The sequence below is a fragment of the Oncorhynchus mykiss genome, chromosome 13, assembly GCF_013265735.2.
Source record: "Oncorhynchus mykiss isolate Arlee chromosome 13, USDA_OmykA_1.1, whole genome shotgun sequence".
Lineage (NCBI taxonomy): Eukaryota > Metazoa > Chordata > Actinopteri > Salmoniformes > Salmonidae > Oncorhynchus > Oncorhynchus mykiss.
The window spans coordinates 52,022,133-52,166,311 of NC_048577.1; the positions used below are offsets into that span (position 1 = coordinate 52,022,133).

The following is a 144,179-nucleotide window of genomic DNA, read 5'->3' on the forward strand; positions in this document are numbered from 1 at the left end:
GTTTTCCCATTGTATCAGTCAGTTGTTTTCCCATTGTGTTAGTCAGTTGTTTTACCATTGTGTTAGTCAGTTGTTTTCCCATTGTGTTAGTCAGTTGTTTTCCCATTGTGTTAGTCAGTTGTTTTACTATTGTGTTAGTCAGTTGTGTTCCCATTATGTTAGTCAGTTGTTTTACTATTGTGTTAGCCAGTTGTTTTACTATTGTATCAGTCAGTTGTTTTACCATTGTGTTAGTCAGTTATTTTCCCATTGTGTTAGTCAGTTGTTTTCCCATTGTGTTAGTCAGTTGTTTTACTATTGTGTTAGTCAGTTGTTTTACTATTGTGTTAGTCAGTTGTTTTACCATTGTGTTAGTCAGTTGTTTTCCCATTGTGTTAGTCAGTTGTTTTACTATTGTGTTAGTCAGTTGTTTTACTATTGTATCAGTCAGTTGTTTTACTATTGTGTTAGCCAGTTGTTTTACTATTGTGTTAGCCAGTTGTTTTACCATTGTGTTAGTCAGTTGTTTTCCCATTGTGTTAGTCAGTTGTTTTACTATTGTATCAGTCAGTTGTTTTACTATTGTGTTAGTCAGTTGTTTTCCCATTGTGTTAGTCAGTTGTTTTCCCATTGTGTTAGTCAGTTGTTTTACTATTGTGTTAGTCAGTTGTTTTCCCATTGTGTTAGTCAGTTGTTTTACTATTGTGTTAGTCAGTTGTTTTACCATTGTGTTAGTCAGTTGTTTTCCCATTGTGTTAGTCAGTTGTTTTCCCATTGTGTTAGTCAGTTGTTCTACTATTGTGTTAGTCAGTTGTTTTACTATTGTGTTAGTCAGTTGTTTCCCCATTGTGTTAGTCAGTTGTTTTACCACTGTGTTAGTCAGTTGTTTTACCACTGTGTTAGCCAGTTGTTTTACTATTGTATCAGTCAGTTGTTTTACTATTGTGTTAGCCAGATGTTTTACTATTGTGTTAGCCAGTTGTTTTACCATTGTGTTAGTCAGTTGTTTTACTATTGTGTTAGTCAGTTGTTTTCCCATTGTGTTAGTCAGTTGTTTTACTGTTGTGTTAGTCAGTTGTTTTACCATTGTGTTAGTCAGTTGTATTACTATTGTGTTAGTCAGTTGTTTTCCCATTGTGTTAGTCAGTTGTTTTACCACTGTGTTAGTCAGTTGTTTTACCACTGTGTTAGCCAGTTGTTTTACTATTGTGTTAGCCAGTTGTTTTACCATTGTGTTAGTCAGTTGTTTTACTATTGTGTTAGTCAGCTGTTTTCCCATTGTGTTAGTCAGTTGTTTTACTATTGTGTTAGTCAGTTGTTTTACCATTGTATCAGTCAGTTGTTTTACTATTGTGTTAGTCAGTTGTTTTTCCATTGTGTTAGTCAGTTGTTTTACTATTGTATCAGTCAGTTGTTTTACTATTGTGTTAGTCAGTTGTTTTCCCATTGTGTTAGTCAGTTGTTTTCCCATTGTGTTAGTCAGTTGTTTTACTATTGTGTTAGTCAGTTGTTTTACCATTGTTAGTCAGTTGTTTTACCATTGTTAGTCAGTTGTTTTCCCATTGTGTTAGTCAGTTGTTTTACTATTGTGTTAGTCAGTTGTTTTACTATTGTGTTAGTCAGTTGTTTTACTATTGTGTTAGTCAGTTGTTTTCCCATTGTGTTTGTCAGTTGTTTTCCCATTGTGTTAGTCAGTTGTTTTGTCACTGTGTTAGTCAGTTGTTTTGCCTTTATATTAGTCAATTGATTTACTATTGTGTTACATTGTGTTAGTCAGTTGTTTTACTATTGTGTTAGTCAGTTGTTTTACTATTGTGTTAGTCAGTTGTTTTACTATTGTGTTAGTCAGTTGTTTTACTATTGTGTTAGTCAGTTGTTTTCCCATTGTGTTAGTCAGTTGTTTTACTATTGTGTTAGTCAGTTGTTTTACTATTGTGTTAGTCAGTTGTTTTACTATTGTGTTAGTCAGTTGTTTTCCCATTGTGTTAGTCAGTTGTTTTACCATTGTGTTAGTCAGTTGTTTTACTATTGTGTTAGTCAGTTGTTTTACTATTGTATCAGTCAGTTGTTTTACTATTGTGTTAGTCAGTTGTTTTCCCATTGTGTTAGTCAGTTGTTTTCCCATTGTATCAGTCAGTTGTTTTCCCATTGTGTTAGTCAGTTGTTTTACCATTGTGTTAGTCAGTTGTTTTCCCATTGTGTTAGTCAGTTGTTTTCCCATTGTGTTAGTCAGTTGTTTTACTATTGTGTTAGTCAGTTGTGTTCCCATTATGTTAGTCAGTTGTTTTACTATTGTGTTAGCCAGTTGTTTTACTATTGTATCAGTCAGTTGTTTTACCATTGTGTTAGTCAGTTATTTTCCCATTGTGTTAGTCAGTTGTTTTCCCATTGTGTTAGTCAGTTGTTTTACTATTGTGTTAGTCAGTTGTTTTACTATTGTGTTAGTCAGTTGTTTTACCATTGTGTTAGTCAGTTGTTTTCCCATTGTGTTAGTCAGTTGTTTTACTATTGTGTTAGTCAGTTGTTTTACTATTGTATCAGTCAGTTGTTTTACTATTGTGTTAGCCAGTTGTTTTACTATTGTGTTAGCCAGTTGTTTTACCATTGTGTTAGTCAGTTGTTTTCCCATTGTGTTAGTCAGTTGTTTTCCCATTGTGTTAGTCAGTTGTTTTACTATTGTATCAGTCAGTTGTTTTACTATTGTGTTAGTCAGTTGTTTTCCCATTGTGTTAGTCAGTTGTTTTCCCATTGTGTTAGTCAGTTGTTTTACTATTGTGTTAGTCAGTTGTTTTCCCATTGTGTTAGTCAGTTGTTTTACCATTGTGTTAGTCAGTTGTTTTCCCATTGTGTTAGTCAGTTGTTTTCCCATTGTGTTAGTCAGTTGTTTTACTATTGTGTTAGTCAGTTGTTTTACTATTGTATCAGTCAGTTGTTTTACTATTGTGTTAGTCAGTTGTGTTCCCATTGTGTTAGTCAGTTGTTTTACTATTGTGTTAGTCAGTTGTTTTACTATTGTATCAGTCAGTTGTTTTACTTTTGTGTTAGTCAGTTGTGTTCCCATTGTGTTAGTCAGTTGTTTTACTATTGTGTTAGTCAGTTGTTTTACTATTGTGTTAGTCAGTTGTTTTACCATTGTGTTAGTCAGTTGTTTTACTATTGTATCAGTCAGTTGTTTTACTATTGTGTTAGTCAGTTGTGTTCCCATTGTGTTAGTCAGTTGTTTTACTATTGTGTTAGCCAGTTGTTTTACTATTGTGTTAGTCAGTTGTTTTACCATTGTGTTAGTCAGTTGTGTTCCCATTGTGTTAGTCAGTTGTTTTACTATTGTGTTAGTCAGTTGTTTTACTATTGTGTTAGTCAGTTGTTTTACTATTGTATCAGTCAGTTGTTTTCCCATTGTGTTAGTCAGTTGTTTTACTATTGTGTTAGTCAGTTGTTTTCCCATTGTGTTAGTCAGTTGTTTTCCCATTGTGTTAGTCAGTTGTTTTACCATTGTGTTAGTCAGTTGTTTTACTATTGTATCAGTCAGTTGTTTTACTATTGTGTTAGTCAGTTGTGTTCCCATTATGTTAGTCAGTTGTTTTACTATTGTGTTAGCCAGTTGTTTTACTATTGTATCAGTCAGTTGTTTTACCATTGTGTTAGTCAGTTATTTTCCCATTGTGTTAGTCAGTTGTTTTCCCATTGTGTTAGTCAGTTGTTTTACTATTGTGTTAGTCAGTTGTTTTACTATTGTGTTAGTCAGTTGTTTTACCATTGTGTTAGTCATTTGTTTTCCCATTGTGTTAGTCAGTTGTTTTACTATTGTGTTAGTCAGTTGTTTTACCATTGTGTTAGTCAGTTGTTTTCCCATTGTGTTAGTCAGTTGTTTTCCCATTGTGTTAGTCAGTTGTTCTACTATTGTGTTAGTCAGTTGTTTTACTATTGTGTTAGTCAGTTGTTTCCCCATTGTGTTAGTCAGTTGTTTTACCACTGTGTTAGTCAGTTGTTTTACCACTGTGTTAGCCAGTTGTTTTACTATTGTATCAGTCAGTTGTTTTACTATTGTGTTAGCCAGTTGTTTTACTATTGTGTTAGCCAGTTGTTTTACCATTGTGTTAGTCAGTTGTTTTACTATTGTGTTAGTCAGTTGTTTTCCCATTGTGTTAGTCAGTTGTTTTACTGTTGTGTTAGTCAGTTGTTTTACCATTGTGTTAGTCAGTTGTTTTACTATTGTGTTAGTCAGTTGTTTTCCCATTGTGTTAGTCAGTTGTTTTACCACTGTGTTAGTCAGTTGTTTTACCACTGTGTTAGCCAGTTGTTTTACTATTGTATCAGTCAGTTGTTTTACTATTGTGTTAGCCAGTTGTTTTACTATTGTGTTAGCCAGTTGTTTTACCATTGTGTTAGTCAGTTGTTTTACTATTGTGTTAGTCAGCTGTTTTCCCATTGTGTTAGTCAGTTGTTTTACTATTGTGTTAGTCAGTTGTTTTACCATTGTATCAGTCAGTTGTTTTACTATTGTGTTAGTCAGTTGTTTTTCCATTGTGTTAGTCAGTTGTTTTACTATTGTATCAGTCAGTTGTTTTACTATTGTGTTAGTCAGTTGTTTTCAAATTGTGTTAGTCAGTTGTTTTCCCATTGTGTTAGTCAGTTGTTTTACTATTGTGTTAGTCAGTTGTTTTACCATTGTTAGTCAGTTGTTTTACCATTGTTAGTCAGTTGTTTTCCCATTGTGTTAGTCAGTTGTTTTACTATTGTGTTAGTCAGTTGTTTTACTATTGTGTTAGTCAGTTGTTTTACTATTGTGTTAGTCAGTTGTTTTCCCATTGTGTTAGTCAGTTGTTTTCCCATTGTGTTAGTCAGTTGTTTTGTCACTGTGTTAGTCAGTTGTTTTGCCTTTATATTAGTCAATTGATTTACTATTGTGTTACATTGTGTTAGTCAGTTGTTTTACTATTGTGTTAGTCAGTTGTTTTACTATTGTGTTAGTCAGTTGTTTTACTATTGTGTTAGTCAGTTGTTTTACTATTGTGTCAGTCAGTTGTTTTACTATTGTGTTAGCCAGTTGTTTTACTATTGTGTTAGCCAGTTGTTTTACCATTGTGTTAGTCAGTTGTTTTCCCATTGTGTTAGTCAGTTGTTTTCCCATTGTGTTAGTCAGTTGTTTTACTATTGTATCAGTCAGTTGTTTTCCCATTGTGTTAGTCAGTTGTTTTCCCATTGTGTTAGTCAGTTGTTTTACTATTGTGTTAGTCAGTTGTTTTCCCATTGTGTTAGTCAGTTGTTTTACCATTGTGTTAGTCAGTTGTTTTCCCATTGTGTTAGTCAGTTGTTTTCCCATTGTGTTAGTCAGTTGTTTTACTATTGTGTTAGTCAGTTGTTTTACTATTGTATCAGTCAGTTGTTTTACTATTGTGTTAGTCAGTTGTGTTCCCATTGTGTTAGTCAGTTGTTTTACTATTGTGTTAGTCAGTTGTTTTACTATTGTATCAGTCAGTTGTTTTACTTTTGTGTTAGTCAGTTGTGTTCCCATTGTGTTAGTCAGTTGTTTTACTATTGTGTTAGTCAGTTGTTTTACTATTGTGTTAGTCAGTTGTTTTACCATTGTGTTAGTCAGTTGTTTTACTATTGTATCAGTCAGTTGTTTTACTATTGTTTTAGTCAGTTGTGTTCCCATTGTGTTAGTCAGTTGTTTTACTATTGTGTTAGCCAGTTGTTTTACTATTGTGTTAGTCAGTTGTTTTACCATTGTGTTAGTCAGTTGTGTTCCCATTGTGTTAGTCAGTTGTTTTACTATTGTGTTAGTCAGTTGTTTTACTATTGTGTTAGTCAGTTGTTTTACTATTGTATCAGTCAGTTGTTTTCCCATTGTGTTAGTCAGTTGTTTTACTATTGTGTTAGTCAGTTGTTTTCCCATTGTGTTAGTCAGTTGTTTTCCCATTGTGTTAGTCAGTTGTTTTACCATTGTGTTAGTCAGTTGTTTTACTATTGTATCAGTCAGTTGTTTTACTATTGTGTTAGTCAGTTGTGTTCCCATTATGTTAGTCAGTTGTTTTACTATTGTGTTAGCCAGTTGTTTTACTATTGTATCAGTCAGTTGTTTTACCATTGTGTTAGTCAGTTATTTTCCCATTGTGTTAGTCAGTTGTTTTCCCATTGTGTTAGTCAGTTGTTTTACTATTGTGTTAGTCAGTTGTTTTACTATTGTGTTAGTCAGTTGTTTTACCATTGTGTTAGTCATTTGTTTTCCCATTGTGTTAGTCAGTTGTTTTACTATTGTGTTAGTCAGTTGTTTTACCATTGTGTTAGTCAGTTGTTTTCCCATTGTGTTAGTCAGTTGTTTTCCCATTGTGTTAGTCAGTTGTTCTACTATTGTGTTAGTCAGTTGTTTTACTATTGTGTTAGTCAGTTGTTTCCCCATTGTGTTAGTCAGTTGTTTTACCACTGTGTTAGTCAGTTGTTTTAACACTGTGTTAGCCAGTTGTTTTACTATTGTATCAGTCAGTTGTTTTACTATTGTGTTAGCCAGTTGTTTTACTATTGTGTTAGCCAGTTGTTTTACCATTGTGTTAGTCAGTTGTTTTACTATTGTGTTAGTCAGTTGTTTTCCCATTGTGTTAGTCAGTTGTTTTACTGTTGTGTTAGTCAGTTGTTTTACCATTGTGTTAGTCAGTTGTTTTACTATTGTGTTAGTCAGTTGTTTTCCCATTGTGTTAGTCAGTTGTTTTACCACTGTGTTAGTCAGTTGTTTTACCACTGTGTTAGCCAGTTGTTTTACTATTGTATCAGTCAGTTGTTTTACTATTGTGTTAGCCAGTTGTTTTACTATTGTGTTAGCCAGTTGTTTTACCATTGTGTTAGTCAGTTGTTTTACTATTGTGTTAGTCAGCTGTTTTCCCATTGTGTTAGTCAGTTGTTTTACTATTGTGTTAGTCAGTTGTTTTACCATTGTATCAGTCAGTTGTTTTACTATTGTGTTAGTCAGTTGTTTTTCCATTGTGTTAGTCAGTTGTTTTACTATTGTATCAGTCAGTTGTTTTACTATTGTGTTAGTCAGTTGTTTTCCCATTGTGTTAGTCAGTAGTTTTCCCATTGTCTTAGTCAGTTGTTTTACTATTGTGTTAGTCAGTTGTTTTACCATTGTTAGTCAGTTGTTTTACCATTGTTAGTCAGTTGTTTTCCCATTGTGTTAGTCAGTTGTTTTACTATTGTGTTAGTCAGTTGTTTTACTATTGTGTTAGTCAGTTGTTTTACTATTGTGTTAGTCAGTTGTTTTCCCATTGTGTTAGTCAGTTGTTTTCCCATTGTGTTAGTCAGTTGTTTTGTCACTGTGTTAGTCAGTTGTTTTGCCTTTATATTAGTCAATTGATTTACTATTGTGTTACATTGTGTTAGTCAGTTGTTTTACTATTGTGTTAGTCAGTTGTTTTACTATTGTGTTAGTCAGTTGTTTTACTATTGTGTTAGTCAGTTGTTTTACTATTGTGTTAGTCAGTTGTTTTACTATTGTGTTAGTCAGTTGTTTTACTATTGTGTTAGTCAGTTGTTTTCCCATTGTGTTAGTCAGTTGTTTTACCATTGTGTTAGTCAGTTGTTTTACTATTGTGTTAGTCAGTTGTTTTACTATTGTATCAGTCAGTTGTTTTACTATTGTGTTAGTCAGTTGTTTTCCCATTGTGTTAGTCAGTTGTTTTCCCATTGTGTTAGTCAGTTGTTTTCCCATTGTGTCAGTCAGTTGTTTTCCCATTGTGTTAGTCAGTTGTTTTCCCATTGTATCAGTCAGTTGTTTTCCCATTGTGTTAGTCAGTTGTTTTACCATTGTGTTAGTCAGTTGTTTTCCCATTGTGTTAGTCAGTTGTTTTCCCATTGTGTTAGTCAGTTGTTTTACTATTGTATCAGTCAGTTGTTTTACTATTGTATCAGTCAGTTGTTTTACCATTGTGTTAGTCAGTTGTTTTACCATTGTGTTAGTCAGTTGTTTTACCATTGTGTTAGTCAGTTGTTTTACCATTGTGTTAGTCAGTTGTTTTACCATTGTGTTAGTCAGTTGTTTTACTATTGTGTTAGTCAGTTGTTTTCCCATTGTATCAGTCAGTTGTTTTACCATTGTGTTAGTCAGTTGTTTTCCCATTGTGTTAGTCAGTTGTTTTCCCATTGTGTTAGTCAGTTGTTTTACTATTGTGTTAGTCAGTTGTTTTCCCATTGTATCAGTCAGTTGTTTTACCATTGTGTTAGTCAGTTGTTTTCCCATTGTGTTAGTCAGTTGTTTTACTATTGTGTTAGTCAGTTGTTTTCCCATTGTGTTAGTCAGTTGTTTTCCCATTGTATCAGTCAGTTGTTTTCCCATTGTGTTAGTCAGTTGTTTTACTATTGTGTTAGTCAGTTGTTTTCCCATTGTGTTAGTCAGTTGTTTTACTATTGTATCAGTCAGTTGTTTTACTATTGTGTTAGTCAGTTATTTTACCATTGTGTTAGTCAGTTGTTTTACCATTGTGTTAGTCAGTTGTTTTACTATTGTGTTAGTCAGTTGTTTTCCTATTGTATCAGTCAGTTGTTTTACTATTGTGTTAGTCAGTTGTTTTTTCATTGTGTTAGTCAGTTGTTTTACTATTGTATCAGTCAGTTGTTTTACTATTGTGTTAGTCAGTTGTTTTCCCATTGTGTTAGTCAGTTGTTTTCCGATTGTGTTAGTCAGTTGTTTTACTATTGTGTTAGTCAGTTGTTTTACCATTGTTAGTCAGTTGTTTTACTATTGTGTTAGTCAGTTGTTTTACCATTGTTAGTCAGTTGTTTTCCCATTGTGTTAGTCAGTTGTTTTACTATTGTGTTAGTCAGTTGTTTTACTATTGTGTTAGTCAGTTGTTTTCCCATTGTGTTAGTCAGTTGTTTTCCCATTGTGTTAGTCAGTTGTTTTGTCACTGTGTTAGTCAGTTGTTTTGCCTTTATATTAGTCAATTGATTTACTATTGTGTTACATTGTGTTAGTCAGTTGTTTTACTATTGTGTTAGTCAGTTGTTTTACTATTGTGTTAGTCAGTTGTTTTCCCATTGTGTTAGTCAGTTGTTTTACTATTGTGTTAGTCAGTTGTTTTCCCATTGTGTTAGTCAGTTGTTTTACTATTGTGTTAGTCAGTTGTTTTACTATTGTGTTAGTCAGTTGTTTTACCATTGTGTTAGTCAGTTGTTTTACTATTGTGTTAGTCAGTTGTTTTACTATTGTATCAGTCAGTTGTTTTACCATTGTGTTAGTCAGTTGTTTTACTATTGTGTTAGTCAGTTGTTTTAGTATTGTGTTAGTCAGTTGTTTTACTATTGTGTTAGTCAGTTGTTTTACTATTGTGTTAGTCAGTTGTTTTCCCATTGTGTTAGTCAGTTGTTTTACCATTGTGTTAGTCAGTTGTTTTACTATTGTGTTAGTCAGTTATTTTACTATTGTATCAGTCAGTTGTTTTACTATTGTGTTAGTCAGTTGTTTTCCCATTGTGTCAGTCAGTTGTTTTCCCATTGTGTTAGTCAGTTGTTTTCCCATTGTATCAGTCAGTTGTTTTACCATTGTGTTAGTCAGTTGTTTTACCATTGTGTTAGTCAGTTGTTTTCCCATTGTGTTAGTCAGTTGTTTTCCCATTGTGTTAGTCAGTTGTTTTACTATTGTGTCAGTCAGTTGTTTTAATATTGTGTTAGTCAGTTGTTTTACTATTGTGTTAGTCATGTGTTTTACTATTGTGTTAGTCAGTTGTTTTACTATTGTGTTAGTCAGTTGTTTTACCATTTGGTTAGTCAGTTGTTTTACCATTGTGTTAGTCAGTTGTTTTACCATTGTTAGTCAGTTGTTTTACCATTGTGTTAGTCAGTTGTTTTACCATTGTTAGTCAGTTGTTTTACCATTGTGTTAGTCAGTTGTTTTACCATTGTTAGTCAGTTGTTTTACCATTGTTAGTCAGTTGTTTTACCATTGTGTTAGTCAGTTGTTTTACTATTGTGTTAGTCAGTTGTTTTACTATTGTGTTAGTCAGTTGTTTTACCATTGTGTTAGTCAGTTGTTTTACTATTGTGTTAGTCAGTTGTTTTACTATTGTGTTAGTCAGTTGTTTTCCCATTGTGTTAGTCAGTTGTTTTACTATTGTGTTAGTCAGTTGTTTTACTATTGTGTTAGTCAGTTGTTTTCCCATTGTGTTAGTCAGTTGTTTTACTATTGTGTTAGTCAGTTGTTTTACTATTGTGTTAGTCAGTTGTTTTACTATTGTGTTAGTCAGTTGTTTTACTATTGTGTTAGTCAGTTGTTTTACTATTGTGTTAGTCAGTTGTTTTACTATTGTGTTTCTCAGGTGTTTTACTATTGTGTTAGTCAGTTATTTTACTATTGTGTTAGTCAGTTGTTTTCCCATTGTGTTAGTCAGTTGTTTTTCCATTGTGTTAGTCAGTTGTTTTCCCATTGTGTTAGTCAGTTGTTTTCCCATTGTGTTAGCCAGTTGTTTTACTATTGTGTTAGTCAGTTGTTTTACTATTGTGTTAGTCAGTTGGTTTACTATTGTGTTAGTCAATTGTTTTACTATTGTGTTAGTCAGTTGTTTTACTATTGTGTTAGTCAGTTGTTTTACCATTGTAGTCAGTTGTTTTACCATTGTTAGTCAGTTGTTTTACCATTGTGTTAGTCAGTTGTTTTACTATTGTGTTAGTCAGTTGTTTTACTATTGTGTTAGTCAGTTGTTTTACTATTGTGTTAGTCGGTTGTTTTCCCATTGTGTTAGTCAGTTGTTTTACTATTGTGTTAGTCAGTTGTTTTACTATTGTGTTAGTCAGTTGTTTTACTATTGTGTTAGTCAGTTGGTTTACTATTGTGTTAGTCAGTTGTTTTACTATTGTGTTAGTCGGTTGTTTTCCCATTGTGTTAGTCAGTTGTTTTACTATTGTGTTAGTCAGTTGTTTTACTATTGTGTTAGTCAGTTGTTTTACCATTGTGTTAGTCAGTTGTTTTACTATTGTGTTAGTCAGTTGTTTTACTATTGTGTTAGTCAGTTGTTTTACCATTGTGTTTGTCAGTTGTTTCCCATTGTGTTAGTCAGTTGTTTTACTATTGTGTTAGTCAGTTGTTTTACTATTGTGTTAGTCAGTTGTTTTACTATTGTGTTAGTCAGTTATTTCCCCATTGTGTTTGTCAGTTGTTTTACTATTGTCTTAGTCAGTTGTTTTACCATTGTGTTTGTCAGTTGTTTTACTATTGTGTTAGTCAGTTGTTTTACTATTGTGTTAGTCAGTTGTTTTACTATTGTGTTAGCCAGTTGTTTTACTATTGTGTTAGTCAGTTGTTTTACTATTGTGTTAGCCAGTTGTTTTCCCATTGTGTTAGTCAGTTGTTTTACTATTGTGTTAGTCAGTTGTTTTACTATTGTATCAGTCAGTTGTTTTACTATTGTGTTAGTCAGTTGTTTTCCCATTGTGTTAGCCAGTTGTTTTCCCATTGTGTTAGTCAGTTGTTTTACTATTGTGTTAGTCAGTTGTGTTCCCATTGTGTTATTCACCATCTCCAGAGACAGTAGTAATGTACTCTACTTAGACTTCACCAGTCTGCAGGCTGAGGACACAGCTGTGTATTATTGTGCAAAAACTGGAGGCACAGTGCAACAGCTCAATGGAAGACCTGGACAAAACACCATGCTAACATAAAGCCTACTGTAAGAATACCCGAATATGGTTGCCCCCCCCCCCCCCCCCCCTTGGGTTGTGCCGTTGCGGAGATCTTTTGGGGTTTTACTCGGCCTTGTCTCAGGATGGTAAGTTGGTGGTTGAATATATCCCTTTAGTGGTGTGGGGGCTGTGCCTGTTTGGCCCTGCAAAGTGGGTGGGGTTATATCCTTCCTGTTTGGCCCTGTCCGGGGGTATCATTGGATGGGGCCACAGTGTCTCCTGACCCCTCCTGTCTCAGCCTCCAGTATTTATGCTGCAGTAGTTTATGTGTCAGGGGGCAAGGGTTAGTCTGTTATATCTGGACTACTTCTCCTGTCTTATCCGGTGTCCTGTGTGAATTTAAGTATGCTCTCTCTAATTCTCTCTTTCTCTCTTTCTTTCTCTCTCTCGTTGGACTTGAGCCCTAGGACCATGCCTCAGGACTACCTGGCATGATGACTCCTTGTTGTCCCCAGTCCACCTGGCTGTGCTGCTTCTCCAGTTTCAACTGTTTTGCCTGTGATTATTATTATTTGACCATGCTGGTCAATTTGAACATTTGAACATCTTGGCCATGTTCTGTTCTAATCTCCACCCGGCACAGCCAGAAGACAACTGGCCACCCCTCATAGCCTGGTTCCTCTATAGGTTTCTTCCTAGCCACCGTGCTTCTACACCTGCATTGCTTTCTGTTTTGGGTTTTAGGCTGGGTTTCTGTACAGCACTTTGAGATATCAGCTGATGTACGAAGGGCTATATAAATACATTTGATTTGATAGGATGTCAGCTTTAAGATCTAAATTGTCTTGTCAATTTTTTAGTGTGAAAGTTGCAGTGTTGATTGCTAAATTATTTGACTCTAAATTGAACACTCTATGGTCATAAATGCAACACTCCCAGAGTTAAGTTAACACTGATGAATGAAATACGGCAGTATTATTTTTGTTGTTGTAAACGGTAAAATATTATGAGTCCTATGGCTGTTTTTGTAAACATTCTATAGAGTCCCCTCCCTTTAGTTGAAGTGTCAAAAGTCAATCTGGTTCAGAGTTTCCTGAATTGTTTTATTATTACGATTGCAAAACAAAAAGTCCTACGGCTGTTTTTCTAAACACTGTAGTATAGAGTTCCATCCCATAAGTGAAGCATCAAGAGTCAATATGGTTCACAGAGTTTTCTGAAATTCGTATCCCTGTCATGCTGTACCTGCCTTCTTATGCAAATTACAAATAGCTCCTCTCTTTCATCTCTCTTCCTCTGCCTTATATAAACAGTCTCTCTGCGTGAATCATATATCTCTCTCTGAATCCTGTAGAGTAACGAAGATAAACTCCCAGCAGTTCAGCTTCAACACAAGCCATGTTCCCTGCATCTCTGCTGCTGCTGCTGGCAGCTGCCTCCTGTGAGTCTCTCTGGATTTAAAAAAAATGTTTATTATAAATAAATTGCCCCATTAGGTTTAAGATTTCATTGTGACAACATGTGTGCTTTCTTTTTAACAGATGGTCAGGGTCAGACATTGACTGAGTCTGGACCAGTAATTAAAACGCCTGGAGAATCCCACACACTGATCTGTACAGGTTCTGGGTTCACGTTCAAGAACTATTGGATGAGTTGGATAAGACAGGCTCCTGGGAAAGAACTGGAATGGATTGGTTATATACATGGTACTACTACTTACTACTCCCAGTCAATGCAGGGTAGATTCACCCTCTCCAGAGATGACTCCAGCAGTAAGCTGTACCTACAGATGAACATTCTGAAGAGTGAGGACACAGCAGTGTATTACTGTGCCCGGTACACACAGTGAGAGAGAGTGGTAGGGGAGTCCCGCAAAAACCACTTCCCCATTTATCACAAGCTATCTCAGGATATACACTTTACATAATCCCTTGTTGGACATTAAGAATAGAAAAATGCAAGCACATATCCTTAGCATGTTTTTCTAATAGCGTGTTTTTCCTAACCGCTTTAAAGAGTTCCTTCTCCTATAAGAGTTGGTTCACTACATACAGATCCTGTTAAATTACTAGAGGGGTTATGTCATGAATCCTAAAAGTTCCATAATGGGGAGAAAAAGGCAGCCATTTTAGTAATTGTCAAAGGTGTGTGTACTGGGAACGGAGTCAGGTGTAGGAGAGCAGAGAGTTGTGAACAGGAGAAACCAACAGCCAATGCAAAGTGCAAACACGCAAACAGTCACAATAATATACCTCGTGAAATAAAACACGGAATAAACGCATACCAGTAAAGTGCATCAACATAGACACGTAACACAAAACAATCTCACACAAAGACATGAGGGGAACAGAGGAATAAACACATGTAGTGTGATTGGGGAATTGTGTTTTTTAATTTTTTAATTTTGCCTTTATTTAACTAGTCAAGTCAGTTTAGAACAAATTCTTATTTTCAATGACGGCCTAGGAACAGTGGGTTAACTGCCTGTTTAGGGGCAGAACGACAGTTTTGTACCTTGTCAGCTCGGGGGGTTGAACTTCCGGTTACTAGTCCAACGCTCTAACCACTAGGCTATCCTGAAAACCAGCTGAAAACCAGGTGTGCAGGGAACAAGACAAAACAAATGAAAAATTGAGCTAGAATGGCTAGAAAGCCGGTGACGTCGACCGCCGAACGCCGCCCGAACAAGGAGAGGAGTCCACTTTGAAGTCTTGACAGTAATTGAAAAACCAGTCTAATTGGAATGAATGGCAGTCGAGGTATAGGTGATGCATTTTCTGCTTATACTTATGCAGGAAAATAAAAGAAAGGCATGTGAAGTATCATAAATTGTGTAATGGAATTATAGTCAACCTAAAATATTGTAATATTATCAGAAATACAGTTCATATGGGTTTTATACCAACGTTATTCATAAATAGCCTCTAAAATATTTATAAACAGACCATAAATGCCTCAGTTTTTGTTTTCTTGGAAATCTGTGAGTGCTATTATATGATACAATATCAGTACTTGTTGCATTTCCAACTTGTATAAATCCTATCATTCAATCAATCAATCAAATTTATTTTATATAGCCCTTCGTACATCAGCTGATATCTCAAAGTGCTGTACAGAAACCCAGCCTAAAACCCCAAACAGCAAGCAATGCAGGTGAAGAAGCACGGTGGCTAGGAAAAACTCCCTAGAAAGGCCAAAACCTAGGAAGAAACCTAGAGAGGAACCAGGCTATGTGGGGTGGCCAGTCCTCTTCTGGCTGTGCCGGGTGGAGATTATAACAAAACATGGTCAAGATGTTCAAATGTTCATAAATGACCAGCATGGTCGAATAATAATAAGGCAGAATAGTTGAAACTGGAGCAGCAGCACAGTCAGGTGGACTGGGGACAGCAAGGAGTCATCATGTCAGGTATTCCTGGGGCATGGTCCTAGGGCTCAGGTCCTCCGAGAGAGAGAAAGAAAGAGAGAATTAGAGAGAGCATATGTGGGATGGCCAGTCCTCTTCTGGCTGTGCCGGGTGGAGATTATAACAGAACATGGCCAAGATGTTCAAATGTTCATAAATGATCAGCATGGTAGAATAATAATAAGGCAGAACAGTTGAAACTGGAGCAGCAGCACAGCCAGGTGGACTGGGGACAGCAAGGAGTCATCATGTCAGGTAGTCCTGGGGCATGGTCCTAGGGCTCAGGTCCTCCGAGAGAGAGAAAGAGAGAAGGAGAGAATTAGAGAACGCACACTTAGATTCACACAGGACACCGAATAGGACAGGAGAAGTACTCCAGATATAACAAACTGACCCTAGCCCCCCGACACATAAACTACTGCAGCATAAATACTGGAGGCTGAGACAGGAGGGGTCAGGAGACACATATCATTAACTGATATGACTTTGGCTTATTGGCTTATTGGCAGTTGATTTCATCATTTTTTTAAATTCTTCCTCTAAAACTATCTGGCTCCAAGATAACACACATGTGCAGATACATTATTCATATTCATTGTTTTACAAAATACCTTATGGCAAACCAAAGTTGACAAAGTCCTTGACCAAAATGGCTGACTAGTAGCCCATCATAAGAAGGTTAATGTCCATTCAAGTATTCTAATTCCTAATTCTATGGCTCACTACCCCTCTGTATAGTTCTCTGTATAACAACATATACATAATCAACAAAAATGTACAGTGAACCTAAAAAACTGGGGCCTTCTGACAATTAATTGGTTTGATACATATATCTGTGCCCAGTGGGTTAACTATTACTCACTAGTATCAGTCTAGCTTTGTACAATAAAAATTGAATATTAAAATCTGGCATAGTTATCCCAAATTTGTTTTGATATAGTTATGAAAGAAAGGTTTAAGTATACGCCCCTCTTTTTCAAATTTCGACTAAAATGACCTACCCAAATCTAACTGCCTGTAGCTCAGGCCCTGAAGCAAGGATATGCATATTCTTGGTACCATTTGAAAGGAAACACTTTGAACTTTGTAAAATGTGAAAGGAATGTAGGAGAAAATAACAGAATAGATCTGGTAGAAGATAATACAATGAAAAAAACAACCATCTTTGAAATGCAAGAGAAAGGCAATAATGTATTACTCCAGCCCAGATGCAATTTAGATTTTTGCCCACTAGATGGCAGCAGTTTATGTGCAACGTTTTAGACTGATCCAATGAACCATTGCATTGCTGTTCACAATGTGCCTAATATGTTTATTAATAACTTTTTATGTCCAAAATGATGCACTCTCCTCAAACAATAGCATGATATTATTTCACTGTAATAGCTACTGTAAATTGGATAGTGCAGTTAGATTAACAAGAATTTAAGCTTTCTGCCAATATCAGATATGTCTATGTCCTGGGAAGTTTTCTTGTTACTTACAACCTCATGCTAATCGAATTAGCCTACGTTAGCTCAACCGTCCCGTGGAAGGGACAGCGATCCCGAAGTAGTTCTCTTGTTAGGGCGAGGGTCCTTTTTTCTGAATTTCTGCCTGACTGACGCAAGGAAATGCATATAATTGGTACCATTGGAAAGAAGACACTCTGAAGTTTGTAGAAATGTTAAATGTTAAAATAATGTATATGACTATAACACAATATATATGGTAGGAGAAAAACCAAAGAAAAACCATCAGACATTTTTTTTGAGAGTCCATGCTCTTCCATTAGAACGTATAGGAAGAGGGTTAAATCCAGCTCCCAGATTGCAATTCCTATGACTTCCACTAGATGTCAACAGTCTTTGATCAAGGTTTCAGGCTTGTTTCTTCCCAAACAAGGAAGAATTCTAAGTTTTGATACAGGAACACAGAGTTGGAAATCAGTCTGTGTGCGCACAATGAAGAGGACGCGCAGCTACTAATATCGCTTTCCTAATGAACATACTTCTTTCCGTATGAAATATTATAGTTTAATTACATTTTAGGGTACCTGAGGATTAAATTAAAACATATTTTGACTTGTTTTAACAAAGTTTAGCGGTAGCTTTTTGGATTCTTCTCTCTGCATGTTGAACAAGTGGATTACTCAAATCGATGGCGCCAAATAAACTGACTTTTTGGGATATAAAGAAGGATTTGATCTAACAAAACGACACTGCATGTTGTAGCTGGGACCCTTTGGATTGCAAATCAGAGGAAACTTTTCAAAAAGTAAATGAATATTTAGTCGCTATTTGGGAATTTATGAAATCTATGCTGGTTGAAAAATATGTTGATGTGGGGCGCCGTCCTCAAACAATCACGTCATGCTTTCGCTATAAAGCCTATTGTAAATCGGACAATGCAGTTAGATTAACAGGAATTTAAGCTTTTAACAAATATAAGATACTTGTATGTCCCTAAATGTTTAATATCCATAATTGTTATGATTATTTATTTGAATTGCACACCCTCCAATTTCATCGGAAGTTGTTGTAGCCGTATTAACAATGGTTTAATAATCAAACAGGGGCAGGACAGGTCAAACCAGGCCTGGTTCAGTACACCAGAGGTGGGGCAACACTACCAGATGGCAGGTAGGCTCAGGGTCAGAGTAGGCAGGGGTCAATAATCCAGAGGTGGGGCAAAGGTACAGGTCAGCAGGCAGGCTCAGAGTGGTCAGGCAGGCAGGCTCAAAGTCAGGACAGGCAAGGGTCAAAACCAGGAGGGCGAGATACAGCAAAACTGTGAAAAGCAGGAGCTGAGACACAAAAATGCTGGTTGACTTGACAAACAAGACGAACTGGAAACAGACCAACAGAGAACATCGGTATAAATACACAGGGGGTAAATGGGAAGATGGACGACACTTGGAGGGGGGTGGAGACAATCACAAAGACAAGTAAAACAGCAACCTGAACAGCAGGGTCAGTACTCTGACCATAGACCAGACAGAGTGGACCAATGTGAACAAAGTCCAGTGTTCTGCCATGAAGAGAGGTGAAGTCACACCGGTCATTCAGGACATTAGCTTCACCAAAGGAAGTAGGTCACTGAGAAGTCTCAATGTGGTTGTGATATATGGTCACATACTCCATGTTCTGGAGAGGGAGGCACAGGATGCGCAGACTTTTGCTCCCGGCCAGTAGTAATGAACAAACATAGTAAATGTGGTTACATGAAAGGATAGGAAAATGTGCCCTAGTGGGCTAAACTGGCATGGCGGCTTGTTAGAAAAACGGGAAATGGGGGGTCGACTAAGAAGTCACTACAGAGTTAATTATAACAATTAAAATGCTAATCCTTTACACATGAACACTCACTCATTCGGGAACAATTGCAATCAATATTTATATTTACGCTCAGTGAGTCGTCTTGATCGCTGGTGAAAAGTTTGTCTTTCATAGAATTTTCCGTCTCTCCCTCTCTCTCTCTGTCTTGGTTAGAGGGGATAGTTCAAAGTGACATTCGTTATAGAATGGATGTTTCGGCGGTTGACGTTCTTCGCGTTCAGTAATACCGAATTCTTAGCTGCAGACTAGTAATTCATATCAAAGACTTGTTCTCATTCTGTCGGTATCGATAGTCTAAGAGTTTAACCACGTGGTATGGTTAAAAGATTCAGCAATGGTCTGCAACCTTTAGCCATCTCGTAATTTAGGTAAGCTCGGTCTACAACCTTTGTCCCCCTCCTAATGGAGAAAAACATGGTCTGGTGATAATTTCTCTAAGTTGGGTTTTATTCGGAATGGAAGAAAAGGGCTGTCCCAGGATGTCTGACCCTAACTGGGCTCAGGGGCGGTCCTCTGATTTAGTTCAAATCCAATTCCCTTTTTGAGTTTTCCTTCATTAAACAGTCCAAAATCACATTGTAAAATTGTGTAAACAGTATCATACTCACTCGTTCATCTTATACAACAATTAGATGTAAACCTTATATCTGGGGCTATTATATAAACAGCGTTATAGTAATGTGGCCACACCGTCTCCCATGAGCTTCCCAAGTTGTGACAAACGGACCAGCTATGTCCATGAGGTCTTCTGAGGAATTTTCGACCTCAGACCACAGCAGCCTAGTTGAAGGAGGAAAGGGGAAGGGCAGGGAGAGGGGGGTTGCTATACACAAAGAGGCCAACGTCATGACAATGTTAATTAACTAGGAAGTCAGGGCACGACGGGAAAATGTATAGAGTTAGAGTTATAATTTCCCGAAACTAACTCTTCAGATATTTTTATATTTTATCAATTACAGTCTTCCATTATTAATAAATATGAATTGTTACCTTCTTTAGTCTCATTCCAAATGTCGTAAAAATTCTTGTTTATCTGCACGAACCCTAGTTTCCATAATGAATCAGCAACATACAAATTGGCTTAATTATTTATTTACTAACTAACTAAATAATCACAGAAAAACATTACAAACAAACAGTAGATATTGGTTACTAAATAAAAAAGTCCCTTGCGGATGAAGCCAATTTGACAGCTTGGTCGTCAAAGGAAAGGGGTGGGGACTGAGAAAGAGCGGGAAATACATCATGGATAACTACACTCATAGGAATTGCTAATACTTTACATGAACGACTGCTCATTCAAAAATAACTTGCAATTGACATATTTACGAGTGTATGTCTTGCTGTCTCTCTCTGTGGTCACCGGTCCATCTGCTGGAGAGAGTCGACAGAATAGTCTCTGGTTAACTTTCCCAAAAGTCACAATGTCTTTCGTGGTTGTATGTGGTTAGAATGGATACTTCAGAGTATCATTCGGAAATGTTATCATAGGTTAGATACTTTGGTGGTTGTCGGTATTCTTGTTCTAGGTTTGCGTAATTTCTAGCTGCAGACTAGTAATTTGTGCCGTCTAGAATTTTCTCCTTCTGTATTGAATCGATAGTCTCAGAGTTTAACCATTTCCAGCCGTGTAGCCAAAACTACAGCTGAATGGTCTAATGGTCTATAGAATTGTAGCCAAACCAACGTGGGGACTCTGTCCCGGCGTTCTCTGATTCAATGTATATTTTGTAGGAAATGGGTTTTATACTCTGTGGGAAAAGGAGTGGTTCTATAACGCCTAATGTGATGTCTGGGCTCACGGGGGTGTGGCCAATGACTAGTTAATCTTTATATGAAAATCCATACTCTCCTTTAGGTTAACTTTACATTACATCTTTTCACAAATAAGTTTCACAGTATTTATATGTAAACCTGACAACTGGGAAATGTACACTTTAAGAGACATAGTGATGTGTGTTTGCTGTCCTTCATGATGTCACCAAATGACACAGTCGACATGACTGTCCCTTAAGTGTCCACGTACCATTCCCACATTCTCAAAATTATAAATATTGTTTAGTTCTCCCATTTTGGGAATTAGGAGTTTTGAACAAAGAGAAGCTCTTTGTGCTGGTAGACTCTCTCCCTCAAAACTGCATGGCAGTTTCTGCCAGGTATTTATGACCTGTCGTAAAGTCATTACACTTATGGTGAGGAGAGTGAGAGGGGGGGCACGATTTACACCCCAAGGGCAACATCATGACACCTGTCAACAAAGGGTGTGGCTGAAATAGCCAAATCCACTCATTTGAAGGGTGTACATATACTTTTATATATATATATATATATATATATATATATATATATATATAGTGTATAAGAAAGCTCATAATTATTTATATATATATATATTTTTTTTTACTTTTAACCCCTTTTGTTTTTGTTGGCACAACAATAGTTCCATACTTCCATAAAAAACATGTAACCGGTACCAGGTTACCTGTGTGAGACTTGTGGGCGTCGTAGAACAAATGGAAAACACCATTGTGTTAATGCTGTTTATGAGAGTCTCATCTTGTAGCCAATCCATTGGGATGCCATGTGATTTTTGGGATGTCTACTTGTCTGACAAACACAGCTGTATACAGTACCAGTGGGGCTAGGTGGGGCTAGGTCTACATAAGGATGTTTTTTTTTAACTCACAAAAGCTCTGACGAAGGCTGTGAGGCTGACATGTAAAGCTTATCAAATAGCAGTGATACTATCAAGAGCAGTGATACTATCAAGAGCAGTGATACTATCAAGAGCAGTGATACTATCAAGAGCAGTGTGCGGGTTTCTTATTTTTTCTCATTTTATTCAACTGTTACACTGCACCTGCAAAAAAGATAGCTCAGATGTGCGAACGTAAAATAACACATTTTCATTTAATGCACACTGTTCAAACCCCCTACACATATTTACAGTATATTACACATGAGGTGTTTGGGTCCACTGCACCCAAGGTTTCTAAAAGAGTGGAAAAGTGTGTGTGTAGGTGAAAACAAGTAAAAATTTCACGAAAATATTTGCTGTGTGCCTCCACTCTGTCTTACTCTTCCCTGGGCCTGCTTTTTCAACACAGCACCAAGAACCTGTCTGTCTCCCTGCCTGTCTCCCGCTTTTCTTGTACTCTTTACCCTTTGTAGTGTGTGAAACTACACAATATCTTGTGGGAACCTGCACAATGTTATTTCAATACATTATTTCGATACATTGTAAACAATTCAGTATTTTCCCACACTCTACCCCACCCAGGTGCAAATTGGGGGAGCGAAACAACAAATAACTAGCTTTGCATGTGTGGCTCCTTACCACAATCAATCAGTATGGCAAAAGGGATAGAGAATCCAGTGTGGAGAGAAGTCTGTGTGGGAGGAGCATCTTCCACTTTCTGACTACGAGGATCATGTATCTGTCAATTTGGAGTCTGACAGTGAGTTGGAAGAAGAGGATGAGATTGACCCTCCGCCAGCCCCAGGACCAGCCTGTCAGCAACCAGCTCATCAACAACCTGCAGGAGGAGAAATATGGATGTCAAAAAATTGTGAAATTGAATGCTCTTCTTGCCCAAGGAATGAGCCACCCCACATGGCTGCCAATGTGATAAGGATGTAACCAGGGTCAATGAGGATGGTGGTTACTCATGTTCAGGACATAAAGTCTTCTTTTGAACTGTTCTTCCCAGACACCATGCAGAAAATCACTCTGGACTGCACTAATTTGCAGGGAAGACGTGTTTTTGGAGAGAGATGGAAGGAGATGGACCAAACTCATTTAAATGCATACTTTGGTGTTCTTATCGCTGCTGGTGTTTTCAGATCCAATGGGGAATCCACAGGATACACTGGCTGTAGAGGAGTGTGTAACTGGCTGCAGGAAGTCAGGCGCAGGAGAGCAGAAATGTGTAGCAAACGGAGCCCTTTATTGAGGCGAACAAAACATGGCACTCAAACTAAACACACACACGCAAACCAGCCTGGAGTACACATACATTTACACGTAACAATTCCACACACAGACATGGGGGGAAACAGAGGGTTATATGCAAGACGAGTAATGTGGGAATGCAAACCAGGTGTGCGGGAAAACAAGACAAAACAAATGGAAAGGTGGATCGGCGATGGCTAGAAGACCGGTGACGTCGTCCACCGAACTCCGCCCGAACAAGGAGAGGGACCGACCTCGGCGGAAGTCGTGACACTGGCAGAGAAGTTTTCCGTGCAACAATGTCTCTGGAAAACTTCCACATTATTTCCAGGATTACCTGCTTCAAAAACCAAGACACCAGACCAGCTCGGCGGCAGAGAGACAAGCTAGCTGCAATCAGGTCAGTGTGGAATAATTAGGTGGACCGCCTTCCTCTGTTTTACAACCCTGGGCCCAACGGTACTGTTAATGAGCAGCTTATGCCATTTAGTGGCTGCTGCCTCTTCAGGCAGTACATATCGTCTAAACCCGCAAAATGTGGAATCAATATCTGGGCTGTCTGTGATGCTGCTTCGTCATATGTGCGGAACTTGTAAGTGTATAAGGGAAAGTCAGATGGAGGAGCCCCTGAGAAGGACCAAAGGATGTGGGTTTTCCTGGACGTGACACAGGGACTCTGGCCACAACAACACGTGATAACTTTTTTATTTCGCACAAGCTGGGACAAGATCTCCTTAAGAGGAAGCTGACAATGGTAGGAACACTACCTCAACTGTTGAATATACGGAACAGACCTATCAATTCCTCTACGTTTGTGTTAAAGACCGACATGTCCATAGTGTTCTACATGCCAAAGAAAGGCAAAAATGTGGTATTTATGAGTACGCTGCATAGGGATGGGAGAATCTGTGGCCAGGAACATCAAAAACTAGAAATCATAATGGATTACAATGCCACAAAAGGTCGAGTGGACAATTTACATAAGCTGGTGACTGGCTGCAGCTGCAAAAGAAGAACCCCACACTGGCAACTTGAGATATTCAACACCTTGGACATCTCGGCGTACAACGCAATTGTCATCTGGATGGCGTTGAACCCAGATTGGAACAGAGGGAATCTCCAGAAGAGACAACTCTTCAACTCTCTTGAGGAGCTGGGCAAGGCATTGGTAAGATCTCAAATCCAGAGGAGGCAACATATCACAAGGACGCCCGTGAGGAGGATTCAGGAGGAGGATGCTGGTTCCCCATCTGCCCGACCCACAGAACCAACAACTCCAATACCGGAAGTAAGTGTGAGTGATGTTGCATGTGTGTATGTCTGACTCTCCTACCTTGGCCTGCTGTAACTGTATATGTGAGTGAGTGCAATGTTAGTCAAATTCCTGAACTAAGTGTTTTCATCAGTCTAGATTGCAGCTGGTAGCAACAAGAAGAAGCGCTGTGATGTGTGTGGACCCAAGAAGGACAGGAAGACACCGTAAACATGCATCAAGTACAAGAAATGCATTTGCAACACACACAAACTCTGTCCCTTACGTGGTGTGTAGACCGGCTTTAATTTGTATTCAATGGAGCTATTTTATAATTTTCATAAAACATTGTATGTAAGAAAATGTAGAACGAATAGCTCTTTTATTGCTAAATGTGATCTAGCATATGTAAATGGCAAATATTAACCATGTATGCTGTCGGTATTGCTGGAAATTGATATAAATCAACATCTAAGTATTAAGAATTGAGTATTTTTATGTAAATTGTTGTGGCTATATTGTTTTAAAAACCTAAAAAAAAATGTTGTGGATCCATCAGACCTGCGAACATTGGATGAATAACAAAAACATGAACACCACACAAGGGTTAACCATCATGGCTACCACAGCATTCTGCGGTGATACTCCATCCCATTTGGTTTAAGCTTGGTGGGACAATCATTCGTTTTTCAACAGGACAATGTCCCAAAACACACCTCCAGGATGTGTAAGGGCTATTTGACCAAGGAGGAGAGTGATGGAGTGCTAAATCAGATGACCTGGCCTCCACAATCACCCAACCTCAACCCAATTGAGATGGTTTGGGGTGAATGATGAGTGAAGCAAATGCAGCCAACAAGTGCTCAGCATATGTGGGAACTCCTTCAAGAGTGTTGGAAAAGCATTCCTCCTGAAGCTGGTTGACTGAATGCCAAGAGTGTGCAACGCTGCCATCAAGGCAAAGGGTGGCTACTTTCAAGAATTTAAAATATATTTTGATTTGATTAACACATTTTTGGTTACTACATGATTCCATGTGTTATTTCATAGTTTTGATGTCTTCACTATTATTCTACAACCGTGGATAGATGGTAACATTCACGCAAAACTGAAAGCGCAAACTATTGCATTTAACCATGGCAAGGTGACTGGGAATATGGCAGAATACAAACAGTGTAGTTATTCCCTCCTTTTTTAAACTGACAGATTTAGATTGTTGTATTATGTTAATTACATTGACACACAGGTCAATCGATTAAGGATTTTAAAGGGGTACACACAAATTCACCATCATGAGTAAGAAACTGAAAAATATTTCAAACAAACGCTATTTCGTCGATAGAAAACATTTGTCACAGAAAATAAATTATTTGCAGTATGGATCATGAGAGGTTATTACCACTAAATAAATCAATAGGGAAGTTTTAGGTGTGCCGCAGAATTTTCTATCCCATCAAGGTGTACCACGTAAAAAAAAATTGGGGAACCACTGACTTCAATACAGGTCACTTTCTATGTGTGTAATTGCTACTGGAGACTAACAGGCTGCCAGGCATCAGAGCCGCTAGTCACAGCAACACCAGAATTCAGCGCATGATGCTACTACTGCTAATAACTACAGGGAGCTTGAGGACAGCAGCTCCTGTAAACCAGCTAAACACTATCATCTAGTGGAAATCTGAAGTCACACCGTGAAGGAAGTATTGTTTTACCGTAATAAGAGACTGGCCCTCATCTCTGCCACATATAATACAGTCATTATTATTTTGAGAAAATTATGTTGAATAGTGCTGGAGATCAAATCAAAGTTTATTGGTCGCATATACAATTTTCATGTCACACCCTGATCTGTTTCACCGGTCCTTGTGCTTGTCTCCACCCCCCTCCAGGTGTCGCCCATCTTCCCCATTATCCCCTGTGTATTTATACCTGTGTTTTTTGTCTGTCTGTGCCAGTTCATCTTGTTTGTTCAAGCCTAGGCAGTGAAGGGTTGGATCCGGAGGACGTCCTGCACCATAAGCTGAGCCTTCTCCTTGGCCGAGGGTAGTTTGGCGAGGCCTGAACAAACAAGACTAACTGGCACAAACAGACAGAAAACACAGGTATAAATACACAGGGGATAATGGGGAAGATGGGTGACAAGTGGAGGGGGGTGGAGTCAATCACAAAGACAGGTGATACAGATCAGGGTGTGACATTTCAGGTGTTATGGCAACTTTGATTTGATCTCTATTGCTATTCAATATCACTCTTTTTGAATATGGAATGAAATGGATGATGGATGATGGATAACATGGAAAAAGTCGATCCTATGCAGCATTGTGTAATAAATGGTAAGACAATTGAAGTGATATTTAAGTGAACCTACAGGAGATAAGGTTAATAGCCCAGTGCCAGCTGTGGCCAACCTCCAGAGGGCGAGCTATGCAAACTTACTTCCTTCCTCCTCTGTATATATAGCAGCATGTTGCCAACTCATCATTCAACTCATACAATAGTTACCAGTTATATGATATTTCAGAAACCAGATTATGAATACCTGTGGGTTTGTTATTTTTTACACTAGCATGAATATTGGGTGAGTATGAAGCCAGTACATTTTCACCAGGAAAGTTGCATTTGTTGAATTAACAATTTATTGAATGACCGCCGTAATGTTTGCAGGAGTTTGCTGTGATTAGATGGATCAGTCACCTTCTCAGGTGAAACTGTTAAATTGTCCAGTAAAATCTCTGGGTTTGATATGACAGACTACTATATGACCTGGATAAGACAGAAACCAGGCAAAGCTCTGGAGTGGATTGGGAGAATTAACTCTGGTTCAACAGATGCTCCAGTCTACTCAGAATCCCTGAAAGGCCAGTTCATCCTGACTGAGGATGTCTCCACAAGCACCTAGTTCTTAGAGGCCAAGAGTCTGAGATCAGAACACTCTGCTGTTTATTATTGTGCTCGAGAGGCAATGTGACTGAAATTGCTGGGGCAGTTGCACCAAACCAGTCAAAACTATGCCACATATGCACATGCAATACCTCTTTGGCCAACCTAGGGGTCACTGCCCCTTCTTAGAATACCACTGTTCTACAGTATGATGTCCCAATACTGTACTATTTTATGTAACACTCCACATTCTTACAAATTCTCATTCATATTCCTGTAGTGCAAAGACCATTTATTTTACAATCTAAAGAGATGATGCACAACTCACTCTTTAAGTTTTATAATTATATATGCTCATCTGTGCACTCTATCCTTCATCCACAACGGACGGTGAGAACGGATTGGCATTTCTTTATTTCTTCATTCATTTCTTATAAAATCTGACAAGATCAACTCTACTGGCTAAAGACACATTCCCAAGGTAAAAACAAGATAATTTATTGAATCAGAGAGATTTGTGATGACTCCAGGGAAATATGACAGGTACCTGATAGATGTATTGGTCTCTGGTGTGTGGAGAGGTTTTTGTATGGGTGTGTGTCATCGTGATAACAACGGGGGCACAGTGTTACAAACCATAACAAAAACCACTGTAGTGGAAATGGCTACCTACTTCATCTCATACGCAATTACAAGATAAACATTTAAACATCTACTCCAACTGTTGGATTCCGACAACAGAATGTATTTGTTTTAAATTAAAAAAGCTGTATTTTTTTTATTTAAATAAGAACTAAAAATGAACTTAATCACTGTCTATAAAACTGTCCCAGCAAAGTTCTTTAATCCTTGTTATGGTCAAAATGCCTGACAGAGCAAAATCTGAAAGCCCAAACTAAGTGTTATTAATAAGTAGTAAAACATAATTTGACATTCTGTTCATGAGATCAAAATCAATAGATCATGTTGTGGTTGCTGTGAAAAGTTACACATGTTTATTCCAGATGTGGCCCTGCACAGAGTGGTGGGGAGGTTTTTGTACAGGGTTAAACCACTGTGCCATATAGCGGGGTCACAATGATACAGTCCATGACAAAAACCTACCACCTCTACCAAGCACAGAGTGTGAGAGTGCTGACACCTAAGGAACACAGACACATATACATTCTGATTGTCTATAGGCAGCTAACCTAAACATGCTGGTACATTTATACACATTATCAACTCAAACAAATGTCCATACTCTTTAGGCCTACTTCAGACAAAGAAATCTCAACATTAAAAACTTTAAAACAGACATACACTGAGGAACAACTATTTTCTGTATGCTGTAAATCATGTGTTCAAAACATTTGCTTGAATTGAGCTTCAATAGTTGTTGTAAATGACAGGATTGGAAAAAACATTGTCCACATGGAGACATTGGAGGTTTCAGTGAGTTTAACGGAGGAATCTGTGGCTGTATGTAACATGGGTTTTTGTAATGGTGTGATTCACTGTGTATGGGAGTGGCCACAGTGATAAACATCAATACAAAAACCTCTCCATGGACATGAGGGTTGACAGCATTGTACTGTGCAAACACTGACTACACTCTGGACCCATATGGGAGATCATTTCACTGCTATGAAATTGAATGGTCATATTCTAATCTTCATTTTCTCCGTTCCAGTATTGGTTGCTATTATGCTATTGTGTCCAATGTTTCTGATTTCATACTGATTCCTACTGTGCTGTTTTTAGCCAAAATGTTGTATGACAACCATGTTTGTTTTTCTGACATGCCTGTCCATATAAATATACAGTAGCACTCTTTAAAGGTGGTCAGTCCTGACATTTCAGATGTAACAATCATGGTTATGACGTTGTCCAGACATATAGCTTTATTTACAGGAGGTATCAAATGCCAAGTCTCCTATTATAGTCATATCAAATACTGCCTTAGTCCAAAGAGTATTCCTTCTACTGTAACATCATTTAGAAACATTCTATATCGCCAACTACTGATATACAGGTATAGCGATGCACTCCATCTGAGTTTAGTTGGTAGGCTACATCAAGGATTGATTGATGATGATGCTTTTATGTTTCCTCCATAAAGACGTTGAAACCACATTGTTCATAATCAATTGTTGGGAAACAGTGTTGTACAGAACTCAACAGATGCTTCCTTTTGATATTGAGAGAAAAGGCATCGATGTCTGATGTTTCACACAGCCACCCTCACGACAGTGTAAATTCCCAGTCTAGACAGGAGAGGGGTTTTTGTACAGGGATGTATCACAGTGCAGAATAACGGCCACAGTGATATAGCCCATGACAAAAACTCTTCCCCATTGATGCAGATGCTGGGGTTAGAGTGTGTGTTAGGGCAGAAACTAGGTGAAGAGCGTAGTGTGTGTTTCTCATACGTTTGGTTCAGCATGGTTGATATATTCATAGGTAGTTACTGTATCTTTAATTATACTGTTTTATCAACATATTTATCACCTGTTAATTATGGAGAAACATTTATCGATGAGAATTGGACATAAAGTTGGTATGAAGTGGAAAACCAGTTTATGCATAAACATGATTTCCAATTCTATTATGATAGATTTTTTAAGGTTGATTGTTAATGAAAGTTTATTGGGGGGAAACTATGGTGTCAATGTTGGAGATAAAATAACATAGTTTTATTGAGGGAGTCGCTATGTGGCATGAGATTTTGTACTGGCATGTATCACTGTGTACACTGGGAGCCACAATGATATACACCAGTACAAAAACCTCATCACAAGTGGTTACCTCTCATGACAGATCATACTGGAATGTTCAAAATACACCTTATATTTTACCTTTATTTAACTAGACAAGTCAGCTAAAAACAAATTCTTATTTTCAATGACAGCCTAGGAACAACCATTGAATTCTGTCTGCACTTTTAAACATTCTCACATCGCATCTCGCATTTTTTTTAAAATATTATGTTCATGACTTTAATCATCATATTTGGAAAAACAATGAATTGTCTGGACTTAAGAAAGTAACATATTGACATTTTAAAGTAAAACTATTTGTCACATATAGATGTTTCGACAAATGTCAAATTTTCACTGCAAATGAAGAAAAATAATCGCATAAATACATTATCCTTACTGTGAGAGCATTTGACGTGGGTTTTTGTAATGATGTGAGTCACTGTGTATGGGGGCAGCCACAGTGATACACACCACTACGAAAACCTCAGCCCAAGTACTGGTCATGGCAGCACATACTTACTGAAACCTCAACAGACTCTGTGCCAAGTGACTGCTTAGCGGACTGCTTATAAGACAAAACCTGGCCCAATACAAAAATATTTAGTGCAGATTTAGTGCACTGATTACAAATATCAAATACTGATATTCAACTGTGCATTACACAGACCTTATACCATAGTTATACATACTTTTAAAAATACTTATTGTTTTGTTTAGTTACAGTTGAAGTTGTAAGTTTACATACACTTAGGTTGGAGTCATAAAAACTTGTTTTTCAACCACATTTCTTGATAACAAAGTATAGTGTTGGCAAGTTGGTTAGGACATCTAATTTTTAGGACAAGTAATTTTTCCAACAATTGTTTACAGACAGATTATTTCACTTATAACTCACCGTATCACAATTCCAGTGGGTCAGAAGTTTACATACACTAAGTTGACTGTGCCTTTAAACTGCTTGGAGAAATGTATTCTGGTCTGGTGAAACAAAAATAAAACTGTTTGGCCATAATGACCAGGAAAAAAGGGGAGGCTTGCAAGCCGAAGAACACCATCCCAACCGTGAAGCACGGGGGTGGCAGCATCATGTTGTGGATGTGCTTTGCTGCAGGAGGGACTGGTGCACTTCACAAAATAGACGGAATCATGAGGAAAGGAAATGATGTGGATATATTGAAGCAACATCTCAAGACATCAGTCGGAAAGTTAAAGCTTGGTTGCAAATGGGTCTTCCAATTGGACAATGACCCCAAACATACTTCCAAAGTTGTGGAAAAATGGCTTAAGGACAACAAAGTCAAGGTATTGGAGTGGCCATCACAAAGCCCTGATCTCAATCCTATAGAAAATTTGTGGACAGAACTGAAAAAGCGTGTGCGAGCAAGGAGGCCTACAAACCTGACTCAGTTACACCAGCTCTGTCAGGAGGAATGGGCCACAATTCACCCAACTTATTGTGGTCAAGGTCGTGAAAGGCTACCCAAAACGTTTGACCCAAGTTAAACAATTTAAACGCAATGCTACCAAATACTAATTGAGTGTATGTAAAATTCTGACCCACTGGGAATGTGATGAAAGAAATTAAAGCTGAATTAAATCATTCTCTCTATTTTTCTGACATTTCACATTCTTAAAATAAAGTGGTGATCCTAATTGACCTAAAACAGGGAATTTGTACTCGGATTAAACGTCAGGAATTGTGAAAAACTGAATTTAAATGCATTTGGCTAAGGTGTATGTAAACTTCCGAATTCAACTGTATGACACAAGGTAACTACAACTGTAATATCAAAATACCAATGGGTCGACACTTTTCTTAGCTGAGCTACGCCGATCTGAAAATATTTGCCTATAATTTGCTCAGTCATATTCACAATAAGAGGTAGCAGTGGTAGGTCTTTAATAATTTGTTGAACAAGTAACTAAATTTGCAATAATTGTTTACATTGTCATATCATTTGTCATAAACTGATGTTGATGTATGGATGGACAGAAACATAGATTAACATACAAATGAATGATGATTAAATTAAAATAATAGACAAAGTTGGAACATTTTGGCCTTGTGGTAGAACGTATCCACACTGGATATTATTTATGTAATGAGAGGTAACAGACAGGAAACCAGCCATGCCATGAGGGAACAGGTGCTTCCTCATAACATAGGCACACTGACTGAAATCTTTTCTGGACTGAGAGTAGATAGAGCCCTCTGAAACAACCACTATTTTATGAAACTAAGTAATGAAACTAACTAATCTAAGTCAGCAAGCATTCAGACTTTAGCCTCACAGGGTTGGTCTTCAATTGTACTGTCAAAGTTCATCTTAAATATATTTCTATCAAATGTTTTTAGTAGGCACAGTTATCCAGAGCAATTAGGGTAAAGTGCCTTGCTCATGGGCACATTGACTGACTTTTCACTTAGTCTTCTTGGGGATTTGAACCAGTGACCTTTTGGTTACTGATCCAATTATCCTAACTGCTAGGCTACCTGTCATTCAAATAACAACCAAATTCTTGTTTTTGAGAAAATGTATGCCATTATGTAGCTAGAGAGTCCACACGCCTGGCACACCACTGAACTCAGTCCCTGAAGGCAAGGATGACAACTGGCAGATACTGCAGCCTACGGAGTTGGATATCATTTTACTACATGCCGTACAGCTCTGGAACTAGAAAAGTTATGTGGCACTGCAGTGTGATCAAAACAACTGTCACAAAGTGCTAACATGTCCTCCCCTCCCTCAACCCACATTATTAGTCAACACACAACACAATATTTGCCATTTCATGTTTGACTGACATTAAGAAGGGCTAGGTATAAGCTAAAGATCTCTTCCCTGCAGTGATGTAGTCAAGTCACTAAACCTTTAGTCCAAGTCGAGTCTCTCGAGTTCGAGTCAGAGTCCTTGAGTTCAAAGTCGAGTAATACGGAATTACAATACGGAAATCGGTATTGCAAATCAGTCAGGATGTTAAGCTAATTCAGGACCTACTGTACTGTAACTATGTTGAATTAAGCAAAGGAAAGAGCATTTCTGACAACAAACACACCATTGGTTCACCTCCTACCTCAATAACCGCAATTAGTACGTCACACTTTGTGAGGCAAGTTCAGAGGAGTCCCCATAACCAGCGAGTCCCACTTGGGTTGGTGTTAGGACATATCCTCTTCCTGCTCTACATGCTCCCACTTGACCAGATCTACAGACAACACAGTGTCCATTTCCACTGCTATGCAGACGTCACACAGGTGAACATGAAAACAAATCCTGACACATCATCTGCTTTGTCAACATTGTCCAACTGTCTGGAAGAGGTCAAATCTCGGATGCAGAACAACCTCCTCCAACTCAACAGCAGCAAGACAGAAGCAATGCTGATAAGCACACCCCTGCAGATCACCAACTCCTGCAGTCACTTATGTCATACGTCATTCTTTCACCTGAAGAATATCTCCCCACTAAGAACCTCACTCACCACATCTTACGCAAAAAAGCTAACACATGCATTTACTGGGGGGCCTGCCTGCAAATTTAATTCATAAACTACAGCTCATCCAAAACAGTGCCGCAAGGATACTGGCACAAACTAAAAGATCTGCCCACATCACTCCCATCCTTGTTGATCTCCATTGGCTACCTGTTCCTCCTGCTCCTCTACAAACCCCAAAATGGCATCGGGGACCCGCCTACCTGTCAGACCTGCTCTCCCCCTATGAACCTCCACGCACCTTACATTCAAACCATGCTTATACTCCTTCATGCCCCCAGGACCAGGCTCCTCACAATGGGGGACTGTGCATTTTCCTCTCTCATACTATACCTATGGAACTCCCTTCCAGATAACTTCAGGGTTGTTCAGACTGTTGGACATTTTAAAGCAGGCAAAGATGTATATGTTATACATGATTGACACAGTTGAATTACAATCTGCTAGTCTGTATGTCAGATGTTATATGCAATGAATGTACTGTGGTTTTTATTTGTCCTTATCATTTGCAATGGAGAAGGGATTAAGCACCTGTAATGGTAGAAATGATTTGTTGTTAAACAAAGCCCATTTAAAACATGACAAATTACCAGGTAGTACTGCAAATAATATACCTGTTACTGCTACATTGTATTTAAGAATGTATATTTCGAATAAAATAAAATAAAATATTTTGGAACCAATGTGTGCAGTATGCTATAATCCATATTGTACATTTGCCAAAGATTTTATTAAATTTGTTCCTCTAGTTTTGATCCACATAGGATTAATAACAGGTCAGTCTTTTAAGTTTAAAATCTGTGGACCATTTGAAAAGTGGGAGCTAGTGTCTGTGACTAAGGTCATGTCCGTTTGTGTGAACCAGAAACACTCCAGGTATACAGAATGTAAAGTATGCACTAACAGAGATGATAGTGACTGATGATTTTAATCCATCTAAAATTCAAATTCTGTGTTTTCATGTTTGTATTCAATTTAATGTACCTTTTCTCTGAAGATTAGTGGTGAGATGTTACTTTGATGGAATGTTAGAAGTAAATCCCTTCAACTGCACTAAATTGATGTGTTCTTGAAAGCCCGTGTCTCAGTATTGTAAGACATTTTCTAATACATTTACATAAGTAATGATTGTAATGACTGACACTTCACCACAGATGTGTAGTTCAGGCCTTGAGCTGTTCTTGTTAAATGTTTTGTATCATGTCATGTTTAATGTGGACCCCAGGAAGAGTAGCTGCTGCATTCACAACAGTTAATGGGGATTCTAATGATATACCAATAGATTAAAAGTAATTTTAGATACTTACGGTCTTTTGGCTTTTTCTAGCTATCTGGACGTAGGTGGTGTTTTTTCACAGTAACAAGGTAAAATTGTATTTAAAAAAAAAAAAAGTTTATTGGAGGTGAGGTGGTATCACAGTTATCATGCAACTAAAAACAAAAGGAAGCTATAGGAATGACTCAAATGAAAAGGCAATGGGGTTTACATAGCTGGGAAAATGGGTGAAATCTCAACATTTAACTCAAATGTATCTGTACCAAACACCATATCTCACACGCATTCCTCCTGAACACTGTTCTAGAATATCATGTATATTTCAATGGGTCTTTTACCTCTATGACAAATGACTGCATCTTTATTTAAACAGCTAAACAACAGAAAACGGACCATGTAAGGTGATTACAGTATTCAGTCAATAACAAATTAACCTTAGTGTCACAACAGCCTTTTTTTATTTTTAAATCACCTTTATTTAACCAGGTAGGCCAGTTGAGAACAAGTTCTCATTTACAACTGCGACCTGGCCAAGATAAAGCAAAGCAGTGCGACACAAACAACAACACAGAGTTACACATAGACAAATTTACAGTCAATAACACAAAATAAAAGAAAAATAGAAAAATCTATGTACACTGTGTGCAAATGTAGAAGAGTAGGGAGGTAAGCTATAAATAGGCCCTAGAACTGAAAATAATTACAATTTAGCATTAATACTGGAGTGACAGATGTGCAGATGATGATGTGCAAGTAGAGATCCTGGGGATTGGCTATGTATAGGTACAGTGATCGGTAAGCTGCTCTGACAGCTGATGCTTAAAGTTAGAGTGGGAGATATAAGACTCCAGCGTCAGTGATTCTTTCCAGTCATTGGCAGCAGAGAACTGGAAGGAAAGGCAGCCACAGGAAGTGTTGGCTTTGGGGGTGACCAGTGAAATATACCTGCTGGAGCGCTTGCTACTGGTGGGTGTTGCTATGGTGACCAATGAGCTGAGATAAGGCAGGGCTTTACCTAGCAAAGACTTTTAGATGACCTGGAGCCAGTGGGTTTGGCGACGAGTATGTAGTGAGGGCCAGCCAACGAGAGCACACAGGTCGCAGTGGTGGGTAGTATATGGGGCTTTGGTGACAAAACGGATGGCACTGTGATAGACTACATCCAGTTTGCTGAGTATAGTGTTGGGGGCTATTTTGTAAATGATATTGCCAAAGTCAGTTTTACGAGGGTAAGTTTGGCAGCATGAGTGAAGGATCCTTTGTTACAAAATAGGAAGCTGATTCTAGATTTAATTTTGGATTGGAGATGCTTAATGTGAGTCTGGAAGGAGAGTTTACAGTCTAACCAGACACCTAGGTATTTGTAGTTGTCCACACATTCTAGGTCAGAACCGTCCAGAGTAGTCTTTTCCTGTCCAGCACAGGCGTTCTGCGTCGCCGGCCTTCTAGCTGCTACCGAACCTACTGCAGGCAAGCGCAGTTCACTCATCAACCCCGGACTTGTCTCATCATCATTATGTAACAGTATAACTTTAGTCCATCCGCTCGCCGGGCTCGAACCAGGGACCCTCTGCACACATCAACATCTGACACCCACGAAGCATCATTACCCATCGCTCCAAAAAAGCCATGGCCCTTGCAGAGCAAGGGGAACCACTACTTCAAGGTCTCAGAGCAAGTGACGTCACCGATTGAAACGCTATTAGCGCGCACCACAGCTAACTAGCTAGCCATTTCACATCGGTTACAATTACACACCTGGTTCCAATCCCCACTCTATCACTGTATATCTACTCCCTCTGTCATTTGTCTCTGTCTGTCATTGTAAATGCTACTTGTGTTCCTGAGAGGAATCTCTCCTACCATTTCCTGAATACTTTATATTTTGCACTTTGGGATCGCCCTGTGACTTTTTGTTAATGAATATATATTTTGAGCACAACAGCATTTGGGTTTCGTCCAACTTTGATCTATGGTGATTAAACAAATTTAGTAGTTCTAAACCTGTGACTGCCTACTCCACTCTACATCAGTGACTCTTAGTCCTGACTATATTGAAAACAAACCAAATAGCCCTATCGGGAAGCACATTTACTGATACGGACCCCTAAACTACTTCCAATCATCCAATGTTGAACAAACTGAGAATGGACCTAAGTAATGCAGTAAACTCTTATTTTGGTTGGTGATGTGAAAGGTGATATGTATCATGATAAGATACTTTTCAGAGATGCTTTTAGAAAATACTTATTTTCCACCATAATTTGCAAATAAATTCATAAAAAATCCTACAATGTGATTTTCTGGATTTTTTTCTCATTTTGTCTGTCATAGTTGATGTGTACCTATGATGAAAATTACAGGCCTCTCTCATCTTTTTACTTGGGAGAACTTGCACAATTGGTGGCTGACTAAATACTTTTTTGCCCCACTGTACTTACTGAAACCTCAGCAGACTCTGTGCCAAGTGGCTGCTTATACCACAATACCTGACCAATCCAAATAGATTTAGTGCATATTTAGTGCAGTGATACCCAAATTTGCATTACACAGACCTAATGCCATAGTCATACATAAAACACATTTTTGTTTTCTTTAGTTAAATCATGTGACAAGACACCTACAAAGATAATATCAAAATAGGTTGGCACTTTTCTTTCTTTCTTCTTAGCTGAGAGCTATACCTATGTAGTCTGAAAATATTTGCATAAAATTTGCTAAGCAATGTAGCAATGAAAGGTCTAGGTCTTTAATCATGTGTTGAACACTGGTACCTACATTTGCCATTATCGTTTACAGTGTCATATCGCTCGTCATAAAACTGATGTTGATATGAGTTGATGTATGGATGGACAGAAACATACTGTAGATAATCGTACAAATGAATGATGATTAAACTAAAATAACAGACATAGTGGGAACATTTTGGTCTTGAGGTAGAGCGTATCCACATTGGATATGATTTATGTAATGAGAGGTAACAGACAGGAAACCAGCCATGTCATTCACCACACTGAGGGAGCAAGTGCTTCCTCATAACACAGGCACACTAACTGAAACCTCCTCTGGACTGAGGGTGCATAGAGCGCCCTCAGAAACCACCACTATGTTATGAAACAGTGTGTGCAAATGTCACTTTCTAAATCAACAAGCATTCAGTCTTTAGCCTGTTTTTCAGGAAAAGTACAGGAAAAGTGAATATAAAATGTTTTTTTAAACATTAGTCCTACAACAAATACCAACCAAATTCTTGCTTCTGAGTTAATTGATCAATTGACTCATTATTTAGGTAGAGAATGTAAATTCCTGGCCCACCGATGAACTCAGTCCCTGAAGGCAAGGATGACAACTGGCAGATACTGCAGCCTGAGGACTTGGATACCCTTTTACTACATGCCATACAGCTCTGGAACTAGAAAAGTTACATGGCACCACAATGTTGTGTAAACATCTGTCACAAAGTGGCAACATGTCCTCCCCTCCCTCAGTCCACATAATTAGTCAACACAATACACAATATTTTCCATGAATTTCATGTTTGACTGACATTAAGAAGGGCTAGGTATAAGCAAACCAGCCCTCTTCCCTGCAGCAGCGATGTAGCCTAGTCACTAAACCTTGAGTCCGAGTAAAGTCCCTAGTGATTGAGTCAGAGTTCTCGAGTCCAAGCTTGAGTCATGAGTGCTTTGGTAGTGCTAAAAGCTGCGTTTCAACAATCTTTGAACCTACATTACATGAAGCAGAACGCTAACCATCTTAAAGTATTGCACATTATTCGGGATAGCTTGCTACAGTAATTCAGTAGCTATTGTAACTATGTTGAATTAAGCAAAGTGGAGAGACTTTCAGACAACAAGGTACCATTGGTTCAACTCCTACCTCACTAACCGCAAGCAGTACGTCACACTTTGTGGGGCAAGATCAGGGGACTCCACCATTTTCTGCGGTGTCCCAGATGGGTAGGTGTTAGGACCTATCCTCTTCCTGCTCTACATGCTCCCACTTGGCCAGATCTTCAGACAACACAGTGTCCATTTCCACTGCTATGCAGACATCACAAAGGTGAACATTTAAACAAATCCTGACACATCATCTGCTTTGTCAACATTGTCCAACTGTCTGGAAGGGGTCAAATCTCGGATGCAGAACAACTTCCTCCAACTCAACAGCAGCAAGACATAAGCAATGCTGATAAGCACACCCCAGCAGATCACCAACTCCTGCAGCATCCGCCCTGCCATAGATGGCCACATCATCCCACTCACATCAGTCATCCCTAATTTTGGTGTAAAATTCGACCCGTCTCTCTCCTTCCATGCCCACATAAGTCACTTCTGTAAAATGTCATTCGTTCAACTGAAGAACATTTCCCAATTAAGACTCTCACCACATCTGATGCAGAAAAGCTAATACATGCATTTACTGGGGGGCCTGCCTGCAAATTTAATTAATGAACTACAGCTCATACAAAACAGTGCCGTAAGGATTCTGACACAAACAAAATAGTCTGCCCATCCTTGCTGATCTCAAAGGAAAAGAAAATTGTATTTGTCACATAGTGGTCACAAAACAACAGGTACAGTAAAATGATTACTTACAAGCCCATAACCAACAATGCAGTCTTAATTTGGGACAGGGGGCAGTATTTTCACGTCCGGATGAAATGCGTGTCCAAAGTAAACGGCCTGCTACTCAGACCCAGAAGCTAAGATAATATGCATATTATCAGTTGATTTGGATAGAAAACACTGAAGTTTCTGAAACTGTTTTAATCATGTGTGTGAGTATGACAGAAATGATTTGGCAGGTAAAACCCTGAGGACAAACCGTCCAGATCTCTTTTTTTTTAGGTCACTCTCTTTTCAATGGGTTTTCATTGGGAATCCATATTTCTAATCAACTTTCCTGCAGTTCCTATCGCTTCCACTGGATGTCAACAGTCTTTAGAAATTGGTTGAGGTTTTTCCTTTGAGAAATGAAGAAGTAACACTGTTCAGAATGAGGGTAGAGAGAAGTGTACTCTTTGAAAAAGGTGAGTGACCTGAAATGCACGCTCCACTTTGTTTTCCTCCGGTATTGAACACAAATCATCCCGTCTTCAATTTTATCTATTATTTACGTTAACAATACCTAAAGTTGTATTAGGAAAGTAGTTTGAGATGTTTGGACAAAGCTTACAGTTAACTTATGAGACATTTTGTAGTCATGTTGCGCAAATTGGAACCGTTTTTTTTCTGGATCAAACGCGCCAAATAAACTGACATTTTGAATATATATCGACGGAATTAATCGAACAAAAGGACCATTTGTGATGTTTATGGGACATTTTGGGGAGCCAACAGAAGAAGCTTGTCAAAGGTAAGGCATGAAATATATCTTTATTTCTGCGTTTTGTGTCGCGCCTGCAGGGTTGAAATATGCTTTTCTGTCTTTGTTTACTGGGGTGCTTTCCCAGATAATAACATTGTTTGCTTTCGCCCGAAAAGCCTTTTGGAAATCTGCCACATTGGCTGGATTCACAGCAAGTATAGCTTTAATTTGGTATCTTGCAAGTGTTATTTCATGAAAGTAAAATTTCTATAGTAATTTATTTGAATTTGACGTTCTGCATTTTCACTGGATTTTGGAAAGGTGGGACACTAGCATCACATATCCCAGAGAGGTTTTAATAAGGCTAGGTATCCCGCGGACACCTGTCAACAACATCCGGTGAAATTGGAGGGCGCGCTCAATTCAAATAAATAATAGTAATGTTAAACATTTATGAACATACAAGTGTCTTATATCGATTAAAAGCTTAAATTGTTAATCTAACTGTATTGTCCGATGTACAATAGGCTTTACAGCGAAAGTATACCATGTGATTGTTTGAGGAGGGCGCCCCACAACATATTTTTCAACCAGCACAGGCTTCATAAAATCAAAAATAGCGATTAAATAATCACTTACTTTTTAAAAATCTTCCTCTGTTTGCAATCCCAAGGGTCCCAGCTAACACATGAATAGTAATTTTGTTAGATTAAATCCTTCTTTATATCCCAAAAAGTCTGTTTAGTTGGCGCCATCGATTTCAGTAATCCACTTGTTCAACATGCAGACAAAGGAATGGCAAAAAGCTACCGCTAAACTTTGTTCAAACAAGTCAAACTATGTTTCTATTTAATCCTCAGGTACCTTCAAATGTAAATAAACTATAATATTTCATACGGAAAGAAGTATGTTCAATAGAAAAGTAAAATTAGGAAGTGCGTGTCCACAGACTGATTTTCCACTGTGACTCTTTGTACCAAAACTCCAAATTCTTACTAGTTTTGGAAGAAACAAGCCTGATACCTTGAACAAAGACTGTTGTCATCTAGTGGAAGCCATAGGAATTGCAATCTGGCAGCTGGAAATGCATAGGACCCATAGATTTACATTATAAGAGCCTGGTACCTAAAAAGAAAAGATTCTGGTTGGTTTCTCTTTGGATTTTCTCCTACCATATCAATTGTATTATAGTCTCATACATTAGTTAAACCTTTATACAAACTTCGAAGTGTTGTCTATCCAATGCTACCAATTATATGCATATCCTGGCTTCTGGGCCTGAGTAACAGGTAGTTAACTTTGGCCACTTCAGTCAGGTGGAAATTCAGAAAAATAGACCCTAGTTGATTTGTCATATGCACAGGATACAAATGGTACACAGTATAATGAAATGCTTACTTGCAGGTTCACCTATCAACAATATGACAGTAATAAGAATAGGGGTAAGTATGCAAAAAACAAAAGCTCAATGGAATATAAATATAATACAATTAGCAGAAATATAAATTCAAGAAAGGCACAAACAATTGACAGTAGGATATTTACATGTGCTGGGGAGGGTGAGTACGGAGAGAAAAGTGTTGAATTATGCAGTAAGTTTGTGCAATAATTTCCAAAAAAAAAGTCCAAAAGCAGTAGTCATGGTTTGTGGGTTTGTGCATATCAAATCAAATCAAATTTGTCACATGTGCTGAATACAACAAGTGTGGACTTTACCATGAAATGCTTACTTACAAGCGCGTTCACAACAAAGCAGTTAAAAAGTATGAAAATTAACAAATAGATCAAAAGAAAATAGTAACACAATATAATATCACAATAAGAACAGGCTATATACAACGAGTACAAGTACCGAGTCAGTGTAGTGGGGTACAAGATAGTTGGGGTGATTGATTATTAAGGGTAATATGTACATGTAGGTTTGGTTAGGTGATTGATTGAAGTATTATCTACATGTAGGTAGGTGGTGAAAAGCAGAAAGTCCGGGAAGCTGTTTAATGAACTGTTCAGCAGTCTCATAGCTTTGTGGTAGAGCTGCTCAGGATCCTTTTGGTCCCAGACTTGGCACTCTGGTACGCTTGCCGTTCGGTAGCAGGAAAAAACAGACTGTGTGGGCATGTGAGTGGATGTGTGAGCGAGTGCATGTCTTCAAAGGTTGTGAAAAGTCCATGCAAATAAACTGTTGGTGTAGAGGTGGTCGTCTTGGTTCAGGTGTTCAGCAGTCTGATAGCGTGTGGGTAAAAGTTGTCTCTGAGCCCCGAGACTCGATGCTCCGATGCCGTCTGCCAAACAGTAAAGGCCTGAACAGTCTGTGGCTGGGTATGTGGGGTCCTTGATGATGTTATGTGCCTTCCTCAGGTACCGCTTGAAGTTCATGTACTTAACAGGTGGGAGCACGGCACCAGTGATGGACAGGGACGTCTTCACCACCTGTTGAAGGTCCTTGTGGTCGAGAGTGGAGCAGTTTCCATACCAGGTTGTGATGCAGCCGGTCAAGATGCTCTCAGTGGTGCAGCAGTAGAGGTTGGAGAGTATCCAGGGGGAAATGCCAAGTTTCTGCATCTGCCTTTGGAAGTAGAGGAGCTGTTGCTCCTCCTTGACCAGAGTGATGGTGTTGTGTGTCCATGAAGTAGAGGAGCTGTTGCTCCTCCTTGACCAGAGTGATGGTGTTGTGTGTCCATGAAGTAGAGGAGCTGTTGCCAATCCCCAGCTGTTGTAGCCTGTGGTCTGCCTGTCAGGAAGTCCAGTATCCAGTTGCAAAGGACGGAGTCTAGACCCAGGGCCCGAGCTTGGAGGGAACAATGGTATTGAATGCTGAACTCTAGTTAATGAACAGCATTCTCACATAGGTGTTCCTCTTGTCCAGGTGTGATAGAGCTGTATGGATTTCAATGGAGATGGCATCTTGAGTGGATCTGTTGGAGTGTTAAGCAAATTGGAGTGGGTCTAGTGTGTCTGGCATGCTGGCCTTGATGTGTGCCAGCCTTTCAAAGGACTTTATGATGACAGGGGTGAGTGCAATGTGGTCATTTAGGCATGTCAGCTTGGTTTTCTTGGGCACTGGAGTGATTGTAGTCTTCTAATTGTTTCTATAGAGATGACCAATTAAGTGATGGTCGGCCATGAATGTTTTTTGGCCTAATGTCTGTGTTAAGCGTTGACCTAAATTATACATATCAAATTCGGGAATGATGGCCACCACTCACGACTAACTACCAGCAAATGTGTGGAAACAAGGAACAGAGATTTTGACCAATGATTGTCAATCCTGTGTGTCACCAAGGTATCACACCCAAAGTATCTGGAATTAAATAGCGCTATGTTAAGGGATTTTTTTATCAATAATGACTAATTATGTATAGATTTCAATCAGGACTGACTAATCAGAATACTATTATGTTACTGTATAGATGTATGAATTTTCTTTTTATCCTAGTACTGAATATAATGTGTGTAATTATAATCAAGAAGTAGAACAATGACTGTCTGTTCCTTGGTGGAAATGAATGAACTTATCGCCAGACTGGCTAGAATGCTTATCTACACAGGGAGACCTTGGCTCGGGTCATAAATGATCTAAATTAGGAGAGACGATGTAGGAAGGCTTGAGAACTATACAGCCTTTGTACCGGGGTGAAGAAGAGATGGGACAGTTCGAAAACGAATGACGTCATTTTCAGTTTATAACCTGTGGTAAACTGTATCATGTTCAGTACTGTCACGGTTTTCTGTATGAGAAGGAGAGTCGGACCAAAATGCAGCGTGTCGATTGCGATTCATGTTTAATGAAAAAAAACACAGTAAACACAAACACTACAAAACAATAAACGTAACGAAAACCGAAACAGCCTATACTTGTGTACATACACACAGAACAAGGACATCAAGACACTAAGGACAATCACCCACAAAACCCAACACCAAACAGGCTACCTAAATATGGTTCCCAATCAGAGACAATGACGAACACCTGCCTCTGATTGAGAACCATTCAGGCCAAACATAGAACTAGACAAACTAGACATGAAACATAGAATGCCCACTCAGCTCACACCCTGACCAACCAAAACATAGAAATATACAAAGTAAACTATGGTCAGGGTGTGACAAGTACTCTCCAGAATAAATGCTGCTGATTGATTTTGAGACTGGTCTCTGTCCATTTTATGCAAATAAGAACCTTACAAATTCTTAGGAATTGACAGTGTTTCATTTTAATTGGGTATTAAAACATGTAGGAATTTAATTCCTGTAACACCTTATCAGGATTAATAACTATCAAGATGATGCTCAAGATGCTTCCCATACGTCAACATTCACAACAGATTGAGAGTGAGCCCCTGCTTTCTCTAAAAGGACAGAAATAAAAATATGCTCACACTTTCATCCAAAGTTAACTTCATGCAACACTTCCGTTTTGATGGGAAGTGCATCTCCCCAGGGAAGGAGCCAACCATCAAGATGCCACAAAATAAAGTTCATGAAGCAATAGTTTGAAATGAATTGGGTTTTTAGTTTAGGGGCAGATAAACAATTATCACTGTGATTACTATTTCGACTACTGGGGGAAAGGGACCCAAGTCACGATAACTTCTGGTAAGTAGCCTTAACATTCAGACCTAAAGAAGTGATTTAATTATTGACACATAACTAGTGACTATTTAGGTTATTTTGACTGATTTTGTACGAAGTATTGGTCAGACCATTCACTGTGACAACTACTTTGACTACTGGGGGAAAGGGACCATGGTGACCGTGTCCACAGGTAAAACAAAAACATATTCTGTTTATTTTTACATTATTATTGAGGTTGGAGTTTGAGTTAAAAGTCCCTCTCTCCTAAAGGCTTGAAATATTTATTTTTGGTCTTCACTTGCGGTAGTTTTTGTGCGTTGCACGTATTGAAAGATTGCACTGTGACAATGCTTTTGACTACTGGGGGAAAGGCACAATGGTTACCGTTTCATCAGGTAAGAAAAAGCATTATGATTTCATCAAATGTGTCAGTGATCATTCGAAAAGTCAAATACATGTGGTTTTTATACAACTCGATTCTAGGCTTCATTTTGATCAAAAACAGTAACGGTAGGCCTACTCTATAACAAAGGCATATTCATATTCTGGACAAAAACAACTGAAATTCATTGATGTGATTTTAAAACGAACCTTTAAAAAGTATGATGGATGATATTAAATATCGAACTACATTGGCACAGGTTTTTGTGCATAGCCTGTATTGGTTATTTGCACTGTGACTACAGTTTTGACTACTGGGGGAAAGGGACAATGGTTACTGTTTCATCAGGTGAGACTTTCAATTGAAAATGCTGTAATCTTACAAATACATTTTGAAGCCGTTTATATTCTTCTGCTTTAGGTTATTATATTAAAGGTTTGTCACTTTTAATCTGCAATGGAATTAAGATTCATGTCTATAATGAAGCCTATTTGAAGTAAAGTGTGCCAAACGAACTTCAAGTAAAACATCATAACCTAACATTACAGTAAACGTAAATATCAGAAAGGATACAAAATAATTGTGTTCCTTTTGCGCATTTTGGTTAAGAATGGGAATAAGAGGGTATAGAACCTGGGGAGAATGCTTTTTATACCACTTGTCAAGGTAATTGAACACAGTGCTACGCTGCTTTTGACTCCTGGGGTCAGGGTACAATAGTAACCGTTTCAGGTACGAATCTAATTTTGGTTGATGCAAGGTATAGTTCATAGTGGAAAATGATCGCTTCAATTTAAGGACAAATATTTAATCAATACAAATATTTATGTTTAATCAATCAACACGTATATAGCCTACAGTCTTAACTACCTGTCTTTTAACAGTGGATATTGTATTTTACGTTTTTGATAACACATTCAACTCGGTGTAACCTATGTGCATGTATTTGGATTGAACAATATCCTAACCTGATAATAAATCATCCTGTATTAAACCTAGCCTACTTAATGAATGTTAAATAACCCGTCAATGTAAAATAGAACAGGTCCTTAGAATTGTTAACTATTTTATTTGGTCAGTGTTGGTTGATTTATGTATTTATTTTTTAATGGTGTATTCTATAAAACTGTTGGGCTTTGTGGAGTATTTGTAACACATTATTTATCTTACAGCCTCATCAACTGCTCCGACTTTGTTCCCTCTTGCGCAATGTGGCTCCGGGACCGGAGATATGATGACTCTGGGTTGCATTGCCACTGGCTTCACGCCTGCCTCCCTCACCTTCAAATGGAATGACGAAGGCGGGAATTCCCTGACTGATTTCGTTCAGTACCCTGCGGTCCAAACCGGTGGAAGCTACATGGGAGTCAGTCAACTCCGTGTAAAGAGAGCAGACTGGGACAGTAAAAAATTTGAATGCGCCGTGGAACATTCTGCTGGATCAAAGAAAGTACCAGTGAAAAAACAACGTAAGATGTATTTGTTTATCCATTTAATAACATATGTCACAAAAAATAATAATAATATATTATTGAGTTTAATGTATTTATATCCATGTAGCCTATTAATCTACTAATTTCGTAAAAAACAGCCTCTGTGATAATCATAATTTGCTGGTAATTTTATGTTTAGTTTTGTTGAAAGACACATTTTTAGAAATCAAAATATTGAAGACAATAAGCTTATGAAATCTGAATAAGACTTAAAAATTGCACATGTTTTAGCTGGAAAATTCCACTGCTGAAATTATGGACTATACAGCCTAGGGTACAATAATTTTGATGCCTACATATTACAATTGTTATCAACGCACATGCAGTAATTTAGTAACACCTAAATCATTTAGTAACACCTAAATTACCTGACACCTTCCGCAAATTAAACAATAAATGCATTAAAACGTAGTCATTGCTAATTGCCGTTCACTGTAACAATCAACATGTGTGTCACTGTCACCCACTGTAGAATAAACCATTTAGGCCAAGGTATAAACATTGATAGGTGTCAGTCTAGTTGTGGTGAATGTGCTATGGTACTAGGATGAGGGTTGGTTGGAGTGGCTGTAGCTTGCCCCTTTAGTTGCTGACTATTTAAGTCATCTCCCCTAAGAAGACATGCATCAAACAGTGTTGAGCTCTTTTTGCTTTCGTCTGCCAGCATAATTATTCTATGTCCACAGTCTAAGACGGTATATACTTTGATATACACTTTTTAAAAATGAAAGAATATTTACTTGAATAGTACTGATTCAAAGTTTGGTAACAGAATGACAGCACAAACCGTCATTCTGTTACCAAATTTTGTGTCTTCACTGTTCTTCAAGTAAATGTGTTTTTGTCAAATTTTCTGTGGAAATTGTAAAAATGAGTCCTTGTGGATAGAGTTGCATGGTTTGTTTAACTTTGCAATCTCTGATTTTAGTTTGAAAAACATTTTAGAAGTGAAATATCGGAGTCTCACTGTCACTCTGTTACCATGACATTTCCCATAAGCTGTTTAGCTGTTCTATTCATCTTTACTGCGCATGTGTAGCCTATGCCAGCTTCTGCAAATGTATGTTGTTTTCACTCTGCTTCTGCATATATATATATATATATATATATATGTGTGTATGTTTGTTTTTTAGCGGAATATCTGCAGCAGCCGTCTCTTTACGTAATGACCCCCTCTAAAGAGGAGATGTCAGAAAATAAGACGGCTTCCTTCGCCTGCTTTGCCAATGACTTTTCACCCCGTACACACACAATCAAATGGATGAGGATGGAAAAAGGAACAGAACAAGAAGTTGTATCTGATTTCAAGAGTTCTTGTGAGAGTGAGAAGAAGAGTGAGACAACTCTGTACAGCACAACCAGCTATCTCAGAGTCAATGAGAGTGAGTGGAAGAGTGAAGAAGTAACATTCACTTGCGTGTTTGAGAACAAAGCTGGAAATGTGAGGAGAACTGTGGGCTACACTTCATCAGATGGTGAGTAAAATACATCAGATTATCTTCTCTTGGTATCTCATTAAAGGAGCATCAAGAAGCAGGGCTTTTGTGACAGAGCTCTAGGCCAGATTGAAAAGTTAGCACATTTTTCTAATTAGCACTTAAAGGTTTTTCTTAAATTGCATAAAAATAGCCCATGCATGAAAAGGGATTGATTGTGACCAGCCAGCTGGAGGGAAAACAGAATAGCCTACATTGATCCAAAACATACAAACTGTTTACATTTTAATTGCTGTTCTCACAAACAGCTTGGTGAACATTCCTTACATCCTTTCTCAGCAGGTCCAGTCCATGGACATTCAGTAGTCATTACGATCATCGAGCCGTCTCTTGAGGATATGCTTATGAACAAAAAAGCTGAGCTTGTGTGCGATGTCATTGAACTAGTTCCTGGCTTCATGAGCGTCAAATGGGAAAATGACAATGGAAAGACCTTAACCAGCCGAAAGGGTGTTACTGACAAAATTGCCATACTTGACATCACTTATGAGGACTGGAGCAATGGGACTGTATTCTACTGCGCTGTAGATCACTTGGAAAACCTGGGGGACTTGGTAAAGAAAGCCTACAAGAGGGAGACCGGTAAGACAAACTGCTTTGGTTTCCCCCTCACTTTTCTTTTTACTTAATTGGGATTCCATATTTACAATGTTTCAAAACCTATTAAACAGATATCCAATTGTCCATCATGTGGGAATTAAAAATGATGATAGGAGATTGTGTAGACTAGTGAAAAGTGACTTTAATTGTCAGAGTTGCAAAGAACCAAATGGAGCTGATAGCAATTTGATCTGATTAAATCAGATGATGACTGACTGCAAAATGACAAAATGCTTGTCTATGGAGGGTTCCTTTGATCTCTCAAGACGAAACTCCTGTGAGGGAAGACATTGTTTGATTGGCTTAATATAGGCAGCATTTAGCTAAATGTAAATTGTTTGCCAAGTACTTGCATGGGGAGAAGCGCTGACTGTTCTCTCATGCTTCCAGGAGGAGTTCCACAGCGTCCATCTGTCTTTCTGCTGGCTCCAGCAGAACAAACTAGTGATAATACGGTGACCCTGACTTGCTACGTCAAAGACTTCTACCCCAAGGACGTTTTAGTGGCTTGGCTTGTTGACGATGAGCCGGTGGAGAGAACGAGCAGTTCAGCATTGTACCAATTCAACACCACTAGCCAGATTCAATCAGGAAGGACCTACTCTGTCTACAGTCAGCTCACATTTAGCAATGACTTGTGGAAGAACGAAGAAGTGGTGTATAGCTGTGTAGTTTACCACGAAAGCATGATCAAGTCCACAAAAATTCTTATGAGAACCATTGACAGAACCTCAAACCAACCCAACCTAGTTAACCTCAGCTTGAATGTGCCTCAGAGATGCATGGCCCAGTAGAGGTTGTGTTGTGTTTTGTTGATGTGTGTTGCTGCGTGTTACCTCTGCTGTTTGTGTCAGTGACATAACATGTTGTGTGTCTTTTAAGTGCAGAATCAAAATCCAAATAAAAACTTTAAATCATTAATCCTGTTTATGTACTGTATGTCATGCAGTTCCTACTCATGTCTGTCCTGTCTCCCCACTTTTGTGCATAGCTTCAGTATCTCTGTTTGGGGAAAATGTCAACTCTCACACTACTAGAACTAATGATAAAGTGACAATACAAGTCAAGCAAAGTATTGATGCTTCACATTTGCAATCAGGCCAAATTACCATGCAATTTTTCTGTAATAGAGTATTGGTGGACACTGAATAATGTATTAGTATAAAGCTTATTTTGCACACTGAGCTATAGTCTTATACACAATAGAGAAGTGATATACACGCACATTGTTAAAATGTTCCCCTGATGACAGGAATGAACTATGGAAGTGTAGCTCTAGCATTAGCAACCCAGTTATCTGCTGTTTCAGATATTCTCCTCATGTTTTTGGTGTAATCAGATGTAGTGCATTGAACTTAATCAGGCTGTCCTGTCTTCTTGTTGTTTGGCTTTGTGTGCTTCTGTTCCCGCTACTGGGTCTCACCTATAGAAATGCTATATGCCTGTTCTATTGATTCAAGTCTACCACCATGGGTTTGGAAATGGATGAGATATGACTAGGGTTCGTTCACAAGAAGCAAGCCAAGCCAAGTAGAAGTTGGAAGTCCCCATTGATCGGCAAGTGTGCCGTTTGGCCAAAGCAAGTCAGGGTCACCTTCACTGCTGGTTTGATATCCTCATGTTTTAGATTTTCAATGTGTTGTATTTGTTAAGTAATAACTCAGTAATTGATGAAAGGTCATAGGGGGTGAGGCAGAAAAAACATGCTCAAGTCCAATAGACAAAGTATGCTTTCGATTTTTTTCTCACGTCCTACCGAATATGGTATTATCTATGATTGATACCGGAGACAGTATTATCTATGACTGATACCAGAGACAGTATTATCTATGACTGATACCGGAGACAGTATTATCTATGACTGATACCGGAGACAGTATTATCTATGACTGATACCGGAGACAGTATTATCTATGACTGATACCGGAGACAGTATTATCTATGACTGATACCGGAGACAGTATTATCTATGACTGATACCGGAGACAGTATTATCTATGACTGATACCGGAGACAGTATTATCTATGATTGATACCGGAGACAGTATTATCTATGACTGATACCGGAGACAGTATTATCTATGACTGATACCAGAGACAGTATTATCTATGACTGATACCGGAGACAGTATTATCTATGACTGATACCGGAGACAGTATTATCTATGACTGATACCGGAGACAGTATTATCTATGACTGATACCGGAGACAGTATTATCTATGACTGATACCGGAGACAGTATTATCTATGATTGATACCAGAGACAGTATTATCTATGACTGATACCGGACACAGTATTATCTATGACTGATACCGGAGAAAGTATTATCTATGACTGATACTGGAGACAATATTATCTATGACTGATACCGGAGACAGTATTATCTATGACTGATACCGGAGACAGTATTATCTATGACTGATACCGGAGACAGTATTATCTATGACTGATACCGGAGACAGTATTATCTATGACTGATACCGGAGACAGTATTATCTATGATTGATACCGGAGACAGTATTATCTATGACTAATACCAGAGACAGTATTATCTATGACTGATACCGGAGACAGCTGTACTATGCATTGTTTCCCATAAAACAGTTCAAAGTATACCCATTCCAACTGTTTGACACTTATTGATAGCCCATTTAGATCTGCAATGAACAGTAAGGGTAGGCTACATGCAAAACTCCCCCTTGTTAACAATATGGCTGGAGCGATGGCGGAACTAAGATCTATGACAAATACTTTCAGATTTCTTAGGAGCCATCAAGAAGTGTCCAGAAGTTGGGGTTTGTGATTGGGTTTCAGACTGGGCACCAGAGTGATGAGTAACCGTTTTGACTGCCTACTGACACTGTTCTCATATCCACATGCAGATTGTCTCGTGTTGACTGACTGTCCATGCAGCAACACCATGGAAACCGACAGGGACAGCATGGGAAAAACAGCCTTCACCTTCATCATACTCTTCCTCATAACTCTGCTGTATGGCGTTGGAGCAACTGCCATCAAGGTAATGCCTTGTTGGGAATCTGTGGTTTTTACTAAATGGGATAAGCTTTTGTCAGATTTGACTTTTTTTGTAGCAGGTTAGGGGAAAGGGGGATACCTAGTCAGTTGTCTTGCACATTTAACCCAACCCCTCTGAATCATAGAGGTGCAGGGGGCTGCCATAATCAACATCCACATTTTCAGAGCTGAGGGAAATGTGGGTTAGCTGCCTTCCTTGCTCAGGGGCAGAACAACAGATTTTTACCTTGTCAGCTCAGGGACTCAAACCAGCAACCTTTCGGTTACTGACCCAATGCTCTAACCACTAGGCTACCTGCCGCAGCAAGTTAGGAGAATTAACGTAGCAGGTTAGGAGAATTAGGATAAGGTTAGGAAAGGGTTAGCTAAAATGACAAAAATAAAGTTAACTTGACAAAAGCTGTATCCCTTCTAGCCATGACCGTAGTGTGGGAAGAGTAGAGGGAAAGGAAGACATTTTGGTTTTGAAAGTTCCATAGTCTGTATGGATCCACATTCAAACAAACAATCCATGTATGCGTGGTAGAACTTTCAGTAGCAACATGAACAGATTCTAGCAAGACATGAATGTACACATAGGCCTATTTTGTGTGTTGCAATTCTCTGCAAGAGGCATACTAGTGAGAGGGAGTACAGTAATAACCTAAATATATTATATATAACTTACATTATAACTATATTATTATATAGGCCTAATAGTTATATTATATATAAGTATAGTTAATTACACAAGTAATTTTTTTGAAGTGTCAGCTAACAAAAATAATAATTGCATCTAAATAGATGTCACAATTATTGTAAGTAATTTAAGTGAACAAATGTTTGCTTCTTTATTTCAGGTGAAATGAAGAAACTGAGTTTGAAGTACTTGAAGAAGATATTACTTTTCATACTTACAATACAGTATATGAATGGATACAATACATGTAACTGTTCTCCTGCTTGTCTTTATTGTTGATTTTGTTTGAATAGTTCAACTGTAGAGGTTAGATTTGTAAATATTTCATTGTGCCTTTTTAAACTATTAAGATAATAAAGTGTAACTGAAGTGAACAACAGTGTATTGTTCTTCCCTTAGCATTTCTCCATTCATTAAAAAGAACATGCAGCTAGAATGATGCATTCTAATATATTATAAACATTGAAGAAACACATTTATTAATTACGGTTACATTAGTATACGTTTTTTAAAAGTTATTTTAGAACTGCGTGGCTGTTGTGATGTGTGGATGAATCTACAGTAAGTAATCTACATCTTATTTTTGCTGGATGCTGTTTGTGCACTGGGTTCTGCATGAACACATCTGGAATCAGTGGGCCTTGCTAAACTTGGTATGCAAACTATTCAGAAATAGCTTGATGGGTTGTCAAAACAACGAAAGTGTAATACCGAGTGGTAAGAAGTTACATAACAGAAATGTAGAAGAGAACTCTTCATGCAGATAGCTCAGAAACATGCAAATGGCAACTGATTTCCTTAAGCAGAAGTAGACCTCACACCTGGCTTCTAATACACACGGTTGCTCAACATGTTTCACTTCTGTTTTTTGGGATGCTTTTTTGGGACCAGGGTGTTACCCCACGCTTCCGCTTGCTGCATTCCCTGTTCGCTGAGGCCTGTCCTGCTCTAACACCTGTGATTCACAACCCTCCAACTCCACATCTGACCACTACCATTACCAGTTCTCAGTGGCCAGCCAGCCAGCTACCTAATAGGTCCATAGCGCCATCTAGGTTATGTTGAAAGTCATTACACTCAGCCCAGGCCTGGTTTTCATAGACTGGGGTTACTTTAAACTGCATATAAAAAGGTATGAAGAATTTGATTAAAAGTTTGGTTTACATCTTGTTAATCACCAATTTGGAAAAAAAATGTAAAAGTCAAAAAGTGGCCCTGAATTTTCCTCCTCCTTCCACTTTGTATTAGTGCAGCGGGTCATTCCTCCAAATATCACACTGTATCCTCTCTGGGAGGAACTGGAGGTAGGATCGAAGGTGGGAATCCTCTGCATCCTGAGTGGGTTCTACCCTGACAAGCTAAGTGTGGAGTGGCTGCTAGATGACAAGACTGTGACCACATCTCCAGTCCAGCAGAAGCTGCAGAGTGTAGAAGGTGAGGATAAAATATTCAGCCTGAACAGCCAGCTGGAGCTGGACCAGAGCCAATGGACTCAAGGGTCAGAGGTCACATGCAAGGCCACCCACAATGCAGCACAAGGACCACCTACAGGAACACCAGTCTCCAGGACCACCAGCATTTGCTCAGGTGGGTTTCAGTGACGGCACTATGTATTGGGCCAGAGGATGGGTATAGAAAAGTGTACAATTGAAAAACATAGTAACAATCCATATATGCAGGTCTTGTGACTTCTCCATCTGTTTTCCTCTCAGCGTTTCCCTCGTCTACTCCATCCATCCACCTGGAGACCCCCACATTCAGGACAGTGATGACACAGACTGAGGTAACAGCTACATGTGTGGTCCACTCTGCGTATGATGCCAAAGTGACCTGGCTTCTGGATGGAAAAGATCCAACCAGCAGGACCAAAGTGAACCAGGCCAGCAGCACAACTCAGAGCATCAGCAGTAACCTGACTCTTCCCTCAAGCCAATGGAAAACACTGAACACAATAACATGCAGAGCTGAACATCGCTGCTTCAACTCCACAGAGAAGACCAGTAATGTTAAAGGTTAGAATGGAACTTTGTGATCATATTTGTATTTTACAGGCTCTAACAAACAGTGCAACAAAATGTATTCAGTGAACAATAGGTAAGTAAAGGAAGAAAAATAACAGTAAAAAGACAGAGAAAAAAAATTGTAGCGAGGCTTTAACAGTAGCGTAGCTACATACAGACACCGGTTAGTCGGGCTGATTGAGGAAGTATGTACATGTAGATATGGTTAAATTGACTCCTCCCTATAGGCTGTCGTTGTCCGTGATCAGGCCTACTACTGTTCTGTCATCTGCAAACTTAATGATGGTGTTGAGTTGTGCCTAGCCATGCAGTCGTGAACAGGGAGTGCAGGAGGGGACTGAGCACGGACCCCTGGGGGGCTCCAGTGTTGAGGATCAGCATGGCAGATGTGTTGCTACCTACCCTCACCATCTGGGGACAGCCCGTCAGGAAGTCCAGGATCCAGTAATAGAGGGAGGTGTTGAGTCCCAGGATCCTTAGCTTTGTAATGAGCTGTGAAGGTACTATGGTGTTGAATTCTCCTAGCATTCTAGCATTCTCACATAGGTGTTCCTTTTGTCCAGGTGGGAAAGGGCAGTGTGGAGTGCAATAGAGATTGCATCATCCGTAGATCTGTTTGGGCGGTGTGCAAATTAGACTGGGTCTAGTGTTTCTGGGATAATGGTGTTGATGTGAGCCATGACCAACCTTTTAAAGCACTTCAAGGCTACGGACGTGAGTGCTACGGTTCTGTAGTCATTTAGGCAGGTTGCATTCGTGTTCTTGGGCACAGGGACTATGGTGGTCTTCTTGAAACATGTTGGTATTACAGACTCAAATCAGGGACATGTTGAAAATGTCAGTGAAGACACCTGCCAGTTGGTCAGCACATGCCCGGAGCAGACGTCCTGGTAATCCTTCTGGCCCCGCAGCCTTGTGAATGTTGACCTGTTTAAAGGTCTTACTCACGTCGGCTACGGAGAGTGTGATCACACAGTCGTCCGGAACAGCTGATGCTCTCAAGCATGCATCAGTGTTGCTTGACTCGAAGCGAGCATAGAAGTGATTTAGCTCGTCTGGTAGGCTCGTGTCACTGGGCAGCTCACTGCTGTGCTTCCCTTTGTAGTCTGTGATAGTTTGCAAGCCCTGCCACATAAGACGAGCGTCGGAGCCAGTGTAGTACAATTCAATCTTAGCCCTGTCTGTATTGGCACTTTGCCTGTTTGATGGTTCATCAGAGGGAATAGCAGGATTACTTATAAGCTTCCGGGTTAGAGTCCCTTACCTTGACAGCGGCAGCTCTACCCTTTAGCTCAGTGCAAATGTTGAATGTAATCCATGGCTTATGGCTGGGGTACGTACGTACAGTCACTGTGGGGACAACGTCCTCGATGCACTTATTGATAAAGACAGTGACTGATGTGGTGTACTCCTCAATGCCATCAGAAGAATCCCGGAATATGTTCCAGTCTGTGATAGCAAAACAGTCCTGTAGTTTAGCATCTGCTTCATCTGACCACCTTTTTAAAGACTGAGTCACTGGTGCTTCCTGCTTTAATTTTTGCTTGTAAGCAGGAATCAGGATGATAGAATTGTGGTCAGATTTACCAAATGTAGGGCAAGGGAGAGCTTTGAACGCGTCTCTGTGTGTGGAGTACAGATGATCTAGGATTGTTTTCCCTCTGGTTGCACATTTGACATGTTGATAGAAATTAGGTAGAACTGATTTAAGTTTCCCTGCATTAAAGTCTCCGGCCACTAGGAGCGCCGCCTCTGGGTGAGCGGTTTCTTGTTTGCTTATTTCCTTATACAGCTGACTGAGTGCGGTCTTAGTGCCAGCATCCGTTTGTGGTGGGAAATAAACAGCCACGAAAAGTATAGCTGAAAACGTTCTAGGCAGATAGTGTGGTCTGCAATTTATCACAAGATACTCTACTTCAAGCAAGCAAAATCTAGAGACTTCCTTAGATTTCGTGCACCAGCTTTTGTTTACAAATATGCACAGACCGCCCCGTGATCGTACCTCGTCTAACTTATTGTCCAATGATTGTAAATTGGCAAGTAATATGGACGGTAATGGCAGCTTTCCCACTCGCTTTCTGCGGATCCTTACGAGGCACCCCGCTCTGTGTCCTCTATACCTGCGTCTCTTCCTCTTGCAAATAACTGGGATGTTGGCCTTGTCGGGTGTTCTGAGAATGTCCTGTGCGTCCTGCTTGTTGAAGAAAAATTATTTGTCTAATCCGAGGTGAGTGATCGCTGTCCTGATATCCAGAAGCTCTTTTTTGCCGTAAGATAAGGTTGCAGAAACATTATGTACAAAATAAGTTACAAATAACGCGAAAAATCCCCACATAATAGCACAAATGGTTGGGCGCCTGTAAAACAGCAGCCATTTCTTCCTGCGCCATTGGTAGCAACACAACATAACAACAACATGGTGGCAACGCAACATGGTAGCAGCACAAAACATGGTACAAACATTATTGGGTACAGACAAAAGCACAAAGGGCAAGAAGGTAGAGACAACAATACATCACACAAAGCAGCCACAACTGTCAGTAAGAGTGTCCATGATTGAGTCTTTGAATGAAGATATATACAGAGAGAAGTACAGCAAAACATGCAGTATTCTTCTGTCCTCCCCCATAAAAAGTAGAGATTATTGACACTGAAGCCAGATCAGTGTTCCTTTCTCCTGTTTACCCCTCTCCTCTGTGTGCGTGTGTTCTCCAGGGCCTGCAGTGAGCAGCACTACCACAGTTCTGATCAGGAGGTCTCTCCCAGAGTTACTGAAGGGAGACAGTGCTGTGCTGGAGTGTGCCATCACACAACTCTCCTCCAGTGACCTCTACGTCACCTTTCAGGCCAATGGGGTTGATTTCCCTGAGAAACAGTATGTGGATCTGCCTGCCTCCAATGGCCCCCATTCACTCACCAAACGGTTCTCTATCCCCAAATCACACTGGAAGACAGACAACACTTTCACCTGTAAAGTGAACCAAGGCTACTCCAACAGCTGGGTGTCTAGCTCCAAAATCAAGCTTTTTGGTGAGTGAACTTCTCTCATCTGACCCAATTATACCTTCTCAAATGCTTGAAAATGTAGAAAGGCCTACCAACATGAAATTATGTTTCCATTGTTTGTTGCATGATATTCATTCAACACTCCAGGGCTAAAATTGAAAAAGGAAATGGTGTTCTTTCCAGGTGAACTGTCCATGGAACTCCTTCTAGTCCCCAGTGAGGAGTCGTCTGGCTCAGGGACCCAGAAACTCATGTGTTCTGGGTGGGGCTTCAACCCTAAGATCAAGTGGCTCTCTGGGTCTGAACAGAAGTCTGCAGCAGACAATGAGATAAGGATGGGGGAAGACGGACATGTGGCACTAACCAGTCATATCACAGTAACACAGCAGGAGTGGAATGAGGGGAAGGACTTCATCTGTGAGGTAGATGACAAAGACCTTCAGAAAACTGTCAGGAAGAGCACCAGTTTATGCACAGGTAGTTTGTAAACTTACAGACGCGCCTTACCTGTTTAAAGTTTTGCTTCAAAAGTCATAAATCATAACCTAATTACCTTGGAGTATAAAAAACTATTTTACGATTTTATCTCCACACTCATCTGTTTTGCTCTCAGCTTTTCCCTCGTCTACTCCATCCCTCCACCTGGAGACCCCCAGATTCAGGACAGTGATGACACAGACTGAGGTAACAGCTACATGTGTTGTCCACTCTGCGTATGATGCCAAAGTGTCCTGGCTTCTGGATGGAAAAGACCCAACCAGTAGGACCCCAGTGAACCAGGCCAGCAGCACAACTCAGAGCATCAGCAGTAACCTGACTCTTCCCTCAAGCCAATGGAAAACCCTGAACACAATAACATGCAGAGCTGAACATCGCTGCTTCAACTCCACAGAGAAGACCAGAAATGTTAAAGGTTAGCATGGAACTTTGTGATCATATATTTGTATTTTATTTTATTGAACCTTTATTTAATGACGACCTACCAAAAAGGCAAAAGGCCTCCTGTGGGGATGGGGGCTGGGATTCAAAATGAATAAATAAATAATATAGAAATATTGGACAAAACACACATCACGACAAGAGAGGTAACACAACACTACATAAAGAAAGACCTAAGACAACAGCATAGCAAGGCAGCAACACATGACAACACAGCAAATCAAATCAAAACAGAGTTTTTGTCACATGCGTCAAATACAACAGATGTAGTAGACCTTACAGTGAAATGCTTACTTACAGGCTCTAACAAACAGTGCAAAAAGGGTATTCAGTGAACAATAGGTAAGTAAAGAAAGAAAAACAACATTAAAAATACAGTGAAAAATAGCAGTAGCGAGGCTATGTACAGTAGCGAGGCTATAACAGTAGCGAGGCTATAACAGTAGCGAGGCTATGTACAGTAGCGAGGCTATAACAGTAGCGAGGCTATAACAGTAGCGAGGCTATAAATGTCGCGAGGCTATGTACAGTAGCAAGGCTATAACAGTAGCGAGGCTATAAATGTAGTGAGGCTATAACAGTAGCTAGGCTATAACAGTAGCGAGGCTATAACAGTAGCGAGGCTATAAATGTAGCGATGCTATGTACAGTAGCAAGGCTATGTACAGTAGCGAGGCTATAACAGTAGCGATGCTATAACAGTAGCGAGGCTATAACTGTAGCGAGGCTATAACAGTAGCGAGGCTATATACAGTAGCGAGGCTATAACAGTAGCGAGGCTATAACAGTAGCGAGGCTATAACAGTAGTTAGGCTATAACTGTAGCGAGGCTATAACAGTAGCGAGGCTATAACTGTAGCGAGTCTATAACAGTAGCGAGTCTATAACAGTGGCGAGGCTATAACAGTAGCGAGGCTATAACTGTAGCGAGTCTATAACAGTAGCGAGGCTATAACAGTAGTGAGGCTATAACAGTAGCGAGGCTATAACAGTAGCGAGGCTATAACAGTAGCGAGGCTATAACAGTAGTGAGGCTATAACAGTAGTTAGGCTATAACAGTAACGAGGCTATAACAGTAGCGAGGCTATAACAGTAGCGAGGCTATAACAGTAGCGAGGTTATACCAGTAGCGAGGCTATAACAGTAGCGAGGCTATAACTGTAGCGAGTCTATAACAGTAGCGAGGCTATAACAGTAGTGAGGCTATAACAGTAGCGAGGCTACATACAGACACCGGTTAGTCGGGCTGATTGAGGAGGTTTGTACAAGTAGATATGTTTAAAGTGACTATGCATATATGATAAACTTAGAGTAGCAGTAGCGTAACAGATGGGTTGGCGTGTGACGGGTGGTGGGTGGCTGGTGGCAGGTGGCAGGACACAATGCAGATAGCCCAGTTTGCCAATGTGCGGGGGCACTGATGGTTGGGCCAATTGAGGTAGTATGTACATGAATGTATAGTTAAAGCGACTATGTATATATGATAAACAGAGAGTAGCAGCAGCGTAAAAGAGGTGTTGGGCGGGGGCACACAATGCAAATAGTCCGATTAGCCATTTGATTACCTGTTCAGGAGTCTATTGGCTTGGGGGTAAAAACTGTTGAGAAGCCTTTTTGTCCTAGACTTGGCACTCCGGTACCGCTTACCATGCTATAGTAGAGAGAACAGGCTAAGACTGAGGTGACTGGGGTCTTTGACAATTTTTAGGGCCTTCCTCTGACACCGCCTGGTGTAGCGGTCCTGGATGGCAGGCAGCTTAGCCCCAGTGATGTACTGGGCCATAGGCACTAACCTCTGTAGTGCCTTGCGGTGGGTGGCCGAGCAATTGCTGTACCAGGCAGTGATGCCACCAGTCAGAATGCTCTTGATGTTGCAGCTGTAGAACCTTTTGAGGATCTGAGGACCCATGCCAAATCTTTTTAGTTTCCTGGGGTGAAATAGGCTTTATCGTGCCCTCTTCACGACTGTCTTGGTGTCTTTGGACCATTCAAGTTTGTTGGTGATGTGGACACCAAGGAACTTGAAGCTCTCAACCTGCTCCACTACAGCCCCGTCGATGAGAATGGGGGTGTGCTCTGTCCTCCTTTTCCTGTAGTCCACAATTATCTCCTTAGTCTTGGTTACATTGACGGATGGGTTGTTATAAAGGCACCACCAGGCAGGTCTCTGACCTCCTCCCTATAGGCTGTCTCGTCGTTGTCCATGATCAGGACTAACACTGTCGTGTCGTCTGCAAACTTAATGATGGTGTTGGAGTTGTGCCTGGCTATGCAGTCGTGAGTGAACAGGGAGCACAGGAAAGGACTGAGCACGCACCACTGGGGGACTCCAGTGTTGAGGATCAGTGTGGCAGATGTGTTGCTACCTACCCTCACCACCTGGGGGCAGCCCGTCAGGAAGTCCAGGATTCAGCTTATAAGGAGGTGTTTAGTCCCAGGATCCTTAGCTTAGTGATGAGCTTTGAGGGTACTATGGTGTGGAACCCTGAGCTGTAGTCAATGAATAGCATTCTCACATAAGTGTTCCTTTTGTCCAGGTAGGAAAGGGCAGTGTGGAGTGCAATAGAGATTGCATTATCCATAGATCTGTTTGGGAAGTATGCAAATTGGAGTGGGTCTAGGGTTTCTGGGATAATGGTGGTGATGTGAGCCATGACCAGCCTTTCAACGCACTTCATGGCTACGGACATGAGTGCTACAGTTCTGTAGTCATTTAGGCAGGTTGCCTTTGTGTTCCTGGGCACAGGGACTATGGTGGTCTGCTTGAAACATGTTGGTATTACAGACTCAATCAGGGACATGTTGAAAATGTCAGTGAAGACACCTGCCAGTTGGTCAGCACATGCCCGGAGCAGACATCCTGGTAATCCTTCTGGCCCCGCAGCCTTGTGAATGTTGACCTGTTTAAAGGTCTTACTCATGTCGGCTACGGAGAGTGTGATCACACAGTCATCTGGAACAGCTGATGCTCTAATGCATGCCTCAGTTTTGCTTGCCTCGAAGCGAGCATAGAAGTGATTTAGCTCGTCTGGTAGGCTCGTGTCACTGGGCACCTGGCGCCTTTTGTAGTCTAAATAGTTTGTATGCCCTGCCACATAAGACGAGCATCAGAGCCGGTGTAGTACAATTCAATCTTAGCCCTGTATTGACGCTTTGCCTGTTTGTTGGTTCATCAGAGGGCATAGAGGAATTTCTTATCAGCTTCCGGGTTAGAGTCCCGCACCTTGACAGCGGCAGCTCTACCCTTTAGCTCAGTGCGAATGTTGCCTGTAATCCATGACTTCTGGTTGGGGTACGTACGTACAGTTACTGTGGGGACAATATCCTCGATGCACTTATTGATAAAGCCAGGGACTGATGTGGTGAACTCCTCAATGCCATCGGAAGAATCCCGGAACATGTTCCAGTCTGTGATAGCAAAACAGTCCTGTAGTTTAGCATCTGCTTCATCTGACCACTTTTTTATAGACCGAGTCACTGGTGCTTCCTGCTTTAATTTTTGCTTGTAAGCAGGAATCAGGAGGATAGAATTGTGGTCAGATTTACAAAAAGTAGGGCAAGGGAGAGCTTTGTATGCGTCTCTGTGTGTGGAGTACAGATGATCTAGGATTGTTTTCCCTCTGGTTGCACATTTGACATGTTGATAGAAATTAGGTAGAACTGATTTAAGTTTCCCTGAATTTAAGTCTCCGGCCACTAGGAGCGCCACCTCTGGGTGAGCGGTTTCTTGTTTGCTTATTTTCTTATACAGATGACTGAGTGCGGTCTTAGTGCCAGCATCCGTTTGTGGTGGGAAATAAACAGCCACCAAAAGTATAGCTGAAAACTTTCTATGCAGATAGTGTGGTCTGCAATTTATCACAAGATACTCTACTTCAGGCAAGTAACATCTAGAGACTTCGTTAGATTCCGTGCACCAGCTTTTGTTTACAAATATGCACAGCCCCCCCCCCCCCCCCCCCCCCCGGCTTGCACGTTGGCAAGTAATATGGACGGTAATGGCAGCTTTCCCACTAGCTTTCTGCGGATCCTTACGAGGCACCCCGCTCTGTGTCCTCTATATCTGCGTCTCTTCCTCTTGCAAATAACTGGGATGTTGGCCTTGTCGGGTGTTCTGAGAATGTCCTGTGCGTCCTGCTTGTTGAAGAAAAATTATTTGTCTAATCCGAGGTGAGTGATCGCTGTCCTGATATCCAGAAGCTCTTTTTTTGCCGTAAGGTAAGGTTGCAGAAACATTATGTACAAAATAAGTTACAAATAACGCGAAAAATCCCCACATAATAGCACAAATGGTTGGGCGCCTGTAAAACAGCAGCCATTTCTTCCTGCGCCATTGGTAGCAACACAACATAACAACAACATGGTGGCAACACAACATGGTAGCAGCACAAAACATGGTACAAACATTATTGGGTACAGACAAAAGCACAAAGGGCAAGAAGGTAGAGACAACAATACATCACACAAAGCAGCCACAACTGTCAGTAAGAGTGTCCATGATTGAGTCTTTGAATGAAGATATATACAGAGAGAAGTACAGCAAAACATGCAGTATTCTTCTGTCCTCCCCCATAAAAAGTAGAGATTATTGACACTGAAGCCAGATCAGTGTTCCTTTCTCCTGTTTACCCCTCTCCTCTGTGTGTGTGTGTTCTCCAGGACCTGCAGTGAGCAGCACTACCACAGTTCTGATCAGGAGGTCTCTCCCAGAGTTACTGAAGGGAGACAGTGCTGTGCTGGAGTGTGCCATCACACAACTCTCCTCCAGTGACCTCTACGTCACCTTTCAGGCCAATGGGGTTGATTTCCCTGAGAAACAGTATGTGGATCTGCCTGCCTCCAATGGCCCCCATTCACTCACCAAACGGTTCTCTATCCCCAAATCACACTGGAAGACAGACAACACTTTCACCTGTAAAGTGAACCAAGGCTACTCCAACAGCTGGGTGTCTAGCTCCAAAATCAAGCTTTTTGGTGAGTGAACTTCTCTCATCTGACCCAATTATACCTTCTCAAATGCTTGAAAATGTAGAAAGGCCTACCAACATGAAATTATGTTTCCATTGTTTGTTGCATGAAATTCATTCAACACTCCAGGGCTAAAATTGAAAAAGGAAATGGTGTTCTTTCCAGGTGAACTGTCCATGGAACTCCTTCTAGTCCCCAGTGAGGAGTCGTCTGGCTCAGGGACCCAGAAACTCATGTGTTCTGGGTGGGGCTTCAACCCTAAGATCAAGTGGCTCTCTGGGTCTGAACAGAAGTCTGCAGCAGACAATGAGATAAGGATGGGGGAAGACGGACATGTGGCACTAACCAGTCATATCACAGTAACACAGCAGGAGTGGAATGAGGGGAAGGACTTCATCTGTGAGGTAGATGACAAAGACCTTCAGAAAACTGTCAGGAAGAGCACCAGTTTATGCACAGGTAGTTTGTAAACTTACAGACGCGCCTTACCTGTTTAAAGTTTTGCTTCAAAAGTCATAAATCATAACCTAATTACCTTGGAGTATAAAAAACTATTTTACGATTTTATCTCCACACTCATCTGTTTTGCTCTCAGCTTTTCCCTCGTCTACTCCATCCCTCCACCTGGAGACCCCCAGATTCAGGACAGTGATGACACAGACTAAGGTAACAGCTACATGTGTTGTCCACTCTGCGTATGATGCCAAAGTGTCCTGGCTTCTGGATGGAAAAGACCCAACCAGTAGGACCCCAGTGAACCAGGCCAGCAGCACAACTCAGAGCATCAGCAGTAACCTGACTCTTCCCTCAAGCCAATGGAAAACCCTGAACACAATAACATGCAGAGCTGAACATCGCTGCTTCAACTCCACAGAGAAGACCAGAAATGTTAAAGGTTAGCATGGAACTTTGTGATCATATATTTGTATTTTATTTTATTGAACCTTTATTTAATGACGACCTACCAAAAAGGCAAAAGGCCGCCTGTGGGGATGGGGGCTGGGATTCAAAATGAATAAGTAAATAATATAGAAATATTGGACAAAACACACATCACGACAAGAGAGGTAACACAACACTACATAAAGAAAGACCTAAGACAACAGCATAGCAAGGCAGCAACACATGACAACACAGCAAATCAAATCAAAACAGAGTTTTTGTCACGTGCGTCAAATACAACAGATGTAGTAGACCTTACAGTGAAATGCTTACTTACAGGCTCTAACAAACAGTGCAAAAAGGGTATTCAGTGAACAATAGGTAAGTAAAGAAAGAAAAACAACATTAAAAATACAGTGAAAAATAGCAGTAGCGAGGCTATGTACAGTAGCGAGGCTATAACAGTAGCGAGGCTATAACAGTAGCGAGGCTATGTACAGTAGCGAGGCTATAACAGTAGCGAGGCTATAACAGTAGCGAGGCTATAAATGTAGCGAGGCTATGTACAGTAGCAAGGCTATAACAGTAGCGAGGCTATAAATGTAGCGAGGCTATAACAGTAGCTAGGCTATAACAGTAGCGAGGCTATAACAGTAGCGAGGCTATAAATGTAGCGATGCTATGTACAGTAGCAAGGCTATGTACAGTAGCGAGGCTATAACAGTAGCGATGCTATAACAGTAGCGAGGCTACAACTGTAGCGAGGCTATAACAGTAGCGAGGCTATATACAGTAGCGAGGCTATAACAGTAGCGAGGCTATAACAGTAGCGAGGCTATAACAGTAGTTAGGCTATAACTGTAGCGAGTCTATAACAGTAGCGAGGCTATAACTGTAGCGAGTCTATAACAGTAGCGAGTCTATAACAGTGGCGAGGCTATAACAGTAGTTAGGCTATAAGAGTAACGAGGCTATAACAGTAGCGAGGCTATAACAGTAGCGAGGCTATAACAGTAGCGAGGTTATAACAGTAGTGAGGCTATAACAGTAGTGAGGCTATAACAGTAGCGAGGCTATAACAGTAGCGAGGCTATAACAGTAGCGAGGCTATAACAGTAGTGAGGCTATAACAGTAGTTAGGCTATAACAGTAACGAGGCTATAACAGTAGCGAGGCTATAACAGTAGCGAGGCTATAACAGTAGCGAGGCTATACCAGTAGCGAGGCTATAACAGTAGCGAGGCTATAACTGTAGCGAGTCTATAACAGTAGCGAGGCTATAACAGTAGTGAGGCTATAACAGTAGCGAGGCTACATACAGACACCGGTTAGTCGGGCTGATTGAGGAGGTTTGTACAAGTAGATATGTTTAAAGTGACTATGCATATATGATAAACTTAGAGTAGCAGTAGCGTAACAGATGGGTTGGCGTGTGACGGGTGGTGGGTGGCTGGTGGCAGGTGGCAGGACACAATGCAGATAGCCCAGTTTGCCAATGTGCGGGGGCACTGATGGTTGGGCCAATTGAGGTAGTATGTACATGAATGTATAGTTAAAGCGACTATGTATATATGATAAACAGAGAGTAGCAGCAGCGTAAAAGAGGTGTTGGGCGGGGGCACACAATGCAAATAGTCCGATTAGCCATTTGATTACCTGTTCAGGAGTCTATTGGCTTGGGGGTAAAAACTGTTGAGAAGCCTTTTTGTCCTAGACTTGGCACTCCGGTACCGCTTACCATGCTATAGTAGAGAGAACAGGCTAAGACTGAGGTGACTGGGGTCTTTGACAATTTTTAGGGCCTTCCTCTGACACCGCCTGGTGTAGAGGTCCTGGATGGCAGGCAGCTTAGCCCCAGTGATGTACTGGGCCATAGGCACTAACCTCTGTAGTGCCTTGCGGTGGGTGGCCGAGCAATTGCTGTACCAGGCAGTGATGCCACCAGTCAGAATGCTCTTGATGTTGCAGCTGTAGAACCTTTTGAGGATCTGAGGACCCATGCCAAATCTTTTTAGTTTCCTGGGGTGAAATAGGCTTTATCGTGCCCTCTTCACGACTGTCTTGGTGTCTTTGGACCATTCAAGTTTGTTGGTGATGTGGACACCAAGGAACTTGAAGCTCTCAACCTGCTCCACTACAGCCCCGTCGATGAGAATGGGGGTGTGCTCTGTCCTCCTTTTCCTGTAGTCCACAATTATCTCCTTAGTCTTGGTTACATTGACGGATGGGTTGTTATAAAGGCACCACCAGGCAGGTCTCTGACCTCCTCCCTATAGGCTGTCTCGTCGTTGTCCATGATCAGGACTAACACTGTCGTGTCGTCTGCAAACTTAATGATGGTGTTGGAGTTGTGCCTGGCTATGCAGTCGTGAGTGAACAGGGAGCACAGGAAAGGACTGAGCACGCACCACTGAGGGACTCCAGTGTTGAGGATCAGTGTGGCAGATGTGTTGCTACCTACCCTCACCACCTGGGGGCAGCCCGTCAGGAAGTCCAGGATTCAGCTTATAAGGAGGTGTTTAGTCCCAGGATCCTTAGCTTAGTGATGAGCTTTGAGGGTACTATGGTGTGGAACCCTGAGCTGTAGTCAATGAATAGCATTCTCACATAGGTGTTCCTTTTGTCCAGGTAGGAAAGGGCAGTGTGGAGTGCAATAGAGATTGCATCATCCATAGATCTGTTTGGGAAGTATGCAAATTGGAGTGGGTCTAGGGTTTCTGGGATAATGGTGGTGATGTGAGCCATGACCAGCCTTTCAACGCACTTCATGGCTACGGACATGAGTGCTACAGTTCTGTAGTCATTTAGGCAGGTTGCCTTTGTGTTCCTGGGCACAGGGACTATGGTGGTCTGCTTGAAACATGTTGGTATTACAGACTCAATCAGGGACATGTTGAAAATGTCAGTGAAGACACCTGCCAGTTGGTCAGCACATGCCCGGAGCAGACATCCTGGTAATCCTTCTGGCCCCGCAGCCTTGTGAATGTTGACCTGTTTAAAAGTCTTACTCATGTCGGCTACGGAGAGTGTGATCACACAGTCGCCCGGAACAGCTGATGCTCTAATGCATGCCTCAGTTTTGCTTGCCTCGAAGCGAGCATAGAAGTGATTTAGCTCGTCTGGTAGGCTCGTGTCACTGGGCACCTGGCGCCTTTTGTAGTCTAAATAGTTTGTATGCCCTGCCACATAAGACGAGCATCAGAGCCGGTGTAGTACGATTCAATCTTAGCCCTGTCTGTATTGGCACTTTGCCTGTTTGATGGTTCATCAGAGGGCATAGAGGAATTTCTTATCAGCTTCCGGGTTAGAGTCCCGCACCTTGACAGCGGCAGCTCTACCCTTTAGCTCAGTGCGAATGTTGCCTGTAATCCATGACTTCTGGTTGGGGTACGTACGTACAGTTACTGTGGGGACAATATCCTCGATGCACCTATTGATAAAGCCAGGGACTGATGTGGTGAACTCCTCAATGCCATCGGAAGAATCCCGGAACATGTTCCAGTCTGTGATAGCAAAACAGTCCTGTAGTTAAGCATCTGCTTCATCTGACCACTTTTTTATAGACCGAGTCACTGGTGCTTCCTGCTTTAATTTTTGCTTGTAAGCAGGAATCAGGAGGATAGAATTGTGGTCAGATTTACAAAATGTAGGGCAAGGGAGAGCTTTGTACGCGTCTCTGTGTGTGGAGTACAGATGATCTAGGATTGTTTTCCCTCTGGTTGCACATTTGACATGTTGATAGAAATTAGGTAGAACTGATTTAAGTTTCCCTGAATTTAAGTCTCCGGCCACTAGGAGCGCCACCTCTGGGTGAGCGGTTTCTTGTTTGCTTATTTCCTTATACAGCTGACTGAGTGCGGTCTTAGTGCCAGCATCCGTTTGTGGTGGTAACTAAACAGCCACCAAAAGTATAGCTGAAAACTTTCTATGCAGATAGTGTGGTCTGCAATTTATCACAAGATACTCTACTTCAGGCAAGTAACATCTAGAGACTTCGTTAGATTCCGTGCACCAGCTTTTGTTTACAAATATGCACAGCCCCCCCCCCCCCCCCCCCCCCCCCCCCCCCCGGCTGTAATGGAAGCTCTCCCACTCCCTTTCCTCCAAACGTAACGATGGTCATTATGGCCAAACTGTTCTATTTTTGTTACACCAGACCAGAGGACATTTCTCCAAAAAGTATGATATTTCTCCCCATGTGCAGTTGTAAATCGTAGTCTGGCTTTTTTATGGTGGTTTTGGAGCAGTGGCTTCTTCCTTGCTGAGCGGCCTTTCAGGTTATGTTGATATAGGACTCTTTTTAATGTGGATATAGATACTTTTGTATCTGTTTCCTCCGGCATCTTCACAGGGTTCTTTGCTATTGTTCTGGGATTGTGATACAGTGAATTATAAGTGAAATAATCTGTCTGTAAACAATTTTTGGAAATATAACTTGTGTCATGCACGGAGTAGATGTCCGAACCGACTTGCCAAAAATATAGTTTGTTAACAAGAAATGTGTTGAGTCATTCAACGAGTTTGAATGACTCCAACCTAGTTTTCCCATGATCAAATACCATGACCCCTGTCCTGATGCTCTACTCAGTTTCTCTCTCAGACTATGTCATGCAGCCCCCTCTCTCCCCTCCCAGACTATCAGTCATGCAGCCCCCCCCCCTCTTTCCACCCAGTTTCTCTTCCAGACTATCAGTCATACAGCCCCCTCTCTCCCCAGTCTCATCCACTCCAGTCTCTCCTTCCATGACTCTCGCTATCTCTCTCTCTCCAGGCTCAGTGACCCCCTCCGCACCAACAGCCACCCTGCTCCAGGGTCCCAGTGAGCTCGTCTGCCTGGTGCTTGGCTTCAGCCCTTCAGACATCAACATCACCTGGCTGCTGGACAACGTCACAGAGCTTTGGAACAACAACACTAGCACCCCCTACAGGGCACCAGGAGGAAAGTTCGGCATCAGGAGCCACCTGAGCCTGGCACACCAGGATTTGACACCGGGGGCTGTTTACACCTGCAGGGTGACCCACACCACCCAGACTCTGGCCCTGAACATATCCAAACCAGGTGTCTGTCTGTCCGTTCACTCAATTCTGATATAAGAACATTTTCCTGGTGCTAGCCTCTTTCTAGCCTCTTTCATCATTGTAGTAGAGCATTACAGTTTGGATTCCAGGCTAGCCTGTTTCTGCAACTTTTTCTCACTGACAATCTCCTCTTTCATTTTGAGTAGAGCTCCTTGAGGTGGAGGGTGTCTTCTTTGACGAGAACAGGTCTGAACCCATTCTGGTGGACACTGCAGAGGAGAACTGGAACATGGCCTGCATCTTCCTGGTCCTCTTCCTCATCTCCCTCCTCTACAGCTTCACAGTCACTCTGGTCAAGGTGAGAGGGAGGATATAACCACCTCACAGGTTTTCACTGCTTAGCTTTGAAGTGCAAGATATGTTTATGCGATTAGCGTAAAACAATAAATATAAGAATCCATTCTTATGTCCCAGTGTGTCTTTACTGCATTGATGACCTGTTGAAGCACCTGTTGAGTTTCAGACATCGAATGTCATCCCACACAGAGGGTATTCAGATTATCTTCATGTTCAATATAAATCTAATGGGTCTACCCCTAGGCTATATGTTGTTGTTTTTTTGTATTTTGTATGTCACTGCAACCTCATTATCACACGTACTCACATTTTATTGCTGGTTAAGCTACAGTTACATTTTGAATACAAAGTTTTTCACAACTTATACTTACCTATTTTTTATTTTCTTTTTTTTCAGACAAAATGATGACTTCAGGACACTTCCTGATGACTTCAGGACACACTATATGATGGATCCCTCGGAGTTCAACTGGAAATGAGACCATTTATTTCAACCTTTTCTTATAAAATCACAACACGTTTCTTTAGAACGTGCATAGATTTAATTACATACGGTTTCCTGTAGCTGGTGACAGGGAAGTGACAGGGAAGTGTTTGATGACAGGGAAGTGTTCTTGTTTTTATTCCCCACAAAAACAGACAATGTGGTGGTGCGCTTACTTGCTCTCATCTCTTGTTAATGCGTTATAGAATTTTTGAACAGTTAATGCGTTATAGAATTTTTGAACAGTTAATGCGTTATAGAATTTTTGAGCAGAGATAAAAAAAAAGATGTTTAACCTCTATTAAATAAGGCCGACCATTACTCTCTATAATGAAGTATTTAGACACCAGTTATTGCTGAATTATCTGCTGATAATAAAACATTATTTCAAACAACCTACTTTGTCCTCCTCCCTCTTGTGTGTTATTTGTAGTTTATCATTTTTTTAATGATTTTAAAACGTATATACCATTAATAAGAATAAAAATCATGTTTCATATGTGATTTGATATAGATACATATAGAGAACAACATTAAAAGACCACATAATGCTTTTTGGTTGTTGTTTTTCTGGCACTTTTTACTAGATTTTCCAGCATGATACACTGGGTTTGCTGCTGGTAGAAAACCCTAGGAAAAGTTATTTCATTGATACAAGCTTTCTCCAATCAATCAATCACAGTCTTGTTGTGCGGTGTGTATTTGGTGGGGGGGATTCACCTTAGCCAGGGGAGGCATATCTCTGTGAATCTTAATCACACAAAGCCTATTATTTGGCAGGGAATAGTATTTGTAGATCAGCCTCCCCTGGCTTAGGTGAGCCCCCCAACACACACACGCACAACCAGATCAGAGACAGCTTGTGTTAATTAAATACAATATCTTATTTCCCCCGTTTGCTGTCATGCACCTTGTTTCATCACTGTAACACCATTGTTGCCCACTAGAGGACGCCACAAGACTGGGGTGCATCTGACTGTGGGCTGGTACATTTCCCATGTGAAAGGCCAGTCATGTGTGGCAGTGGTCACTGGTCTGTATGCAGATGCTCACAGTTCGGAAAACAACTGAAAATATTAGCTGGCTGCATTCAGGGAAGGTCCCCACGAATACAGAGGAAGAGACAGTTATTCTCAAAATGTCTGCATATGTCAGCAAGAATATCTGTGAGTGTGTGTGTGTGTATGTCTGGAGGGTTTGAAGGAATTCACATCTGGGAGGGAAGAGACTGAGTTCACCCAGCCTCCCAATTGGCTGGCTCTCGTGTAATCTGGCATCGTAAGTGCTCTGATTGGCTCAGACCGCCGTGGCTGAAGACCAACGCTGTGACACTGTTGCCGGGACGGAGTCACAGCATGTTGCCAACTGACGTGCCAAGGGGCTGGCGACAGGGGAGAGGAGGGCACAATGCCCAGCAGGCTGTCCATCTAGCAGCATCTCCCTGTCTGACCACCTCTTTCTCCATCTGACCCTCTCCCCAGTCTCCATCACCAACCATGGAGAAATAACCAGTGAACATCCTCACTCAATAGGGCACAGAGAAATGACAGCCATTTAGCTGTATAATAAGGCTTGTTATAATCGACCACATCAGCATCTCATTGGTAAGCACAGTGATGACCGTAATAATTACCACCTACACTCTTGGAAAAAAGGTGCTAAGTAGAACCATACAGAGTTTGACACCCCTGCCATAGGGTACCCCTTTTTCAGTGATGGATAGAACCCTTTGTAGAGGGTTCAATATACAACCCTTTATGTAGGTTTCTTCAAAGAACCCCCTGAATATGGTTCTACCTAGAACCCTCTATGAATGGATCTGCCTAGAACTCTTTGAAGGGTTCTAACAAGAGCAATTCTATCATCTAAAGGTTCTTTCTAGAACTGTCTATGAAGGATTCTACCCGAGAACACTTATCTTTGGGAGGGTTCTTCCTAGAACACTCTATGAACAGTTCCAACAGCCTTATTAGCCTTTAAATTATAATTATTTATGACAATATATTACATATATATTTATTACCCAAGATGGCATAGCAGTCAGACGTCCTTTGTCCTCGTCTTGTCGTGTCCCGTGTATATATATATTTACACCTTTCTTCGCATATCTTTTATATATTCTCTTTTCAAACTTCAAAACACTCTCCTGCAACCCGCCTAGCTAGCCAGAAGCTATCCAGAAGCTAGCCAGTTTACTGGCTAACGTTAGTATTCAGCTAACCACGGTTTGTGGTCATCAGCTATCCTTTAGCTCGAAAAGCTATCGGCAGTTTTGTACAACGCGACTCAGACCAGAACATACCAGACCTATTTTTCTCTCCATATCCTCGGATTTCAACCGCAAGCTCTGGACATTTACACCTGGATCTCGCAGCTAGCTAGCTGCTATCCGTGTGACTATTGGCTTACGTCGATCCCGGAGCAAACATCAATTATTCCGGAGCTAGCCAGCTGAAGAGTTCCATCAGCCACTCCTGGGCTACAATCACCTATCCGGACCCGTTTTACTGGCAATGCGGAGCCCCACCAGACCTTCACAACTGGACTACCAACTTTATCTGCCCGGGGGAGTTATCCAGCTTACCTCCACTGTATTCACATCATACCATACCTTTGTCTGTACATTATACCTTGAAGCTATTTTATCGCCCCCAGAAATCTCCTTTTACTCTCTGTTCCAGATGTTCTAGATGACCAATTCTCATAGCTTTTAGCCATACCCTTATCCTGCTCCTCCACTGTTCCTCTGGGGATGTAGAGGTGAATCCAGGCCCTGCAGTGCATAGCTCCACTCCTATTCCCCAGGCACTCTCTTTTGATGACTTCTGTAACCGTAATAGCCTTGGTTTCATGCATAATAACATTAGAAGCCTCCTCCCAAAGTTTGTTTTATTCACTGCTTTAGCACACTCTGCCAACCCGGATGTTCTAGCTGTGTCTGAATCCTGGCTTAGGAAGACCACCAAAAATTCTGAAATCTTCATCCCTAACTACAACATTTTCAGACAAGATAGAACGGCCAAAGGGGGAGGGAATTGCAATATACTGCAAAGATAGCCTGCAAAGTTATGTCCTACTATCTAGGTCTGTAACCAAACAATTTGAACTTCTACTTTTAAAAATCCACCTCTCTAAAAACAAGTCTCTTGCCGTTGCCGTTTGCTTTAGACCACCCTCTGCCCCCAGCTGTGCTCTGGACACCATATGTGAACTGATTGCGCCCCATCTATCTTCAGACCTCGTGCTGCTAGGCGACCTAAACTGGAACATGCTTAACACCCCAGCCATCCTACAATCTAAGCTTGATGCCCTCAATCTCACACAAATCACTGCCTCATTGCCTGCACTCATGATCACTGCCTCATTGCCTGCATCCGTAATCAGTCAGCGGTCAGACAACATCCACTCATCACTATCAAACGCTCCCTGAAACACTTCAGCAAACAGGCCTTTCTAATCGACCTGGCCAGGGTATCCTGGAAGGATATTGATCTCATTCCGTCAGTAGAGGATGCCTGGTTATTTTTTTTAAATGCCTTCCTCACCATCTTAAATAAGCATGCCCCATTCAAGAAATTTAGAACCAGGAACAGATATAGCCCTTGGTTCTCTCCAGACCTGACTGCCCTTAACCAACACAAAAACATCCTATGGTGTTCTGCATTAGCAGCCCCCGTGATATGCAACTTTTCAGGGAAGCTAGAAACCAATATACAGAGGCAGTTAGAAAAGCCAAGGCTAGCTTTTTCAAGCAGAAATTTGCTTCCTGCGACACAAACTCAAAAAAGTTCTGGGACACCTCCTCCTAGCTGCCCACTGCACTGAAGATAGGAAACACTGTCACCACCGATAAATCCACTATAATTGAGAATTTCAATAAGCATTTTTCTACGGCTGGCCATGCTTTCCACCTGGCTACCCCTACCCCGGGCAACAGCACTGCACCCCCCACAGCAACTCGCCCAAGCCTTCCCAGCTTCTCCTTCTCCCAAATCCAGTTAGCTGATGTTCTGAAAGAGCTGCAAAATCTGGACCCCTACAAATCAGCCGGGCTAGACAATCTGGACCCTTTCTTTCTAAAATGATCTGCCAAAATTGTTGCCACCGCTATTACTAGCCTGTACAACCTCTCGTGTCATCTGAGATTCCCAAAGATTGGAAAGCAGCTGCAGTCATCCCCCTCTTCAAAGGGGGGGGGATACTCTTGACCCAAACTGCTACAGACCTATATCTATCCTACCCTGCCTTTCTAAGGTCTTCGAAAGCCAAGTCAACAAACAGATTACCGACCATTTTGAATCCCACCATACCTTCTCCGCTATGCAATCTGGTTTCAGAGCTGGTCATGGGTGTACCTCAGCCACGGTCAAGGTCCTAAACGATATCTTAACCGCCATCGATAAGAAACAATACTGTGCAGCCGTATTCATTGACCTGGCCAAGGCTTTCGACTCTGTCAATCATCACATCCTCATCGGCAGACTCGATAGCCTTGGTTTCTCAAATGATTGCCTCACCTGGTTCACCAACTACTTCTCTGATAGAGTTCAGTGTGTCAAATCGGAGGGCCTGTTGTCCAGGCCTCTGGCAGTCTCTATGGGGGTGCCACAGGGTTCAATTGTTGGACCGACTCTCTTCTCTGTATACATCAATGATGTCTCTCTTGCTGCTGGTGAGTCTCTGATCCACCTCTATGCAGACGACACCATTCTGTATACTTCTGGCCCTTCTTTGGACACTGTATTAACAACCCTCCAGGCGAGCTTCAATGCCATACAACTCTCCTTCCGTGGCCTCCAATTGCTCTTAAATACAAGTAAAACTAAATGCATGCTCTTCAACTGATCGCTGCCTGCACCTGCCTGCCTGTCCAACATCACTACTCTGGACGGTTCTGACTTAGAATATGTGGACAACTACACATACCTAGGTGTCTGGTTAGACTGTAAACTCTCCTTCCAGACTCACATAAAACATCTCCAATCTAAAGTTAAATTTAGAATTGGCTTCCTATTTCGCAACAAAGCATCCTTCACTCATGCTGCCAAACATACCCTTGTAAAACTGACCGTCCTTCCGATCCTCGACTTTGGCGATGTCATTTACAAAATAGCCTCCAATACCCTACTCAATAAATTGGATGCAGTCTATCACAGTGCCATCCGTTTTGTCACCAAAGCCCCATATACTACCCACCACTGCGACCTGTAAGCACTAGTTGGCTGGCCCTCGCTTCATACTCGTCGCCAAACCCGCTGTCTCCCGGTCATCTACAAGACCCTGCTAGGTAAAGTCCCCCCTTATCTCAGCTCGCTGGTCACCATAGCAGCACCCACCTGTAGCAGGCGCTCCAGCAGGTATATCTCTCTGGTCACCCCCAAAACCAATTCTTCCTTTGGCCGTCTCTCCTTCCAGTTCTCTGCTGCCAATGACTGGAACGAACTACAAAAATCTCTGAAACTGGAAACACTTATCTCCCTCACTAGCTTCACTCACCAGCTGTCAGAGCAGCTCACAGAATACTGCACCTGTACATAGCCCATCTATAATTTAGCCAACTACCTCTCCCCCTACTGTATTTATTTATTTATTTATTTATTTTGCTCCTTTGCACCCCATTATTTCTATCTCTACCTTGCACATTCTTCCACTGCAAATCTACTATTCCAGTGTTTTTCTTGCTATATTGTATTTACTTCGCCACCATGGCCTTTTTTTCCCTTTACCTCCCTTATCTCACCTAATTAGCTCCCATTGTATATAGACTTATATTTCTACTGTATTATTGACTGTATGTTTGTTTTACTCCATGTGTAACTTTGTGTTGTTGTATGTGTCGAACTGCTTTGCTTTATCTTGGCCAGTTCGCAATTGTAAATGAGAACTTGTTCTCAACTTGCCTACCTGGTTAAACAAAGGTAAAATAAAATTTTAAAAAATAAAAAAACATATCAGAAGGCCTTTGTTTAAGCGCTATACCCAAACACAGTGGTGTTAGGAATCACCTGGTTTACAGGCCACATCAGGCCTGCAAGTCACATTATACTGGCTTGAAAATTGATGTGTAATTCCTATTGGAATCCAGCCAGAGTTAGGATGTCCAACAAGTGAAATTGTTAATCACCTGCAGCCTGCATTTAGAATGATTGCTAGGGTAGGGAAGGGTTATTTATTATTGTGTAACATAAAAATATATCAACCAATCAATGTATACTGAAAAAATAAACGCAACATTTAAAGTGTTGGTCCATTGTTTCATAAACTGAAATATAAGATCCTCGAAATATTCCATACTCACAAAAAAAAAAGCATATTTTCTCTCAAATTCTGAGCACAAATTTGTTTACATCCCTCTTAGTGGGCATTTCTCCCCTGTCAAGATATTCCATCCACCTAACAGGTGTGGCATACCAATAAACTGATTAAATAGCATGATCATTACACAGGTGCACCTTGTGCTGCGGACAACAAAAGGTCACTCTAAAACGTGCAGTTTTGTCACACAATAAAAGGCCACAGATGTCTCAAGTTTTGAGGGAGTGTGCAATTGACCTGCTGACTACAGGAATGTCCACCAGAGCTGTTGCCAGAAAATTGAATGTTCCTTTATCTACCATAAACAGCCTCCAACGTAATTTTAGAGAATTTGGCAGTACACCCAACCGGCCTCATGTGTAATCATGCCATCCCAGGACCTACATGTCACTGGTGTAGATAGGAGTAGGCAGGAAGCAGTCAAAAGTTTAGAACTTCTGAATTTATTTAAGCATCATATATCAAATAGGCACAGGGCGAACCCAAAGTGCAAAAAAGTACTCAGGAAATGGTGGGAGAGATTCCTCTCAGGAAAACAAGTAACATTTACAATGACCAACAAAGCAAAGGCTGTTGTGACACTACAGTACACATCCGGCTTCTTCACCTGCGGGATTGTCCGTGACCAGCCATTTGGACAACTGATGAAACTGTGGTTTTACACAATAGAAGAATTGTCTCAAACAGTCTCAGGGAAGCTCATTTGCGTGCTCGTCATCCTCACCAGGGTCTTGACCTGACTGCAGTTCGGCATCGTAACTGACTTCAATGGGAAAATGCTCACCTTCGATGGCCACAGGCACACTGGAGAAGTGTTCTCTTCACGGATGAATCCCGGTTTCAGCTATACTGGGCAGATGGCAGACAGTGTGTATGGTGCCGTGTGGGCGAGTGGTTTGCTGATGTCAACGTTGTGAACGGAGTGCCTCATGGAGGCGGTGAGGTTATGGTATGGGCAGGCATAAGCTACAGACGACGAACACAATTGCATTTTATCAATGGCAATTTGAATGCACAGAGATACTGTGATGAGATCCTGAGGCCCATTGTAGTGCCATTCATCCGGTGCCATCATCTCATGTTTCAGCGTGATAACGCGGGGTCAAATGTCACAATACTCATACATGTCAACCATTGAGCATGTTTTGGATGCTCGAGATCAACTTGTACTAAAGTATGTTCCATTTCCCGCCAATATCCATAAACTTCGGCACAGCCATTGAAGAGGAGTGGGACAACATTCCACAGGCCACAATCAACAGCCTGATCAACTTTATGCGATGGACATGTGTCGCGTTGCATGAGTTAAATGGTCCTTGCAACAGATATTGACTGGTTTTCTGATCCAATCCCCTACCTTTTTTTAAAGGTATTTGTGACCAACAGATGCATGCATATCTGTATTCCCAGTTATGTGAAATGCATAGATTAAGGCATAATGCATTTATTTTATTTGAGTGATGTCCTTATATGTACTGTAACTCAGTAAAATCTTTGAAATTGTTGCATGTTGCTTTTATATTTTTGTTCAGTGTACATGCAAAAACACAGATATCACATTAAAACAACTAATTCTGGCATCTCCCTGCAATAGAGCGAGCTGGGAAATATTATATGTTTCCATGTAGAACCCTTCATGTCTTCCAAATAATCATCAAAGAACCCTTTGTTACAAAAACAGTTATTGGGATGTTAAATTCTAGGTAGAACTCTTTACTTTACAAACAATTGTCTTCCAAAAAACAGTTGTTCTGATCAAAATGGTTCTTGGTAGAACCCTATCCCTCCGCAAAGAACCATTTTGGAACTATTTTTCCAAAGTGTACAGTAACTAAATCATTTTCAACTTTGTTGTCGGCTCCACCATCATCATCATAACTATCCTCTAGCCAGATGCTGCACTACTCTGCCACAGTGTATTGTTTATTTCAGTGCGCTGAAATGTATGCTCACCATGCTGCACCTTGGTCCATTCCATACGACGATCGTGACACGGGTGCCTTGGGAGTTAGTACAGTATAAAGGTTCCTGAAGTTGGCTGTTGAAGGAGGCCCAAGTTAAGTAAGGCTTGGCCATTTTGTTCGTTTTTACCTGTTATGAATGTTTTTTAATAGTGTAAAAAACGGATTTATTGTTTGGGGTCTTTTATTTTGGTTTGAGTGGGTTTTTCACAGGTTAGAAATGATGCACCTTAAAGGGCACACAAATGAAATGTTCTGAAGTGTCTATTGTCTGAGTTTTGGTTGCACACATGCAAATTCTGTCATTTAAAACCCAATGTAAACCTGATACACAAAATGTTTGACATTTTTGAAATATCGTTAAATCATTTTTGACTTTCTGGAGAGGACTGATCACCCTCACTAAAAAGACTAGAGACATTGGTTGAGATTGAAATGGGCTATGTAAACACTAATAATTAGAAGAAGTTTATCATTTAGCAATAGTCCTATGTGATTTGAACCACGAGAAGGACAGAGAGCGAGTGCTGGCCCTGATTGAGGGACACCTGTCTCTAGTCTATTTGACTATTTATTGAATTACCTTGTGTGATACAATAAAGTTAAGATGGAGTGATCAAGGGTTGTAATTCTAATTGTATTTGTTATTTTGATTTAACAGGCAGCGTTGTTTTTTTGAACATGTGCCATTGGGAGGACGAACAGAAACACCAGAAGAATGAGTCCCCAGAGGTATCAGGTTAGAAAGAATAAAGTAGACGGCACCCGTCAAACCTATGATTTATGACCCTATGTCAGGGTGACGTGTGCACGCCCATATTTGGGCATCCGGTCAGGACATCCGGTTCCTGTTCTCACGCCTTAGAGGGAGCGTGAAATTATGTATGTGATCACGTGCTCTAGGGAATGCCCATATTTGGGCATCCGGTCAGGACATCCTGTTCCTGCACGCCTTACAGGGTGTGCTAATTTATGCATATATTGTATTTATTCCTTTGAAGTTGTCATGATGATTGATGTGTAGGGACCTGGTTGAACTGGGGGGTCTGTGTTTGAACATTTGAAAGAGAAGGGCCCCACACCCCCTATTTTATTGCCCTTATGGTTGTTATCTATGAAGCAGGAATGTCTGGGAGGGTGATTGTGTGTGTATGTCTCTGCCTGGGGTGTTAGAAACAAGGTCTCTTCGCATTGTGTACATTTCAAGCTTTCAACAACAATAAAACAGCCATCTAAATAATGTTTCTCGGCCCAACACACTGTTGAGTTTCCTATTGAGTTGTCTTTATATGTACATGTGCCGAGCTCCAGGTGGCTCCAGCCTATGGATGTTCGTTGCATGTACTCCGGGGGGGGGGGGGGTCAAAAGTGTATAATCTACACACATGTTTATTGACTTTTAAAAAGACCACAGTAACATGACAGATATAGTGGAGATCCAACAACAATCTGCTAGTGGATATTCAATGTACAACAGTAGTCTTTGTTAACAAGCAATACGTGTTAAATATGTGTCACAGTCAATCATGACAGCCTCTTTATGAAAGGACTTTACTTATGACTTAAACAGATTAATTTTCTACCCATCTTATTAATTAGGACCTACATGCCGGACAGATTATCTACCCATGGAGGGAAAATTTACGGAGCTTTGATGGAGCGTGCAAGAATGTCATGGCGTAGGGGAATTGGAAACGGATGCAGGTCAGGGCTAACCAGGCCCTATATCTGTAAGAAAGGAATAGTAAAAAGGTTTAATTATGACATGCTTTAAACTGTATGTACTTAATATTTTGAATTAAATAAATGGTATCTCACCCTTTAACGAAAGGGGATCTCTTGTTTTCTCTCGCCCGGTCTGTCGTGGAGAAATGCAATGTCTTAAAAAAAACGATGTATTATTTTATAGTCTTTCCTACAACGGTATGTTATAAACATTAAAGGTTATTCAAGTTTAGTACTGGGGGTGTTGTAATGATGTACAACTGTAGGCTGCCAATGTTTTTACATAAAACACCCAAGATTGGGTCATTAATTCTAACATGTCTTAAAGTTTGTACTAAATATTTTGGAATTAATAAAAGGAATTTAGAACAGTATCTCACCTTGTTTTTTTTTTACCCCTTTTTCTCCCCAGTTTCGTGGTGTTGTTGTAGTGGCTACTATCTTGTCTCATCGCTACAAAGTTTGAAAGTCATGCGTCCTCCGATACACAACCCAACCAAGCCGCACTGCTTCTTAACACAGCACGCGGAAGCCAGCCGAACCAATGCGCCTGAGGAAACACCGTGCACCTGGCCACCTTGGTTAGCGCACACTGCGCCCAGCCCGCCACAGGAGTCGCTGGTGCGCGATGAGACAAGGACACCCCTACCGACCAAGCGCCCCCTAACCCGGGCAACGCTAGGCCAATTGTGCGTCGCCCCACGGACCTCCCGGTCGCGGCTGGTTACGACAGAGCCTGGGCGCGAATCCAGGAACTCTGATGGCACAGCTGGCGCTGCAGCGCCCTTAACAACTGCGCCACCCGGGAGGCCCAATATCTCACCTTTTAACGATAGAAATATGTCCTTTCCATCTATCACCCCAGTCTGTCGCGAAGAAAAAGACTGAAAAGCCATGTGCGTGTGCGGACACCCCCCAAGGTGCTAACCCTGAGGATGCAGGAAATCAAAAAGGCAATACATGCATACAAAATGTGTGTGCGTGTGCCGGGACAGGGGGAGTGTGTGTTTCAAAAACAAAAGGGGTATTGGGGTGTGTGTCTCTGTAGGGATCGTTTGAATTCAAGGCTTGCACCAGCATGCATACTTTATGTCCAGATATCTGCCTACCCCCCTATCAGAAAGTGTGTGACGCGTCTCTTAAAATGGGCACTTTCGATTCATTAACACATAGGTCTTTCAAATCAAAATTTCTCACCCCAGAGGATGTGGGGGCTAAAAAGTCAAACACCCCAGAGGTGTGGGGGGTAAAATGTCAAACACCCCAGAGGATGTGGGGGGTAAAAAGTCAAACACCCCAGAGGTGTGGGGGGTAAAAAAAAAATTAAAAAAAATGTATTTCACCTTTATTTAACCAGGTAGGCTAGTTGAGAACAAGTTCTCATTTGCAACTGCGACCTGGCGAAGATAAAGCATAGCAGTGTGAACAGACAACACAGAGTTACACATGGAGTAAACAATTAAAAAGTCAGTTCGCAGTGGTGGGTGGTATAAGGTGCTTTAGTGACAAAACGGATGGCACTGTGATAAACTGCATCCAGATTGCTGAGTAGAGTGTTGGAAGCAATTTTGTAGATGACATCGCCGAAGTCGAGGATCGGTAGGTTAGTCAGTTTTACTAGGGTAAGTTTGGCGGCGTGAGTGAAGGAGGCTTTGTTGCGGAATAGAAAGCCGACTCTAGATTTGATTTTCGATTGGAGATGTTTGATATGAGTCTGGAAGGAGAGTTTACAGTCTAGCCAGACACCTAGGTACTTATAGATGTCCACATATTCAAGGTCGGAACCATCCAGGGTGGTGATGCTAGTCAGGCGTGCGGGTGCAGGCAGCGAACGGTTGAAAAGCATGCATTTGGTTTTACTAGCGTTTAAGAGCAGTTGGAGGCCACGGAAGGAGTGTTGTATGGCATTGAAGCCAAAAAGTCAAACACCCCAGAGGATGTGGGGGGGTAAAAAGTCAAACACCAAGAGGATGTTGGGGGGTAAAAGTCAAACACCAAGAGGATGTTGGGGGGTGAAAAGTCAAACACCCCAGAGGATGTGGGGGGGTAAAAGTCAAACACCCCAGAGGATGTGGGGGGGGTAAAAGTCAAACACCCCAGAGGATGTGGGGGGGTAAAAAGTCAAACACCAAGAGGATGTTGGGGGGTAAAAAGTCAAACACCCCAGAGGATGTGGGGGGGTAAAAGTCAAACACCCCAGAGGATGTGGGGGATAAAAAGTCAAACACCCCAGAGGATGTGGGGGGGTAAAAAGTCAAACACCCCAGAGGATGTGGGGGGTAAAAAGTCAAACACTCCAGAGGATGTGGGGGGGTGAAAAGTCAAACACTCCAGAGGATGTGGGGGGGTAAAAAGTCAAACACCCCAGAGGATGTGGGGGGTAAAAAGTCAAACACTCCAGAGGATGTGGGGGGGTAAAAAGTCAAACACCCCAGAGGATGTGGGGGGGTAAAAAGTCAAACACCCCAGAGGATGTGGGGGGGTAAAAAGTCAAACACCCCAGAAAGAATACAGTATGTCTAGACCGACCCCCGGGGTCAAACATTGATATTTCTAATCAGCGCCCGTGCCCCCACCCCGGTCTTTAAATTTACATCGGACACCCCCCAAGGTGCTAACCCTGAGGATGCAGGAAATCCATCCTAATGGAGCTTTCTGAAGGTGAGTTCGTGAAAAAATATATTTTAAGATTTGGACTCGGGGAATTGTTTGAATATTATGGATATTATTGTAATATTAAACAGGAGTTGTGTTTTAAACCGATGACTGATTTCTTTTTAATGTAAAATGCCCATATTCTTGTAATTTTAAAAATGTGCATATATATCGTATAACATGTTAATATTATCTAACGTTCGCAGGATATCCAGAGGCTACCGGACATAATTGATTGGGAAGCGACAGTTAGACGGGGATAGACGGGGATTCTCAGAAGCAAACTGCGCCTGGTCCTTTACGTAGCCCTTCAACATCCCACTATTTTCGGCGTTTGTCCCAAAAAATAAAATCCATAATAAAATGTATACATTAAAAACAGAAAGTGTGCACCCTATTTTAAAAGCTGTTTTTGTGTTTACAGCGGACAGCCAACAAACAGGGATACATGCAGCATTAGGGACTCTGAACGTCTTCGGAAGAGCAGATGAAACAGATGCTATTCTACGTTTTTGTACTAACGGCCTTACCCGAACTCCAAAACACGATAATCGGGGAATCCTTCCTTCCTCAAGGAACTTTTTGAAGGGGAGTTGAATATCCAAGGTGATGTTTGTATATAGATATATATTATTTAAGAGCGATAGGTATTAATTCTAGGCATTTACATGTATGTTTTAAAAAATGAAGGCTATTTATACAATGAAACTGTTTTTATTCATACTGTTTGTAAACAATAGCTTCTGCCCTCTTAGGGTCTACTTAACCCGCTTATTGATTAGAAAGTATGATTAGAAACCAAGGCCAACTATATTCAATCTGTGATTAGAAACGATAATTAGAAGCTATGACAAAACTATGATAATAAACTATAAACAACTATGAAGACAGGGCTGTGTGTGCGTGAATGATGACCTATTATTTAAGTGTGGAATATATTCTCTCTCTCAGGCTATGAAAAAGACAAAAGATAGGACATTGACTCCTGAGTGTTGAACTTATGTCCACTCTACAGCAACCCTGGTTTTTATATGACCCTGAGGGTCATCTACGAACGTTGGAACATCTACAACTATTGAAGATGCAAAAAGGGGTTTTCAGAAATACATTTGGTTTGCAGATATGTATTATTATTAAAAAGAATATAACATTATCATAATCTTTAGTATTATTATGCTACATGTGAGACATAACCAGACATGTTAACATAGACAACTTACAAGAATGTGTTTACCAGGCTGTGATGAAAACACTTTTCTAATTCAAACATGCAAGGATATATATTTGATACAATTTCCCACTTTAAAACTGTTGCTGCAATATCACTTCTCAATGTGTACATTTCAAGCTTTCAACAACAATAAACCAACCATCTCAATAATGTTTCTCGGACTAACACACTGTTGAGTTTCCTATTTACTAAAGAACAACCACTAAGACAAAACACAAAAAGTTGTAATATAATTTGTATACATGTCATTCTATATGGAAAACAGGTACATTCTGAAAGATTATGATGTAGATGTGATTTTTAATTAATCTCTCAATTTAGGATAATCCTGTTTATTTTATTTAGAAGTGGTTAAATATACATTTTTATCATCTCTGCTCAAAAATTCTAACGCATTAACAAGAGATGAGAGCAAGTAAGCGCACCACCACATTGTCTGTCCTAGTGGGGAATTAAAAACAAGAACACTTCCCTGTCATCAAACCAGCTACAGGAAACCGTAAGTAATTAAATCTATGCAATTTTCTAAAGAAACGTGTTGTGATTTTATAAGAAAAGGTTGAAATAAATGGTTTCATTTCCAGTTGAACTCCGAGGGATCCATCATATAGTGTGTCCTGAAGTCATCAGGAAATGTCCTGAAGTCATCATTTTGTCTGAAAAAAAAGAAAAGAAAAACATAGGTAAGTATAAGCTGTGAAAACCTTGTAATGCTTTTTTATATTCAAAATGTAACTGTGGCTTAACCAGCAATAAAATGTGAGTACGTGTGATAATGAGGTTGCAGTGACATACAAAATACAAAAAAACAACAACATATAGCCTCGGGGTAGACCCATTAGATTTATATTGAACATGAAGATAATCTGAATACCCTCTGTGTGGGATGACATTCGATGTCTGAAACTCAACAGGTGCTTCAACAGGTCATCAATGCAGTAAAGACACACTGGGACATAAGAATGGATTCTTATATTTATTGTTTTACGCTAATCGCATAAACATATCTTGCACTTCAAAGCTAAGCAGTGAAAACCTGTGAGGTGGTTATATCCTCCCTCTCACCTTGACCAGAGTGACTGTGAAGCTGTAGAGGAGGGAGATGAGGAAGAGGACCAGGAAGATGCAGGCCATGTTCCAGTTCTCCTCTGCAGTGTCTGCCAGAATGGGATCAGACCTGTTCTCGTCAAAGAAGACACCCTCCACCTCAAGGAGCTCTACTCAAAATGAAAGAGGAGATTGTCAGTGAGAAAAAGTTGCAGAAACAGGCTAGCCTGGACTCCAAACTGTAATGCTCTACTACAATGATGAAAGAGGCTAGAAACAGGCTAGCACCAGGAAAATGTTATTGTATCAGAATTGAGTGAACAGGCAGACAGACACCTGGTTTGGATATGTTCAGGGCCAGAGTCTGGGTGGTGTGGGTCACCCTGCAGGTGTAAACAGCCCCCGGTGTCAAATCCTGGTGTGCCAGGCTCAGGTGGCTCCTGATGCCGAACATTCCTCCTGGTGCCCTGTAGGGGGTGCTGGTGTTGTTATTCCACAGCTCTGTGACGTTGTCCAGCAGCCAGGTGATGTTGATGTCTGAAGGGCTGAATCCAAGCACTAAGCAGATGAGTTCACTGGGACCCTGGAGCAGGGTTGCTGTTGGTGCGGAGGGGGTCACTGAGCCTGGAGAGAGAGAGAGATAGTGAGAGTCATGGAAGGAGAGACTGGAGTGGATGAGACTGGGGAGAGAGGGGGCTGTATGACTGATAGTCTGGAAGAGAGACTGGGTGGATAGAGGGGGGGGGGGGCTGCATGACTGATAGTCTGGGAGGGGAGAGAGGGGGCTGAATGACATAGTCTGAGAGAGAAACTGAGTAGAGCATGGATGCTGGATCAGGACAGGAACTCGGGTCATGGTATTTGATCATGGGAAAACTAGGTTGGAGTCATTCAAACTTGTTTTTCAACCACTCCACACATTTCTTGTTAACAAACTATAGTTTTGGCAAGTTGGTTCGGACATCTACTTTGTGCATGACACAAGTAATATTTCCAACAATTGTTTACAGACAGATTATTTCACTTATAATTCACTGTATCACAATTCTGGTGGGTCAGACGTTTACATACACTAAGTTGACTGTGCCGATAAACAGCTTGGAAAATTCCAGAAAATGATGTTATGGCTTTAGAAGCTTCTGATAGGCTAACTGACATCATTTGAGTCAATTGGACGTGTACCTGTGGATGAATTTCAAGGCCTACCGTCAAACTCAGTGCCTCTTTGCTTGACATTATGGGAAAATCAAAATAATCAGCCAAGACCTCAGAAAAACAATTGTAGACCGCCACAAGTCTGGTTCATCCTTGGGAACAATTTCCAAAAGCCTGAAGATACCATGTTCATCTGTACAAACAATAGTACGCAAGTATAAATACCTTGGGACCACGCAGCCATCATACCGCTCAGGAAGGAGACGCATTCTGTCTCTTAGAGATGAATGTACTTTGCTGCGAAAAGTGCAAATCAATCCCAGAACAACAGCAAAGGACCTTGTGAAGATGCTGGAGGAAACAGGTACAAAAGTATCCATATCCACAGTAAAACGAGTCCTATGTCAACATAACCTGAAAGGCCGCTCAGCAAGGAAGAAGCCACTACTCCAAAACCACCATAAAAAAAGCCAGACACCGATTTGCAACTGCACATGGGGAGAAAGATCATACGTTTTGGAGAAATGTCCTCTGGTCTGGTGAAACAAAAATAGAACAGTTTGGCCATAATGACCGTCGTTACGTTTGGAGGAAAGGGAGTGGGAAAGCTGCCATTACAGTCGTATCGCGAGATCTTGGCCAACAACCTCCTTCCCTCAGTAAGAGCATTGAAGATGGGTTGTGGCTGGGTCTTCCAGCATGACAACGACCCGAAACACACAGCCAGGGCAACTAAGGAGTGGCTCCGTAAGAAGCATCTCAAGGTCCTGGAGTGGCCTATCCAGTCTCCAGACCTGAACCCAATAGAAAATATTTGGAGGGAGCTGAAAGTCCATATTTCCCAGCGACAGCCACGAAACCTGAAGGAACAGGAGAAGGTCTGTATGGAGGAGTGGGCCAAAATCCTTGCTGCTGTGTGTGCAAACCTGGTCAAGAACTACAGGAAACGTATGATCTCTGTAATTGCAAACAAAGGTTTCTGTACCAAATATTAAGTACTGCTTTTCAGATGTATCAAATACTTATGTCATGCAATAAAATGCTAAATAATTACTTAAAAATCATACAATGTGATTTTCTGGATTTTTGTTTTAGATTCCATCTCTCACAGTTGAAGTGTACATATGATACAAATTACAGACCTCTACATGCTTTGTAAGTAGGAAGACCTGCAACATCGGCAGTGTATCAAATACTTGTTCTCCCCACTGTATGTACATGTTTATAATCCACATAGTGTGAATATTGTTTTCCATAAAGTTAATAACCCCCTAAACCGAAATATGACCTTTTGGATCCTTTATGATCTTTCTTACCCCCTATTACTTTTAGGGTTCTAAATCTCCCTCGTAAGGCTTACCAGTTATGTCAAATGTTAGGAAGACCTGTTGGTTGTAACAAAAACAAAACATAGAACTTACATTTGACCCCATCTTTTCACATACTTTTTATATGGGTCTTTTTTAATTGAGCATGTTGTATGGCTCCAGCCACTTGGAGGCTCGGTGCATGTACAAAGAAAAAGTACCCAACTCAGCCATTGCTGTATGTTAACTGAAATAATGGCAATGCATGTAGTCCTGCTAAGGTTTTCATTGTTTTCTTGTCAGAGTTTTATGGTTTTGCATATGACTGTGCATTATACTCTGTCGCAATAGGGTTGAGGATCAGATCAAGCCTATTGGGCATTCTTGATCAATTATTGATCCAAAAAAGACACACACCGGTTCTGGGTTAATTCCATAGCTGTTTGCATGGCTTGGTAGTGTATTAGCCTGGTATGAGACATGATAAATAACACAATTTAAGTAAAGTTTAAAATAAACATTATTATCCTAAATTGAGAGATTAATTAAAAATCACATCTACATCATAATCTTTCAGAATGTACCTGTTTTCCGTATAGAATGACATGTATACAAATTATATTACAACTTTTTGTGTTTTGTCTTAGTGGTTGTTCTTTAGTAAATAGGAAACTCAACAGTGTGTTAGTCCGAGAAACATTATTGAGATGGTTGGTTTATTGTTGTTGAAAGCTTGAAATGTACACAATGAGAAGTTATATTGCAGCAACAGTTTTAAAGTGGGAAATTGTATCAAATATATATCCTTGCATGTTTGAATTAGAAAAGTGTTTTCATCACAGCCTGGTAAACACATTCTTGTAAGTTGTCTATGTTAACATGTCTGGTTATGTCTCACATGTAGCATAATAATACTAAAGATTATGATAATGTTATATTCTTTTTAATAATAATACATATCTGCAAACCAAATGTATTTCTGAAAACCCCTTTTTGCATCTTCAATAGTTGTAGATGTTCCAACGTTCGTAGATGACCCTCAGGGTCATATAAAAACCAGGGTTGCTGTAGAGTGGACATAAGTTCAACACTCAGGAGTCAATGTCCTATCTTTTGTCTTTTTCATAGCCTGAGAGAGAGAATATATTCCACACTTAAATAATAGGTCATCATTCACGCACACACAGCCCTGTCTTCATAGTTGTTTATAGTTTATTATCATAGTTTTGTCATAGCTTCTAATTATCGTTTCTAATCACAGATTGAATATAGTTGGCCTTGGTTTCTAATCATACTTTCTAATCAATAAGCGGGTTAAGTAGACCCTAAGAGGGCAGAAGCTATTGTTTACAAACATGTTACAAACAAGTTTCATTGTATAAATAGCCTTCATTTTTTAAAACATACATGTAAATGCCTAGAATTAATACCTATCGCTCTTAAATAATATATATCTATATACAAACATCACCTTGGATATTCAACTCCCCTTCAAAAAGTTCCTTGAGGAAGGAAGGATTCCCCGATTATCGTGTTTTGGAGTTCGGGTAAGGCCGTTAGTACAAAAACGTAGAATAGCATCTGTTTCATCTGCTCTTCCGAAGACGTTCAGAGTCCCTAATGCTGCATGTATCCCTGTTTGTTGGCTGTCCGCTGTAAACACAAAAACAGCTTTTAAAATAGGGTGCACACTTTCTGTTTTTAAATGTATAAATTTTATTATGGATTTTATTTTTTGGGACAAACGCCGAAAATAGTGGGATGTTGAAGGGCTACGTAAAGGACCAGGCGCAGTTTGCTTCTGAGAATCCCCGTCTATCCCCGTCTAACTGTCGCTTCCCAATCAATTATGTCCGGTAGCCTCTGGATATCCTGCGAACGTTAGATAATATTAACATGTTATACAATATATATACACATTTTTAAAATTACAAGAATATGGGCATTTTACATTAAAAAAAAATCTGTCATCGGTTTAAAACACATCTCCTGTTTAATATTACAATAATATCCATAATATTCAAACAATTCCCTGAGTCCAAATCTTAAAATATATTTTTTCACAAACTCACCTTCAGAAAGCTCCATTAGGATGGATTCACAGACTCTTTTTATCTGTCCTGGCCGATAGATATTCGGGGCTGTTGACCTGTTGGCTTGTTGCTGCGCTAAAGCGGTGCTAACAGGGTGGGAAAGTATATGCTTCACTAGACTCGTTCGCGGTCATGGCTCAAAAGGAGAGAAAGTACGGAATTAGTTTACGGGGCATTGTGGTGACGTTTTTTTTGGGCGATATCATGTATGCAACACCCTGATTATTTGGTTTAGAGAACAAAGGCAGTGAATTCAAACAACAGGAGGGGTGACGAGACATTTTGTATGCATGTATTGCCTTTTTGATTTCCTGCATCCTCAGGGTTAGCACCTTGGGGGGTGTCCGATGTAAATGTAAAGACCGGGGTGGGGGCACCGGGCGCTGATTAGAAATATCAATGTTTGACCCCGGGGGTCGGTCTAGACATACTGTATTCTTTCTGGGGTGTTTGACTTTTTTCCCCCCCACATCCTCTGGGGTGTTTGACTTTTTACCCCCCCACATCCTCTGGGGTGTTTGACTTTTTACCCCCCCACATCCTCTGGGGTGTTTGACTTTTTACCCCCCCACATCCTCTGGGGTGTTTGACTTTTTACCCCCCCACATCCTCTGGGGTGTTTGACTTTTTACCCCCCACATCCTCTGGGGTGTTTGACTTTTTACCCCCCACATCCTCTGGGGTGTTTGACTTTTTACCCCCCACACCTCTGGGGTGTTTGACTTTTTACCCCCCCACATCCTCTGGGGTGTTTGACTTTTTACCCCCCCACATCCTCTGGGGTGTTTGACTTTTTACCCCCCCACATCCTCTTGGTGTTTGACTTTTTACCCCCCCACATCCTCTGGGGTGTTTGACTTTTTAGCCCCCCACATCCTCTGGGGTGTTTGACTTTTTACCCCCCACACCTCTGGGGTGTTTGACTTTTTACCCCCCCACATCCTCTGGGGTGTTTGACTTTTTACCCCCCACACCTCTGGGGTGTTTGACTTTTTACCCCCCACACCTCTGGGGTGTTTGACTTTTTATCCCCCACATCCTCTTGGTGTTTGACTTTTTAGCCCCCACATCCTCTGGGGTGAGAAATTCGGATTTGAAAGACCTATGTGTTAATGAATCGAAAGTGCCCATTTTAAGAGACGCCGTCACACACTTTCTGATAGGGGGGTAGGCACATAAAGTATGCATGATAGTGCAAGCCTTGAATTCAAACGATCCCTACAGAGACACACACCCCAATACCCCTTTTGTTTTTGAAACACACACTCCCCCTGTCCCGGCACACGCACACACATTTTGTATGCATGTATTGCCTTTTTGATTTCCTGCATCCTCAGGGTTAGCACCTTGGGGGGTGTCCGCACACGCACATGGCTTTTCCCTAAGTCTTTTTCTTCGCGACAGACCGGGGTGATAGATGGAAAGGACATATTTCTATCGTTAAAAGGTGAGATACTGTTCTAAATTCCTTTTATTAATTCCAAAATATTTAGTACAAACTTTAAGACATGTTAGAATTAATGACCCAATCTTGGGTGTTTTATGTAAAAACATTGGCAGCCTACAGTTGTACATCATTACAACACCCCCAGTACTAAACTTGAATAACCTTTAATGTTTATAACATACCGTTGTAGGAAAGACTATAAAATAATACATCGTTTTTTTTAAGACATTGCATTTCTCCACGACAGACCGGGCGAGAGAAAACAAGAGATCCCCTTTCGTTAAAGGGTGAGATACCATTTATTTAATTCAAAATATTAAGTACATACAGTTTAAAGCATGTCATAATTAAACCTTTTTACTATTCCTTTCTTACAGATATAGGGCCTGGTTAGCCCTGACCTGCATCCGTTTCCAATTCCCCCTACGCCATGACATCCTTGCACGCTCCATCAAAGCTCCGTAAATTTTCCCTCCATGGGTAGATAATCTGTCCGGCATGTAGGTCCTAATTAATAAGATGGGTAGAAAATTAATCTGTTTAAGTCATAAGTAAAGTCCTTTCATAAAGAGGCTGTCATGATTGACTGTGACACATATTTAACACGTATTGCTTGTTAACAAAGACTACTGTTGTACATTGAATATCCACTAGCAGATTGTTGTTGGATCTCCACTATATCTGTCATGTTACTGTGGTCTTTTTAAAAGTCAATAAACATGTGTGTAGATTATACACTTTTGATCCCCCCGGTGTACATGCACCGAACATCCATAGGCTGGAGCCACCTGGAGCTCGGCACATGTACATATAAAGACAACTAAATAGGAAACTCAACAGTGTGTTAGGCCAAGAAACATTATTTAGATGGCTGTTTTATTGTTGTTGAAAGCTTGAAATGTACACAATGCGAAGAGACCTTGTTTCTAACACCCCAGGCAGAGACATACACACACAATCACCCTCCCAGACATTCCTGCTTCATAGATAACAACCCTAAGGGCACTAAAATAGGGGGTGTGCGACCCTTCTCTTTCAAATGTTCAAACACAGATTCAACCACAGTTCAACCAGTTCAACCAGGTCCCTACACATCAATCATCATGACTACTTCAAAGGAATAAATACAATATATGCATAAATTAGCACACCCTGTAAGGCGTGAGAACAGGAACAGGATGTCCTGACCGGATGCCCAAATATGGGCGTGCACACGTCATCCTGACATAGGGTCATAAACCATACATTTGACGTGTGCCATCTACTTTATTCTCTCTCAGGTTGATTGTGGAGGTCTCCACACTGCGAAATGTATATCACTTTAGACTAGAAATGCATTGAAATACTGATTTGTCATTAATAACCTGAACAGATCTGAGCACACAAGATATGTGGAAGCAATAGGTATTTCACATCTGTGCAGATGAAAGGATGTTCAAAGTGGATGAAAAAATAAAAAAGAAAGGCCATGATGTATTACTCCAGCCCAGGTGCAATTTAAATTATGTTCACTAGATGGCATCAGTGTATGTGCAAAGTTTTAGACTGGTCAAATGAACCACTGCATTTCTGTTCAAAATTTTGTATCAAGACTGCCCAAATGTGCCTAAATAGTTTATTAATATATTTTTATGTTCAAAATTGTGCATTCTCCTCAAACAATAGCATGATATTAATTTACTGTAATAGCTACTGTAAATTGGAGAGTGCAGTTAGATTAACAATACTTTAAGCTTTCTGCCAATATCAGATACAGTGCCTTGCGAAAGTATTCGGCCCCCTTGAACTTTGCGACCTTTTGCCACATTTCAGGCTTCAAACATGAAGATATAAAACTGTATTTTCTTGTGAAGAATCAACAACAAGTGGGACACAATCATGAAGTGGAATGAATTTTATTGGATATTTCAAACTTTTTTAACAAATCAAAAACTGAAAAATTGGGCGTGCAAAATTATTCAGCCCCCTTAAGTTAATACTTTGTAGCGCCACCTTTTGCTGCGATTACAGCTGTAAGTCCCTTGGGGTATGTCTCTATCAGTTTTGCACATCGAGAGACTGACATTTTTTCCCATTCCTCCTTGCAAAACAGCTCGAGCTCAGTGAGGTTGGATGGAGAGCATTTGTGAACAGCAGTTTTCAGTTCTTTCCACAGATTCTCGATTGGATTCAGGTCTGGACTTTGACTTGGCCATTCTAACACCTGGATATGTTTATTTTTGAACCATTCCATTGTAGATTTTGCTTTATGTTTTGGATCATTGTCTTGTTGGAAGACAAATCTCCGTCCCAGTCTCAGGTCTTTTGCAGACTCCATCAGGTTTTCTTCCAGAATGGTCCTGTATTTGGCTCCATCCATCTTCCCATCAATTTTAACCATCTTCCCTGTCCCTGCTGAAGAAAAGCAGGCCCAAACCATGATGCTGCCACCACCATGTTTGACAGTGGGGATGGTGTGTTCAGGGTGATGAGCTGTGTTGCTTTTACGCCAAACATAACGTTTTGCATTGTTGCCAAAAAGTTCAATTTTGGTTTCATCTGACCAGAGCACCTTCTTCCACATGTTTGGTATGTCTCCCAGGTGGCTTGTAGCAAACTTTAAACGACACTTTTTATGGATATCTTTAAGAAATGGCTTTCTTCTTGCCACTCTTCCATAAAGGCCAGATTTGTGCAATATACGACTGATTGTTGTCCTATGGACAGAGTCTCCCACCTCAGCTGTAGATCTCTGCAGTTCATCCAGAGTGATCATGGGCCTCTTGGCTGCATCTCTGATCAGTCTTCTCCTTGTATGAGCTGAAAGTTTAGAGGGACGGCCAGGTCTTGGTAGATTTGCAGTGGTCTGATACTCCTTCCAGTTCAATATTATCGCTTGCACAGTGCTCCTTGGGATGTTTAAAGCTTGGGAAATATTTTTGTATCCAAATCCGGCTTTAAACTTCTTCACAACAGTATCTCAGACCTGCCTGGTGTGTTCCTTGTTCTTCATGATGCTCTCTGCGCTTTTAAGGGACCTCTGAGACTATCACAGTGCAGGTGCATTGATACGGAGACTTGATTACACACAGGTAGATTGTATTTATCATCATTAGTCATTTAGGTCAACATTGGATCATTCAGAGATCCTCACTGAACTTCTGGAGAGAGTTTGCTGCACTGAAAGTAAAGGGGCTGAATAATTTTGCACGCCCAATTTTTCTGTTTTTGATTTGTTAAAAAAGTTTGAAATATCCAATAAATGTCGTTCCACTTCATGATTGTGTCCCACTTGTTGTTGATTCTTCACAAAAAAATACAGTTTTATATCTTTATGTTTGAATCCTGAAATGTGGCAAAAGGTCGCAAAGTTCAAGGGGGCCGAATACTTTCGCAAGGCACTGTATGTCCAGGGATATTTTTTTTTACTTACAACTTCATGCTAATCACATTAGCCTATGTTAGCTCAACCATCCCATGGGGGCACACTGATCCCGTAGAGGTTAAAACCTCTTAGGGATAGTGAGACGCTAGCGTCTCAAGTGGCCAATAGCCTCGGGAAATGCATCGGGACAAATTCAAATAAAATACGATAAAACTCAAACTTTCATTAAATCACACATGCAGGGTACTCAATTAAAGCTACACTCGTTGTGAATCCAGCCAACATGTCAGATTTTAAAAATGCTTTTCGGCGAAAGCATGATAAGCTATTATCTGATAGCATGCACCCCCCTGAACCACCTGAACGAGTTGTAAACAAAATAATTAGCGTAGCCGGCGTTACACAAAACGCTGAAATAAAATAGAAAACATGCATTACCTTTGACGAGCTTCTTTGTTGGCACTCCAATATGTCCCATAAACATCACAATTGGTCCTTTTTTTCGATTAATTCCGTCCATGTATACCCAAAATGTCCATTTATAAAGCAGGTTTGATCCGGAAAAAAACAGCTTTCCAAAACACGTCACTTCAAAACATTTCAAAAGTTGCCTATAAACTTTGCCAAAATATTTCAAACTACTTTTGTAATACAACTTCACGTATTATTAAACGTTAATAATCGATCATATTGTAGACGGGACAAACTATATTCAATAGAGAAAGTAAACAAAACATGCACCATTTTCCCTCTTGCGTAACTATCAACAGTGTAACGTTGTTCCAGGATGTGCCTCTTCTTCATTTCACCAATGATTAACTTCAACCTAATTCCAAAGACTGGTGACATCCTGTGGAAGTCGTAGGAACTGTAAAATGGGTGCTATCTAATTTCCCTTGGCAAAGACAACTGAGGGAACTGCCAGAGGAAAATATATATATATTCTGAACAGTTTTTCCTTGGGGTTTTGCCTGCTACATAAGTTCTGTTATAGTCACAGACATGATTGAACAAGTTTTAGAAACTTCAGAGTGTTTTCTATCCACACCTACTAATCATATGCATATAATTTATTCCTGGAATGAGTAGCAGGAAGTTGAAATTGTGCACGCTATTTATCCAAAAGTGGAAATGCTGCCCCCTATCTCGAAGAAGTTAATAAATCATGGTTTTACAAAAAGGATTGTACAACCCAGAATGAAGGGTTAGAAATGATGAAGTGTCTGGTTTTATGTGTTGATTTCCCTTACTTTAATAGACCTTTTGATAGAAGTTATAATATAATGCTTAATTTGTAATGATAATTATCACAGATTGAGTGATACAAGGAGGGAACGTGATTTTAAAAAATGGTATGTTTGTGCTTTTCTTTTAACTTCTTGACGCACGGATCCCTTTAGTGGGATCATTTTCGTAAACAACCGCTGAATTGCAGAGCACCAAATAAAAAATAAAAATAAAATATAGATTTATAATCATGAAATCACTAGTGAAATATACCAAAACACAGCTTAGCTTGTTTTTAATCCACCTATCGTGTCAGATTTTGAGAATATGCTTTACAGCGAAAGCAATCCAAGCGTTGAGTTTATCAATCACTAGTCAAAACAGTAAGAACAGCTAGCCGCAAATTAGCTTGGTCACGAAAGTCAGAAAAGCAATAAAATGAATCGCTTACCTTTGATGATCTTCAGATGTTTGCACTCACGAGACTCCCAGTCTCTATCCTAATCCGTCAATTATATGCATATTCTAGCATCTGGGCCTGATAAATAGTCAGTTTACCTTGGGAACGTTATTTTTCCAAACATAAAAATAGTGCCCCCTAGCTGAAAGAGGTTAACCCATTTCCGTGTTCTATGTTTGTGCTTTTCTAATAATCAATTTCTGTGTTCATGCAAGTGATTGATTGAACGAATCCTCACTCTCAGTATCTGCAATTTGTCAGTACGCCCAGACTCTTGTTTTGAGAACAAAAGATATCTCAGTTTCAAGGTCTCAGCTTAGAGAGAAGAAGCCTCGTGAGGTATTGGTCTGTCACGTGCATGACCCAGTATATGACGGTCACATAAATGAAGCAAATGTTAATGATTAATTAATTATGAATGATGAATAAGCTAAATCATTCAAATATAACGTGTCTGTATATAAGAGAACTAACTGGACTGCCCCAGTAGAGCACCTGATTGACATGTGTACTTGGTGCATTGAGTTGGTTGGAACCTCTCCAGCACGCTGATAGTAAAGAATGATTCATTTAAGATTGACTTCCAGTGTCCCTCTGTAGAATTTCCATGACAATGTTTACAGTAGGCTATATCCAGATTGATGGCATATAGTATTTGTGCCATGTCCATTCACTGTCATGCATTCTACTCGTATTGTCTCGTCCTTAAATTCCCGCATGGAGTCACTCATCTCAGTAATCTATTAATAAATGCATTAAATGCAGACTTCCATGTTATTCATGTGTTGTGTATTGTTTGTGTATTCATACATGAAATAAACTCAGCAAAAAAAGAAATGTCCCTTTTTCAGGACCCTGTCTTTCAAAGATAATTCGTAAATATCAAAATATCTCCACAGATCGCCATTGTAAAGGGTTTAAACACTTTCCCATGCTTGTTCAATGAACCATAAACAATTAATGAACATCCACTTGTGGAACGGTCGTTAAGACACTAACAGCTTACAGACGGTAGGCAAATAAGGTCACAGTTATGAAAACTTAGGACACTAAAGAGGCCTTTCTACTGACTCTGAAAAACACCAAAAGAAAGATGCCCAGGGTCCCTGCTCCTCTGCGTGAACGTGCCTTAGGCATGCTGCAAGGAGGCGTGAGGACTGCAGATGTGGCCAGGGCAATAAATTGCAATGTCCATACTAAGACAGCGCTACAGGGAGACAGGACGGACAGCTGATCGTCCTCGCAGTGGCAGTCCACGTGTAATAACACCTGCACAGGATCGGTACATCCGAACATCACACCTGTGGGACAGGTACAGGATGGCAACAACAACTGCCCAAGTTACACCAGGAACACACAATCCCTACATCAGTGCTCAGACTGTCCGCAATAGGCTGAGAGAGGCTGGACTGAGGGCTTGTAGGCCTGTTGTAAGGCAGGTCCTCACCAGACATCACCGGCAACAACGTCGCCTACGGGCACAAACCCACTGTCGCTGGACCAGACAGGACTGTCAGAAAGTGCTTCACTGTTGAATCGCGGTTTTGTCTCACCAGGGGTGTTGGTCGGATTCGCATTTATCGCCAAAGGAATAAGCGTTACACCGAAGCTTGTACTCTGGAGCGGGATCGATTTGGAGGTGGAGGGTCCGTCATGGTCTGGGGCGGTGTGTCACAGCATCATCGGACTGAGCTTGTTGTCATTGCAGGCAATCTCAACGCTGTGCATTACAAGGAAAACATCCTCCTTTCTCATGTGGTACCCTTCCTGCAGGCAAATCCTGAGATGACACCCCAGCATGACAATGCCACCAGCCATACTGCTCGTTCTGTGCGTGATTTCCTACAAGACAGGAATGTCAGTGTTCTGCCATGGCCAGCGAAGAGCCCGGATCTCAATCCCATTGAGCACGTCTGGGACCTGTTGGATCGGAGGGTGAGGGCTAGGACCATTCCCCCCAGAAATGTTTGGGAACTTGCAGGTGCCTTGGTGGAAAAGTGGAGTAACATCTCACAGCAAGAACTGGCAAATCTGGTGCAGTCCATGAGGAGGAGATGCACTGCAGTACTTATTGCAGATGGTGGCCACACCAGATACTGACTGTTACTTTTGATTTTGACCCCCCCTTTGTTCAGGGACACATTATTCAATTTCTGTTAGTCACATGTCTGTGCAACTTATTCAGTTTATGTCTCAGTTGTTGAATCTTGTCATGTTCATACAAATATTTACACATGTTAAGTTTGCTGAAAATAAACACAGTTGACTGTGAGAGGACGTTTCTTTTTTTGCTGAGTTTATGTATGATGACTGTAGGCCTATCTGCAGGGTGTGCATCCATGCTCGTATATGTGTATGAAAATATGTATGCATGAACATAATGATGAATATATATGTGTGTGCAGACATACAAACATGTATGAATGCATACATAAATGCGTTTTGGAGCTGTATGTTACTACAGACCTGAAAATACATAGGACTACATGTGAAAATGGAGGCAAACTCACTTTGAGATATATCTGGTGCTGTGAATCATTTTTTACATTACACCCTTCACACTGATGGCTTCCATATTGGTAAAAGCATTTACATTGTATAAGGTCTGTAGTGCTCTATTGATCATGTTGGGGGAGATGACAGGTAACAGTATAGGCCAGGGTTTCCCAAACTTGGTCCTCTGGTCCAGCGACAGTGGGTTTGTCCCGAGGACATGTTTTGGTTTTTGCCCTAGCACTACGCATCTGATTCCAATAATCAACAAATTGTCGAGCTTTGATCATTTGCATCAGCTGTGTAGTGTTAGAGCAAAAACCAAAACGTGCACCCCTTGGGGTCCCGAAGACCGAGTTTGGGAAATGCTGGTATAGGCTGAAGCATATGTCCCACACTGTAAAAAGTAATTAGTTCAGCTAACTACATTTTTTGGAGGAAACCCATTGCCTAGAACCATTTGAGTAACCCAAAGTATTACAGTGTTCAAGACTTAAAGTAATAAAGTGACATCACCAACCATATGGTTATTTTTAAGTTCTAAATACTTAACTGTTTTGTGTTCTATTGACTTTTTAACACTAAATTGTATTATGTATTCTGAAAATTAACGATTGAAGTTACTTGAACATTATTTGATGTACTGAACATAAACATGCAGGATTGCTTCTACTTAATTATTTACCTTCATTACTTTTCTTTCTTCAAACATGCATACAACATTGTGTAAAAGTATCCTAAATTCAACAACAAAAAACATAACTTGCAGAAACGTAATAATTCTATATCAGCAAAACACAGATAAATCAAGTGTTTTTTACTCAAATATCAACGTGTCTGACAACTACTGATATTTTAAGACATTTATTGATTTTTTCGACAGTATTCTTATTTTGACTCCTACGCATCTGGAATAGACACTGTAGTTAGGACCTTAAAAGAGGGCTGGCAGCCTCTTATCATTTAAGTAAAGATACAAAACATAATAGAATCAAGTAAGATTAACTTATTTAAGAAATGTTCAATTGACTTTAAAATATTAAATAATCATTAACTTTACATTAGCTGAACACGAATAAATACAGTTATTTACTCAGTAAGTTAATATTTGTTAACAGTACTCAAAAACATGAAATTATATGAAATCTTATTGACACACGATTTAGTACCACTTTTATGATTTGAGTTCTACTGAGGGTTGGAGATGTTTGAGTAGCCACTACTCATTTTCATTAATGAGTTAGCCAGTGACTTTTTAAAGTGTAGGTAGCCTGAATATGATTGACTGCCAATACAACTATTGGGGATGAACGATACGAAGAACCCCAGCCCCCCCCCCCCCCCCCCCCCCCCCCAAAAAAAAAAACATATATATTCCCCATGCAATGGTAGAACTCAGGGCTCCATCTCTCTCTAAGCAGAATGTGTTTTTATTTGATTCCCCGTACCCGTTACTTGCAGGCATGATTATTTATTATTTGCACGCACTGGGTTCACCTAAATTAATGTAGTCTAGACACAAGCGCACGCACACACACAGCTTACTTTCTCATTTCTATCTCACACACAGCACAGGGAGAAGGGAGAGAGGCGGTTTCTGCACGCTGCTGTGCCAATGCGCAAACACATCACGCCGTGGGATAGGTCTCCCCAAATTGAGGCTGTGCTTGAGACGATCATGCGATTGAATGATGAGCGCGTCATGCTTGTCTTTCTGTTCTGCGCGATCGGTGACTCGGAGCTCCGCAATCCCCTGGGACACTGTTCCGCCCTCGATAGCTCTGCGATCGGCGTCTCGCCATTGCTCACAACGAATGGCTGGCTGCCTGTAGCAAGATATTGCGGGGAGAGGGCTATCGAATCCTCCATTGAAACGCTTTGGATCAGTTTCCCAGCTAGGGGGTGAGTATCTGCTGGAGAATGAGGATGTCTGTTGGGGTCGTACGAGGATGCTGGGGCGGTGGGCTACGACGCCGGGGCTAGACCGGTGTCCCTAGTTGGCACCGCGGTTTGGGGCAGATATCAGATGGGTTCGGAATGTTTCGTGGGGGTAAACTATTGTTTTGGGAAAGGTGTGCGATGGGGGATGGGTTGGTAAGAGGATGGCACCATCACAAACTTTAAACACCTCACCGGTTTGCGACTTCCGAGCCCCACATGCCTTTGTGGCTACTTTCTCCTCGGCATATGATCGAAAACTTTTTACAGTGCACGATCAAATATTTTTATGTACCGTCAATTGTAAGAATTTACGTGAGCTAAACGATTAAAATAATTGTAAGTTTCAGAGACAAATATTTTGGCCATCTATCACATTGGTGAGAAGTGGTTAAATAGATGTCTTGTCTACCGACTTGAAACACCCCTGTTCTGTGCCGCCCTGGTTCCGTCTGGCTCGCCCTCAGCTGCTGCGTGTCCTGAGATGACCTGTTGATGTCGGTAAAATGGAGTATAGCAGTGGGAGTCATTTCCCCATCCCCAAAATATTTAAATAAATACGATTTGGAATCGATAGCTGACACCGTGGGACAACTGTCAACCTCATCGATACAGTTTGTGACAATCTGTTGTTTTTAATTCGTGGGTAATCGCGGAAGCAGCGGATACTGTGCGGTTGTCTGAGTGCATGAGGTGGATGGTGCGCTGGGGCGAGCCCAAAATATTTTAGCAGTGCTATGTTAGCTTGCTAGTTTAGCTAGCTTAGCTAGTCCTGACAGGCACCCGATTCACAGGCCTGCGGATGGGATGCGTATATTGCAATGAAAGACGGGACTAAAAGCGAAAGATGTGGACCTTTTCAAACTGATTAAAGTTCGTTATTATATCCGTATACTTTTTTGACAGCTGGCAAACGCCGTGGCGCTCCTGGGTCGCGTGTTGCTGCAGTCACTGCCATTCTCTGTCGCCCCCCGGCCCGTGCCAGTGGAGCACTCCGAGCGGGCAGACTGGCACACGGCGCGGCGGTCACCTCCGTACACAGACAGCTATCGCCGCGGTTTGATCTTGTATCCTGGTCAAAACGCAACTCGCTGGAGATACAATTTATAGCTAGTAACAGCTAGCTATCACTTAAGAGGTTTGCTTTGAACTGTTTAATTTAATTGGTATTTAATGAATGTGGTTCGGGAACAGTTTTCGATGTGATCAATTTGAGCATGCCTATATCAATTTGCATGTTACGTGAATTCATTGAAACGATTAAAATGTATTTCAATGATGATCAGTAGCCCTTCAATAAGAAAAGTAAACATTGAATTGATAGTTGCATTGTGTGTAGGCAACATTTTATAGCAGGCAAGCTATATCCTTACAGTAGAGATGGGTTTTGAAACCAGGAAATGCCTATAAAATAGTTGTGCCAGCACCTTATTTTTTTTACCCTTATTTTACCAGGTAAATTGACTGAACACGTTCTAATTTAAAGCAATGACCTGGATATTGTTAAAGGGGAGAGGGGAGGTGTGAATGTGTGAAAGCTGGTGATGCCGGTTTGGAAATGTATCCAGGACACCGGGGTTAACATAACACCGCTACTCTTACAATAAGTGCCATGGGATCTTTAGTGACCACAGAGAGTCATTGCTTAATGTCCCGTTTGAAACATGTCACCCTACACAGGGCAATGTCCCCAATCACTGCCCTGGGGCATTGGGATCTCCTTCGACCAGAGGCAGTAGTGCCCCCTACTCCCAACCAGGGACTGACCAAGACCTTGCTTAGCCTCAGAGGCAAGCCAACAGTGGGATGCAGGGTGGTATGCTGCTGGCCACCACCCATGCAACCCTCTCTAATAATCTGTAAGGCAATCTAAATTAATTTAGCAGTTGGTGTTTTCACAGACTATCGTCTAGGAGTGTGGATAAACTGGAAAATATTTTTACTTTCTATAAGATCAAAAATACGTCGGTCCTTGGTCCGTCACAACATCACATAAGCTGTGGCTGCATTTTAAATGCTGGCAAAACATTCTTTAGGCTCCTGTGAAAAGACTGGCACTTATGTTGATACTGTGTGACCTAGTTTTGTGACTGACTCCAATGCCCGGTATGAGATGTGAGGCAGTGGGTAAACTGAACTTCTCCTCCTCTGCCCTCTAACCTGGCTGCTGTGCCTGACATGACCCCTTTGCTGGGCACAGCCCTTGTTCAGGCCCCTCTCCTACCCTCCTTGGTCGCTCTCTCAGTGCAAACTCCACAAACACACCCATGCTTTATTCTATTCTGTGTGTGTGTCCTGCCAAACTGTAAACAGGCAGTATTGTTTAGTGTGTGTGTGTGAATGTGTGTGTGTTTGTTTGCGTTGGTGTGTGTGAGTGCGCATCTGTGTTTTTGCGAGAGGGCATAAGAGAGAGGGATGGAGACAAAGACGGTGTTTCTTTTACCAGTGTGGCTGGCTGGATCCCAAAACAAGGCTTATATGTTGGGCCGCTTACTTCACCTTTAATATGTTAGTCAGACTTCTTGTGAATCTTGTGTTTCACTAGATGAGAAGATTCTAACGGTCTGTTAATGCTGCCACATAGTATCCACCCCGTCAATGGTGTGTGTTAAGCAGGTGACTGCGTGTGGGTTCATAGATGCATGCTAGAACATGCATGTGTAATGTATGCAATAATAGCCTATAGCATCAGTTAGCGAATCAGATGCTTTTATGAAAAGAGACTAGTTGACAGTGACACATTCAGTATGGGTGGCCCCATGCCCGTGTTATGGGGTAAGCTGAGGTGGATGTCTGTGCTGTTTATGGTTGTTATGGGGTTAGCTGAGGTGGATGTCTGTGCTGTTTATGGTTGTTATGGGGTTAGCTGAGGTGGATGTCTGTGCTGTTTATGGTTGTTATGGGGTAAGCTGAGGTGGATGTCTGTGCTGTTTATGGTTGTTATGGGGTTAGCTGAGGTGGATGTCTGTGCTGTTTATGGTTGTTATGGGGTTAGCTGAGGTGGATGTCTGTGCTGTTTATGGTTGTTATGGGGTCAGCTGAGGTGGATGTCTGTGCTGTTTATGGTTGTTATGGGGTCAGCTGAGGTGGATGTCTGTGCTGTTTATGGTTGTTATGGGGTCAGCTGAGGTGGATGTCTGTGCTGTTTATGGTTGTTATGGGGTCAGCTGAGGTGGATGTCTGTGCTGTTTATGGTTGTTATGGGGTCAGCTGAGGTGGATGTCTGTGCTGTTTATGGTTGTTATGGGGTTAGCTGAGGTGGATGTCTGTGCTGTTTATGGTTGTTATGGGGTTAGCTGAGGTGGATGTCTGTGCTGTTTATGGTTGTTATGGGGTCAGCTGAGGTGGATGTCTGTGCTGTTTATGGTTGTTATGGGGTCAGCTGAGGTGGATGTCTGTGCTGTTTATGGTTGTTATGGGGTCAGCTGAGGTGGATGTCTGTGCTGTTTATGGTTGTTATGGGGTTAGCTGAGGTGGATGTCTGTGCTGTTTATGGTTGTTATGGGGTTAGCTGAGGTGGATGTCTGTGCTGTTTATGGTTGTTATGGGGTTAGCTGAGGTGGATGTCTGTGCTGTTTATGGTTGTTATGGGGTTAGCTGAGGTGGATGTCTGTGCTGTTTATGGTTGTTATGGGGTCAGCTGAGGTGGATGTCTGTGCTGTTTATGGTTGTTATGGGGTCAGCTGAGGTGGATGTCTGTGCTGTTTATGGTTGTTATGGGGTTAGCTGAGGTGGATGTCTGTGCTGTTTATGGTTGTTATGGGGTCAGCTGAGGTGGATGTCTGTGCTGTTTATGGTTGTTATGGGGTTAGCTGAGGTGGATGTCTGTGCTGTTTATGGTTGTTATGGGGTTAGCTGAGGTGGATGTCTGTGCTGTTTATGGTTGTTATGGGGTTAGCTGAGGTGGATGTCTGTGCTGTTTATGGTTGTTATGGGGTTAGCTGAGGTGGATGTCTGTGCTGTTTATGGTTGTTATGGGGTCAGCTGAGGTGGATGTCTGTGCTGTTTATGGTTGTTATGGAGTTAGCTGAGGTGGATGTCTGTGCTGTTTATGGTTGTTATGGGGTTAGCTGAGGTGGATGTCTGTGCTGTTTATGGTTGTTATGGGGTAAGCTGAGGTGGATGTCTGTGCTGTTTATGGTTGTTATGGAGTTAGCTGAGGTGGATGTCTGTGCTGTTTATGGTTGTTATGGGGTAAGCTGAGGTGGATGTCTGTGCTGTTTATGGTTGTTATGGGGTTAGCTGAGGTGGATGTCTGTGCTGTTTATGGTTGTTATGGAGTTAGCTGAGGTGGATGTCTGTGCTGTTTATGGTTGTTATGGGGTCAGCTGAGGTGGATGTCTGTGCTGTTTATGGTTGTTATGGAGTTAGCTGAGGTGGATGTCTGTGCTGTTTATGGTTGTTATGGGGTAAGCTGAGGTGGATGTCTGTGCTGTTTATGGTTGTTATGGGGTCAGCTGAGGTGGATGTCTGTGCTGTTTATGGTTGTTATGGAGTTAGCTGAGGTGGATGTCTGTGCTGTTTATGGTTGTTATGGGGTCAGCTGAGGTGGATGTCTGTGCTGTTTATGGTTGTTATGGGGTTAGCTGAGGTGGATGTCTGTGCTGTTTATGGTTGTTATGGGGTTAGCTGAGGTGGATGTCTGTGCTGTTTATGGTTGTTATGGGGTAAGCTGAGGTGGATGTCTGTGCTGTTTATGGTTGTTATGGGGTCAGCTGAGGTGGATGTCTGTGCTGTTTATGGTTGTTATGGGGTAAGCTGAGGTGGATGTCTGTGCTGTTTATGGTTGTTATGGGGTTAGCTGAGGTGGATGTCTGTGCTGTTTATGGTTGTTATGGGGTTAGCTGAGGTGGATGTCTGTGCTGTTTATGGTTGTTATGGGGTTAGCTGAGGTGGATGTCTGTGCTGTTTATGGTTGTTATGGGGTTAGCTGAGGTGGATGTCTGTGCTGTTTATGGTTGTTATGGGGTTAGCTGAGGTGGATGTCTGTGCTGTTTAAGGTTGTTATGGGGTTAGCTGAGGTGGATGTCTGTGCTGTTTATGGTTGTTATGGGGTTAGCTGAGGTGGATGTCTGTGCTGTTTATGGTTGTTATGGGGTTAGCTGAGGTGGATGTCTGTGCTGTTTATGGTTGTTATGGAGTTAGCTGAGGTGGATGTCTGTGCTGTTTATGGTTGTTATGGAGTTAGCTGAGGTGGATGTCTGTGCTGTTTATGGTTGTTATGGGGTCAGCTGAGGTGGATGTCTGTGCTGTTTATGGTTGTTATGGAGTTAGCTGAGGTGGATGTCTGTGCTGTTTATGGTTGTTATGGGGTCAGCTGAGGTGGATGTCTGTGCTGTTTATGGTTGTTATGGGGTTAGCTGAGGTGGATGTCTGTGCTGTTTATGGTTGTTATGGGGTTAGCTGAGGTGGATGTCTGTGCTGTTTATGGTTGTTATGGGGTTAGCTGAGGTGGATGTCTGTGCTGTTTATGGTTGTTATGGAGTTAGCTGAGGTGGATGTCTGTGCTGTTTATGGTTGTTATGGGGTAAGCTGAGGTGGATGTCTGTGCTGTTTATGGTTGTTATGGGGTTAGCTGAGGTGGATGTCTGTGCTGTTTATGGTTGTTATGGGGTAAGCTGAGGTGGATGTCTGTGCTGTTTATGGTTGTTATGGGGTTAGCTGAGGTGGATGTCTGTGCTGTTTATGGTTGTTATGGGGTTAGCTGAGGTGGATGTCTGTGCTGTTTATGGTTGTTATGGGGTTAGCTGAGGTGGATGTCTGTGCTGAGCTTCAGAGATAGTGGGAGGGGAGAGGAGGTGCCTGCACCCTTAAAAAGTTCAGTGTATCTTAATAGTTCAGAGTGGCTCACTGTCTTTGTCTCCTCCTCTTCATCCACACACGCCATTCTATATGATGTTGTCGAGAGGAATGACAGACCTTTCATTTCTATTGACTTTAGAGCATAGGCCTATGAAATATTAGAGGGCTGCAGGTTTAGGTTGTATGTTTGAGAGAATAGGTTATGGGCAATTCAAACAAACCCACATTGTAGTACTGTAGGAGTAGGATATTTACACAGATGTAAACACACATTTTACAATCAAATAACATCTCTGAATTGGTTTTAGACAGTTTTAGGCCTACATATATAGCAGATAGAAGTGATATGCTTTCACTTTTCAGAATAATAAGACGTGTGTAGGTGTGTATGGGCATTGACATTTGCTACAAATGGAAAAGTAGGCTTTTCAAATAGTATTTTAAGGGTCTCCTTTCTGCTCAAAACACACTGTTTACTTTGTCTGAATGACAAATGAAAGTGTTAGGTTCACTTCAGTTGCTTCCAAATGGGTATCATCACTAAACATGTTTTGTCCATTGGAGGGTGCTGTCTGTTAGTGTTAAGGTCAGTGATGAGCTGATAGGATTTGCTCTCCGTATGATAGGTGCAATGGTTGGGCATTATTTTACAGCCCTCTATTTACCTGGTGTCCTTAGAAATGATATGGTAATAGTAGTTAAATTACTTGATAATTAGGCCCTCCTTCTTAGTGGTTTCTCATTGATTGTAACATGCACCACTAGTACCATGTTACTTGTTATAGTGAACAAAAATATGAGCTCAACAATTTCAAAGATTTTACAGAGTTACAGTTTATATAAGGAAATCAGTCAATTGAAATAAATAAATTAGGCCCTAATCTATGGATTTCACATGACTGGGCAGAGGTGCAACCATGGGTGGGCCTTGGAGGGCATTGGCCCAGCCACTGGGGAGCCAGGCCCAGCCACTGGGGAGCCAGGCCCAGCCAAACAGTTTTTCCCCACAAAATGGCTTTATTACACACAGAAAGGCTCCTCAGTTTCATCAGCTGTCCAGATGGCTGGTCTCAGACAATCCCGCAGGTAAAGAAGCCAGATGTGGAGGTCCTGGGCTGGCGTGTTTACATGTGGTCTGCGGTTGTAAGGCTGGTTGGACGTACTGCTAAATTCTCTGAAACGACGTTGGAGACCGCTTATGGTAGAGAAATGAACATTCAATTATCTGGCAACAGCTCTGGTCGACATTCCTGTATTCAACATGCCAATTGCCCACTCCCTCCAAACTTGAGACATCTGTGGCATTGTGTTGTGTGACAAAATTGCACATTTTAAATGGCCTTTTATTGTCCCCAGCACAAGGTGCAACTGTGTAATGGTCATGCTGTTTAATCAGGTTCTTGATATGCCACACCTGTCAGGTGAATGGATTATCTTGGCAAAGGAGAAATGCCCACTAAGAGACATACAAAAATGATGCACAACATTTGAGAGAAATAAGCTTTTTGTAAGTATGGAACATTCCTGTGATCTTTTATTTCAGCTCATGAAACATGGGACCAACACTTTACATGTTACATTTATATTGTTGTTCATTGTACCAATGGTGCCGGAATCCATGATATAGGTTAAGTACAGGGCATTACTGTTTGTTGCTTCATTAGGTTGGGGACAAACGGGTCAGCCTCATGCAGAAGATTGGTAACTGATTTAATTGGCTCTTTTAAAATATGTTGCTGATATCTCTCTCTCCCTCCAGACCCTGTGGTGGTGTGCGTAGCGCACCATGGCCCAGACCCTTCAGATGGCGATTCCTAACTTTGGCAACAACGTCCTGGAGTGTCTGAACGAGCAGCGTCTCCAGGGGCTCTACTGCGACGTCTCCGTGGTCGTCAAGGGACACGCCTTCAAGGTGGGATATTACTGTGTGAATTACGTAGATTGTGTACTATAATGTACATTTCGTTTTTTAGTGTTCTGATGTACAAGACCCATTATTTATCTATGGGTCTATCCCGGCGGTAACGGATTGATTTTTATGAGTTTATTATCCCGTTGCCCTTCATGACTTGCCATTATTGGTCAACATTATTGATGTTAGAAAAATAACAGAGAAAATCGAATCACTGAATCAGAATCTGAATGATCAGAATCATGACATTTTGCACCTCCCAAAAGATCAACCACACAGTTTTAAAATAAATGTATAGTTCAAACAAAGGAAACATTCCTTACATAACTCATAACTCTATAGAATCTTCTTACTCCTCCCTCCTTCTCCTCCAGGCTCACCGTGCCGTGCTTGCGGCCAGCAGCTCTTATTTCCGGGACCTCTTTAGCACTGGGGGAGGCAGCGGCTCCAAGACCCCCACAGTGGTGGAACTCCCCCCGGCCGTCCAGCCCCAGAGCTTCCAGCAGATCCTGGCCTTTTGCTACACAGGCCGCCTCAGCATGACAGTGGGAGACCAGTTCCTCCTCATGTACACCGCAGGCTTCCTGCAGATCCAGCAGATCATGGAGAAGGGCACAGAGTTCTTCCTCAAGGTAATAATACATGGGTTTTATATAGCCTTTTTAACAACCCAAGCATGTTTAAAGGAAAACTCCACCCAAAAACGATATTTTGGTATTTGTTTCATTAGTCCATTGTTGATATAGTCCAGAAATGTTTTGCATGTCAGCAATCAACTTTTCAAGATATAAAACTTTCAAAATACAGAAATACAGACTTTATGATGCATTTTGCATCATGTGATACCGGCTGCAAAACATTTTACCAAAATATTGGTTTTGGGTGGAGTTTTCCTTTAAGGGTAGGAGGCCTCCTTCAAAGGGGAGCCTTGTCCTGCATCACAATCATACACAGTGACCACAGGTTGTGCCGTTATTCTGTGCTCTTTATTCAGAGGTCTTAGAATAATACGCACATACATACCAGGGTTTCTGTTAGCCTGTAATAGATTGCTTTTGTCCGTATAAAAAAAATAATGCAGATAAATAACATTTGCGTCGGCCAACTGCTAGGGAGAAGAGAGAATCCAATTGTGAAATAATGCTTTTCAGCCTATTTATTGATGGAAATACATTTGACGGGTCATGCTTATCGGTCTATTGGGTAATCTGCATAATTTAGTGGGAGTAAATTGGTACGTGTGTACAGTATATTTGTATGTACAGTATCTTAAAATACGAGGTCAAATTATTACGACTTCGGGGCTCTGGAAAGAGGCCTGATTTCCTGAGTTGGAATTCCGAGTTGGATGACTGTTCAAAACTCTTCTCCCAGTCAGAGCTTGTTTTTTCCCCAGTTCCCAGTTGTCTTGAACGCACTGAAGTCAGAAGTCAGAGATTTCTCAGTTGCTTTGAACGCTGCATCACACGGCAACAGAAGGCAGGCTTCATCAGCGCGTCACACACCACTTTGCAATGAGCTGGAGGCAGTATGCATTTTGAAAACATATACTTCATTGTTTGAAACCTGAATGTTTTAATACACATTTCAGCATGTCTTACGTTGCTTCAAAGTAGCCTATTAGATCTTCTCTCGTTCCAAATTTATAACGGATATTTTCATCTGTTACATGAAACCGCTCGCATGTGTAGTGGCCTTTTGATAATGGTGTTTTCCTGCTAATTGCATTATGGAACAAACATTCGTGCATAGCCTACTGCCTTGTGCACAGTGCTGCGCTTATAATGTGAAGAAATAATAGTTTATCGACATTTTAAACTAAACGTTGTGATCTGTTGTCTCAGACTCATTGCGTTTTATGTAGCTTAGGCCTACTGATGAATTTCGGCCCACAACTGGCCCAAAGTCTGTTTAAAATAGGCTATTTATTCTCAACAAGCTGACCAATAGAATAGGTAGCCTTAACATTTCTACTATAGTAGATTGACACAGGCTAGTGATTTTGCTGTTGGTTACTCATCTTGTTGGCTGAGGAAAAGTAAATGTGTTTGAAGTGCACATCAGAAGGACCGCACATCGTTGCATCCTCGACTTGCATGTTCTGTTAATGAATGAATGACCGTATTCTAAATGTGATTGCTGTCGTTCTGAGCACCGTGGGTGGACGCCCTAATCACGCTATGCACCAAATGCAAATGTGTCCGGTAAATGAAAATGTTGCTGATCAAGTGTCCGGCGCCACATGTTCAGAAACCCTGATACATTTTGAACGTGTTTAGCAGAACTCTACCAGGCGTTTCCAGAGCGACAGTACACTCAACTGAGATGCGTAAACAACCACTTATCACAATCATTGCAAGTATTTGCATATACAGTATATTTATATTTCCATAATAAACTATTGATAAATGTATTCTCTCCATATTCCTCCTCCAGGTTTCCTCGCCCAGCTGTGACTCCCAGGGCCTGCAAGCCGAGGAGGCTCCGCCCTCCGAACCCCAGAGCCCCGTCACTCAAACTGTTGCCGCGGGGACTGGCAGTCGCCCCGCCTCCTGCCTTACCCCCCTCCCCCTCGTAATGCGGGTGAAGACAGAGCAGCAGGGTAACCAATCAGAAGCCTCGCCCTACTCGGTGGTGTGCACCCCTGTGGCCAAGCGCTTGTGGGAGGGCGGCAGCAGCCGAGACGGGGGTGGAGGGGGCTCAGGTGGAGGCGGGTCCAGGAAGGCCGCCCGCTTTTCCCAGGAGTCCGTGCGAGGGAGTGCCATCCAGAGCTCGGGGGCTCTGGCACTGGCCATGGGGATGGGGGCCAGCGGGGCGGGGATAGGATCAGGGGTTGGGGGTCACGGCAGCGGGTCCAACGGGAGTGTGGTCTCCATGGGCAACGTGGCATCGGAGGGCGCCAGCCCGGGCACGATGAGCGCCTACACCAGTGACTCGCCTATCAGTTACCATGACGAGGAGGAAGAGGAGGAGGTGACGGAGGAGCAGACGGAGGAGCAGTACAGGCAGATCTGTAACATGTACACCATGTACAGCATGCTCAACGTGGGCGCCGCAGGTACCTGTGTGTGTGTGTATATAAAGGTCAGACTAGACAGATCTGTAACATGTGCAGCATGCTCAACGTGGGTGCCGCAGGTACCGACGTGTGTGTGTGTGTGTGTATATAAGGTCAGACCAGATCTAACACACGTCTTTCTCCCTCTGGTAGCTGGTGAGCGTGTGGAGGCCCTGCCGGACCACTCAGAGACCCGGGGTCGTATGCGGGGTCGCCAGGACCTGTCGTCTCTCCCCGCTGAGCTCATCACACAGATAGGCAACCGCTGCCACCCCAAACTATACGAGGAGGGGGACCCCGCAGAGAAACTAGAGCTTGTCTCAGGTCAGTGTGTGTTATGTGTGTGTGGATCCATTCTGTCATTTCAGAACTGGAGTAGGAGAAGGTTCAGAGAAGGGTCTGGGGACCGAAGTGGAATGTGGCCTTGTTAAAGATCTTAATTTGAACAGCAGGAAACTAATCCTGCACCAACAGGAAATGGGAATTATTATGAGGATTATAATGAATGGACATGTTGTAGGGGTTGATAGATTTTCCGTTAGGGTGAATCTAGTCTGAAATGTTAAAATGGAAGCCTTTTTAAACCTTGAATACACTAGTTTGCATCTTCTCTGCAACAACAGTGATCAAATGAAGATAGGGTATAAGCAGTGTACTGAGTGTAGAAAACGTTAAGAACACCTGCTCTTTCAATGACAGACTGACCAGCTATGATCCCTTATTGATGTCCCTTGTTAAATCCACTTCAATCAGTGTAGATGAAGGGGTGGAGAAGGGTTGAACAAGCATTTTTAAGCCTTGAGACATGTAATGTGTATGTGTGCCATTCAGAGCGTGAATGGGCAAGACAATATATTTAAGTGCCTTTGAACGGGGTATGGTAGTAGGTGCCAGGGGCACCAGTTTGGGTCAAGAACTGCAACACTGCTTGGTTTTTCATGCTCAACAGTTTCCTGTGTCTATCGAGAATGGTCCACCACCCAACGTGATTCAACTGTGAGAAGCATTGGAGTCAACATGGGCCAGCATCCCTGTGGAACACTTTTGACCCCTTGTCCCGACAAATTGAGCAAAAGGGCAAAAGGGGGTTGCAACTCTATATTTGGGAAGGTGTTCATAATGTTTGGTACTCTTAGTGTTTACTATAGTCTACTGTAGTAGTTGTCCTTACATGACTAGTGAAATGGGACATGGCCTGGTTCTGCAGTACACTGAGAGTGGTCCTTACATGACTAGTGAAATGGGACGTGTCCTGGTTCTGCAGTACACTGAGAGTGGTCCTTACATGACTAGTGAAATGGGACATGGCCTGGTTCTGCAGTACACTGAGTGGTCCTTACATGACTAGTGAAATGGGACATGGCCTGGTTCTGCAGTACACTGAGAGTGGTCCTTACATGACTAGTGAAATGGGACATGGCCTGGTTCTGCAGTACACTGAGAGTGGTCCTTACATGACTAGTGAAATGGGACGTGTCCTGGTTCTGCAGTACACTGAGAGTGGTCCTTACATGACTAGTGAAATGGGACATGGCCTGGTTCTGCAGTACACTGAGTGGTCCTTACATGACTAGTGAAATGGGACGTGGCCTGGTTCTGCAGTACACTGAGAGTGGTCCTTACTGTGAGATGACTGTATGTAAGAGATGAGGCATGTGTCAGTGTGGTTAATATTAGCCACGTCGAGGCCTCTCTGGGAGCCTATGTTACGTTCCACTGCCACCTTGTCCTAGAGTACACTGTCAGTCTACACGTGGACTACAGTCAAGTATTCCCATCTGTTTGGCCTGCTGCTTGTTTGTTTATTATGCCGAGTCAGACCCAGGATGGGTGTTTGGGTCTATGTTTCAGTGTGTGTGTTCTTCTTTGAAACAGGACGTGTCTGTGTGTGTTTTACAGATGGTGTGTGTGTGGTGTTTGAGGGGTATATCCAGGTTTGTGTGTGTAGAATTTCAATAGGGCTAGTGTCTGGAGTAGTCCATGGTGACACTGTTCTGTGTGTTTGTGTTGATGATTCTCACTAGTGTGTGTCTCTGCAGGTACGTGTGTGTTCATATCTCGAGCCCAGCTGATGAACTGTCATGTGAGTGCAGGGACCAGGCACAAGGTGTTGCTCAGGAGGCTGCTGGCTGCCTTCTTCGACAGGTTAGTGTGTCTCTCTCTCTCTCACACATCTGACGTGTCTGTGTGTGTTTATACGTCTGACAAGTGTGGGTGTTTATACGTCTGACAAGTGTGGGTGTTTATACGTCTGACAAGTGTGGGTGTTTATACGTCTGACAAGTGTGGGTGTTTATACGTCTGACAAGTGTGGGTGTTTATACGTCTGACAAGTGTGGGTGTTTATACGTCTGACAAGTGTGGGTGTTTATACGTCTGACAAGTGTGGGTGTTTATACGTCTGACAAGTGTGGGTGTTTATACGTCTGACAAGTGTGGGTGTTTATACGTCTGACAAGTGTGGGTGGGTGTGTGTGTGTTTATACGTCTGATGTGTGTGTGTATGTGTATGTTTATACTTGTGTGCCTGCCTGCCTGCCTGCCTGCCACCGTGTGTTTATACGTCTGACGTGTGTGTGTGTGTGTGTGTTAACAGTTGATGGATGTCTGTATGCTTATAAAGGTATCATTATACTCTCTCCCTGTCAGGAATACTCTGGCTAACAGCTGTGGAACAGGAATCCGCTCCTCCACTAACGACCCCAGCCGCAAGCCCCTGGACAACAGAGTGTTGCACGCAGTCAAATGTGAGTGTTTCACTTAAACACAAGTGCATTTTTGTTAGTACAAATGAATGCCTGATTTATGATTGGGCTCATCAATCCTAACTCTGGTCTATTCCTCTTTTCTCTCTTATTCTCTCTCTATTCCCCTGCTTCCCTCCCTCATTCCTTCCTCCCCTCTCTCTCTCCTCCCTCCATCAGTCTACAGCCAGAACTTCGCAACGAGCTTCAAGGAGAGCGAGATGAACGCCATCGCGGCGGACATGTGCACCAACGCCCGCCGCGTCGTCCGCAAGAGCTGGATCCCCAAGCTGAAGCTGCTCATGGCCGAGGGCGACGCGTACTCCGCCTTCCTCCCCGACGCCAAGATGGAGGCCGACGCCCTAGGGGCGGAGCCAACCTTTGAACCCAACTCCCTGGAGGGCGCCGAGACGGGCGGCTCGTCCGGCGAGTCGCTGCAGGGGGTGGGCAGCGACGGAGGCACTTTGTTTTAGATGGGGAGGTGGAGTACAGAAGTGTTTAGAAGACGATGATGATGATGAATACCTATATTTCCCTGTACTCCTTTCTTCTCCTCTGGTGGTGTGGCCCATCCCCCTGACCCTTTGGCCTTTTGATCCTCCACCTCCGACATGTGACTCTGAAACGTTGCTAGGGGAAACAGGGGTTGTTACCTGGATGTTAACCAGGAAGTTATGCTTTAATTTTGAAAGCGAGAGTCCAAGCAATCGTAACTTCCAATATGGTTTCTGCTGTATATTAGTATGGGGGTAGAGAAAGGGTGATGGGTTTGTGGGGATGCAGTATTTTTTTGTTTTAATTTTTTTGTTTTATTAACCAAATTCCTGCCTCCATATCAAAACACATTCCCCTGGTTTTGAATGTAGATGTCAGCAGCATTGCACAATGTCAGTCTGAAGGATTGTATCCCAACCTCTTGAGGAAAAACAAACCGACAGAAAGATAACTACTCTATGGATATGAGAGAGACTGTAGTTTCTCTCTAGAATGAGAGAAAGAGAAAAGGGGAGAGAGAGGGAGCGATAGAAAGACCCCTAACCCACCAACCCCACACCCTTCTGTGACCAGAACAAAATGATTATGCCCTCAGTTTTAATGTACTGTCTCTCTTCTTGTAGCTTTTCTGATCACAGCTCGTTTCTCTGTTTGTAACATACGATGGATCCAGAGATGAGGACTACAGGTTGTACCATAATTGTAAAGAAATCCAAGGGGAACAGAAAAAGACGGTCATATTTTTTTTGAATATGTATTTATACAACCGTGGGTGTGTACAGAGAGAAAGAGAGGGATTGGTTTTAAATCTCTGTTGTTTTATTGTATTTTGAACAGCTGTTTTTGCAAAGAAAGTCCTGCGCCGAAAAATAAGATTTAAAAGCAAATAAATAAAAGTGCTATTTTTGCATAAAAATATGGTATTGATCAAGTGGCCAGAAAAGTCTTAACGTAGGGCCTTTTGAGTTTTTTGTTTTGACAAACTATTGAACTGAAAAATATCTGTTTTTAAGACAGAACTGGGCACTTTCTACCTGCGGCAATCCAATATAGCTTATTATCTTATTCTTGTCCTTTTTCTCTATGGAAATTGTCAAGGAAGCCTACCTATGTGGCTGTTCACAACAATGACTGACTTTGTTATGCTTGCTAGCGAGCTAGCGACGTTACTATGCTAGCTAAACTGCTTACTCGGAAATCACGGCTAAATGTAGAAATGCACAGCTTGAATCAACTGGTCGACTGCTGCAACTATCGTGCTAGCTAGCTAACCCCTCTGTTGGTTAGTGACATGCTCTGAAGCAGACTTCTGACATCATTACACATCATGAGGTGGTGATTCAATGACCGCAAAACATTTTGGAATAATGGAATGTGCCTTTTTTAATCGACATGGATATGCAGGGGTGGGTCCTGCTTATGTTGATGTTGGGAAGGAGGGAGTAGAATGGGGTTTAAAAGGCGGCAGGTCGTTCAGCTTGAGACAGAGTTGTAACACACACACACACACACACACGTGTTCCAAAGAGAGATGGGGTGAGGTCAGGGGGTTTGGCATTCCGGTGGAGTATGTTGGTGTGTTTTAAACAGTCTCATATATGTGCGAGAGCAAGCATTTGTGTTCATTCCTTGAATGTGACTGAAAAGTATATTTGTTCCTGTGCGATTGATGTGTGTGAGTGCGCTTTACGTGGATGTGCGTGTGAGTGAGTGTGCTTTTACGTGTGTGTGTCCTCCACCTTGTAGTCTTTTGGATTGGTTTAAGACTCCCTCTGCTGGGACACTTGTCTTTGTGAACGATGACCTACACCATCTTCCATACACCTTTGCAATCCAAAAGATGTGAGACACCTTCAGATAGAAAAGTGATGTATAGAGCGGACACAATTCACTTTTCTCCATACGGCAGAGAAGCAGGTCCACTCTATGCATGACATTTCTGTCCTGATTGCTGTTGTTTAACTCTCTCTCACGCTTGGTAAATCCAAAATGGACGAAGGTGGATATGTTAAAGGGGAGGTGAAGCACCTTTTTAAATGGGATGAACCCATGTTTCCTGCACCTTTGATAAAGGGTTTTGATGTGTTGTGTGGAGAATCAACCCAAGGGTCATGCAAAGGCATGGCCTTGTTCAAATACTTTTAAGTGGCATCCTTCCTCCCTTTCCTTGATGTAAGCACTTCAGGGAAGGGACTTAAGGGTGCATTTAGAGAGTATAGGAACATAGCCTGCGTCTCAGATCTGTGGATGTGGGATGCACTGGGATGACTCCTGTTGTAAATATTGGGACCGTTGAGCTGACTTTCTTTCTACGCTCGTCTAACGATTTCCTATGTAGGGTGATTGTGTAACAGTGTGGAAGCGATGAAAGAGGACTGTTTTTTTTAATATATTTTTTATTTTTTACTTGGTCTCGCGTGTTGTCGAGATGTCATGGAGACTGGTGTGTGTGTGTGAGCTCCCAGCATGCATTTGGCCTACAGGTCAGAGGAGGAGGATGATGGTTGCTTTGGTCTTAAAGTACTGGCCTAATGTGCTACTGAGTTGGTGTGACTGAAGGGAGGGAGATAGGTGTCATGGCTGTAGACTGTCTCTCCATCAGAATGTTCATTTTTACTATGTTTTTTCTTCTTTGTTTTCTTGTATTGCTAATGTTTTCTTTTTTCTTTAAAGAAACGTGTACTGTAAAGACCTTAAAGAAATGCTACTAATTGAAGGTGGTGAATGATTTACCAACTTCTTGCTGAAGAAAACATTGAAAAGGAAAGAAAGATAACTGTACGATAGTTAGACAGAGCACCGATAGCTAGACAGAGAACTGTATATTTTTTTCATTGTTTGTGATGAGGGTTCCATGAGAGGTTCTTCCAGGAGGGGTGATGGGAAGACTAGGGCACTGTACTGTCTCTTGTCTATTGGGGGGAATGATTTTTGGGGAGGTGGGTGGGTAGTAGTGGGTGTGTGGCGCTATAGAGGTCTGAATTACAAACTTTGCACCTGTTATTGAACCTATACACCAGGGTCTGATTTCACCCTGCTGAACAGATCCCATGATATTATGGACAAGGTCAGATCCAGTCTTGTTCACCATCCTGCTGTTCACATGTGGTACTGGAGCCACCACCAGATGACAGTATTTCCCCCACAGACCATAGTCAATGACTGAGTTGGTTACTAAGTGATCAAAGTTCAGTTTTGCGTGTTTTGGAGGGGGTTACTTCTCTCAGCTCTGACGCACAAGACTAAAGGAACAGAAAGGAATGTTTGTTTGTGTGAGACAGAACAGTTCAAGCTGATCCATCCTCCATCCCTACAGGTAGATGTCCCTCTTCCCCCAACACACACATCTCAAGAGGATGGACAAACAAAGGCAGTGTCCAGTGTGGTGTATATAGGCTTGGAGAAGGACCTTTTTCACATATACATATATAAATATGAATATATGTATAGATATATACTGTATATTATACATAGAGGCACTAAAGTTGAATTGTTAGTCGTGCACTCTCAGCATGAGGTATATACCCACACACCGCTTATTGAAACCAGTGCAGTAGTGTCCCCAATGTCTCTGCCCCTGCTCCTTGCCCTCCGTGACCCTGTAGCGCCAGTGCTCATTCTGTTCTCATTGTTTTCCAAGTGCCAATAACTTTGTGAAACCCCTTAACTGTGACCCAATATTATTCAAGGTAAATGCACATTAACTACTGTAAAGAAAAATCATGAAGATAAATGTCAACATGGATTAAAAAAAACTATCTTAATAAAAGGTTTGTAACAAATGATTTGTGACCTTGCTCCTTTTTTCCCAAATATTTGTACCACTGACAAGATTGACTTGTAAATTATAGGTTTGCTACCTGCTGTAATTAGACATGATCAAAGGTCACTCTGTTGTGGTGATTTTGGCAATAATGAAGATGGGCCATTTAAAGTGAGCACCAAATGGAATGTGGGCAAGGGAGTGCATAGTCAGTGAATCAAATCACAGCTCATCAAATGAATGCTTCTTGGTTCCATTTGGACCTTGACTTAGAAATGATGCATACAACTTATATTGGACAGGGACATACTGAACCAAAGAGTCCAGATTGAGGATAGGACAGGAAATACTAGAGGTGTGATTTTGGATTGATGGGATACAAAACAAAGTCTCTAAATTACAATAACACAGTCTGAACTGGTCTTTCTGTATTAATAGAACAAAGCATAGGTCTGTCATTGTCATGGATGAACATATATGAAACTGAACCATTATATTTCAGTGTTTGGTTTACCTTTCATGTAATATAAAGTATTAGGTCTTGAAGAAACAATGTAAAAGTCATGCAAAAAAATATATATTTCACCTTTATTTAACCAGGTAGGCCAGTTGAGAACAAGTTGTGAAATGAATGAAAGCTTGCTGAGGGAGAAAGTTTTCTTTGCCAATCCAGAGACAGTTGACTGATAGTTTGATTAGCACTGAGCAGCATGGCTTGCTTGCTCCTTTCATCAATGTCAGATTTCCAGCGGCATCCTTGCTGCCAGATGTGCATCCCAAAATAGATGAGTTAAATTGACCCCAAAACGCGCCACCACTGGATTAAGCGCGCTCCCGATGCCCATATTTGGGCACAGGGAAGCAGAGCGCACAGTCTTGACAACACCAAATAAGGAGATGTGTTCTGACGCAATCCCTAATGGTTCGCACTTTATATGGCCAATGGAAGCGAGGGTCTCCTAGGCGTCATGGGTTTTCCACGGCAGTGCGCGCGCCTCGGTTACCCGTCGGATGTACTTTTTTGGGCATCTGTTGATAACCTCTCTGAAAAACAGCCTCCGTGGGAGTAATGTTATAGTAATGTGAAACAATAAAAACATGAAGATTCAAATGTAATTTATCAACACAGCTTTTCCAAGAAGAAAATCATGATATAATGTCTTTGATTGGTGGTCTTGACCTGATACCAGTAGCTAAATATAAGGCTATTGAGGCATGGCTGTTATTCTTTTAGCCATATCATTTTTGTTCAAAGGATTCATAAAAAAATTTGGAACAGTCTCAAATGCATTTTTTTTTTATGTAACCTTTAATTAGCCTAGAGGCTAATCTATTTTGCAAGAGAGACATGTTTAAGAAAGCAGCAGTCCACTTACACAAGAAAACTAAATGCAATGCCCTTCCACTTAATAATAGATGCCACACACACACACACAATTAGCCTAGTGATAGTAAGACAATGCAACAACTAAACGGCACTGATATTTTATGAATTTCATTGGTTTCTCAGTTTCTGTTTTTTCATTAGCCTAGTGTACAGTGTATATGACCTGTTGACAGTAGTCAGATTTGCATTCATATTCGGTTGTTCAAATTACACAATTATGCAAACAAATGTGGTACAAATAAACACAGCCTCAACACAACCTACACATGTGGTCATAAATAGTAGTGTAGGAGGTTATCCGCAGCTCTTGTGGGGCTTTTGGCATAGGAGGAGCTCATGGAAGAATTTACACCTCTCAGATGACAGCGAGCCACTGACGTCAGCGAAGTTATAATAAAGCGGCTTGTACATGCACGTTCATGTCTGTGTGTGTGTGTGTGTGTGTGTGTGTGAAGTTTGGAGAATCTAGGCCCTAACGGTAAAGGAAGGTCCAAAGTTGTGGCAATCTAATTAAAGAGTCTCTAAACGTCTTAAGATCAATAATAAGCAACAACATGGAGGTCAGCGCTGAGGCCAAGAGGATTATGGTCCACGCTCTAGGCAAACTATACAGCTCGCGCGCCCAGCGCGGGGGACACCGTCTCCACCGGAGCCTGCTGCTCACGCTCGTAATGCAGTCCGCCCGGGATATCTACCACGCATCGCAGGCCAGTTGTGAAACCACGACAGCAGCAGAGCCGATCCAGCAAGAGTCGCCGATGGAGGAAACAACTGGAGATCGTTTGGAGAGGGAGGTTTCCTCGTCTCTGTCTGGACTACCCGCGACCCCCCAGCCCCAGGAGATTGCAGTATCCTCCGAGGACGAAACGAACTCACACCCGCTGCACTGTAGTGTAACAGCAGGTAGAGAAGACAAGGAGTACCGGGGCCCGTCGAGGCCTGACCGTAACGCCAGGAAGAGACGGGGCAAGGCGGCCGCGGAGCCCGACTTCCTCCCCTGCAAGAAAGCGAAAATGGAGCAAGGGAGAAATACCGTCATACCGAGCTCTGTGAACTGCTACCGTGTCGGTGGGGACTCCTTGGCTACACCGGTGCCCATGTTAAGAGCCATTGCATCGTTTTGAAGGGACAATGAAGAGTTTGCTTTGATTTGGGTTCATAAATACAATTTTGTGACCGAGCAGGAGGAATGCGTCATGGGCAAAACTATCCGTGTATGAGCCGGGTAGAGAGACAGGAGGCAGCATATGCGTTCAGACACTATAGGTCTCTAATGTTGGAAACGGGGCTGTCCCGGGAACTCAGTGGAAATTTCTCCGAAAATTGGAGCTTGTTTTGTGAAAGAGGTGACTGATCGTTACGGTAAAAGAGTTCATGCTCTCCCGCTGTGACTTTCCCTGCTGGCTGTGCGCCAAAAGAGGGAGATGGAAGAACATTGTTTGGTCTAATACTTTCTAGGGCTGGGCCTGGTCGAAAAGGACTGAATACTATACACAGCACAAGCCTAAACCGACTGAATAGTGCTGGTTACAAGGACTTTTATAGCCTACACGTGCGCCATGATGCTGGAAATACTAGACCAACCATTTGCTATTAATCACTGCCGTGGGTCCTAGTAATCTAAACATTTGACCTATTACATAAATTGATCCATTAAATGTTCTGAATGTTCTACTGTATGATACATTCACATGTATATTTTGTTAATTTGAAATTGTACGTTAATTGGAACTTTTGTGGAACTTTTCTTCCATAGGAACCTAAATGAATTGTATGGACACTGATAACCCAAACTGTGAAACAAACCATTCCAATGACACTACCTCAGTTTTATTTATTAAAACGTTTTATAATGAACTTCAACCTTTTCTTGTTTCCTTTTAACTTGTTGTAGCCCTGTGGAAACTTCATCATGACATGGGTGCCCACTGGGCACACACTGGTTGAATCAACGTTGTTTCCACTTCATTTCAACCCCCCAAAAATCTGTTTTAACGTGGAAGACTGATTGGATTTTTTTTATACACAACGTTTAACTTAAATCCTGATGACATGGTCACATTTTTGTTGAATTCACGTTAGTTGACAACTCAACCAAACGTAAATAAAAAATGAACGTTAAGCTGACATCTGTACCCAGTGGTTGGGCGGATGTGGGTGTGGTATGGAGTCCGCGTGACTAAAGAAACAAGGGTAGTAAGAATATTGCCCCATGGAGTGTGTGGGGAGGAAACGGCAATGGGTGTGATGAGTCGGAAGCACGCTGTGTCATCGCTATTCTCTCGCTCTCTCTCTCACACACACACACACACAGGTTATATTTCCAGGAGGTTACGCTGCTGTAAAGAATGGGACGCAGGACAAACACTATTTCCCGGTCATGAAATTACGTTAGGAATGGGTACAATGTATCACTTTTGTTGTTCACCTAGGGAAAATTGAGAGAGAGGGTCTATTGTGCCACCCTGGCAGCTGTGGAGTACAGTCAGACATGGGACACTGTTCTCCTAGTGGCATGCAGGGGCATCGGCCTGACCACCCCAATCACAATCTGGGCATGACTGCACGACTGGCCCATGCATCTGGACCAAGATTCTGGTCGGATAATCAGACAAAAAGACAGTGTGAAACGGCAATAAGGGGCTGCCTGGAGCTGCTTTCATGAGGGTTTGAAAATGGGTGTTTGTTTTTTCGCTGCTGGGGGCCGATTCCGAACCAAGTTAAGCGCATGTAAATGGAATGGAATTCCCTTTGTATGCACTTTTTTCTCTATGCTTTTTCTGACCTTGAATTGAATGAGAATAGCACCTGCAATTCATTCTGGGTGGAGATGTAAGAAATGAAGGTGTGGTGGAGGTGTTTTTGCAGATATGCTGTATACCTTCACTAATTCCCTCATTTCCACCACTTTTATGTGCGTGGAAACCATAAATAAGGTCGAGCAAACCTGCCGGTTCCAAGTGTAAAAACCTCTACTTTCTGTGTGAAGGAAAAGCAGCCAACAAGTGCTCAGCATACAGTTGAAGTCAGAAGTATACATACACTTAGGTTGGGGTCATTAAAGCTTGTTTTTCAACCACTCCACAATTTTCTTGTTAACTATAGTTTTGGCAAGTCGGTTAGGACATCTACTTTGTGCATGACACAGGTCATTTTTCCAACAATTGTTTACAGACAGATTATTTCACTTATAATTCACTGTATCACAATTCCAGTGGGTCAATAGTACGCAAGTATAAACACCATGAGACCAAGCAGCCGTCATGACGCTCAGGAAGGAGACGCGTTCTGTCTCCTAGAGATCCCCTCAATCCCAGAACAACAGGAAATTACCTTGTGAAGTTATATCAACATAACCTGAAAGGCCGCCCAGCAAGAAAGAAGCCACTGCTCCAAAACTGCCATAAAAAAGCCAGACTACGGTTTGCAACTGCACATGGGGACAAAGACTGTAATTTTTGGAGAAATGTCCTCTGGTCTGATGAAACAAAAATAGAACTGTTTGTCCATAATGACCATTGTAATGTTTGGAGGGAAAAGGGGAGGCTTGCAAGCCAAAGAACACCATCCCAACCGTGAAGCACAGGGGTGGCAGCATCATGTTGTGGAGGTGCTTTGCTGCAGGAGGGACTGGTGCACTTCACAAAATAGATGGCACCATGAGGGAGGATAATTATGTGGATATATTGAAGCAACATCTCAAGACATCAGTCGGAAAGTTAAAGCTTGGTTGTAAAATGGGTCTTCCAATTGGACAATGACCCCAAGCATACTTCCAAAGTTTTGGCAAAATGGCTTAAGGACAACAAAGTCACGGTATTGGAGTGGCCATCACAAGGACTATTGTTCAACCCGTATTGTACACTTGTTTCCACCTTCCAATAGCTCATGATTTGACCTTGGATATGACAACTTTCAGGATGAATCAAACCAATGTATTTAGATTAATCAATATATTTCATGTGTAAAGGCTCTCCTAACCCCAAAAATACAAGATCAGAGTATTTTGAAATCTACCAGTTGCTGAAACAGAGTCAAATATGCATATACAGTACCGTATTTGGTGGGTTTCTTTCATTGATCCCTATATTCTGAACCCATTGTATTCTATTCTCAATGTAATCTAGTGAGTCAGTTAACAAAATTCAAATTAAAGGTACACCGTATTTAAAGGGACGGCTTAAGATAAATGTACTGATAACACTATTGAATGAAACCTCCACAAGAAAATCTGTTTGCAAGCAAGTGGGAGGGTTTTCAGAGGTTGAATGAAATGTAGTCAAGGGAACCACACCTGCAAAGCCCGTTACACACCTGCATAAGGTAAGTCTGAATACCAACTACTGAGAATTGAATAGGAAAGGTAACTGAACTAAATGACTATCGCCCCGCACCACTCACCTCTGCCATCATGAACTGCTTTTAGAGGCTAATCAAGGATCATATCACCACAACCTTACCTGACACCCTAGACCAACTTAAATTTTCTTACCGCCCCAATAGGTCCACAGACGATGCAATTGCCATCACTCTGCACACTGCCCTATCCCATCTGGACAAGAGGAATACCTATGTAAGAATACTGTTCATTGACTATAGTTCAGCTTTCAACACCATAGTATCCTCCAAGGTCATCATTAAGCTCAGGTCCCTGGGTCAAAATGCCGCCCTGTGCAACTGGGTCCTGGACTTCCTGACGGACCCCCCCAGGTGTTGAAGATAGGAAATAACACCTCCACTTCGCTGATCCTCAACACAGGGGCCCCATAAGGGTGCGTGCTCAGCCCCCTCCTGTACTACCTGTCAACCCATTATTGCGTGGCCATTCACGCCTCCAACTCAATCATCAAGTTTGCAGACGACACAACAGTATTAGGCCTGATTACCAACAATGATGAGACAGCCTACAGGGAGGAGGTGAGGGCCCTTGCGGAGTGGTGCCAGGAATATAATCTCTTCCTCAATGTCAAGAAAATGAAGGAGCTGATCATGGACTTCAGGAAACAGCAGAGGGAGCACGCCCCTATCCACATTGACTGGACCGCAGTGGAGAAGGTGGAAAGCTTCAAGTTCCTCGGTGTACACATCACTGACAATCTGAAATGGTTCACACACATAGACAGTGTGGTGAAGTAGGCGCAACAGCGCCTCTTCAACCTCAGAAGGCTGAAGAAATTTGCTTTGGCCCCTAAGACCCTCAGAAACCTTTACAGATGCACAATTGAGAGCATCCTGTCGGGCTGTATCACCGCTTGGTACGTCAACTGCACCGCCCGCAACCGCAGTGCTCTCCAGAGGGTGGTGCTGTCTGCCCAACACATCACCGGGGGCACATTACCTTACCTGCAGCATCCAATATCACAGGAAGGCCAAAAATATCATCAAGGATATAAACGACCCCACCTCCCGAGTAGCACAACGGTCTAGATGCATCACTCCAGATCCGGGTTCAATCCCGGGCTCTGTCGCAGACAGCCGGGACCGGGAGACCAATGAGGCGGTGCACAATTGGCCAAGCATCATCCGGGTTAGGGGAGGGTTTGGCCGGCTGGGATGTCCTTGTCCCATCACACTCTAGAGACTCCTTGTGGCGGCCGGGTGCATGCACGTTGACTTCGGTCGCCAACTGTAAGGTGTTTCCTTCTACACATTGGTGCGGTTGGCTTCCGGGTTAAGCGAGCAGTGTGTCAAGAAGCAGTGCGGCTTGGAGGGGTCGTGTTTCGGGGGAAGCATGGCTCTCAACCTTCACCTCTCCCGAGTCCGCATGGGAGACCAGGTTACTCAACCCTGCACCTTAGAGAATGGCGCCAGAGGGGATGGGTGCCATTTTACATGCTCCTAACTAACTGTGCTATTTTGTTTGTTTTGTCACATTGTTTGTAACTTATTTTTTATCTTTTTGTACATAATGTTGCTGCTACCATCACTTATGACCAAAAATAACTTCTGGACATCAGAACAGCGATTTCTCATCTCGAACTGGACAACAATTTTTTCTTTAACCAGTCCGACGGAAGGATATACTGCTCTGTCTGGAACGGGCCCAAATCCCCATCATTTGCGTGAAGAAAAGACAGAGAAAAAGGGTGCCGAGGTCGGGCTGCCTTCTGAAAATTCGTAGGCTAGTGAGTTAAACCCCTCTACCATCAGTCCTATTAGCCAACGTGCAATCATTGGATAGCTAAATGGATGAGTTCAGATCAAGGATATCCGACCAACGGGACATTAAAAACTGTAATATCCTATGTTTTTCACCGAGTCGTGGCTGAATGACGACATGGATAACATACAGCTGGTGGGGTTTTTGGTCCATCAGCAAGATAGAAAAGCTGTCTCTGCTAAGACAGGGGGTGGCGGTCTGTGTCTATTTGTAAATAACAGCTGGTGCACGAAATCTAATGTTAAAGAAGTCTCAAGGTTTTGCTCACCTGAGATAGAATATCTCATGATAAGCTGTAGACCACACTATTTACCAAGAGAGTTTTCATCTATATTTTTCGTAGCTGTCTATTTACCACCCCAAACTAATGCTGGCACTAAGATGGCACTCAACGAGCTGTATAGGGCCGTAAGATAACAGAAAAATTCTCATCCAGAGGCGGCGCTCCTTGTGGCCGGGGACTTTAATGCAGACAAGCTTAAATCCGTTTTACCTCATTTCCACCAGCATGTTAAATGTGCAATCAGGGAGGGGGGGGGGTGGGGGGGGGGGAACACTGTACCACCTTTACTACACACACGCCCTCCATTTAGCAAATCTGACAATAACTCTATCCTACTGATTCCTGCTTACAAGCAAAAAGTAAAGCAGGAAATACCAGTGACTCGCTCAATAAGGAAGTGGTCAGAGGACGCAGATGCTAAGCTACAGGACTGTTTTGCTAGTACAGACTGGAATATGTTCCGGGATTCTTCCAATGGCATTGAGGAGTACACCACATCAGTCATTGGCTTCATCAATAAGTACATCGATGACGTCGTCCCCACAGTGACCATACGTACATACCATGGGTTACAGGCAGCATTCGCAATGAGCTAAACAATGAGCCACTTTCAAACACGGACGCTAATAAGAAATCACTCTGTGCAGTCCGACGAAACATCAAACAGGCAAAGCGTCAATACAGGACTAAGACTGAATCATACTACTCCGGCTCTGATGCTCGTCTTATGTGGCAGGGCATGCAAACTATTAGGGACTACAAAGGAAAGCACAGCCGCAAGCTGCCCAGTGGCACAAGCCTACCAGGTGAGCGAAATAACTTATGTGCTCACTCGAGGCAAGCAACACTGAAACATGCATGAGAGCATCAGCTGTTTCGGATGACTGTGTGATCACGCTCTCCGTAGCCGATGTGAGTAAGACCTTTAAACAGGTCAATATTCACAAGGCCACATAGCCAGATGGATTTCCAGGACATGTACTCTGAGCATGTGCTGACCATCTGGCAAGTGTCTTCATCAACATTTTCAACCTGTCCCTGACCGAGTCTGTAATACCAACATGTTTCAAGCAGACCACCATAGTCCCTGTGCCCAAGAACATCAAGGTAACCTGCCTAAATGACTACCAACCTGTAGAACTCACGCCTGTAGCTATGAAGTGCTTTGAAAGGCTGGTCATGGCTCACATCAACACCATTATCTCAGAAACCCTAGACCCACTCCAATTTGGATACTGCCCCACCAGATCCACAGATGATGCAATCTCTATTGAACTCTACACTGCCCTTTCCCACCTGGACAAAAGGAAGACCTACGTGAGGATGCTGTTCATTGACTACAGCTCAGCATTCAACACCATAGTACCCTCTAAGCTCATCACTAAACTAAGGACCCTTGGACTATACCTCCCTCTGTAACTGCATCCTGGACTTCTTGACACGCCTCCCCCAGGTGGTAAGGTAGGTAGCAACACATCTGCAATGCTGATCCTCAACACAGGGGCCCCTCAGGGGTGTGTGCTCAGTCCCCTCCTGTTTCTTACTGTTTACCCATGACTGCATGGCCAAGCATGTCTCCAACACCATCATTAAGTTTGCCGATGACACAACAGGGATAGGCCTGATCACTGACAATGACGAGACAGCCAATAGGGAGGTCAGAGACATGGCAATATGCTGCCAGGATAACAACCTCTCCCTCAACGTGATCAAGACAAAGTAGATGATTGTGGACTAAAGAAAAAATAGGACCGAACACGCCCCCGTTCTCATCGACGGGGCTGTAGTGGAGCAGGTTGAGAGCTTCAAGTTCCTTGGTGTCCACATCAACAAACTATTATGGTCCAAACACACCAAGACAGTCGTGAAGAGGGCAGGACAATGCCTATTCCCCCTCAGGAGACTGAAAAGATTTGGCATGGGTCCTCAGATCCTCAAAAGCTACACCATCGAGAGCATCACCTCCTGGTATGGCAACAGCTCGGCCTCCGTCTACAAGGCACTACAGAGCGTAATATGTACGGCAAGTACATCACTCGGGCCAAGCTTCCTGCCATCCAGGACCTCTATACCAGGCGGTGTCAGAGGAAGACCCAACAATTGCCAAAGACTCCAGCCACCCTAGTCATAAACTGTTCTCTCTGCTACTGCATGGCAAGCAGTACCGAAGCGCCAAGTCTAGGTCAAAAAGGATTCTCAACAGCTTCTACCCCCAAGCCATAAGAATCTTGAACAGTTAATCAAATGGCTACCCGGACAATTTGCATTGTCCCCACACCACGCCCCATTTTTACGCTGCTGCTACTCTCTGTTTATTATCCATGCATTGTCACTTTACCTCCACCTACATGAAAATATTACCTCAATTACCTCAATATGCCCCCGCATATTGACTCTGTACCAGAACCTGCTGTATATAGCCTTCATATTGACTCTGTACCGGAATCTGCTGCATATAGCCTCCATATTGACTCTGTACCGGAATCTGCTGCATATAGCCTCCATATTGAATCTGTACCGGAATCTGCTGTATATAGCCTCCATATTGAGTCTGTACCGGAACCTGCTGTATATAGCCTCCATATAGACTTTGTACCGGAACCTTCTGTATATAGCCTCCATATTGACTCTTTACCGGAACCTGCTGTATATAGCCTCCATATTGACTCTTTACCGGAACATGCTGTATATAGCCTCCATATTGACTCTGTACCGGAACCTGTTGTATATAGCCTCCATATTGACTCTGTACCGGAACCTGCTGTATATAGCCTCCATATGGACTCTGTACATGTACCGTAACCTGGTGTATATATGCTCCTTATTGACTCTGTACCGGAACCTGCTGTATATAGCCTCCATATGGACTCTGTACATGTACCGTAACCTGGTGTATATAGGCTCCTTATTAACTCTGTACCGGAACCTGCTGTATATAGCCTCCTTATTAACTCTGTACCTGCTGTATATAGCCTCCATATTGACTCTGTACCGGAATCTGCTGCATATAGCCTCCATATTGACTCTGTACCGGAATCTGCTGTATATAGCCTCCATATTGACTCTGTACCTTAACCTGCTGTATATAGCCTCCATATTGACTCTGTACCGGAACCTGCTGTATATAGCCTCCATATTGACTCGGTACCGGAATCTGCTACATATAGCCCCCATATGGACTCTGTACATGTACCGTAACCTGGTGTATATAGCCTCCAAATAGACTCTGTTCCGGAACCTGCTGTATATAGCCTCCATATTGACTCTGTGCTGGAATCTGCTGTATATAGCCTCCATATTGACTCTGTACCGGAACTTGCTGTATATAGCCTCCATATTGACTCTGTACCGGAACCTGCTGTATATAGCGTCCATATTGACTCGGTACCGGAACCTGCTGTATATAGCCTCCATATTGACTCTGTACCGGAACCTGCTGTATATAGCCTCCATATAGACTCTGTACCGGAACCTGCTGTATATAGCCTCCATATTGACTCTGTACCGGAATCTTCTGTATATAGCCTCCATATTGACTCTGTACCGGAACCTGCTGTATATAGCCTCCATATTGACTCTGTACCGGAACCTGCTGTATATAGCCTCTATATTCACTCTGTACCGGAACCTGCTGTATATAGCCTCCATATAGACTCTGTACCGGAACCTGCTGTATATAGCCTCCATATTGACTCTGTACCGGAATCTTCTGTATATAGCCTCCATATTGACTCTGTACCGGAACCTGCTGTATATAGCCTCCATATTGACTCTGTACCGGAATCTGCTGTATATAGCCTCCATATTGACTCTGTACCGGAATCTGCTGCATATAGCCTCCATATTGACTCTGTACCGTGATCTGCCATATATAGCCTCCATATTGACTCTGTACCGGAACCTGCTGTATATTGACTCCATATTGACTCTTTACCCGGAACCTGCTTTATATAGCCTCTATATTGACTCTGTACCGGAACCTGCTGTATATAGCCTCCATATTGACTCTGTACCGGAACCTGCTGTATATAGCCTCCATATAGACTCTGTACCGGAACCTGCTGTATATAGCCTCCATATTGACTCTGTACCGGAATCTTCTGTATATAGCCTCCATATTGACTCTGTACCGGAACCTGCTGTATATAGCCTCCATATTGACTCTGTACCGGAATCTGCTGTATATAGCCTCCATATTGACTCTGTACCGGAATCTGCTGCATATAGCCTCCATATTGACTCTGTACCATGATCTGCCATATATAGCCTCCATATTGACTCTGTACCGGAACCTGCTGTATATTGACTCCATATTGACTCTTTACCCGGAACCTGCTTTATATAGCCTCTATATTGACTCTGTACCGGAACCTGCTGTATATAGCCTCCATATTGACTCTGTACCGGAACCTGCTGTATATAGCCTCCATATAGACTCTGTACCGGAACCTGCTGTATATAGCCTCCATATTGACTCTGTACCGGAATCTTCTGTATATAGCCTCCATATTGACTCTGTACCGGAACCTGCTGTATATAGCCTCCATATAGACTCTGTACCGGAACCTGCTGTATATAGCCTCCATATTGACTCTGTACCGGAACCTGCTGTATATAGCCTCCATATTGACTCTGTACCGGAACCTGCTGTATATAGCCTCCATATGGACTCTGTACATGTACCGTAACCTGGTGTATATAGGCTCCTTATTGACTCTGTACCGGAACCTGCTGTATATAGGCTCCTTATTGATTCTGTACCGGAACCTGCTGTATATAGCCTCCATATTGACTCTGTACCGTAATCTACTACATATAGCCTCCATATGGACTCTGTACATGTACCGTAACCTGGTGTATATAGGCTCCTTATTGACTCTGTACCGGAACCTGCTGTATATAGCCTCCATATTGACTCTGTACCGGAATCTGCTCTATATAGCCTCCATATTGACTCTGTACCGGAACCTGCTGTATATAGCCTCCATATGGACTCTGTACCGGAACCTGCTGTATATAGCCTCCATATTGACTCTGTACCGGAACCTGCTGTATATAGCCTCCATATTGACTCTGTGCTGGAATCTGCTGTATATAGCCTCCATATTGACTCTGTACCGGAACGTGCTGTATATAGCCTCCATATTGACTCTGTACCGGAACCTGCTGTATGTAGCCTCCATATTGACTCTGTGCTGGAATCTGCTGTATATAGCCTCCATATTGACTCTGTACCGGAACCTGCTGTATATAGCCTCCATATTGACTCTGTACCGGAACCTGCTGTATATAGCCTCCATATTGACTCTGTGCTGGAATCTGCTGTATATAGCCTCCATATTGACTCTGTACCGGAACGTGCTGTATATAGCCTCCATATTGACTCTGTACCGGAACCTGCTGTATATAGCCTCCATATTGACTCTGTACCGGAACCTGCTGTATATATCCTCCATATTGACTCTGTACCGGAACCTGCTGTATATAGCCTCCATATTGACTCTGTACCGTAATCTACTACATATAGCCTCCATATGGACTCTGTACATGTACCGTAACCTGGTGTATATAGGCTCCTTATTGACTCTGTACCGGAACCTGCTGTATATAGCCTCCATATTGACTCTGTACCGGAATCTGCTCTATATAGCCTTCATATTGACTCTGTACCGGAACCTGCTGTATATAGCCTCCATATGGACTCTGTACCGGAACCTGCTGTATATAGCCTCCATATTGACTCTGTACCGGAACCTGCTGTATATAGCCTCCATATTGACTCTGTGCTGGAATCTGCTGTATATAGCCTCCATATTGACTCTGTACCGGAACGTGCTGTATATAGCCTCCATATTGACTCTGTACCGGAACCTGCTGTATGTAGCCTCCATATTGACTCTGTGCTGGAATCTGCTGTATATAGCCTCCATATTGACTCTGTACCGGAACCTGCTGTATATAGCCTCCATATTGACTCTGTACCGGAACCTGCTGTATATAGCCTCCATATTGACTCTGTACCGGAACCTGCTGTATATAGCCCCCATATTGACTGTACCGTAATCTGCTGTATATAGCCTCCATATTGACTCTACCGGAACCTGCTGTAAATTGCTTTGCTACTGTAATTTTACTGTTGCTCCTTAATTATTATTATTTAAAAATATATATATATTCTTGAAACTGCATTGTTGGTTAATGGCTTGTGAGTAACCATTTCCCTGTCATGTCTATTCTATTGTATTCGGCGCATGCGACAAATACAATTTCATTTTATTATATTTTATTTTAGAGGCTGCTGCCCTATATAGATAGACATGGAATCACTAGTCACTTTAATAATGTTTAAATGCTTTACTCATCTCATATGTATTTACTGTATTCTATTCTACTGTATTTTAGTCAATGCCACTCCGACATTGCTCGTCCTAATATTTATATATTTCTTAATTCCATTCTTTTACTTTTAGATTTGTATGTATTTTTGTGAATTGTTAGATATTACTGCACTGTTGGAGCTAGGAACACAAGCATTTCACTACACCTGCAATAACATCTGTTAATGTGTGTATGTGACCAATAACATTTGATTTGATTTGAAAGGTGTGCGTAGGAAAGGCATACATTTCCAAAATATCAGAATCGGCCCCTTGGAGAGTAGGCTATACTAGCCCGTGGGGTGTGAACAATGTTGTTAAATCTGCCTTCCACCCTAGCTGTGTGTTTGGTCTGGCCCGGGTGTGGAAGAAGTAGGGGAGAGAAATGAAGGAGAGAGGGAGGGGGAGCGAGAGAGCGGGGGAAATAGAGGGGGGCAGGATACAGGAAGTGGAGCTGGCAGCAGAATGCGGGGGAGGATGTGTGTGTGTGTGTGCGTGTGTGTGTGTGTGTGTGTGTGGGAGGGAGGGAGGGGTGAAGTATTAGGGTGTTATATATAGAACAGACATTAGAACAGAACACCTCACACATCCGCCTGACTCACATCTGGCCAACAGGCAGCACCAGGAAAAGGGAGGGATGGAGAGGAGGGAGAGAGCGAGGGGTTGTGTACCTTTGGCAGTTACATGACATGTCAGTAGCACAGCTAATTGGATTAATAAAGGAAGCAGAGTGAAATAAAACTTTAGTTAGTTATCCTGATAATACAGATTTTTCCTATCAATTATTGGAGGGTTTTCTATGAGCCAGTTTCAGGGTTTCCATCTCACCTGCACAGTATTTATTCCTGTGTTCTTCCATTTGATGTACAGACAATGTCTTAATAAAATAGATAGGTAACAACTGAAAGTCTGCATACTGCTTTATAACTTGTTATACACATGCATACGTTTTTATAATATCTTACTATAAGGCTTTTAATACGGTTGTCACCTACATATTCACGTTTAGATGACTGCATCATACAACAGCAGAATGAACTGAAATGTGAGGAGAGGAGAGAAAAGGTGAACAGAGAGGATACATGTTTTTAGACAGGAGGGAGGAAGTACAGTGGAGAAAAAAAGGAGGAATGCAGTGGAGGAATGTGTGAGGAGAGAAGAGATGGAGAAGAGAGAGGTAGATTGAGGGAATGATAAGGGGCATTGGGGGAGCAGAAAGCGGCCGGTTGAGGGAAAGAATGTGGGGGTTTTAGGGAAAGGTGGAAGTAGTGGAGAATAGGAGGGGAGTAGAGGTGTGGAATGTGAGATCCGGCCCATTGATTGTACTGCTAATGTTTCCGGCAGCAATCTGATCTGAAGCTGTCCTCTCTAAAGTAAACAGAACACACAGGGCAAGCAGGGGGGACACTAGAAACAGACCATAACACACAGGGTAGACAGGGGGAACACTAGAAACAGACCAGAACCTACAGGGTAGACAGGGAGAACACTAGAAACAGACCAGAACACACAGTCTAGGCAGGGGGAACACTAGAAACAGACCAGAACACACAGGGAAGGCTGGAGGAACAATAGAAACAGACCAGTGGGCACACAATGGTTGAATCAACTTTGTTTCCATGTCATTTCAATTGAATTAAGTTGGAATAGAGGTTGAATTGATGTCTGTACCCAGTGGGACAGGGCAGGCAGGGGGAACACTAGAAACAGAGGGAGATAGCAGAGACACAATATTTACACTCCTAAATGCACTTATACACACTACCTTACACATAACAATACACTCCGTTACACACATCAAATGTCTCTACTTCTCCAAATCTATAACCCCAACGCAAACACACTCTCATTCTCACTATAATACACCCTTTCACTCAAACATACGCACACATTCAAGCATACACTTGAAAACACACACAAAAAAAGAAACAGAAGTCTCTCCAGACCAACAGTGTGCATTCTCTCTGGTTTTTATTCATTAGGAAGAAATCTGTCTGGAATTACAAAATGCACGGGTAGAAATAGCGGTGAGATAGGTTGAGAGTGTGAGAGATAAGAGTGAGAGAGACAAGAGTGAGAGAGAAATAGAGAGGGAGTGAGTGAGAGATAAAAGATCCCACAGCCAGAGTTTTAAGGGTTACATCATCAGATTTGGCTGGCTCCTGGCCCCATCCAAAAGTAGGCAGGGATATCCCCATCTCTTTTAATTTGATTATCTTCTTTAAAACAGGAGTTCTCTTTTTTTGTAGTGTCCTGAACATGGTTGTGTAGTGTCTCACCTCCATGTTTACAGTTAACAGCTGGCAACATAAATAAACAAACCAACTTTGATTCTCACCAAAGTCATCATGTCGCTCTTTTGACATTTTTTTTTTAAATAGATTTTTTAAACCTTTTTTGTTCTCAAAAATAGAAGGAAAAAAGAAAACATGTTGCTTAGTAAAAACATCTATCTATATTCATATATTTTTTAAAATCTGAATTCATATTCTTATTTTTTGATTCCTGAAGATGACAGTTCATCCACGGTGTGGCATGCACATAGCACATGCAGTTCTGGAAGTAGATATTTTCCCTTTTTTTGGTATTTTTTTGGTACTTAAAATGCTTTTATTTCTATGTTTTCCATAGCAGCTCATACATTGCTTTTTGAAGTAACAGTGGGATTATTTAGAATATGTGTTGTTAGTGGATGGTTGGTCAGTACAGGACACAATGATTGACAGTGAATGTTAGGGCCTCTCATAGTTTCAATTGTAGGGTGATTGACATCTTATTTCATCTTGCACACAGACACACAAACATTCTGACACTCGCTCACAAACACAGGCTAACTCACACACACACACACACACACACACACACACACACACACACACAGACACACACACACACACACACACACACACACACACACACACACACACACACACACACACACACACACACACACACACACACACACACACACACACACTCACCAACTCAAATCTCATCACAAAATATTCAAAGCAAATAAACAAATGAAATGAAATATCCAACGAAAACAGCTAGCTATTGATGTACACACACACACATTGAATGTACACACACATTCTTGCTATAAAAGAACGCATTCATACACAGACACACACGCAAACACACACACGCCATACGCACACGTACATGCATACTTGCTACAGCCAAGAGCTACATACTGAGAGTGTATCTGTATATTCCTATCTTATCAGTGTTGTGATGTGACTTATACACGTCTATGACATTCCTACGTTAGATGAATACTGTAAAGGCAATGTGCCTGTGCACTTTCTGGTCAAAGTGTGGTACATAGAATCATGGGATATGTCTTTACAGTACATCAGAATCCAGATATGTGCAGATCTAACTGCGCTATATCTATGGCAGCCGTGAACAAACACTGTTACCTGACGCTAATGGTTTTGACATGGAGTGTAATAATAAGAATAATAATGACATAATTCTAATAAATGAATGGTTCACTATGGCAATCCTCAAAGTCCGGCAACTGTGAGAGAGACACTGTACGGAACAGTGGTGGGTATTAGGATGGACGTTAGGTTGAGGCGCACAAAGACACACAAAAAGAGAATAGGGTGAAACAGGACACAGAGGTTTGGCAGAAAAGACCAAGTCATTGTTTCTCCCATGCATTTTCATTGGCTGTGATACATGTCCTGTGCATTTGTGATTGGCTGTGTTACATGTCCTGAACACAAAGGAGGTGATCCACCAGTGACAGACAACACTTAAACCTTATGCTCCCAGTTTAAAGACAGATACGAAAACATTGGAATCCGACAGTCAAAATAGAAGGGGTGATACAATGATGCAATAGGACAGGGATGCAATGTATTGCATACAGTGCCACCTAGAGGGCCAAACTGGTAGAGGAGCTCTGTCTCATTACTGCTTTATCTGGTCTACTTTAGTCTGTAGACCCCGTTACCTAAGCAAGACCATTTAGCTGCCCTATATTTACCAAAATGATTCATATATGTAAACAACTGTCCAATGAACAAGTATACATGTCAGATACATGATTTCCTGTATGATGTTTGACATTGTTTTTTTTTAGTTCCTTTTTAAGTTCCTTTTCCCTTCCCCACCGTATTACACTGTATCAGAGTCATTACTATGATTACTCCTGTTCCCACAATGCACCTCTCTGACAAAGCTCCGCCCACCAGCCGGACCAGTGGACCACCAACCAGACAGAACGTCTCACTAAACAAAGATGGTGACGCGCTGAGCACTATCGACTCGAAAGTAACAAACACAAATACAAGACTAAAATAATTCTCTCTCACAAGCATGAACATCGTCATCATCATCATCACCATTATTATCATCGTTATTATTATCATCATCATTATTATCATAATCATCAATAGAATTGTTATCAGTATCTATAGAACCATTATCACTATTAATAACAAATAAACGAAAGGTGAAGAGGTTCCCTCCTTTCATCGGCCTTTCTTTCTCTCTCTCTCTTTTCATCGCTCTTTCAAACACAAACCCTGGAAGACTAGAGACATATCTCTGGTTTGAACGAGGCTATGCGTCAGCAGATGAAGAGCCAATAAGGACCATGGAGCGTGCTTGTAACTTCCTCCCCCAGTTTCAACTCCCTTTTAATATGAACCTATAATATGTGGGGTCTGCGTTTTCATACTTTCCTGCCTTCTTTCCTTCCATGAAATAAAAGTAGGCCATGTAACAAAATATCTACTTCCTTGAAAATGACTGTGCAATCTCAGCCACATCAACAGTTATAATTTGGCACAGAGCATTTCAATAAGAACAAAGTGGGAAATAGATAATCCTGTCCCTCCGCATAAAAAAGGCTTGGACCTTGTGCTTCTCTTCCTCATCGCCTCATCTCTCCATCCATCCTAACTATCCTGATTATACCTCCAGCACAGGAAGAGAGAGAGAGAGAGAGAGAGGGGGACGCCTCATCTCTCCATCCATCCTAACTATCCTGATTATACCTCCAGCACAGGAAGAGAGAGAGAGAGAGAGAGAGAGAGAGAGAGAGAGAGAGAGGGAGAGGGATGCCCCATCTCTCCATCCATCCTAACTATCCTGATTATACATCCAGCACAGGAAGAGAGAGAGAGAGAGAGAGGGACGCCTCATCTCGCCATCTATCCTAACTATCCTGATTATACCTCCAGCACAGGAAGAGAGAGAGAGAGGGACGCCTCATCTCTTCATCCATCCTAACTATCCTGATTATACATCCAGCACAGGAAGAGAGAGAGAGAGAGAAACAAAGGGATTACAGGAAAAAGAGAGAACCCCACAGACTAATATAGAAAGGACCCAGGGATAGTTTCCCCCACATTACAGTAGTTTCTCTTTGTTATCATTTTTTTGTATCAATCATGCAGGATTCCACAGGTTTTTAAACTCTGCAAGTTCCAACGAAGCTGTGCGGGTGCAACAGAAGAATCAAGCTTCAATGTTTCGAAGAAGAAGAAGAAGAAGAGGAAGAGGGAAAAGTAGCAGCCGCAGGAGTAGAAGAAGAAATACTGAAGAAAATGTTTATTTTTAAGTCTATTTTTTTTTATGTTCACCATCCACTTTTTTATGTTTCTTCTCTACTCGGTTGGGGCGGAATCTTTTTGGGGGGGTTGGGGGGTTGGAATGGATAGATTCCGCCTACATAACCCCCTCTCTCGTTCAGAGTTAGAGTGTGTGTCCCGGTGTCCCCCCCACTCCCCCCACCACACTCAGGTGGAAGGCTCATCATCACTGATGTCATTATTAACAGTAAACACAGATGATAAAACTCATCAATATCTCCCCATCATCGGGGTTGGTGGTTGGTTTTTGCAACTAACGCAACTCCACTTAGTTCTCCGCAATGTCATAGTTTCTTGCGTTGATTACGTGATGACGTCTTGGTCGTTGTGGCGGTTTTTAATTTGTTTCCAGAGGCGTAGCATCATGATACGGTGAGAAAAGCATCCGTCCCCATATCATCCATTTTGAAATCATCCATTTTGAAAAACTCCTTGTATCTGATGAGCTGGGTTCCATAGTTTTTGGAGGAGGAATTGGTTTGTACTCCATACCCTGTTCACTAATTTCCACTCATCCTTCAGTGGTCCTCCTCCTCATCCCTTTATTCTAACTACCCCTTCCTCACTCCCTCCATCCCCGGGAAACACTGAGCAGCAGAAGAAACGAAAAGAAAAACAAACGGAAATAAGGAAAGAAAGAATCATGCCTTGGTTTCCCCTGTCTCATGGTGATCAGTGATCTGGCTGTGTGTTTTCCTGGGCTGGGAGGTAGGGACTGATAACTCAGACAGTGTGGTTGAGCCCTCCCTCCCTCCATCCATCCCTCCATAGTCTCCAGAGGCTAGCACCTGTTGTCATCCGCGTTGTTGTAGGGTTCGTGCAGGTCTTTAGTGCGGGGCCCTCTAGGCTGTGGAGGGGGGACCTTGTGGGGCCCGGGGTGGGTGGGGCCGTGGTGGTGTTGCGAGGAGGGGGAAGAGGCGCGGTACCCGTTGGGGAGACGTCGAGTGGGGGGAGGCTGTTGCCCTTGGGGGGTGGGGGTGGTGTTGGGTGGGGGCGCGTGGCGGGAAGTCCTGGGCGAGGTGCGGGAGTGGGGGTTGTTGGGGTGGGGGTTGTTTGGGTGCGGGTTGATAGGGTGCTGCTGCTGTGGGGTTGGGGGATGGTTTAGCACGGGGAGAGTAGGGTGGTTGAGGGGGTGAGGCTTGTGAGGGTTGCCCTGTGTGGGGCTCTGCTCGTAGGGAGGCGGTTTGTGGTGCTCACGGTCGTAATCCTGGTAGTCCTGGTTGTAGAAGCAGCCGTCGCCCTCCAGCGACCCACTCTCTCCTCCTCCTCCTCCCCCGTCGCCCCAGCGGGGAGGGGGGTGGCAGGCTTGGTTGGGTGAGCCATGGTGGGGCGGGGGAGGTCCCTGGGGGGGCTCAGGGGAGAAGCGGTGAGGGGCGGGGGCGGGGGCGGAATTGCGCCCCAGGGGCTGGGCCCCGGGAGGTGTGGCCATGGCTTTACGGACAACAGGAGAGTAGGTGACGTGTGGGCGGGGCGTTGCCGGGGTCTGAGGGAGTTGCCGACGGCCTCGTCTCGGGGTACTGGTCCCCGAGGTAGAGGGAGCGGGACTTTCGCTCACCGAACTACTGCCCTACACGAACATTGAAGGCAAATAAAAAAAGAACCATAAAATTAACGACGACACGAACAGAGAGAGGGAGGAAGAGAGAAAGGGAGGAAGAGGGAGAGGGAGGAAGAGAGAAAGGAAGAAAGGAAGAGAGAAAGGGAGGAAGAGGGAGAGGGAGTCAGGGAGGGAGGGAGGTAAGAAGGAAGAGAGAGAGGGAGGGAGGAAGAGAGAGGGAGGGAGGGAAAAGAAAGGGAGAGAGAAAAAGAGAGAAAGAGAAATACAAGGAGAAATAAATAAAGAGAGGGAGAGAGAGAACAACAGACAATAACAACAAGAACAACAACAGCAACGAGAAGAAGAAGAAGAAGAAGAAGAAGAAGAAGAAGAAGAAGAAGAAGAAGAAGAAGAAGAAGAAGAAGAAGAAGAAGAAGAGAGCAATCAGGAGAGTGTGAGGGGAAGGAAGGATGCCGGGAAAAGAAAGACATAAAAAAGCGATATATAGAAAATGATGGGAGTCAGCATACACCGTAGGAAACAGAGAAAAGCGATGAGTCATGAAGAATAAAGAGAGGACACAAAAACAACAGGAGAAAAGAAAAGAAGAGATCAGATCTGACACAGTAGGCCTCAAAATGGTGATTGTGAAGGTTCCCACAATGCACTCTTTCAATGTTGTTGCCTTGTTCAGTCTGTCTCTTATCTGAATCTAGGTTGTTAACCAATCACCTCTGTGTGTAAGTGTGTGTCTAAACTGCTGAATCCTATAAACAACAATAGTTAATGAATAGACAATGTATGGAAGTGTCAAAAAGGGAAAGTCAGCCGCCTAAAGATATTTAGGCCAAGGAGATGGGGGAGACACTCAAGGTAGAACTAAAAGGAGAACCTGAGGCTAAAACAGTTAGGAAGGTGGTTCAATGTTGACACACATCATAGAAGCCCACCTGTCTGTGTGTCATGCACTCTCTGCCCTCGCTGGGTGACCGTGACCAGCGACGGTCGTGCTCCCTATCCCGGTCGTGGTCTCTGTCTCCTCGGGGCTGTCTGTGACCACCGTGCTCTCCCCCCCGGTCGGCGCGGTCGGCACGGTCTGGTGTGTAGCGCTCCTTGTCCACAGAGCCGCTGTGATGGTGGTGGTGATGGTGGTGGTGTTTGCGGTCTTTCTGCCGACCGCGGTCTCTGTCGCGGTCACGGTCCTTCTCCTTGGGTGGCAGGTCACCTGACTGAGTGGTGGTGCTCAAGTCTGTGCCCAGTACTGCTGGAATGGAGGCAAGTTATTGTTGGCATCATGGTATCTCTAGTGTCTTTGTAACCATGACAACATGACAACATCAAACACACTTTGATACAGTAGCAACTCAGGGAACTAAGCACGTTCTTCTCACACACTCTCTGACTCACACACATTCTGAACCGTTCCTGACCAACGCATGCACACTCATTCTGTCTCTGACCTGTATCTGCGTCTGTATATCGACACAGTGACCGCTCGGAGGCCCGGTGGCTTCGGTCGCGGCGTCGGTGGCTGTGCCTCGGTGCTCCGCCCTCCTCGGGGATCACATACTCCATTGCATAATCATCGGCCCCTCCCCTTTCCCTCTGGCCCCTCCCAGATCGACTGTGACCAAGGGAGGAGGCCGAGCGCTTCATAGGACTATTATCTGTTATAGTCTGGGAGAGTGGGATGGAGAAAGAGAGAGACAGAGGGATGATAAGAGAGTGGGATGGAGAAAGAGAGAGAGAGAGGGATGATGGGAGAGTGGGGCGGAGAAAGAGAGAGAGGGATGATGGGAGAGTGGGATGGAGAAAGTGAGAGAGAGGGATGATGTGAGAGTGGGATGGAGAAAGAGAGAGAGAGAGGGATGATGGGAGAGTGGGATGGAGAAAGAGAGAGAGAGAGGGATGATGGGAGAGTGGGATGGAGAAAGAGAGAGAGAGAGGGATGATGAGCGAGTGGGATGGAAAAAGAGAGAGAGATGATGGGAGAGTGGGATGGAGAAAGAGAGAGCGAGAGAGGGATGATGGGAGAGTGGGATTGAGAGTGGGATGGAGAAAGAGAGAGAGAGGGATGATGTGAGAGTGGAATGGAGAAAGAGAGAGAGAGAGGGATGATGGGAGAGTGGGATGGAAAAAGAGAGAGAGAGAGGGATGATGGGAGAGTGGGGTGGAGAAAGAGAGAGAGAGGGATGATGGGAGAGTGGGATGGAGAAAGAGAGAGAGATAGGGATGATGGGAGAGTGGGATGGAGAAAGAGAGAGAGAGAGAGAGAGGGATGATGGGAGAGTGGGATGGAGAAAGAGAGAGAGAGAGGGATGATGGGAGAGTGGGATGGAGAAAGAGAGAGAGAGGGATGATGGGAGAGTGGGATGGAGAAAGAGGGAGAGATAGGGATGATGGGAGAGTGGGGCGGAGAAAGAGAGAGAGAGATGATGGGAGAGTGGGATGGAGAAAGAGAGCGAGAGAGGGATGATGGGAGAGTGGGATGGAGAAAGAGAGAGAGAGGGATGATGTGAGAGTGGGATGGAGAAAGAGAGAGAGAGAGGGATGATGGGAGAGTGGGATGGAGAAAGAGAGAGAGAGGGATGATGTGAGAGTGGGATAGAGAAAGAGAGAGGGATGGATGATGGGAGAGTGGGATGGAGAAAGAGAGAGAGAGGGATGATGAGAGAGTGGGATGGAGAAAGAGAGAGAGAGAGGGATGATGGGAGAGTGGGATGGAGAAAGAGAGAGAGAGGGATGATGTGAGAGTGGGATGGAGAAAGAGAGAGAGAGAGGGATGATGGGAGAGTGGGATGGAGAAAGAGAGAGAGAGGGATGATGTGAGAGTGGGATAGAGAAAGAGAGAGGGATGGATGATGGGAGAGTGGGATGGAGAAAGAGAGAGAGAGGGATGATGGGAGAGTGGGATGGAGAAAGAGAGAGAGAGAGGGATGATGGGAGAGTGGGATGGAGAAAGAGAGAGAGAGAGGGATGATGGGAGAGTGGGATGGAGAAAGAGAGAGAGATTAGGGATGATGGGAGAGTGGGATGGAGAAAGAGAGAGAGGGATGATGGGAGAGTGTGATGGAGAAAGAGAGAGAGAGAGGGAAGATGGGAGAGTGGGATGGAGAAAGAGAGAGAGAGGGATGGAGAAAGAGAGAGAGATGGATGATGGGAGAGTGGACAGAGAGGAGAAGAGTAGTCACACAGCAGGCTTCTCAGGTTTACTTTCCTCATGTCTCCTTTCTAGTCTCCAGACATAATGGGGAAACGAAGGGACTTGTGTGTGTGTGTGTGTGTGTTTGTGTGTGTGTGTGTGTCGACCTGTGTGTGTGTGTATATACTGTATAGTTGTTTACCTGACTTTTACATGTGTGTGCTTCTACATTCCTACCATATACAGTATAACCTTGTAGAGGTGGGCACCAGGTAACCCATGATAACCCCCCCCCCCCCCCATACTGTTCCACACACATGCCTGTATTAGTATCATATATACATCATGCTGCCTCAGGCAGAGAGAGAGACAGAGAGAGACAGAGAGAGAGAGAGAGAGAGAAAAAAAAGAGACAGAGAGAGAAAGAGACAGAGAGAGATCGAGATAATAAAAAGAGAAGAGGAAGAAGACAAACAACAGTAAAAGTAAGAAGAAAGGGAGATGAAAGGGAGGCAATAGGCCATGCCTGACATGCACCCAAGACTTCATCTGGAAAGATAGGTCAGTATCTCCTAATCACCCCCAAAAGACTAACCCACCCCATCCCCACCCAATCCCTCCCCCAAAATCATAACACAATCCTCTGCCAGCCCCCTCTGCCAGCGTGCACATAGGAGCTGTCCCGAGTCCTCAGCCCCACTCAGAAGCTCTCTTTCTGGGGCACGGGGAGCCGCTCTGACCTCATAGGGCTGCTGGACACCAGGACAGTGCCTATAATGCTACTGGTACACACCTGCATACTGTATATACCAGGCCTGCTAAGGACTAGTCCACCAGTGTCTGCTGGTTTCCGATACTTTATTGAAGAAGGGATCATTTGGATGTAGAGTTAACTCCCCTGGTATTCCAGGTTGAAACCAGAATAGATGATAATGGACTGAAACCAGCAGACAGTGTGTAGCTAGGATACCCTCACACACACAAACACACATGGAGACACATACACCAAGCACACACCAAGCACACACAACAAACACACTCACCAAGCATACACACACAGGCAAACACACACATGCATGCACACACGCACAAAATCACTCCAACAAGGGCACACATACTCCTGGCATGCATGCAACACCAACACCAATACATCAGCACAGACAAGCACACAGGCATGATACACGCAACACACATGGCACACCCAACACAGAGCAGCAGCAGCAGGAAGAGAGAGAGACAGAGAGAGGGTGCAGAGTTTGCCAATCTCAAATCAACACCTTGACCCTAACCGCTTGGCACAAGGACTAGAGAGGTAAGTAAATTAGCCTTGTTCCAACATCCTGACCTCACATAATCACATTCACCAGGCAAGATGTAAGTATTATGGAAAAAAATCCATCTGGCTTATCAGAGGGCAGGGTGGAGCTATTGCCATATTGCTTATATTTTGCATAGACACTGAGTATCCAAAACATTAAGAACAACTGTTCTTTCCATGACATAGACTGACCAGGTGAAAGCTAGGATCCCTTATTGATGTCACTTATTAAATCCACATCAATCAGTGTGCATGAAAGGGGAGGAAACAGGTTAAAGGATTTTTATGCCTTGAGACAATTGAGACATGGATTGTGTAAGTGTGCCATTTAGAGGGTGGGTAAGAAAAAATATTTAAGTGCCTTTTGAACGGGGTAAGGTAGTAGGTGCCAGGCGCACCAGTTTGGGTCAAGAACAAAAAAGGGGGTCCAACTCAGAGCCCCACCTGTTCTGAGCCCCATCTATATATATATATTTCTATATTTTTTGCCTATTCTGCATGTTCTTTTGGAATTAATACATGTCACATATCAGTTTGCAAACAATGTAAAAAAATATTTTATTGATTTAATAAAGCCACATACAAACATGGTTTATTTTTTGCTTTCTTGAGTAAAGCAGCTCCAAAACACAGCAGATGTTTCAGCCTAGCTCAGTGCTTTCTGTGGGGGTGGGGCAGCCAGCGGAAAATACAGAGCATAGGGGTTGTCAATCTTCTCCAGTTGCGCTGTGATTGGCTTAGTGTTCTGTCACTCATGGGGACACTACGTCACCGCAAAATCTACAGGAAGACCTAGAAAGTTCAAGCCGCCTTGGGTGCTGCCATAGATTTACATTAGAAGTGCCCATCCAAGAAGGCTCAAGGTCATTGGCCACAGATAAAATTACGTCAAATCACGTTATATCTACCGTAGCTGAATGGACTGATCATGTCAACGTCATGCTTTCAAAGTCTTAGCTAGCAAGTTAGACAAGCAGTCATCATCATGAATCACGTCGACAATCTACAGGCAAAT

At 42.1% G+C, this 144,179-nt stretch overlaps 4 protein-coding genes, 1 long non-coding RNA gene and 2 gene segments (V, D, J or C); 4 read left to right on the forward strand and 3 right to left on the reverse strand.

Annotated features, from left to right (window-relative positions):
* Window positions 1-12,902: 12,902 nt before the first annotated feature.
* On the forward strand, window positions 12,903-13,435 carry LOC118938091. The segment is given in 2 exon segments: window positions 12,903-13,027; window positions 13,128-13,435. Coding segments are annotated over 2 exon segments (351 nt in total).
* A 12,576-nt stretch (window positions 13,436-26,011) lies between these two features.
* LOC110485215 lies at window positions 26,012-69,551 on the forward strand. Of its 5 annotated transcripts, none has more exons than XM_036941452.1 (13): window positions 26,012-26,874; window positions 45,345-45,641; window positions 52,728-53,066; window positions 53,192-53,491; window positions 56,216-56,530; window positions 56,690-56,983; window positions 57,120-57,419; window positions 62,106-62,420; window positions 62,580-62,873; window positions 63,010-63,309; window positions 68,068-68,355; window positions 68,522-68,673; window positions 69,070-69,551. In XM_036941452.1, exons 2-13 carry the CDS (start codon window positions 45,404-45,406, stop codon window positions 69,076-69,078), a joined length of 3,144 nt encoding a protein of 1,047 aa, XP_036797347.1. In that variant the 5' UTR covers window positions 26,012-26,874; window positions 45,345-45,403; the 3' UTR covers window positions 69,079-69,551. The 5 variants fall into 5 exon arrangements, with proteins under 5 accessions (XP_036797347.1, XP_036797346.1, XP_036797345.1 ...); XM_036941451.1 differs by lacking the exon at window positions 26,012-26,874 and adding an exon at window positions 43,846-43,980; XM_036941450.1 differs by lacking the exon at window positions 26,012-26,874 and adding an exon at window positions 44,000-44,185.
* A 9,201-nt stretch (window positions 69,552-78,752) lies between these two features.
* Window positions 78,753-79,825, reverse strand: LOC118938556. The gene is made up of 3 exons (XR_005035767.1): window positions 79,538-79,825; window positions 79,251-79,312; window positions 78,753-79,160 (listed from the first exon to the last, which is right to left on the reverse strand). It is a non-coding gene; the product is annotated as an uncharacterized LOC118938556 (long non-coding RNA).
* A 3,267-nt stretch (window positions 79,826-83,092) lies between these two features.
* LOC118938092 lies at window positions 83,093-88,640 on the reverse strand. The segment is given in 4 exon segments: window positions 83,093-83,699; window positions 84,109-84,260; window positions 84,427-84,714; window positions 88,625-88,640. Coding segments are annotated over 4 exon segments (465 nt in total).
* A 10,710-nt stretch (window positions 88,641-99,350) lies between these two features.
* Window positions 99,351-117,367, forward strand: LOC110486764 (nucleus accumbens-associated protein 1). Of its 2 annotated transcripts, none has more exons than XM_021558580.2 (8): window positions 99,351-99,538; window positions 107,136-107,288; window positions 107,663-107,920; window positions 109,725-110,346; window positions 110,500-110,670; window positions 112,386-112,491; window positions 112,996-113,093; window positions 113,271-117,367. In XM_021558580.2, the coding sequence occupies exons 2-8, from the start codon at window positions 107,163-107,165 to the stop codon at window positions 113,561-113,563; spliced, it is 1,674 nt and encodes a 557-aa protein (XP_021414255.1). In that variant the 5' UTR covers window positions 99,351-99,538; window positions 107,136-107,162; the 3' UTR covers window positions 113,564-117,367. The 2 variants fall into 2 exon arrangements, with proteins under 2 accessions (XP_021414255.1, XP_021414256.1); XM_021558581.2 differs by lacking the exon at window positions 99,351-99,538 and adding an exon at window positions 99,623-100,712.
* A 1,773-nt stretch (window positions 117,368-119,140) lies between these two features.
* LOC110486765 (immediate early response gene 2 protein) lies at window positions 119,141-120,598 on the forward strand. Its single transcript, XM_021558582.2, has one exon. It carries the CDS (start codon window positions 119,290-119,292, stop codon window positions 119,857-119,859), a length of 570 nt encoding a protein of 189 aa, XP_021414257.2. The 5' UTR covers window positions 119,141-119,289; the 3' UTR covers window positions 119,860-120,598.
* A 12,909-nt stretch (window positions 120,599-133,507) lies between these two features.
* LOC110485216 (calcium channel, voltage-dependent, P/Q type, alpha 1A subunit, a) overlaps window positions 133,508-144,179 on the reverse strand; it is a 175,937-nt gene continuing 165,265 nt past the window's right edge. Inside the window, exons 50-52 of the mRNA XM_036939765.1 lie at window positions 140,165-140,381; window positions 139,655-139,968; window positions 133,508-138,734 (exon numbers count right to left, since the gene is read on the reverse strand). Coding sequence (XP_036795660.1) covers window positions 137,949-138,734; window positions 139,655-139,968; window positions 140,165-140,381 — 1,317 coding nt within the window. The 3' untranslated portion in view covers window positions 133,508-137,948. The remainder of the gene's footprint in view (window positions 138,735-139,654; window positions 139,969-140,164; window positions 140,382-144,179) is intronic.

What these genes read in the sequence shown, in the direction of transcription:
- LOC110486764 (XM_021558580.2), top strand. Translation starts at nt 107,163, where the DNA reads ATGGCCCAGACCCTTCAGATGGCGATTCCTAACTTTGGCAACAACGTC. An exon ending in GAAACTAGAGCTTGTCTCAG is followed by an intron (nt 110,671 to 112,385) that starts GTCAGTGTGTGT and finishes GTGTCTCTGCAG; the next exon opens with GTACGTGTGTGTTCATATCT. An exon ending in AGTGTTGCACGCAGTCAAAT is followed by an intron (nt 113,094 to 113,270) that starts GTGAGTGTTTCA and finishes TCCCTCCATCAG; the next exon opens with TCTACAGCCAGAACTTCGCA.
- LOC110485215 (XM_036941449.1), top strand. Translation starts at nt 44,400, where the DNA reads ATGATATTAAATATCGAACTACATTGGCACAGGTTTTTGTGCATAGCC. An exon ending in GAAGACCAGAAATGTTAAAG is followed by an intron (nt 57,420 to 62,105) that starts GTTAGCATGGAA and finishes TGTGTTCTCCAG; the next exon opens with GACCTGCAGTGAGCAGCACT. An exon ending in CTCCAAAATCAAGCTTTTTG is followed by an intron (nt 62,421 to 62,579) that starts GTGAGTGAACTT and finishes TGTTCTTTCCAG; the next exon opens with GTGAACTGTCCATGGAACTC.
- LOC110486765 (XM_021558582.2), top strand. Translation starts at nt 119,290, where the DNA reads ATGGAGGTCAGCGCTGAGGCCAAGAGGATTATGGTCCACGCTCTAGGC.